The sequence below is a fragment of the Natrix helvetica genome, assembly GCF_964273705.1.
Source record: "Natrix helvetica genome assembly, chromosome: 7".
Lineage (NCBI taxonomy): Eukaryota > Metazoa > Chordata > Lepidosauria > Squamata > Natricidae > Natrix > Natrix helvetica.
The window spans coordinates 75851657-75982821 of NC_138558.1; the positions used below are offsets into that span (position 1 = coordinate 75851657).

Below are 131165 nucleotides of genomic sequence, written 5' to 3' on the forward strand. Positions count from 1 at the left end.
CTTTTCTTTTCTATCCTACTCTATGGAGTAGAGAGATGGTCTCGGACAGACAGCCACTTGAAGAGATTTAGAAGCATTCGAAATGTGGATTTACAGGCGGCTGTTACGTATAAGCTGAGTTAACAAAATCAGAAATGAGGAGGGGATCAGCCACCTGGGAAAGCAAGGGAAATCATCAAAACCATAAAAAAGCAAAAGTTAGAATATTTTGGACCTGTGATGCGACACCTGGAAAAATACAACCTCCTTCACTTAATCCTCCAGGGAAAGATTGAAGGAAAACGAGGTCCAGGCAGAAGAACATCAAAATCTAAGGGACCAGTTTGGACAAAACTCAGCAGCACTTTTTCATGGGGCTGTTGATAAAAATAGGATGGCCAACATGATTGCTGACATCCAATGCTGGATATGGAAGGAGGAGGAGGAGGAGGAGGAGGAGGAGGAGGAGGAGGAGGAGGAGGAGGAGGAGGAGGAGGAGGAGGAGGAGGGGGAGGAGGGGGAGGAGAAGGAGGAGGAGGAGGAGGAAGAGGAGGAGGAGGAGGAAGAAGAAGAAGAAGAAGAAGAAGAAGAAGAAGAAGAAGAAGAAGAAGAAGAAGAAGAAGAAGAAGAAGAAGAAGAAGAAATGAATTGAGCCCATGAGGATGGGATATGTGTGTCCACAAGGTTTTGGTGAGGAGGTGGATCAGAAAAAACGATCAGAAAAGATTTGTCGATACTTAATCCACAAATCGGTCTTGAAAAGTTCCGGTTTCTACAGTGGCTGAGCCAGAGATAATCTTTTATCTGATTTGCATCTATGTCCTTGATGAGTCTGCTGTTAGAAATGCTGGAAGTTCCTCCTGGCCAGCTGTTCAAAACTAGTTCCTTGTTTAGTTCCTCAATAAATCCATATGATTGACTGTCATAGTAATTCTAAACCCAACCCAATCATCTTCAGAGTTTCCATTGCAAAATAAAGCTCAACTGGGAGCGTGGGGGGAACGTATCCTTCAACTGACGCTTGACTTTTGATGATTTCACGGCTGTGTTTCTGTGGTTTTCTTGAAACCACCACAACAATCCCTAACAAAAAACAATCTTTTCTTTGAGCCTAATGCATACCTATCCGTGTATTTTCTCGGCAATAATATGGAAGTGGTTGGCCACTGTTTTCCCCCCAAAATTTAATCTTTAGCTCTGAGATTGGTCCCTCATCCAAGTACTAACTAGTTCAATCCTGCATAGCTTTTGGGATCAGCTAAGATCCACAAGAATCAAGAAGACAATTGGCTCCCTGGGTAGGATGCAAGATCCCGCCTGCGCTATCTATTCAGCACCTTTCAGAACTGCCATCATACGCATGGGTTAGCTGCCAGTCTGCCGTGAACTATGGAGGGAGGGAGTCAGACGTGGAGTGGGGGGAGGCTAACTACTCATTGTACCATCCAGAGACATCAACTCAAGATCAAAATGCTGGGAATGGAAGGCAACAGCTGCCCAAACAGCCTATAGTTGAAGACACAGTTCCCAGGGGTGGGATTCAATCGGTTTGGCCCGGTTCGGGCGAACCGGTAGCTCCAAAGATCAGCTGAGTGCAAACCGGTGCACTCTGACCCTCAGGTGGACCCTCCCACCTGCCCCCAGGTTATCTTCACCTATATTTCCTTGTTTTTTAGCCCAGCTGATTGGCACAGCAGAGTGGATTGCCGCACCTCAGCTGTTTTCCAGTGAATTGTGCACACACGTGCAGCATGTGTCAGGCATGCTAGGCACATGTGCACTCAGGAAACCGGTTGTTAAACCGGGAGGATCCCACCCCTGACAGTGCCCAAAATGTTTTATTCCAATATAATTGGACAATAACGGACTATAAGGAAAAAGGAGGAACTGGGGAGGAATTGGACAAGAAAAATTAATCAGGATAGTTTGACGCGCAAATTTCAGTTCCGGCTTTGCTTTAATATAATCCATTTGGCCTTTAGTAAAGAATACCTTTCACCCTGAATGGAGTCGAGAGTCATTCTTACTTAAGAGACCAAGTTGAGGCCAGAGTGACAGTACCTCTCCTGTTCATTGCATTATCACAGTTTGATAGAACTTCCTTTGAATTGAGATCAAATCCTGGTTGGTTGCTTCAGCTTTTTTTTTTAAATCTATGTAACAATTAGTGGTGGTGTTTTTTTTTTTCTATTTTATGTTTTCATCTATCCCACACTCGTGCTTCCTGATGTTGTGGTTTTCCTTCCAACCACTGGGGTGGGTGGGAAAAAACCTAACACAAAGTTTTGAACCTTCACAAAATCAGCCAAATGCCATGCAACAAGGGAATTAAATATCCATGCAACTTTCCCATTTAATAAATGAAGAACACACAACACCCAAGCACAATGTGAATGCTTCCTTGAGATTTGCTCATGAAATGAAACAAGGTTGTGTTCGTGCAATACTTTCCACCGTTTGCTCAAGAATTCTCAATGTTTGGGTTTGTGTTACATCATTCATGAGGTTTCATCAAACTGGGTTTGCCTCCAATGCCTACGTGATTAAATTCCTGCCTTCTTGGCGTATCTCCAATAGTAAACTATTGCTATTCTTTGGAGATTCCAGGGATCCCACTCCCTACAGCGCTGGTGATGTTACTTAGTTGGGTGATGAAATGTCTGCAAGAAATCAATCAAGCTCAGAGAAGGTCAAGATTACCTCATTTCAGTCCTGAATGACAAATGATTGTCCTCTAGCCATTCTAGTGACGGTGTGATCCTCCTGCCAATCCACCTTATCCATTTTCTTCCTACATTCCTACTCTCCTTTGCTCAGCCGAGGGCAATAATTTTCCAATCCGATTCTCCACTCCTGTCACGTGCCCATAGACTGTGAGTTTCTGCTTGTCCATCACCTCCAGGGAGCAGCCGGATTTTAATTGGTCCAAGACTGAGTGATTGGTTCTTCCTACATTTCTTAAACCACACATGATTCCTACTACGGGAGGTAGGCTTGCATCACTTGCTAGTTGTTGGATAGCAGAGGTGGGATGGAAAAATGTTAGCAACCAGTTCTCTGCCCGGTTGCTGGGTGGGCATAGCTTCCTGTACTATGGCAGGGGGGCACTTTTACCCTCCCCAGACTTCTGGTACTTCCGCCAGGCCTGTTTTTCACCCTCCCCAGGCTCCGGAGGCTTTCCTCGAGCCTCCGGGAAGGCGAAAACAGCCTCCCCGGACTCCGTAAGCCAGAAACAGGTGTTTTTGGACTTCCAGTACTTCCGATAGGTCCATTTCTCACTCTCCCAGAGCCTCTACATGGGCCATGCACTTACCTCGCATCAAAAATGGGCGTGTGGAGACTCCTGGGAGGGGAGGGACAGGGTGGGTGGGGCCAGCCAGTCCTTGCAACTACTGGTTAATTAAAATTAACATCTGGTTCACCCGAACTGGCCCGAACCGGCTGAATCCCACCCCTGTTTGATGGTGATCAATTTAGAGACTCCTGACAGCTGGTGATTTAGAACAGGGAAACTTTCAGGGTCTCCTCCAAATTCTTAGATTTCATTGAGTGTGGAAGGAGGCAGAGGAAAGGAAGACATAGAAGATTTTACTGCCCCATGCTTGGCTTCAAACCCCAACAACAGAGCCCGAAGGAGGAAAGGGAGAGGATGTGGAAAGTAAAAGCCAAGGCGGTTCTTCTTGCGATGGGTGTCAGGGTTCCAAATAGCATCCAGAATTAAATCAGAGTCCAAGGAAAAGTATTGCTCAAAGTTCCAATTGATGAAGAGAGCCATGTTGGCACATCTGGGGGAAACCCGAATCTGAAAGCTTCCCGGTTTTCCCCTCCCAGTTGAAAGTTCAAGATCTTTCCTCCCCCACCCACCAGTCCATCCCATGGTCCAATCTCCCACTGCCACGCTGGCAGTAGTTCCACTCATCCAGTTCCGGTCAGGTGCAGAGGTGCAGAGACAAAAGATGACCTTGGCTTTCCAGAAAGAATTTTGTTATGGCTACATATCATCTAACTCCCTACAATCCCCTCTCCCGTTTTCCCACAATAGAAAAATGCATAGTAGAATAATAGAGGCAGGTGTGGCAGGCCAAAGACCCCAAAGAAAAGAGGGCCGCAGGCCTGACTGTGGGAAGACTGAAGGATTTGTCTCCTATGCTGGGAGAGGATCTCCAACAGATCCTAGGAACAACATTAGAGCTCTCTCTGCAGAAAACCACACAGCTAGGAACACCTAAGACAGTGATGGCAAACATTTTTGTGTTTGGGTGCCAAAAGGGCGCATGCACGTGTGATAATGTGCGTGTGTGCCCACACCCATAATGCAATGCCCCCCATGCATGCGCGCAGGCCTCACTGAAGCCTCCAGATTTCCGGTAGACCCATTGAACCGTTTTTCATCCTCCCCGGGCTTTAGAAAAGCTTCCGGAAGCCCAATGGGTGTACTGGAAGTTCACTTACTTTCCACACTGGTTCACAAATGGGAAGGGGCAAACATCCACGCATGCGCTCGAGTCTTCCGCGCATGTGCTTTGGCTTGAAAATGTGCCTAATAGTACGCCATAGAGCTGGGGCAGGTGGGCGTGCACTCCCGCGATTTCCATTACCGGTTCAGCCGAACCGGGCCGAACCGGCTGAATGCCACCTCTGCATTCAATGTATGCCACGGTTCACATCAGACTATCACACCTTTCCAATCTTTCTTTTTTAAAAAAATATAGTGATTTCCACAGTCTTGAGTACTTCAAGTTTTACGAAGCCATAAAAACGACTGAACCTTGGGATAATATCTCAGGTTGATATCAAGCGATGAAAAATATAACTTGTGGATCCCCCCCCCCCCCCCCCCCGTGATCCACAACCACCTGATAACCCACCTTCGGAGTCTGAAGTAGGGGGAAAAAATAAAGATCAAAGTCAAGGAAAAGTTAGGCTAAACTCACAAGAGGTCCACTGAAAAGAGAAAATGGGACAGGTTGCACTACACATCAACATTGGTTTCTATCATCCCATGAGACTGCAAAGCCTTAAAAAATTTCTTCGGCTAGACTTACCTGCACCACTCTCTTCTCTCCTCTGAAATTCTAGTAGCCCTTTCCAGGATGGAGGAAGTTCCTGATTAAGGATTGGTCCAGTTTCAACTTTTGTATTTGTAACCTGAGCGACCAATCAGAAACGTTGAGTCTTTGTCAATATCATGGGAAGAGATGAGCCACATTTCCACTTTCTTTCTTTTAATAACAAGCCTCAGGTCAAGGGGCCAGGAAATTTCAACACACTTCTGGTGTCCTCACTGTCTCATGGATTCCTCCTATTTGAAATATGCAGAGCTCCGATCAATCTCATCCTCCTCCAGTTACTCATCTGCTTGTAAATCCTGACATCTTCATGAATCATGGATGTAGATGGAAGAATCATTGACATGATAGATTCAACAAACTAGCAACCGAACTGATCAAGAGTAGCACATTGCCCTGTTTAGATTTCTCCGTTTTAGAAATCCTGTTAGCATGTGATTGTTGTGGCCCGCCAGTGGCTAGCAGATTCGGACAGTGAGGAGGTTGGGGAGGAAGATGGGCCAGTCCTGGAGTCTGGGGGAGGCTCTGATGAGGGCTCTGTGTCGGAGGCAGAGAGGGGGCCATGGCCGTCTGACAGTTACCAGCTGTCTTTGGAATCAGACATCAGTGAGGCAGAAGAACAGCTGGAGCCTGTTCCCAGTGTGAGCATGCACAGAATTGCCAGACGAAGGGAACAGCTAAAGAACAGGGGTCGACTTGGGAGTAATTGCCCCTCCCAGAGGAAATAAAAGAGGAGCGAAGGGGAGGGGAGTTTGCAGGAGACAATTAAGTTCGTTTAATTGGTTCATGACTCTCCAAGTTTTGCAGCCGGCAGGATCCCAGCACTGCCAAGAATCTCCTAAAAACAACCTGATGCCCTCTAAATAGTCATACAGCTAATACAAGGGTAGGTGTGTGAGCTCATTAATTTGACCACTCCATTATTGCTGTGAGTACCATCTTCAGGTCAAGAGGTTGGCACAGAAATGGCTGAGTCACTGTCCTTTCGCTAACCTGCCCTGCCTTTGGTTCAACAGTTTCTTCATTACATACAGAAGCAATGCCTGAAAAGCCCAATTAATTCGAAGAGGAAATTCTGCATTTCGCCACCGAACAGGCTCACATTAGACGTGACTTCACCTTCAGCCTCTGAGGGGTTGCACGCGCAACTTCCAGCTCTTCGTAGATCACAAGCTTTGAATGAACAAGTGACTGATTCAGTCGTTTGAAAGTGCAACATCCAAAAATCAAACACTTAATATTGCATGTCATAACTGCAGCAAGAATCATATACGCACAGAACTGGAAAAACAAAAACACACCAATCAGAAGAAAACATGATTTAAAAAAAGTACTAGAATGCACTGAAATGGACAGGCTCACAATAGAAATAAAAGATAAAGAAGAATCTGAGTATTACTCAGTATGGAATGTATGGTAGAGATGGTTAGAGGAAAATGCAAAGAATAAGAAAGCAATAAAGGGGAAAAGAAGTTTGAGAAAATAGAAAATAATCATAAAACCGCAGAATTAACAAGAGGGGGGGAAATGTAAGATGGACTGTATATAAAATAGTACTGAATAAGATATATAGGAGAAACGTAAGTACATAGGTGGATATAAGATGTATTGTATAGAAATAAGTACATGGAAAGAATAATAGAAATAGAAGAAATTTAAGTATAAGTAACTATATGAGTAGATGAAAAATGTTTAAAAATAGACATATAGATATATAAAGGTATATATGTACAGATATAAGGAGTATAATCGATGCTTAACAATGTAGAAATGTTGCAAAGATGATATTTATGTTTTTTTAATGGAAATAAACTAATAAAAATATTAAAAAAAAACAAAATTCTAGAGAAGATTGGGAAAATACGCGCTGATATTAATATATATATATATATATATATATATAAAACACTCTAGACAAAAAAAATAGAATTAGGGGGAATATTGTTATACATGATTTTGCATAACATATTTAAAGTGAATGTCAGATGTTAAGATTGGATTTTGAAAAAGGATGATATTAGATATGCCCAAGAGCAAAGTTATGACTATTAGAAGGATGTAGTAAATATTGACTAATTGAAAAGGAAGGAATTCGTGCTGATATCAATACATATAATATTATTGGAATATGATTATTATAAGGATGTAGTAAATATTAATTGAAAAATGAAGGAATGTGTGTTGATGTGAATATATATAATAACACTTACACTATGTTTGTTTTATTAATGTAATAATGTTAATCTGTATTAGTATTGATTTTGTACTAAAATGAATGATACTCAGAGGCCACACGGTCCATGCAATTATATTGATGATATTGGTGTATGTTTAAAAATATAAAACTTTACTCAAAAAAAAAAAAGTGCAAAATTCTAGAGCAGATTGGGAAATGGTTTGACTCAGAGCTTGCTTCCATTGAATATAACCACAGTTCAGTTGGGCCTTGATGAGATAGCTAGTAGCTGCCCTTAACTTCAGCCCACCCATGAGTTAAGAGAAAATTCTCATCAGCTACACTCCCAATTAAATACCACAAAAGGTAACAATTAAAGGAGTGAATGTCAAATGGAGAAGCTCTCAGGAACAAGGGCCTTTTCCAATTCTAGTTCACTCATTGGTTGAAAAAACCCAGGATTGTCCTTGTAATATTATTGTTATTGTTTTGTTATTAGGCTCACACCGTACCTTTTGTTTAGGAGCTCAAGAGAGCATAAATAATGCTTCCATTTCCACTGTCACCACAGAAGTTGTGGGGGACTGTTGTTACTTGCGAAGTCGTGTCCAACCCATCGTGACCCCATGGACCACATTCCTCCAGGCCTTCCTTGTCTTCTTCCATCCTCTGGAGTCATTGAAGCTCACGCCTGCTGCTTTGGTGACTCCATCCAGCCACCTCCTTCTCTGCCGTCCCCTTCTTCTTCTTTTGCCCTAAATCTTTCCCAGCATGAGGATCTTCTCCAGGGAGTCCTTCCTTCACATTAGGTGGCCAAAGTCTTTGAGTTTCCTCTTCAGGATCTGGCCTTCTAAAGAGCAGTCAGGGTAGATCTCCTCTAGGACTGACCGGTTGGATGGCTTTGCAGTCCAAGGGACTCAATGCAGGAGTCTTCTTCTCCAGCACCAGAGTTCAAAGGCCTCCATTCTTTGGCTCTCAGCCTTCCTCATGGTCCAACCTTCACAGCCATCCATTGCAACAGGGAAAACCACAGCCTTGACTATGCGCCCTTTTGTTGGCAGGGCATGTCTCTGCTTTTTAGTCTGCTGTCTAGATTTGCCATAGCTTTTCCTCTCTAGGAGCAAGCCTCTTGATTTCTTGGCTGCAGTCCCCCATCTGCGATGATCTTGGAGCCCAGAAAATAAAATCTGTCACCACCTCCACTTCTTCCCCATCTATTTGCCAGGAATTGGGGGACTAGTAAAGACAAAATAGCAGAGTGAATATATTTTGCCAATTCATCCTGCAAAGGAAACAGAAGGTCCTTCACTGTTGCTACAAGTGTGTAAGACCAAGCTGAGATTAAGTATTATTTGTGGTTTTCAAGCAGAAGAGGAAGTGGTCTTCAAAAGTATTTGGCATGTCTTCCATGTAATGGAGATTAAAATGACAGCACTGTAGGACAAAAGGAGGGTCAGGGAAAGGCTCCCTTCTGGCACTTTTAGGGATCCGTTCAGTGGTTCTTGCAACGCCTCGGTGATGGAGAAATAAAACGTAAGATAATATTGCTCTCTAGAGGGTTGGGGGGAGTACGTTTCTGCTGTATCACTTTTGTCTAAGAAGTTATTTCAGTGTCTTTGTTTCCCACTATTTTGCTATTATGGTGGTGGTAGTCTTGCTTTCCTTTCCAAAAGAAGAGAATCCTAGCATTGATGATGTTACCTAGTTGGGTAATGAAACGTCTGCGAGAAAACAACCAAGGCCAGAGAGCATCAAGCATCCCGTTGTTGTTGTTCTTCCTCCTCCTCTTCTTCTTCCTCCTTCTTTTCTCCTCCTCCTCCTCCTCCTCCTCCTCCTCCACAAACCCCACTCCTTTCTAGCACTGATGGTGTTCCCTAGTTGGATCATGAAACATCAACCAAGCTCAGAGACAACCAAGGACCCCACAGTTCTCCTCCTCCTTCTCTTCTTCTTCTTTCTCCTCCCCCTCCCCCCAAACCCTACTCTCTTCTAGAATTGGCGATGTTACCTTGTTGGGTAATGAAACGTTTGCAAGAAAACGAGCAAGCTCAGAGAGCACAATGGTAGTCTGAGCCATCAATATTTTCTTCTTTCAGTACAGTAGGTTTGCTCCAGTTCCATGCTCAGTCTTAGGATCCCAGTGTTTCCCAGATTCTGGGATTATAAGATTGAGCATGAAAGTGGGACAAAGCTATTGCATGCTCAGGGGCGCAGTGGCTCAGTGGCTAAGATGCTAAGCGTGTCGATCAGGAAAGTCGGCAGTTCGGCGGTTCGAATCCCTAGCGCCGTGTAACAGAGTGAGCTCCCGTTACTTGTCCCAGCTCCTGCCAACCTAGCAGTTCGAAAGCACATAAAAATGCAAGTAGAAAAATAGGGACCACCTTTGGTGGGGAGGGAACAGAGTTCTGTGTTGAAAAAGTGTTTGTGGTTCTGTCCCCCCCCACTCCACCCTCAGATCAGCTATATACATAACCTTGTGCCAAGACATGTAAGGGGAAAAAAATTCAATCTTATCTTTACTAAAGCAATACGATTTTACTACTCTTACATTGCTGGAAATTGTGGGTTGATCTGACATTTTAGTCTGGAATAAACAAGTTTGAAGTACCTTTGCCCTTGATGCTTTTATCTGTAGGAATTATTCTGCAAGATAATGCAGAGATCCAAGTGCATTCAAGGCCGCTCACGTTGCTAGAAAGAGAACTGGCGAAAAGAATTTCTGCCAATCCAGAGACATTCCGCAGAGCCCATCTCTTAAAAACGATGCCCTTACGGACTTTTAAGCAAAACCAAACTCATCATTGGCCCCGCCTTCCTTTTATTCACAAGGGGATTGCGATTTCTAATTCTCCTTCTAAGTTGGGTTGTAAAATGACTTCACAAAGAGGAAACGTTTTTTAAACACATGGCTTTTCTTTTTTAATCTGCTTTGTGGAGCTTGCCCAGCAAAATGGTGGACCAGGTTGAACCAGGGTGAAGGTTCCCCTCGCACATATGTGCTAGTCGTTCCCGACTCTAGGGGGCGGTGCTCATCTCCATTTCAAAGCTGAAGAGCCAGCGCTGTCCGAGGACATGAAAGGTCGACTCGGGAGTAAGGCCACAGGTGGAGGATGAATGGCCCTTCCCAGAGGAAATAAAAGAGGAACAAAGGGGGAGTGGAGTTTGCAGGAGACAATTAGTTCACTTAATTGGTTCGTGACTCTCCGAGGCTCCTTGCCAGGTTCTGCAGATCTCGGCCTGGCAGCTCTCCAAGCCAGATAAGGTCTGTGACCGTAAATCCTCCCTTGAAAGACTTTGCTGGATGTGAATGAACTTCTGCAAGCAAACAACCAAGCTCAGAGAGCAAGCTCCTTCACTCCTGAGTGAAGGAGTGGAACATCTGCCAATTTGAACTGAGGTAATGGAATGTGAGGCAATTGGCAGTTGGAACAGAGTTCTTTTCAGGTGGGGAGGGGGAGTAGAACTCCTTAGCATCAGAGCGTGTTAATTACTGTATAAGAAATGCTAATGATCTGATGGTCATTTTGAAAAATTCTTTCTTAGCAAGCACCTAGAAGCCAAGAGGAACATATGTGCCAAATTTCGTGATGAGTGAGTGGTAGTTGGTTTTTATATATAGAGATTTGCTTGTTTGGAGTTTCCAGGAGAAATTATATTGATTGAGTGATATTAGTTGCATTAGACCTTGAGGATAAAAATCAAGCTTTTAACCAATATTCAACACACACTTGAAATAGTTTTCCAACCTAAATTTAACTAACTATTTTTTTACAATTTAATAGCAGCTCATGCTTCCAAGCCTTAATATTTGGGGGGGGGGGGGTGTTTCCTCTTTCTTTCATAATTCTTGACACAATGCTGGAAATTACCAGAAACCGAATGATGAGGCTTCTCCGAAGTTATCTAAAATGACATTCTTTGAGATTACTTGATTTAGCAGCAGGCAAACACTAAAGTTGTAAAAGAACATTTGTTTTGGATTAAAGCACCCAAGAAATAATTCGGCGATGGAAGTGTCGATTGAGACGGGGGTTGTGAAATGAAAAAAAAGCGCAACTGAAAAGCACAATTACAAAATAAAGAGCTCTATTTTATTTTCCTTTATACTGTGTTTTGAAGATGATGCTGGCCACGGTTAAGAGGTTACTTCCCCAGCCGTCCTCCGTGTTACGCCGGCAAACTGGAAAAAAGAGACGTAAATGCATCCCGTGATGACAAAATTGTGACATCTAAAGGAAATTTGGAACAGGGGTTTCCACCCTCCCACCCCTTCCTTTCTTTTCCTCCCTCCCTCCCTCCCTCCCTTCCTCCTCCCTCCTTCCAAAACTGGCTGGGGAATTCTGGGAGTTGAAGTCCTCCAGGCTTAAAGGTGCCAAGGTTGAAGACCCCTGATTTACAAAAGCAAGAGGGGCAACCATGTTGGCAGGAGTATCTGAAGCAGGGGGTTGGACTAGATGACCTGCAAGGCCCCTTCCAATTCTTGTTATTCTGTATGTCTGTCTGAAGACTCGTTTGTTTCCACTTGTACCCCGTTTCCCTGAAAATAAGACCTCCCTGGATAATAAGCCCAATCGGGCTTTGGCGCGTATGCACTAAAATAAGCCCCCCCGAAAATAAACCCTCCCTGAAAATATTGCAACACAGCAGCAGCCATGAGGTGACCACACTTTCCACCTCCTGCACCTCAAAAATAACAAGACCTCCCCGAAAATAAGGCCAAGCGCTTATTTCGGGGGTCAAAAGAAAATAAGACCCTGACTTATTTCCAGGGAAACACTGGTATTATTCAGTCATAACCCAAGAAACAGAGATTGGTAGAATATGAGTTTTAAAAACCAGATATAGGGGAAAATAAATATCATATCTTTCATCTTCCAACAGCAGGACCACATTCTCGGTTCTTCGCTCGATTCAAGGTCCAAGACCCTGAAATGAACGTATCTCTCCACCTTAGAAGTTCTTGGAGGGACTTCACCTACCAGCTCAGGTGAGCCAAGACTATTCTCCTTTGGCCGAGTCTGTTGACTGGTTGAGTTCTTCTTGGGGTAGGCTGACAGACAGAGGGGTTTCCTCCTCCTCTTCCTCCTCAGCTTCTCCATCGTCTTCATCCATTTCAAACACGCGGATGTGCCGCAGGTTAGAACTTAGCTAGGAAAAACATGAAGGACGGTTGAAAGTTAAAGCCAACTGCCTCAGAACTGAACTTTCAGGACTTAAGGTAAAGATTCCCCCTGTACATACGTGCTAGCCGTTCCTGACTCTAGGGGGCGGTGCTCATCTCCGTTTCAAAGCCAAAGAGCCAGCTCTGTCTGAAGACGGCTCCGTGGTCGTGTGGCTGGCACGACTAAACACCAAAGGCGCACGGAACGCTGTTCCCTTCCTACCAAAGGTGGTTCCTATTTGTCTACTTGCATTTTTTACATGCTTTCGAACTGCTAGATTGGGACAAGTAACGGGAGCTCACTTCGTTACGTGGCACTAGGGATTCGAACTGCCGAACTCTCTGATCGACACACTCAGCGTCTTAGGCACTGTGTCCCTTTCAGTACTTAGGACAGAGATATTATGTCACCAGCTTGGGTGCCGTCACCCTAAAACTAAAAGCAATTTTGTTTTTTTCCCTCAAGGAAGATAACAAGATAAGCTGAGGTGAATGAGAGATGGAATTACAAGAATTTGTCCACTAGATTCTTTATATCATTCAAAAACCACAGAGATTTCTTTATACTCTTTTTAAAAACTCCTTTCTGGGAAGAAGCTAATTCCAAGTCTCTTCGTGGATAACGGGGAAGCTTAAAGAGCGATTATTTACAAACCAGTCTCCTGAATTGTTATCAATTCTAGGAGTTCATAACTACCGGTGTCTCCTCAAATAACTTTTCCAACCTCTTGTTGTTTAGAAACGTTACGATTTTTATGAAGGTTTCGCTCCTCTTTTATTTCCTCTGGGAGGGGCCGTTCATCCTCCACCTGTGGCCTTACTCCCAAGTCGACCCCTGTTCTTTAGCTCTTCCCTTTGTCTGGCAACTCTGCGCATGCGCACACTGGGAACAGGCTCCAGCTGTTTTTCTGCCTCACTGATGTCCGACTCTGAAGGCAGCTGATAACTGGCATACGGCTCTGGCCCCCTCTCTGCCTCCGACACAGAGCCCCCATCAGAGCCTTCCCCAGACTCCAGGACTGGCCCAGGTTCCTCCCCAACCTCCTGAGTCTGCCACCCGCTCCGCTGGCAGGCCACAACAGTATCCTTGAACAAACAATGACACTCACAACACAAGACACTTTCCGGATGCCGTTAACGGTGACGTAGTTAGCCTTCATGTTCTCCAGCACCCTCCACTGAGTCTCTGCGGTCACGGTGCAAGTGGGAATGCCGTCCCGCTGCATGTCTAACCTAACATCCAGAAGAAAACCAAGTAAGAGGAACGTGTGCGGTTGTCCCCCATTGCCCAAGGTGTCCCCACATCTATACAAATAGCCCTCAACTTGCAACACTTTGTCTAGTGACCGTTGAAAGTTACAACGTCGCTGGAAAAAGTGTGTTAGTTTTTCACACTTATAATCTTTGCAGCCTCCCCGTGATCATGCGATCAACATTCAGAAGTATGGCAACTGGCATGTACTTATGCCGGTTGCAGCCTCCAGGAGTCCCCGTGTGTGACAAACGAAGTTAATGAGGAAGCCAGAATCACTTAATGACCGGGTGACTAAATGTCTATGGAGATTCTCAGTCATCCAGGCCGTGGTTTTCCCAAAATCAAGAGGCCACCGGACTTTCTGGTTTTTTCTTTGAAGACATTTCACTTCTCATCCAAGAAGCTTCTTCAGCTCCGACTGGATGGTGGGGAATGGAAGGATTGATACTCCTTGCAGACAGCTGGTCCTTTGCATCCTTTTTAGAGAGCCATTGAGGCTTCTTGGAGGTTTGTCTGTGTCCTCAGGGTCACCTGAGTGGTGCAAATGGGTGTGGAGTCCACAACACAAGTCCTTTCAGCAGTTCCAAGAAGCCTTCACACCCATTTGCACCACTCAGGTGACCCTGAGGACACAATCAAACTTCCAAGAAGCCTCAATGGCTCTCTAAAGGTAAATTGAATTTTAAAGCCAACTGCCTCAGAACTGAACTTTCAGTACTTAAGGTAGAGGTTCCCCTCCTTGCACATCTGTGCCAGTTGTTCCCGACTCTAGGAGGCGGTGCTCATCTCCGTTTCAAAGCCGAAGAGCCAACGCTCTCCGAAGACGTCTCCGTGGTCATGTGGCCGGCATGACTCAATGCTGAAGGCGCACGGAACCATGTTATCTTCCCACCAAAGGTGGTCTCTATTTTTCTACTTGCATTTTTTACGTGCTTTCAAACTGCTAGGTTGGCAGAAGCTGGAACGAGTAATGGGGGCTCACTCCGTTAGGCGGTGCTAGGGATTCGAACCACCGAACTGCCGACTTTTTGATTGACAAACTCAGCATCTTAACCACTGGGCCAACGCGGCCCTATGAGTCTCTAAAAGGATGCAAATGACCAGCTGTCTGCAAGGAGTCTCAATCCTTCCATTCCCCACCATCCAGTCAGAGTCGAAGAAGCTTCTTGGGTGAGAAGCAAAATGTCTTCAAAGAAAAACAATGAAGTCCAGTTGCCTCTTGATTTTGGGGGGAAAAGTGGCAGGTTGTTCCACAGGAGAGAACAAGACGATTGAAGTCAGAAGAAAGACTGCCTGAGAATATCTCCTGTTCCTCTGCACCTCGCAATAAGGTGGAATAAATAAATATATCCAATCCTGAGCCTTGTTTTTATTGTTGATTCTTGTTTTCTTTTTCTTTCTTCTTTTATAAATAGCTTTTACTAAACAGTTTTCTTCATTTTATATCAGTTTCGATCTTTACAGAGTCTGGTATCAGTAAATCTCCTAAGTACATACCAATTGTCTTCCTTGTTCTTCCTTTCCTTTTGTGTTCAAATCTATTCTATACAATGAGACACTATTTTGGTTACATAACTATATATATTCCCCTTTTTGGTCACTTGTTAATTTACATCTTTCCTTATTTCTACATTCTTATTCTTTTGCTTCTATTCTCTAACCAGTTATACCATGTGTCCCAAATCAGATAATATTCCATTTTGTCCTCTTTCTTTTATTTCCATTGTTAGCCTATCCATCTCCGCACACTTTTTTTAAAATCACCATTTCGTTGGAGGGAGTACTGTTGATTTTCCAGTTTTGCGTGTAAACAGTTCTAGCTGCAGTTATTATGTGTAATATGATATATTGATTTTTTTTTTTTTACTATAGTTTCCGTTTAATATACCTAATAGGAATAGTTCCAGTTTTGGGTCTATTTGTTGTTTAATTTCCTCCAGCCATTTTCTTATCCTTGTCCAATATTTCTTTGCATTTGGGCATGGCCACCACATGTGGGAGTATGTTCCTAGCCTCATTTTACATTTCCAGCATTCGGCTGTTCTGCTTGGGAACATTTTCGCCAATCTTGCTGGGGGCAAATGCCAGTGGAAAAACATTTATATATATATATATATATATATATATATATATATATATATATATATATATATATATATATATATATATATATATATATATATATATATATATATATATATATATATATATATATATATATATATTTCTTTGTTTGTTGATTCTTATTTTCATTACATCACTCACGTTATACATATATGTATTTTTTTTTCCCAATCCCTTACTGGTCGAAGAGGGATAGAGATTCTTCAAATAAATAAACGGACAATTCAATCTGATAAGACGAGATTGCATCAATGTTCACCTTTGACCAGAATTCCAGTTAAACTCCACTTCCTGGTTCTCCTCCGTGCAGATGGATGACAAAGGTAACTGAGCCAAGATCCGCTCCTTCCCCTCTTGGTCTGAATTTTCCACCAGGATGACTGTTATCGTTTCGTCATCATAAAAATGAGCATCCAGACAGCTGTAGGAGCTGGAGACCAAGAAAGAAAATCAAGTTTCATCCACAGAAATACAGATGGGGGGGAGTATCGCAAGGTTTCGCAGTTACGACACTATTCAAAATACAGGTGTTTCTCAACCTACGACCACAATTGAGCCCAAAATGTACATTGTTAAGTGAGACATTTGTTAAGTGAGATTTGCCCCATTTTACAGGCTGATTTGCTAAGGTTAGGGTTTTACAACTTTCCTCGCCATGTTTGTTAAGCAAATCCCTGAAGTTATTAAATGTGTACCCCCATCATTAAGTGAATCTGGCTTCCCCACTGACCTGGCTTGTCAGAAGGGGATCGCAGGACCCCTGGACACTGCAACTGTCATAAATATGAGTCGGGGCTCATGTCACTTTTTTCAGGGACGTCATAATTTTGAACGGCCACTAAGCGAACTGTTGTAAGTCGAGGACTACCGGTATTTATTAGGAAGTTCTGCAGTACAAGCAGTCCTCCACATTCGTTTAGTGACTGTTCTGTCAAGAGTTTGTTGCAAAACTCAAATCCAGAAAGCACACACAGGTATCTGATTCAGCAGGATTCATTTCGATAAGCAACTTCTTACTTACATCTCTGTTTCCAAATAAGCCTCATTGGCTGACCTTGTTACCATGTCTCTGCCGGTCCATGAATATTCTGACACATTCAAAGTTTGAAAAAGGGGGGCTCATAACCATTTTTACACACTCTTCATAGTCACATGATCAAAATTCAGCCAACTGGCAACTGGTTCCTATTTTTTCTCCACCTGATCATTTCTATGTGTTAACACACTTTTTAAAAGAAAAACTTTCGGCCAGATTTTTAAGTTCTTCCATGCAGAGCTGTGTTAGTCCTTTTTTAACGGCTGAAACTTCACCAACATACCCCAATTGAACATTTTTATAATTCTACGAATCATCGCATTCCTTCATTGGGTTTTGGAAGGTTTTTCAGACTGACCTGCTTTCATTACTTTCGTTAACGCTTTTGTTCAGAAAATTTCCAAACTCCACAGCGAGCAATCCGTTATTAGTGGACCTAAGTATCAGAAAAAACAGAAACGTATATGTTGTAGCCCGCCAGCTGCCAATGGAGCTGGTGGTAGACTCGGACAATGAGGAGGTTGGGGAGGAACTTGGGCCAGTGTTGGAGTGTGGGAAAGGCTCTGAGGGATGCTCAGTGTCGGACGCAGAGATAGGACCATGGCCGTCCGACATTTCCCAGCCACCTGAGAAGCAGATGCCTTTGGAGGCTGCTTTGAGTGAGGAGGAAGAACAGCTGGAGCCTGTTCCAGATGCGCATATGTGCAGAGCAGTTAGGAGAGGAGGACAACGGAGGACAAGGAGTCAACTTGGGAAGCAAAGCAAATGTGGATGCTGAATGACCCCTCCATGGCTGGATAGAAGGAATAGAAGGAAAGGGGAGTGGTGGTCGTAGGAGACAACAGTTCGTATTTCTGAAGATTCTGTTCATGGTGTTTCGTGTCACAAAGACTGCCTTGCCAGAATTTAATTTGCAGCCTTTCGGCTGGGAGTTCTTGGCTTTGCAATTATTGCAAGGAACTGATAAGTTCTGTTCCTGCAGTTAACTCCTTGCAGGACTCTTGCTTGGACTTTCGGTGGGTGAATGCCACTAATTCACAAGAGGGAAATAAAGAGGAGTTTTTCGTGACAAGGAGCCTGTTTCTTGCTTGGGTCAGAGCAGCACATTAGAAGGTGTCTAAAGATGTTTTTGGCAGGATTGTCTTTGGGGGGGAAAAAAGAAGTAGACATGCTCAGTGCTATGGCACCTTGAAGTGTCTGTATGCCTTCGCAGGATGTAGAGTTTGGAAACCGAGTTCTCGAACATCGTGAATAAAACATAATGCAAACTGTACGATTTGTCGTGCCACCTGCAAAAAACAAACAATTTTGATCCTTTGTTAGCAACGAAAGACTGTTGACTTCGACTCAGCACTTGGAATAACTTCAGTTTTTACTTTGGAGGTACGCTAATCGGCCGTACATTAAAATGAAATTTCATTGCATACGGCTCTCAAACGGTCTCCAACCTTCAATTTACATTACATAAACATGACTAACTAACTAAATACAAAATTATGCATATGCCCACATGTATTATATGGCATGGAGAAACAATGCAGTCTAGGACAGTAAGGCTAACTTTTTTTTCATTGCGTGCCCACAGCCATAATGCAATGCGACAGCCCACATGCTCCACCCCCCAGCACATGTGCGTGCAACCCCCTCACACTTCCCCCCATGCATGCATGACGCCCCACCACATGGGGGGGGCACGCTGCACCCCTTGCGCTCACCCCGTCCCTGCACATATGACTCCCCCCTCCTCCATCCATGTGCGCACATCTTCCACATGCCCCCCCCCATGTGCGGCAGAATCCTGAAAAATCAGCCGGCCAGCGGGAGGCTCGTGCGCATGGGCGGTGAATCTGAGGTGACGGTTAGCGTGTCTGCAGAGAGAGTTCCGTGTCCCATAGTTTCACTGTCACAGGTCTAGGATATGATACATGAACCGACTGTAATAAAGCAAGAGTGTACTCACAAAAAGGGCAGCTTAAGCAGCTGAGACGTCGAATCCTCACTGACAAAAAAAGAAAGAATTAGAAAAGAATCTGGAGTTTTAATAGGCATACGGTATGTACTAAAAGTAAATATTGTGTGGGTTTTTATATAGTCAGGCAAGGAATTCTGGGAGTTGAAGTCCAGAAGTCAACAAAGGGCCATCGTTCCCCACCCTTGTTGGCTCAGGAATTCTGGGAGTTGAAGTCCAGAAGTCAACAAAGGGCCATTGTTCCCCACCCTTGTTGGCTCAGGAATTCTGGGAGTTGAAGTCCAGAAGTCAACAAAGGGCCACCGTTCCCCACCCTTGTTGGCTCAGGAATTCTGGGAGTTGAAGTCCAGAAGTCAACAAAGGGCCACCGTTCCACACCCTTGTTGGCTCAGGAATTCTGGGAGTTGAAGTCCAGAAGTCAACAAAGGGCCATCTTTCTCCACTCTTGTTGGCTCAGGAATTCTGGGAGTTGAAGTCCAGAAGTCAACAAAGGGCTATTGTTCCCACCCTTGTTGGCTCAGGAATTCTGGGAGTTGAAGTCCAGAAGTCAACAAAGGGCCATCGTTCCCCACCCTTGTTGGCTCAGGAATTGGCTCAGTGTGAAACATTGTCATAAGTGACTTTTTTCAGTGCTATCGTAACTTTACTTAATAAACAAACGGTTAGTGATTAACGGTTGGAAGTCAAAAACTATCTGTAAGTAGCAGTAAGAGAATTAAACTAAACAAAATATAAAGTAAAATCACCTACCTTTTGGAGGCCCTGTATAAAGGCATACAAAACGCCTGGTGGACTGTTTTTCCAATCACATCCTGGAGAAAAGAACAATTTAAAAAAAATCTACCAAGTATGTAATAAAAAGAATTACCCCCAGCAACACCCACAGTAACTCTGGCATCACAATCGGAGTATGAGCTCTTTGGGAATAAATGATGCAAAACGGGTTATTTCTTAGAGAGATATTTCTAGGCCTGTGCTTAAAAATAACCAAATAGATAGCAGGTGGCCCATAGTTTTAAATCCAATTCTGCGGCTCTATTTTAAATTTCACAACTTCTTTTATGAATTCTGCTTTCCTCCTGTGTCGGTTTATTATTCATTTACTGTGTGGCATCTACGGAGGTCAGGCTGATATTGAACACTAATAAAAACCATGAGTTTAAGTAAAGCATCCAGAAAGAGGGTGGGTAGATAGGTAGGTACACAGATATATAAAAATGATAGATGATAGATAGATAGATAGATAGATAGATAGATAGATAGATAGATAGATAGATAGATAGATAGATGATAGATAGATAGATAGATAGATAGATAGATAGATAGATAGATAGATAGATGGATGATAGGTAGGTAGGTAGGTAGGTAGGTAGGGAGGGAGGGAGGGAGAGAGAGAGGGAGGGAGGGAGAGAGGCAGGCAGGCAGGCAGATGATAGATAGATGATAGATAGATAGATAGATAGATAGATAGATAGATAGATAGATAGATAGATAGATAGATAGATAGATAGATGGATGATAGGTAGGTAGGTAGGTAGGTAGGGAGGGAGGGAGAGAGAGAGAGAGGGAGGGAGGGAGAGAGGCAGGCAGGCAGGCAGATGATAGATAGATGATAGATAGATAGATAGATAGATAGATAGATAGATAGATAGATAGATAGATAGAATGATGTGATAAAGAAAGAGAGAAAGAAATAGATGCTAGATTGGTGGATGGATGGATGGATAGATAGATAGATTGATAGATGATTAGGTAGGTAGGTAGGTAGGTAGGTAGGTAGGTAGGTAGGTAGGTAGACAGATGAGAGATGAGAGAGAGGAGAGAGAGAGAGAGAGACAGAATGAGAGATGAGAGAGAGGAGATATATAGATAGATAAGAGAGAGAGAAGGAGAGAGAGAGATGATACAGAGAGATGGATGGATGGAGAGAGAGGCGGAAGAGAGGGAATATGGACAATATAATACAAGAGATAAAATATTTAGTGAAAGCAAAACCATGATAAAATCACCACAATATGGCACAATAAGCCTTACAATAGGATAGATGTTATAAGTCCTTGTGTGTGAGAAACTTTTTTTAAAATGTCCTTGGTTTTGGACCAGAGTAAAATTCTCTATATTTAAACGCAGCGGAGATCCATGTGATGGCTTGCTACCCCCAAATGTGATATACTTCTGGATACTCACAGCTGGTTTCTGGAGACACTGATCAATGATTGTCTCCATTCTCCTCTTTACAAAATGCAGTGATTTTTGAGGGTAGTATGGAAACAGCAATGGGCTTTCTATGCGAAATTAGAGAAAGAAAATAAAAGTCAAATTAACAAGACCCACAAGAAAAGATTGCATTTTTAATAAAACACAGCACGCCAGCCAAACCAAGTTTGTTTTAAGATAGTCAGTTCCACTCTATCTTGAGACTCTAGAAAGAGTGCAGAGAAGAGCAACAAAGAGGATTAGAAGACTGGAGGCTAAAACATATGAAGAACGGTTGCAGGAACTGGGTGTGTCTAGTTTAAGAGAAAGAAGGACTAGGGGAGACAGGATAGCAGTCTTCCAATATCTCAGGGGTTGCCCCAAAGAAGAGGGAGTCAAATTATTCTCCAAGGCACCTTGGAGAGAAGCAACTTAGAACTAAGGAGGAATTTCTTAACGTTGAGAATAATTAACCACTGGGACAGCTTCCCTCCAGATGTTGTGGGTACTCCGTCATTGGAGGTTTTTAAGAAAAAAAATTAGACAACCATTCGTCCGGAATGGGATAAGGTTTCCTGCTTGACAGGCAGGTTGGGCTAGAAGACCTCCAAGGTCCCTTCCATCTCTGTTATTCTGTATTCAATTAGTCCGTCAAATAATTAGCCATACTTAATTCTGTCTCTATGTAGCATCATCATCCTCTTTTAATGATCCCCATAATCCCTGGGCAACCAAATGGAGCTAGCAGAGTGTTTAATGGCCGGATGCTGTTCCTGTCGCCAATGCGGAGTTTTGTTCTATCCCTATATATATATGTCCAATTTATTTACTTGATTGCATTTGTATATCTGGTAGATACTAGATTGTATTTACTAGCTATGCAGTGAAATATCGTTTTAATGTAGGTCGATTAGTGTACATTCAAAGTGACAATAAAGTTATTATTCTATTCTATTCTCCATTATTCTATTCTCCATTATTCTATTCTATATTATTCTATTCTATTCTATTCTCCACTATTCTATTCTCCATCATTCTATTCTATTCTATTCTACTCTACTCTATTCTCCATTATTCTATTCTCCATCATTCTATTCTATTCTATTCTACTCTATTGTCCATTATTCTATTCTATGTTATGTTATGTTATGTTATGTTATATTATTATATTATATTATATTATATTATATTATATTATTATATTATATTATTATATTATATTATATTATATTATATTATATTATATTATATTATATTATATTATATTATATTATATTATATTATATTTATTATATTATATTATATTATAATATTATATTATATTATTATTATTATATTATTCTATTCTATGTCAATGCCTAAGGCGTTTCCATGACTACTATCACCTTGAGAAGGGGAGGGAAGTTCCATGCATACTTTTGACCAGAGTAAAAGTCTCATATTTCTGTGCTGGGATGTGAATGTGCATGTCCAGAACCCTGCCATAACGTCCTGGTGGAGAATGTGATTGATGACCTCAGCCAGAGGGGAGGGGTTACAGGGGTAAAGGTCAGACGCCATTAAGTGTGATTTAGTTTCAGCTACACAGAAGTCGGTGCCAAGATGTTAGCCCTAATAAAAGAATGGTTTTACTTTGAATTTCGTCTCGGGGCTCGTAAATTAATTAGTTCATCTCTTGGGAACTTCACATTTTATTCTATTCTCCATTATTCTATTCTATTCTATTCTCTATTATTCTATTCTTTTATTCTATTTTATTCTATTCTTTTTCCTACTCGAGAACTCTGAATTTTCTTCTGGTCTTCTGTCGCCTTCTCTATTATACAGGAACTGCATGTTGAGAGAGCAGTTTCACTTTCAGAATTAATCTCAGTTGCATAATTGGTCAGTTACCAGAATGTACAACAACGCAGAGGCAATTATGGAATTTAATATACTTATTAAAAGCGTGTCCAACAAGCTGGGGTTTAGATGACAAAAAAATGCAGTTGATCCAATCCTCCCACAAGCAAAAGGGGGGTTTATTATACCACGAACAGAATATTAAATTTAATTTCCTTCTTGTGAGGCATTTCAGAAGAAAACGGTGTCATTATATGCAATTTATTTTCTCAAATAAGTTGCAACTACCCATGACAAAACCGATTGCTGAGTTTTGAGCAGTGTCATCCAGTGCTCAGTGAAACAATCAAAGGATTCTAATTTCTGGTTGAAACGCTGGAACGTCTTATATTATATTATGTAAGTCTTATATTATGTAAGAGCCTCTTGGTGCGGGTGAAGGAGGAGAGTGCAAAAGTTGGACTGAAACTCAACATTAGGAAAACTAAGATCATGGCATCCTGCCGTCTCAACTCCTGGCAAATAGATGGGGAAGAAACGGAGGCAGTGACAGATTTTATATTCCTGGGCTCCAAGGTCATCGCAGATGGGGGACTGCAACCAAGAAATCAAGAGGCTTGCTCCTGGGGAGGAAAGCGATGGCAAATCTAGACAGCATCCTAAAAAGCAAAGACCTCATCCTGCCAACAAAAGTGCGTCTAGTCAAGGCTGTGGTTTTCCCAGTTGCAATGGATGGCTGTGAAGGTTGGACCATAATGAAGGCTGAGGGCCAAAGAATGGAGGCCTTTGAACTCTGGTGCTGGAGAAGAAGACTCCTGCATTGAGTCCCTTGGACTGCAAGGCCATCCAACCGGTCAGTCCTAGAGGAGATCAACCCTGGCTCTTTAGAAGGCCAGATCCTGAAGGGGAAACTCAAAGACTTTGGCCACCTAATGAGAAGGAAGAAGGACTCCCTGGAGAAGAGCCTCATGCTGGGAACGATGGAGGGCAAAAGAAGAAGAAGGGGACGGTAGAGGAGGAGGTGGCTGGATGGAGTCACCGAAGCAGTCACCCTAAGCTTCAATGGACTCCAGAGGATGGTAGAGGACAGGAAGGCCTGGAGGAACGTTCTCCATGGGGTCACGATGGGTCGGACACAACTTTGCAACTATCAACAAATACTATATAGGACATTCCAGCATTTCAACCAGAAATTACAAATCCTTCGATAGATTTACTCAGCACTGGATGGCAGCACTCAAAGCAGCAGTGAGTTTTATAAGACATTCAGAAAAAAGCAAGAAAATATAAATGAAAAATTGCAAAATGTTAACCTTGGGAAAGCTGCCAAGATAGCACGATAGCGCTTGAACAAAATGGGGGGGAAATGTGACAGAGACCATCCAGATCTATTTACTCTCATTCCAAAACGCAAGACACTGAATGGGGGTTTACGGAGGGCCTAGAAAACAGGAAAACCAAACCCTTCCTGAGGTCTTCACACAAGGGGTGTGTTGCTCCCGGCATTACTGCCGGTTCAGTGCGCGCAAAAATTTTGTGTGGGCGCTCTCGCTTTGCTCGTGGGCACACCAGACGCGTTAAAAAAAAGGAAAAAAATTAAATTTGTGCAATTACAATTGAACAATTGTGGCAGCACCCTGCAACCTAACTTCATCGCTGGAGGATGCACAACTTTATTTTGCTTTGGCCAGTTTTAAGCGTTGTCGATTACCTTGAAATTAAAACCGTACTGTACCTTTAAGGCTGTTACTATTTTGAAGGAAATTAAACCACTGGTTTCCATCTGTGTTTGGGGGAGACACCAGATCCTCGTCTTCGTCTTTTAAATACTGCAGAGAGAATGATTTTTTTATATAAAGTTTTTTTTTTATTTGTCCATTTTCATAACATATAATTAGATGTATGCTATTACATAGCCAACATCGTATTGTATTATTAAATGTTTACATCAATTCACCTTACCATCCGCTCCCAAAAAACATTATTAGCTCTTCTGCTCTCCATATGTACCATATTTGTACATAGGTACCATATTTGTACCTTATCCATCATTTTCTTCTCCCTCTCTCCTCCCCCTCCCTACTTCCTTTCTTCCCTCTGTCATCCTTCTGTTCTCGTACTTCCCCTTCCTCTCTCCTTCTCCTCTCCCCTTTCCCCTCCTCCTTTCTCTCCTCCTCTTCCCCCCTCTGCCATCTCTCCTATCCCTCTCTTCTTCCCTCTCTCTCCTCTTTTTCCCACTCTTCATCTCATTTACTTGTTGCATTTCAGCTTCTCAGCAAGCTCCATTTTATGTTGATGGTATTTGCAATACCTTTTCAATATACATATTTAATTTTAACATGTATCTTCCTCCTCCTTTTTTAAAAAAAATAGAATAAAAAGTATACATATATAGTCATTGTGCTTTTAACACAACACACCCTAGCCTAATTTTGGCCGAGAGGCATACCTGGTTACAATTCCCAGCTATTCGTAAAGAGAATGATTTTAGTAAGTATCTTGGGTGTGCCAGGACGGTAGGTTTTTCTCTCGATTTGCAAAAAATGAAATACAAATCAAATGTCAGGTCTGATTTTTTATTTTTTGTTTGTTTCCCTCTTCTTTTTAATGCAAAACAGAAAACCTGTCCGATGCCTAGCAATTCGTTGCAAAGGCTTTGAAAAAGTCGTTTATGGCCCAGTCTTCAATCTGTTTATCGCAGCCTTCCTCCAGCCGGTTTGTTATCTTTGCAGAGTGGAACAATTTATCAGAAATGGTTATAAACCTTTGCTCCGTGAAACTCACTCGCAGCTACAATCAGTGCAGCCTTGTGACTGAAGGGTTTTTCGTTAAAAGGGACACAATTTTATGCCTCCCTATGCAGGAACGGCTCCTTCGGCCTTGCCACGCGGAGGAAGACGCTACTTTTCTCCGAGTGGCATCGCGTTCACCCCCCAAAAATACCCTTGTTTCACTCAGCTCCAGAATGCAACCATCTCAGTAGTCCTCGACTTACGACAGCGGAGCTCCAAATCCCTGTTGCTAAGCGAGGCGCTTGTTCAACGGGGGTTGCCCTGTTTTACGGCTTTCCTTGCCGCATCTGTTAAGCGAAACACCGCAGTCGATATGTTAGTAGCCCGATGGTTAAGGGAATCCGTTTTCCCCATTGATTTGGCCGGTCAGAAGGTCGCAAAAGGAGATATCACGGGGACGCTGCGACGGTCATAAATATGAATCAGCTGTCGAGAGTCTGAATTTGGATCACGTCACCATGGGGATGCTGCAAAGGCCGTAACTGTGAAAAACGGTCGTAAGTCTCTCTTTTTCCAGTGCCTTTGTTAACTTCGAATGGTCACTAAACGAACGGTCGTAGGTCGAGGACTACCTGTGCCTCAAATCCCTAGGCCCGTGATGCCGAACCTATGGTATGCGTGGAACAGGTGGCACGCACAGCCTTCCCTGCGGGCACGTGCCCCAGCTCAGCCCCGCCACGCAGGTGTCCGTGCCTCCCGCCGGCCAGTTGGTTTTTGTGGCTCTGTAGTGCTTGCGCGCGGGGGGGGAGGGGGGCACATGCGGGAGACACGTCAAGTCGGGGTCACATGGGCATGCGTGGCGGGGCCATGGTTTGCCCAGGGGGACCACCAGAGGTGGGTTGCTACCAGTTCGCACCAGTAGGGACAGCAGGCTCGCCCCCCACCCTCACCCCGGTTCTCCGGTTGCCGCGGCATGGTTTTTTGGCATTTTAAAATTTTATGCCGTGTGAACAGAACTATTTACAGGTTACTGCACACGTGCAAGCCGAACCGGCAGTAACTCCAGCAGCCACCCCACCCGTGGGGGTCATGTGTGCATGCGCAAGGAGAGCGCATGCCTTTCTAAGAGCTTTTTATCTCCTTCGGTTGCGTTATTTGAACGCCCCTCCACAAGACTTCGTGGTTTGTTTTTTTAAGCTATCGTTCTCTTTTCTCTCTCTCTACCGTTATAAATTGAGAGGTTATATAATTGTCCTCTACTTATTAATCTTTTCTCCTCTTTGTTCTTCACTTCTCGCTTCTCATTTTTATTTTCCCTTTCCCCTGACTTTTCTAATTTCTCATCTGTTTCTTGAACATCGTGTTCCTCTTTGTCTCCCCCACACACAACTGTTGAGTAGTTTCAACATTCATTTCTCTATCTTTAAACAATCCCTTTGTATCTTTGACAGTAAAGTTGTTCTATCTGTCTATCTAGCTTCGCTCCAAAACTGCAAATTGCTCAACTATCTCAGGACAAGCTGGCCAACTCTTTCCTTCCTCAGGAACTCCCATGACCCAGGCTGTCACTCAAGGCAATGACTGACACCTTACCTGCCCGACTCTTTCGACGTTAAAGTATTTCCCTTTACGACTGTAGAGATCCGGTGCCTGGAAAGAGTGAAGAGGGCAGACAGATGGCTTAAGGAGAACTGAGAATCAATCCTTTAAGTCCTGAGAATTCGGTATCAGTAGTATAACTCCTTGGCTGGGAGTTCGGTTTAGTCCCCAACATTTGTTTAATCAATCAACAAATGAAATAGATATATCATGCCCAGGGGTGAAATGCTACCCCTTCAGGCCGGTTCGCTCGAACCGGTAATTTTAAAAAATGCTAAAAAAAAGTTTTTTAAAAAGTTCCGACGATCAGCTGTGTGATAATTTTAAAGCATTTTTTAACTACCGGTTCGGGAGAACTAGTAGTTAAAAAATGCTTAAAAAAAGAAAAAAAAAGTTCTGATGATCAGCTGTGCAACAATCAGCTGTGCCGTGTGATCGTGGGAACAATTTTTTTTAACATTTTAAAGCATTTTTTAAAATGTTTTAAAGTTCCGATGATCAGCTGTGCAACAATCAGCTGTGCCATGTGATCGTGGAAACTTTTTTAAAAACGTTTTTAGCTTTTTAAACTCCCATTTCAGGATAGTTAAAAAATACTAAAAAGAGTTTTAAAAAGGTTCTGACGATCAGCTGTGCTGCGTGATCGTGGGAACTTTTTTTTTTTTTACTTTAACTACCAGTTCGCCCGGTACTTAAAACATGCCAAAAAAAGTAAAAAGAAGAGTTGGCCACGCCTACCCAGTCACATGACACTACCACAAAGCCACGCCCACAGAACTGGTAGGGGGAAAATTTGAATTTCACCACTGATCACGCCACTGTATTGGGTTTGAATAATCCTATGTATATACCATGTTTCCTCGAAAATAAGACAGGGTCTTATCTTCTTTTGACCCCCGAAATTTGTGGAGGTCTTATTATTTTTGAGCTGCAGGAGGCGGCGAGCGTGGTCAGCTCATGGCTACTGCTGTATTGCAATATTTTCGGGGAGGGCTTATTTTCAGGGGAGGGCTTATTTTAGCGCATGCGCTCAAAGGCCCGATTGGTCTTATTATCCGGGGAAGTCTTATTTTCAGAGAAACAAGGCAGCAGATTTTACCCATCTTGGCAACTTCGACTCCCAGAATTCCTCAGCCAGCATAAGAACTGCAGGAGTTTTAAGTCCGTACATCTTAAAGTTGCTAAAGTACATCTTAAAGTTGCTAAGATTATACAGCATTCTGCTGTATAATCAGAAAAAAACATTTAAGGAAGTGACATCAATAAATGTTTAGCTATATCAAGATGACCTGAACGTGTTCTTTTGAAAGGAAAAAAAAACCCTCCCTGGCCAGTAATAAATAAAATAAAATAGAATAATGAAATTAAAATAATAAAATAAAAGCAAAATGCTTACTTCATTGAAGTGCTCTGTGAGAAAATCAGCTACAAAAGTAATGTCTTTCTGAGTCATCTTTGAAAAAAAGAAACACAAAAAATCACTACCACCACAAATTTACGCAGCACAACTGAAACCAACGGCTGTCACACAACTCTGCAAGCCAACAACATTAAATCAAACTGCCAGAACGACATTTTCAAATGTCAGCTTGGACAGAAAAAACAACAACAACAAAAGAGTAATGCAATAATATTTTGAAAAGGAAACTTTAAGAAAATACAATTAAACTAATCCTAAAATCCTCCTGACTGCTTTCAAACTGAACAAAGTCGGCTTTTAAGAGGGCCAAGATGAGCAAAACACGGGATCGTTTTCTAAGAATAGTTCGCATGACCGTTTAAAAGAATATTTTAATGTTTTGTTTATGTAGGAACTGCTTTTGCAGTTTGGAAGAAGCAGAATTTAAGAGCAGGGGGAGTGAAACAATCAGCAGGAATTGAATTGGCTGCAGAGGTGGGCGCCCGCATAATGTAACAACCGGTTCACCAGTTGAATTTAAAATGTGAGTGCGCGCCCCGTTTGTGTTTGCGCCTTGCGCACATTCACGCTGCATCACAGACGTTGATTACATAAGACAAGATAGCTTCGCTCACGTGCGCTCCTTCCACACATGCGCTCTGTGTTAAACACACGGCAATTATATACGATAAGATACCTTCGCTTCTGCGCGCCCCTTCCATACATGCGCTCTGCGTCAAACATACGACAGTTATGTAGGACAGCATAACTTCGCTTGCGCGTGCCCTTTCCACACATGAGCTCTGCGTCAAACACACGGCCATTATATAGGACAAGATCTTACGTGTTTTGCCTGTTTTTCTCATTGCTTCTCTCTCCAACAATCAGCTGTGCTTTAGCGCACGCTCAAAACCAACAAACTTAAAGTCGCTAGCCAGATGAATACCTGGAAGGCAGAATTTTTTTCCCCTATTTTCCTCCCCAAACACTAAGGTGCATCTTTTTTAAAAAAAAGAATTTGTATTGGTTTTTAAACATTTATGGAAAAAGGTAAGGGGATATATAAAATTTTTTGACAGCTCCCACACTAGTGATAGAAATCCATCCAAATCTCACAGATTTCACAATCTTAAAAACAAAATATAAAAGATAAGCAGAAAACAGAGTCTTATTCTATGTTGTCAACCATGTGTTCAGTCATTTTCCTTTGTCACTTTCTAGAATATCACCAATTACTGTTATTTCATTTTTCTTTTATTTTTGTGATCTGAGCCTTTTCGATATTGCTCCTTCCTCTCTGTCCCCAGAGGGAGCCTCAGCCCCCCACTCCTTCTTGTCTTGCACCTTGCTGTCCTTTTCACTACCTTCGCTGTGTTGCACTAAGGTGCATCTTATACTCCAGTGCGTCTTATACTCCGAAAAATACAGTACTTTCTCAACGACTTGCTAACTTCTGCCTGATTTTGAGGTCGTCCAGAGGTCTCAGAAATAAGAAGCCCAACAGGTAGACCGCATTAGCTTTGGAGAATCATAGCTGGACTAAGTACTGGACAGAAAGGGCAAAGAACTCAGAGGAGGGAAAGTTTCCCACAACACATAAAAACGAGCAACGTGTCATTCACCCCTACAGTCTTCAGTTGTTTCGGCACTTGTCTTCAGAAATAAATCTCTGACCACGTCAGAATGCCTGGCTTGGGTCTCCTGCCTGAGCAGGGGGTTGGACTAGAAGACCTCCAAGGTCCCTTCCAACTTTGTCATTCTGTACTTCTGCCTGTCACCCAGGAAAGGAACGTTACCAGATGTTTTCACAATTTCATTAAATGTGTAGGAAGATTGTGGGGCCCCGTTAAATGGACTGTGAGAAAACATTCCCAATGACAAATTCAACATACAATGTGCCTCGAAGCTCTCCGATTGTTCTAACCTAGGCTTCCTGAGACAGTAAAAATCACACCCTTAGTCCCAAAACCCCTTTTTTAAAATTTGAGCAGCTCTGAATTATGTTCATTCACAGCCCGTAATGATTCAAAAACTGTCTGTGAAGAGTCCGACAGAAGTCTGCCACAGTCTTTCAGGGTAAGGCTGATAAGCACCCACCTTTATCTCCCTTGAAACGCTGCCAGAGACCTAGTTGCCAGTTACTTTTGCAAGGCCAAACGGAGCACAGGGTCAAAACGGAGCTTCAGAGTTTAAACCGACCAGAACAAACAAAATTGCTTCCTGCAAAGGCTCACGTCCGTTTGCTCCTCTTTTATGTCTTATGGGAGGGGCCAATCACCTCCAAGCCTTACTCCCGAGTCGCCCCTTTTGTCTTAATTGTTCTTGCCTTCTGGCAGCTCTGCGCATGCGCGCACTGGGAACAGGCTCCCCCGGTTCCTCTGCCTCACTGATGTCCAGCTCTGGAGGCTCTGGAAGGAGCATATAACTCAAGATGGCCCTGCCCCCCTCTCTGCCTCCGACGCAGAGCCCTCATCCGAGCCTTCCCCAGACTCCAGGAGTGGCCCATGTTCCTCCCCAACTTCCTCACTGTCCGACTCTGCTGCCAGCTCCACCAGCAGACTGATCACAAATTATAGACCAAAGATTGTCTTGAATTGGACAAGAAATATTAGCGGACTCTCATCTGTGAGCGTAACGGACTATATGATGGTTACCTTGTTCAGTTCAGGGGGAACAGGGTCCTCGGACATTCGTAGCATGGCTGAAAAATAAAGCAAAGCAACAGTGACCCAGGTTTCCTTAGAAAGCAAGAAGCAAAGTTTTGGTCCTGGCAAAACCCCTTTTATTTACACGACTGTGAATTCTTTTCATTCGCAGTCCGCAAGGCTTTCGCAAACAGTCTTTCCGAGGAATATTTATCCCCACGAACCTTATCTCGCTTGGAGAGCTGCCAGATAACCAGTTTCCATGCCATGGGTTCACCATCACGGATCACTGCCTTCTCATTGGCACAACCCACCGTTAACTTAGATTAACTTAGTTAGCCTACGAAAGCTGTGCAGCTCTTGCTTTGAAACCAGCTTTTTAAGAGTCCAACCAGATTGAGAGAAAGTTAAGGGGGGGGGGGCGACGGGGGAACAGAAATATTTAGAATTAGGACCATTTTTCTTACCTACATAAAGCCAACGGAAGAAAGCTTTGAAATTTTTCATGCTGCTGTCTATAACTCTGGGGGGAAAGAGAGAAAAGAGAAGTGGTATTCCTCAAGGGAAACTGAGTTTCGTTTGGGTCAGTCATTTCTTAGTCCCCGAGTTACGACCACAACAGAGCACACATTTTAAGACGTTTGTTCAGTGAGTGTTGCCCTTATTGCGACCACCCCTGCTGCAGTCGTTAAGTGAATCACGGCCGCTGGTCAGTTAGTAACCCAGTTTTTAAGGGCATCTGACTTCTGCTCATCAGAAAGTCCCACGTGACCCCAGGAGGTTGTGACCGTCATAAATATGAGCCCATTGCCAAGGGTCTGAATTCTGATCACCTTATCACGGGGGAGGCTGCAGAAGCCATAACTGTGAACATAGTTCATTGCGCCGTTGCAGCTTTGATTGGGCACAAAACAAAACTGTTCTGATGCCGAAAACTACCTGTATCTGAACGAAGGGTTTGCAAATAATTTCAATTACTTACTGGAGCAGCTCATTCGCTTTCAGAATGAAGGAACCGACTGCAGTAATTGCCTCTGCAAATAAATAGAATAGAACAGAAACAGAATAGAATAACACAGTTGGAAGGGACCTTGGAGATCTTCTAGTCCAACCCCCTGCCTAGGCAGGAAACCCTCCACCACTTCAGACAAATGTTTCTCCAACATCTTCTTAAAAACCTCCAGTGTTGGGGCATTCACAACTTCTGGAGACAAGTTGTTCCACTGATTAATTGTTCTAACAATCAGGAAGTTTCTCCTTAGTTCTAAGTTGCTTCGCTCCTTGATTAGTTTCCACCCATTGCTTCTTGTTCTGCCCTCAGATGCCTTGGAGAATAGCTTGACTCCCTCTTCTTTGGGGCAACCCCTGACATATCGCAACACTGCTATCATGTCTCTTCTGGTCCTTCTTTATATTAAACTAGACCTACCCAGTTCCTGCAACCGTTCTTCATATGTTTTAGCCTCTTAGGTCCCTTAATCATCTTTGTTGCTCTTCTCTGCACTCTTTCTAGAGTCTCCACATCTTTTCTACATCGTGGCGACCAAAACTGAATGCCGTATTCCAAGTGTGGCCTCACCAAGGCATTATAAAGTGGTATTAACCCTTCAGGTGATCTTGATTCTATCCCTCTGTTGATGCAGCCTAGAACTGTGTTGGCTTTTTTGGCAGCTGCTGCCCACGGCTGGCTCCTATTTAAATGGTTGTCCACTAGGACTCCAAGATCCCTCACACAGTTACTACTATTGAGCCAGGTACCACCTATACTGTACCTGTGCATTTCATTTTTTCTTGCCTAAATGTAGAACCTGACTTTTTTCATTCTTGAATAAATGATAAAGACAGAATAAATGCGATGGAAGGCTGGGTGAACGCGACCTCAACCTCGAAATCGGTGAGACGTTCCTGTACCTTCTATTCCGGAGGCGTCCAAGCCAAGAGATTCGTATTTCTGCTTCCACAAAGCCATGCCTTTCAGCTCGCTCAAGTGGTAGAGCAAGGCCTCCGAACCGCTATCAAAGCAACGGGGGAAACGCATTAAAAAGGTTGGGAGAAAAATCAGCCTGTCAGGGGTACCGAAAGCGAGCCGAAAAGGGGAGGGGGGAGTGAAGAACCAAACAAGTTGTGGATTTTTGGGGTGGGGTTGGGGGGCTCTTTGTCTGCCAGACCAATAAAAACAAACCAAAATGGAAATAGGTTTATGGGATCCTTTCTTTTCCTTCTTCCCTCTCTTTCTCTTACTTCCTTTTTCTCTTTCTTTTTTCTTTCTCTTCTCATTTCCTTTCCCTTCCCTTCTTCCTCCCCTCTCTCCTTCCTTCTTCCACCTTTCCTTTCCCTCCTTTTCCTCTTCCCTCCTCTCCTCTCCCCTCATTTCCTTCCTTCCATCCTCCTTTCCTTCCCTTCTCTCCCCTCCTCTCTTTTCCTTCCTTGCTTCTTCCACTTTTCCTTTCCCTCCCCCTCTCCTTTCCTCTCTGCTGTCCCCTCCTCTTTTTTCCTTCCTTCCCTCCCTTTTTCTTTTTTTCTCCTTTCCTTTCCTTCCCTCTCCTCTTCTTCCCTCCCTCCCTCCTTCCTTTAGGTTTTCCCTCTATTCTGATGGAGTGTAATTTTTGAAACAAATCATTACCCATCAAAAATTCAACCCGATCAAGGAATCCCTCGTCCAGCTGCAAAGTCCAAATCTTTATTCCTCTTTCTAACAGAAGGAAGTGACCCAGACAAGCACATGTTTTAAGTGATGTCGGGGTTTAGAGAAGGGTCTTCCCAATCTTGGCTACTTTAAGACCTGTGGACTACAACTCCCAGAATTCCCCAGCCAGAGCAGAGGTCTTAAAGTTGCCAAAATTGCAAAACCCTGGTTTAGAGCTACAATTGAGAAAAGAGCAATAGTAATATTGAGAGGTCTCTGAATTAAGAAACATCACCAACGCATCTAAGTCCATGCGCCTGCTGAATTTTACCTCTGCAGGTGACTTATCACAAGTTTTTGGATGCTGGAATAGGAAGATTCCATTGACTGTCCAAGCTTTTTTAAACCCTGTGGGGGGAAAGAAACGACATCCTTAGTCAAGCGGGACAAACCAACACAAACCATAAGAATTTCCAGCAAAGATGTTTAAAACCATGTCCTCCATATGCTGGAAATGCAATCAGACACCGGGCAAAGCAAAGAATTATTGGCTAAAAATGCACACAGGGTTAGGGAAAAAATGTTAAAAAGCTTCCTAGAGATTGTAAACCAGAAATATTTCTGTTAGGTATAGTACCCGGAAAATATAATAAGCGGAATCTGTATTTAATACTGCATGTTTTGACGGAGGCAAGAATTTCATTTGCACAGTATTGGAAAAAGGAGGAAACACCAAAAGAATAAGAATGTAACTTTAAAAAATATTAGATTGCTCAGAAATGGATAGAGTCATATTAAAGATAAAAGAGAAGGAAGATATACAGAATGCTTTCAAATGTGGGATTTGTTTTATAAACAGTGGCATAATAGAAGTAGAAATTAAAAGGTAAAGGTAAAGATTCCCCCTGTACATATGTGCTAGTCGTTCCCAACTCTAGGGGGCGGTGCTCATCTCCCTTTGAAAGCCGAAGAGCCAGCGCTGTCCAAAGACATCTCCGTGGTCATGTGGCCGGCATGACTCAACACCCAAAGTGCACTGAATGCTGTTCCCTTCCCACTAAAGGTGGCTCCTATTTTTCTTCTTGCATTTTTTACGTGCTTTCGAACTGCTAGGTTGGCAGAAGCTGGGACAAGTAACAGGAGCTTATTCCGTTACGCGGCGCTAGAGATTCGAACTGCCGACCTTTCTTTCTTTTTTTTATTGAAAAAGTTTTATACAAACAAATTTTCCCCCTTTTTACCCCCCCCGCCATATAATGTAAATCACATACAAATACTATACCCCCTCTCCTCCCCCCCTGTCTTAAAATAGATTTCTCATTCAAATATTGTGCCCCCCTCGCCTCCCAACAATCATAATATAAGTTTCTCTTGACAATATCCCAATAACCCCGTCATCTAAATTAATTAAACATATATAAATCATAATATAAGTTTCTCTTAAAGTAGCAATATCTCATTAATCCCATCTTCTAAATTTATTATGCATATATATTTCCCCACCCTCCACCCTAACCCTCCCTCACCTCCCAATCAAACCCACCCCCCTGACTTCCGCTATACACCACTCTAACAATTCCAAGCACCCCATATATTATTTACTCTGATCACCTATCAAGAACCCAATCTAGACATTCTTATCTAAAGGCTACATAGTACTTCCTAGTCTGATATTTATTCTGTATATAATCAATCCATTTTACCCATTCCTGTGTATAATTCTCCTGTTTCTGACCTTTTAAGAAAGCTGAAATTTTTGCCATTTCGGCGAACCCCGCCACCTTCTGAGTCCATTGACCAATTGTCGGTAAAAAATCTTTTTTCCAATGTTGCGCAATCAACAACCTAGCTGCTGTAACCTTATACAAAACCAATTTTGTTTCCCCTTTAGTAAAATCCTTAGTTATACCCAGTAAAAACATTTGTGGAGTAAATTGTATTCTTTTCTTAAATACATTATGCATAACCCACCATATTTTTATCCAAAAAGCTTTAACCTTATTGCAAGTCCACCATACATGAAAAAAGGTAGCATCTAGACACCCGCATCTCCAACATTTTGGTTGAACATTTGGGTACATGCATGATAATTTTTTAGGATCTAAATACCATCTGCAAAACATTTTATAAAAGTTCTCCCTTAAATTCTGTGACTGTGTAAATTTAACATTGAACTGCCGACCTTTCTGATCGACAAGCTCAGTGTCTTAGCCACTGAGCCACTGCGTCCCCAAGTAGAAATTAGGAGCTGGGAAAACATTATGTAAACAATAATAATGACCAGGGCAATACACTGTTCACAAATCACTTATGTATCATCATTTTAATTTAACGACCCCATAATCCCTTGCAGGGTGGAGTCTGGGCAAGTGAATGGAGCTAGAGGAGTGTTTTACTGGCCGGATGCCCTTTCCTGTCGCCAATACGGAGTTATATTCAGCAGATATATTCTCACTGTGTCCAAAGCATTTGTGTATGTTAAATGAAAATGTACGAAGTATATAAAAAAAACACAAGAATTTCATACCGTATAAGCTGCCCTACCTTGACGGTGAGCTGATTCATTAGCAGAGCCTGAAGTTCAATACTTTTTGGAGGGGGAGAAGAAGGGTAAAAGAAAAAAGAACACCATTTTATTTTTATTTTTCCTGCTGGAAAAAGGATCAAACGTGGATGAGGTGGGAATACTTACCTTGCTTTGCCCCACAAAAGTAACTCCATAAATTCATCTTGAACAGATGTGGTTGTATTCTTCTCCTTAAAATATAATATATATTTTTTTTAAATGGAGATTGTTATCCCCCGACATTTCAAACCTCTTCTTGAATCTACGAACTGACTGTCAAGTGACACAACCACAAACCCGTAGTTTTTTCCCCATGTTTTATTAATTTTATTTATATTACTTATAAATTTCTTATAAATTATTATTTATATTAGTAGGTAGATAAAGGGAGAGAGAGAGAAATAGAGATAGAGAGAGTGTGTTGGTAGGTAGGTAGGTAGGTGGGAAGGTAGAGGGAGAAATAGAAAGAGAGAGAGAGAAATAAAGAGAGAGAGAGAAATACAGTAGATAGATAGGTGTTTCTGCTGATACAGCACTTGATCAATCTAATTTTCATCAATCAGTTAAAGAGCTTTACCAAAGGGGAAAAAAAGTTTTTGCACTCTGCAAACCTCCCAAAAGCGGCCTGTTTTTCACAAAAACTGGCCCGTTTCCCCCCCCCAAAAAAAGGCATGAATAGCCTGGGGGGGGGGCTTGCAGAGTGCTCTGAGGGGGCAAAAACGAGCAAAAAAACAGCCCATTTTTTGTCAAAAAAACCTGTATGCATAGCCTTATGGACGCTTATAGAGTGCTGCTGGGGGCTGGAGGGGGGCAAAAAAAGGCCCGTTTTTGGCTCACTTCTGCCCTCCCCAGCCCCCAGGAGCTCTCTGGAAGCCTCCATAAGGGTATGGTGAAGGGGGGGGGGTTTTCAGGAGACCGAAAATGCTGCATTTGGTGTATAAGACGCATCCAGATTTTCAGCCTCTTTTTGAGGAAAAAAGGGTGCGTCTTATACTCCGAAAAATACGGTATGAGTCGCTTGTCACGCATCTGAATTTTGATCACATGACCATGTTCATAAGTGTGAAAAACGATCCTAAGTGTCCCCCCCCCCTTATTTTTTCCAGGGCCGTTATAACTTCGAAAAAGTGACCTGTTGTAAATTGAGGGCTACCATTCAAAGTTACCACGGCCCTTAAAAAAAGTGACTTAGGACCCTTTTTCACACTTACGACCATGGTCAGGTGATCAAAAATTCCGACGCTTGGCAACTGACTCACATTTACGACGGTCGCAGTGTCCCGGGGTCACATGATCCACTTTTGCAACCTTCTTGACAATGGAAAAACCAGATTTAACTTAACAACCGTGTTTCTTTTTTTTTTTAACAACGGCAGCGATTCACTTAATGACGGTGGCGAGAAAAGTCATAAAATAGGGCAAAATTCACTTATCCGATGTTTCGCTTAGCGACAAAAGTGTTCAATTGTGGTCGTAGGCCTAGAGTTAAAAAGGGTTAATAATTGGAGAGAATCGCTTTGGGAATACCTGCACAAACTTGGTTAATCGCGAATCCATCTGCAACAATATTTCTTCCCACGCTTCACACATGCAGGTCAGCGAAAGCTTTATGTACTGTTTGCAAAGAGAGGGGGGGAAATCATCAAATATTAGGGGGAAAAGGCATAAATTGTACATTTCCTTATAATCACATTCTGTTTTAGCCTGATGTTCAGTTTTCAAGCAAAAAACAAAACAGCACACATCGCTTTAACAGGATAAAAGAATTACCAATTACATTAAACTCCCCTCTTAGGATTGGCCTTATATCAAAATAATCATAAGGTAAAGGTTCCCCTCACACATATGTGCTAGTTGTTCCCAGCTCTAGGAGGCGGTGCTCAACTCCGTTTCAAAGCCAAAGAGCCAGTGCTGTCCGAAGACGTCTTTTTCTACTTGCATTTTTTATGTGCTTTTGAACTGCTAGGTTGGCAGAAGCTGGGACAAGTAACGGGAGCTCACTCCGTTACGAGGTGCTAGGGATTCAAACCGCTGACCTATCTGATTGACATGCTCAGCGTCTTAGCCACTGAGACACCATTTCTCTTAAAATAATCATAATATAGTGGCTAAGACATTAAGCTTGTCGATCAGAAAGATAAGCAGTTTGGTGGTTCGAATCCCTAGCGCCGCATAACGGAGTGAGCTCCCATTACTTGTCTCAGCTTCTGCCAACCTAGCAGTAAAAAATGCAAGTAGAAAAATAGGAACCACCTTTGGTGGGAAGGGAACAGCGTTCCGTGCGCCTTTGGCTATGAGTCATGCCGGCCACATGACCACGGAGACGTCTTTGGACAGTGCTGGCTCTTCGGCTTTGAAACGGAGATGAGCACCAGCCCCCTAGAGTCGGGAACGACTAGCACATACGTGCGAGGGGAACCTTTACCTTTATTATGTCAAGCAAATGCACCCAGGCAACATGCTGTTCATAAAATATTAACGTATGTGAAGGAAAATATATAAATAAACTTGTTTTTTTTTTAAAAAGATGGATATTTGATTACCCTACCTGCAGGAGAGTTGAAATGTGTGTAAATTTTCGGGCCATTCGCGTCACTTCTGGTAAATAGGTTGAGAGCAGACTGGTATCCATCTAAATCAGAGAACCAATTTAGTAATCAGATAATATTTCCTTGCCGTCTGCTAATTGCAGAACTGAGTACAACGTTGTAGAATAAAAAAATTAAGGGTTATTTTTTTAAAGCAGATTTTTTATCGTTTTTTCCCTCTATAACATCTTAAAACTCGTCACAGTAACCTTGTTATGTCATCATACCTGTATATATCAATCTTATATCGCTTCTATCTTTATATACATTCATCTACATTTCTATACATTTCTCTATTGTTTCTCGGCTGCATTAACTTTATTCCTGCTATGCAACCGTTTATACCAATTATCCCAAATTTCATAGCATTCAGACTCTTCTTTGTCCTTTAATCTTAATGTTAACTTGTCCATTTCTGCACAATCTAAAGTTTTCTGAATCACTAATTCCCCTGGGGAAATATTACTTTGTTTCCAACATTGGGCAAACGTTATTCTGGCTGTAGTCAACAGGTGTATTAGTATGTATTTAATTTTCTTTCTATATTTCCCCTGGGTTATTCCCAGCAGAAAGAGTCCAGGTTTGTATTCCATTTATTCCTCTGTAATTTGCTGTATCCATTTCCAAATTTTCATCCAATATTTTTGAGTTTCTGGACAGCTCCACCATATTTGATAGAAAGTCCCTTGCATTTTTCTTTTGCACTTCCAGCAGGTTAGATTTATGTTCGGGTACATTAGGTTCTTAATTTTATGTGGGATCACAATTTGGGTTTTTAAAATGGGGGAATCATGGGGGAATGAATGTTCCTTCTCAAAATGTTAAGAGTCTGGGTTCCTTAAGACAGCCGGTTTGATCTAGTGCAGGGTGTCAAACTGGATTTCTTCGAGGGACGAATCAGCATTGTAGTTCTCCTCCGCGGCCCAGCCGAGGGGGGGAGACAGGACGGACGCCTCCTGCAGCACCCTGCCTGCCAAAATGGGGCATGGGACGGTGTGCGTGGCCCCTGGTTTTTGGCCTGGATTTCCTGCAGTACCCTGCCGGCCAAAACGGGGCACATGGAGCATGCAATTGGGCTTATTATCCGGGGAGGTCTTATTTTCAGAGAAACAGGGTAGTGGAGCTCACAAAACAAATAACCAGATTGAGAACCAGATTGAGAGGAAGGAGTTTTTATATAGGCTTGCAAAGTAAACACTTTGTTCCTTTCGTAGATCGAAATAATGTATTGATCTTCTTTTAATGACCCCATAATCCCTTGCGGGGTGGAGTCTGGGCAACTGAATGGAGCTGAATGTTTACTGGCCAACTGCCCTTCCCTGTTGCCAATGCGGAGTTATATTCAGCAGATATATCCTCATTGTGCCCAGAGAGAGAGGAATAACTGACTCTACCTAGGTTTGAATTCACTGCCCCCTGATTGTGAGGCTCTTATCTAAATAAGACCTGGAAAAGTTTTTAACGTCCCACAGAAGAAAACGGCGCAAGAAAACCATCGGATGGCCGTTATCTTCTACTCACTTGGAAGTACGTTATTTCGGGATCGGAGTCCGGACAATTGTCTACTTCTGTCACAACCGAAAGTGATTTCAAGTCGCTAGATAAGCACAGAGCAAGGCAGGAACCTGTCACCTGGAACGATCGGATGGCAAAAATCACAAACCACATTTTCTTTAATACCCTGTTTCCCCCCAAAATAAGACCTCCACGGATAATAGGCACAATTGGGCTTTTGAGTGCATCCCCTCCCCGAAAATATTGCAACGCAGCAGCAGCCATGAGGTGACCATGCTCACCTCTTCCTGCACCTCAAAAATAATAAGACCTCCCCGAAAATAAGGCCAAGCGCTTATTTTGGGGGTCAAAATCAAATAAGACCCTGTCTTATTTTCGGGGAAACACAGCATTTAAAAACGGTTCCCACTGCAAGCTGTTGTATTCTTTGTCTTTCATAGTAGCAGGCGATACAAATGTGAGGTTGTTTGTTCCTGTCTTTATTGTTTATCCTGCTGTGCTTAAAAGGTAATAGGTTTGCTCTACAGGTAGTCCTTGACTTACGACCACGACTGAGAACAAACTTTCTATCGCCGAGGGAGACATTTTGAAATGAATTTTGCTCTGGTGCACGACCATCCTTGCCACCATTGTTAAGTGAATCATGGCAGTTGTTACATTAGTAAGATGGTCGTTGAGTGAATCGGGCTTCCCCGCTGACATTGCTTGTCAGAAGGTCGCAAGAGGGGAGTCATGTGACCCCAGCAGACTGCGACCGTCATAAATGAGTCAGTTGTCAAGCGGCTGAATTTTGATCACCAGAGGGCAGCTACAATGGTCGTAGGTGGGGGAAATGGTCGTAAGTCACTTATTTCAGGGTTATTGTGTTGTAGCCCGCCAGTGGCTAGCAGATTCAGACAGTGAGGAGGTTGGGGAGGAAGATGGGCCAGTCCTGGAGTCTGGGGAAGGCTCTGGTGAGGGCTCTGTGTCGGAGGCAGAGAGAGGGCCAAGGCCGTCTGACAGTTATCAGCTGCCTTCAGAGTCAGACATCAGTCAGGCAGAAGAACAGCTGGAGCCTGTTCCCAGTGTGCGCATGCACAGAGCTGCCAGCCGAAGGGAAGAGCTAAAAAACAGGGGTCGACTTGGGAGTAAGGCCACAGGTGGACGATGAATGGCCCCTCCCAGAGGAAATAAAAGAGGAGCGAAAGGGGAGTGGAGTTTGCAGGTGACACTTAGTTCATTCCAAGCATTGCAGCGTCTGAAAGATCTCAGCCTGGCCACTCTCCAAGCCTGATAAAGGTCGCTAATTGTGAACTATCTTGAAAGACTGTGGGAGAGGGAAGACTTTGCTGGAGAGGAATTCACTGTCAATTCAATAAAATCGGGACGAGGACTTGGCTTCGTGCTGCTGGGGAAGCCCAGGTCAGAACACGTTGTAACTTTGAATGGTCATTAAATGAAATGTTGTAAGTCGAGGACTACCTGTAATCTGTTTAAAAATGGTGAGTTTATACTTCATTGAAACTCGCATTGCGATCGCTCAAAATGTTTGCTGTAAAGAATCTTGTTTTAACTGAACAACTCAGTGATTTTCATAGTTTTTGTTGCCATGGATCTTTGGGGTTTAGATTTAGAATGACTGAACCCATTTATATTTTTTTTTAAAAATGAAACTAAACAGTTGCAGTTTTATCCAAAGCATTAAAGAGGTAAATAAGCTGTTCTCCAGCTGGATCTAAAACTTGTGAGATGGGAAGAAATGCATACAGCAGGAAGCCCAATCCAATAATTGAATGTGAAATTGTCAAGAGCCGACTCTCTCGTCCATATTTTCAGATGGGAAGGGAGAAAGTAGGAAAGTAGAAAAAAATCCAGCTGCAAAGTGTCAGTACATGAGAATTAAATGACTTGGAAATCATGGGAACTAAGTCAGCCAATGAAGGCTGTTTGGAAGCTGAAACAGTATTTGCTGGAGACAGCTAGGAGCCTGGGCGTGGCTTAGCTCTGTATCTCTGAGTCTGTGCTGAGCTCTAAACTAGTCTACTGCTCTGAACTGAAACTGTTCTCTCCCTCTGCCTGTGTTTGCTCGTTTTTGCTACCACATTGGAAAAACCTGCTTTGGGTGTTGTATATTTATTTCATGTGTTATATTACATATAAAGAGAAGTTAATGAATCCTGCTGAATCAGCTACCTGTGTGTGCTTTCTGGGTGTGATTGCTGCTGCAAACTCTGACACAAAGCAAATCTCTGAAGGGATGATTCTCAATCATCCAACCCATGGTTGTCCCAAAGGTGCTTTTCCAAAAACCAACTGGACTTTCTTGGATTTTTTTCCCCTTAAAACATGTTCAGCTTCTCGTCCAAGAAGCTTCTTCAGTTCAGAAGTTCATTAGAACTTCAAAATAGTTTCCTTAAAAATGTTTCACTTCTTAAACAATTCTGAAGAAGGACCCTTCTTTTCTGAAGAACTGGACAAGCTTCTCGGATGAGAAGCGAAATGTTTTCAAGAGGGGAAAAAAACCACAAGAAAGACCAGCTGCCTTTTGGAAAAGCACCTCTGGTCGTCTGAAGGGAAGAACATTTTTACTGAACAATTGTGACAGCAAAAGGCACTACATACCCCTGTTATGGTCGCAATCTTGTACATTCCGTAAGCATAGATCTCAATGAACCCATCAACGCCTCCAAGAACCAGGGCATTAAGCCTACATAGAAAAGATAAAAAGAGGGTCAGAGAGAGAGAGAGAGAGAGGAGAGACAGAGAGAGACAGGGAGAGGAAAGGAAGAGAGAAACAGAGAGAGGAGAGAGAGACACATAGAGAGAGACAGAGGAGAGAGAGACAGAGACAGAGAGAAAGGAAGAGAGAAACAGAGAGAGGAGAGAGAGACACATAGAGAGAGACAGAGGAGAGAGAGACAGAGACAGAGAGAAAGGAAGAGAGAAACAGAGAGAGGAGAGAGAGACACATAGAGAGAGACAGAGGAGAGAGAGAGAGAGAGACAGAGAGAAAGGCAGAGAGAGATTGGGAGAGGAGAGAAAGAGAGACAGAGGAGAGAGAGAGAGAGAGAGAGAGAGAGAGAGAGAGAGAGAGAGAGGAGAGAAAGAGAGAGAAAGAGAAAGAGAGAGAGAAAGAGAGGCAGAGAGAGACAGGGAGAGGAGAGAAAGAGAGAGAGGGGGACAGAGGAGAGAAACAGAGAGAGAGAGAAGGAAACAGAGAAAGTAATGGATGCAGTCAGGTTAGAAAAAAGATCAGTCTTGGCCATCGCTTGGATATGTATACAGGTAGTCCTCAACTTATGACTGCAATTGAGCCCAAAATATAGGGTGCTAAGTGAGACATTTAATCAAATCAGATTAATCAAACAAATTGCTCCCTTTTCAGCATCCTTGCTTGGAAGTGCAAATGATACAATTTTACGACACCCCCAGAAGTCCTACCCAGCTTCCAGTCTGAACCCCAAAGGAGGAGACGCTACTGAAAGAGAATTGAAAGGAGGTTTCATTTGCTTCTTGAGCAAAACTTGTCAGGTTTCCTATTAGATGCCCTCAACCAAAACCTAATTTTCCCCCCTCTTTGGAAAATAATTAAGAAAAAAATATAGTTACCTGACGTCTCCCATGAGTTTCATAATTTCATCCGATTTTTCTTCACTAAAATATAATAATCAAGATCAGTTAAAAGAAGCTCTAAAACCAGAAACCTTTTTTGGGTTTAATGGATAAAGACCTGGGGAAGGAATTGGAAACTTTGCTGTTATATATCTTGGCGGCAAGCATGATTACTTTATGCACAAAAATAGAAGGATTTCCCCATAATAGACAAAGAGCTGCAGAAGTTGGTGAAGTTAGAAGAGATGGCTAAATTGAGCGCTTGGATAAAAGAAAAAAAATCAAAATTACGTTTGTTTTTACTTGGAAACTACTTCTGGACTTTGTGCTTGAGGTGGGGGGGAAATGAAACTTTGATTTTGGATTTTAGATTGGTTTGTTGTTATAAAAAGGTAAAGGTTCCCCTCTCACATATGTGCTCGGCTCATCTCCGTTTCAAAGCCGAAGAGCCAGCGCTGTCCGAAGACATCTCCGTGGTCATGTGGCCGGCATGACTCAATGCCAAAAGGCGCACGGAACGCTGTTCCCTTCCCACCAAAGGTGGTTCCTATTTTTCTACTTGCATTTTTTACCTGCAGAAGCAGGCAGAAGCTGGGACAAGTAACGGGAGCTCACTCCGTTACACGGCGCTAGGGATTTGAACCGCTGAACTGCTGACCTTTCTGATCGACAAGCTCAGTGTCTAAACCACTGAGCCACTGCGTCCCTTATTGTGATAAAAATGGCTAGTTTATATTACTATGTAAAAGTAAACAAAAATTGGGTTTCATGCTGTTATCCTATTCTAGTACACCAGGGGTGTCCAAACTTGGGAACTTTAAGACTTGTGGACTTCAACTCCCAGAATTCCCCAGCCAGCCATGCTGGCTGGGGAATTCTGGAAGTTGAAGTCCACAAGTCTTAAAGTTCCCAAGTTTGGACACCCCTGGTGTACACCAAAGGGAATTTCTAGTACACCAAACTCATTTTTTTTCTTTTCCCCTCTTTCCCTACACGTTTTCCTTCTCCCTCATTTTCCCACTGTTTTCTTTTGTATTTTATATTATAAATTAGTTTAAAAAAATCAATGACCAAACCCTCATTCTCAAAATTCTCAAGAGTAAACAAATGGGAGTTTTACCTGAAAATCTTTGCTGTGGTACTGTAGCTGTATTTAAAAAAAACAAGAACAAGCAGATTCAGAGACTGGTGAGGATGGTTTGCTAATTAAACAAGGGAGGGAGGGATGAATGGATGGATAGATAAAACATCTCCATGTTCCCTGCAGTTATTAAAACACAACATACAAGTAGCATTATACCCTGTTTCCCCGAAAATAAGACCTCCACGGATAATAAGCCCAATCAGGCTTTTGAGTGCATGTGCTAAAATAACCCCTCCCCTGAAAATAAGCCCTTCCCAAAAATATTGCAACACAGCAGCAGCCGTGAGGTGACCACGCTCACCGCCTCCTGCACTTCAAAAGTAATAAGACGTCCCCGAAAATAAGGCCAAGCGCTTATTTCAGGAGCCAAAACAAAATAAGACCGTGTCTTGTTTTCGGGGAAACACAGTAATTTATAATAACTCAGGTCGTATTAATTCTATTCTTGCTGTGGATTAGGCCAAAACTTCTTCTGGGCAATTCCATTCCAAGATAATCTGGAGACTTCCAATTATCCTCTTTTAACCATCCCATAATCCCTTGCGGGGTGGAGTCTTGGCAACTGAATTAGCAGAGTGTTTACTGGCCGGATGCTCTTCCCTGTTGCCAATGCGGAGTTTTGTTCAGCAGATATATTCTCAGTATGGCCAGAAAGAGAAATATCGGTCTCTACCTAGGATCAAACTCAGGGCCACCTGATTGTGAGACCTCTAGGCCACCGCACCACTCCTTGAGATTTCCAAAAACCATCCTTTCAAACTTGACCAGAAATCATCAAACTGCCCCCAGATTGATATGGCCCCAAAAGATCTCCGACATTGTTGTACCAGTGAAACCATTGTGAATATTAGCAAAAACCCTCAGTCTCTCAAAAGTGTGGCTAAGGTTGAAACACTATTTAATTCAAGCAGGCTTATTCTGAGCCTCTGCACTGCCCTAGGAGTAAATCCATTCTACTCAACGGGCTTACTTCTGAGTAATCTTGCCTTAAAGGTAAAGGTTCCCTCACACATATGTGCTAGTCGTTCCCAACTCTAGGGGGCGGTGCTCATCTCTGATTCAAAGCCGAAGAGCCTGCGCTGTCCGAAGATGTCTCCGTGGTCATGTGGCTGGCATGACTCAATGCTGAAGGCGCATGGAACGCTGTCCCCTTCCCACCAAAGGTGGCTCCTATTTTTCTACTTGCATTTTTTACGTTCTTTCGAACTGCTAGGTTGGCAGAAGCTGGGACAAGTCACGGGAGCTCACTCCGTTACGAGGCGCTAGGGATTCGAACCGCCGACCTTTCTGATCGACATGCTCAGCGTCTTAGCCACTGAGTCACCGCATCCCACTAATCTTGCTTACACTTGGTGTAAAAAATATATCTATCTAAAATCATAAAACACCCAACGATCAGGCCGCAAATTCAGGCATTACGTTCAACGGCAGAAACTGCCTCCGGTTCTAAAAATTGGCTTCATTCAACCATCCAAGACTTGTGAAGACCAGGCTCCCTACACACTTCCACAACTTCCCTCCTGACGACACAACTTACTTCTTCGGCAAGGCAGGCAACCTAGGAAGTAGAAGGCTGGACTCGTCTTCAGCATTATAAAAGGAAGTGAGAACGCTGAAATGAAAGAATGACACTTGGATTTATCACCTGGAAGATCCTGGTATCTCTCTTTCAACAATTAACATTTGCAGTCACATTCATTATTTAATCTATTCTTAGCTTAATTTCCCATACCTTAAATGTCTGATGCTACAACAATCCTCATCATGGATTTATTTAACCCTATTAATGATATTAACCATTAATACATTTTCTATGTTTTACACAACTTCTTTTACTATTAATTCTTATGTCTGTTCTCTAACTATTGGTAAAAACATTCCCGAGTTGTATAATAATCGGTTTGTTCTTTATTTATTTCTTTAGTTTTTATTAAACATTTTAACCTCTAAAAACAGGGGGAAAAATCAAATACAGAGAAAACAAGACAAAAAAACGTTTTGTGCGAAGGCGATCCAGCTGCAGTGAGTAGGTGTAGTATTATGTATTGAGATTTATTGCCCATTTTCAGGTCTAATAAGAACGATTCCAGTTTCAGTTCTATCTTTTGCTCTGTAATTTTTTTCGGGCATTTCTGAATTTTTATTCTTTCTCTTTATAATAGCCAGTGTCAATCTATTCATTTCTGCACGTATTTTCCTAATCGCATTCTCCTGTGTAGGGAATCTCTTTGCTTTTCCAATTTTGAGCTGTTGTGATAACATGGATAATCAAATATACATCTTCTTTACTATAGTTTTCTGGTAAAATCCCCAACAAAAACATGTCAGGTTTTAAGTCAATATGTTGTTGTATTGTCTTTTCCAGCCCCGTATGTATTTTAGTCCAATATTTTTTTTGCCTCTATGCAAGTCCACCACATATGATAGTACGAGCCAGGTGTCTGATGACATTTCCAACATTTAGCTGATCTGTCTTTAAACAACTTCGCCAATCTGGCCGAAGGCTTGTAGAGTCCATCCATGAACCTTAACTAGCAGTCAGAAGACAGGATAAAAACTCTTTAATCTCGCAATATCTTGACATAATTTTGTAGGGAAACCAAGCTAAATCCCAAAAATACTAGGGATTTTCTAGAAACTTGGCATTCAGACAAATCAGTCATGTAGAAAGAAAACATATTTACAAACCATTCAAAAGAGGCAATTTTTTAAAAAGCAAAGAAAGAAGCAAAAGGACTACAACACTCTCACCCAGATAAGCAGGGATTAACACTAGACAAACAACCAAGCAGAAAGCAATATCCTAATGAAGGATCTACCAGAGAGAAAATCACACTCCCACCAACACAATCAGGACAAACTATTGTATATAAATAGGGAACAAACCCCACAGATTTGTCTTTAAACATCTTGGCTAGTCTAGCCGGTGCCATCTGTAAAACATCTTATACAAATTCCCTTCATGTGCAGCTGACATTGTTAATTTATAATTTCTATACCGTAATTGCTGCCATTTAGCTAATTCTACTGTATAAGCAAAGGTTTTTGCCCAGACTATCACTGTTTCTTTCACTTGTTCTTCCTCTAATTTAATACTCAATAAATAGCTATACACATTTTTTATCATCCTCTTTTCTGTCCAACACAATTCTCTTTTGAGGTGTGTGAAAGTTACAACCCACTTTGAAGGCTGATGTCTTTTCTTTTGGATCTTTGGCTTGCCACACTTTCTATTATTCTACTATGCGTTTTTCTATGGTGGGAAAACGGGAGGGGGGATTGTATGGAGTTAGGTGAGATGTAGCCATAACAACATTCTTTCTAGAAAGCCAAGGTCATCCTTTGTCTCTGCACCTGACCAGAACTAGATGGGTGGAAGCTGCCAGTGTGGCAGTGGGAGATTGGACCATGGGATGGACTGGTGGGTGTGGGGGCAAGATCTTGAACTTTCAGCTGGGTGGGGGAAAACCGGGAAGCTTTCGGATTCGGGTTTTCCCAGATGTGCCAACATGGCTCTCTTATTAAATTGGAACTTTGAGGAATCCTTTGCCTCGGACTCTGATTTAATTTTGGATGCTATTTGGAACCCTGACAGCTGATTTTGAAATTATTAACAGAAACTCAGATCTAAATTATTATCCATATTCTAACTGAATTGTTGTGATGACCCCTGGACGCTTTCCCAGTTATCTGTCCAGATGTCAGCTCAGAGGAAGATGAACCAGTTCCTGGCACATCTGGAGGGGAGTCAGTCAATGACTCCAAGAAGCCATTTAAGAGGGATTTGGCTGAAGCACAGCTGTAGCAGGACAGCTCTGAGGCTCCAGGTGGAGAAAGGATGCAGCTGGAGCCCAGGCAGTGAAGAGGAGGAGGAACTGCCTTCTGCATTTGATCCAAGAACACGCAGGGCAGGGAAAAGGCAGGAGCAGAGAAGGTCAGCCAGATTACTTGCAAGGAGGCAGCCTTGCCCCTCTTGATGGGATGCACTGGAAGCCGGCTATTTAGCACATCAAACGGATGGAGGCGATGCTGGGAACAACCTGTTCGTTTCCTAGCTGTGCGTTTGTTTTCTGGTCATTGTGGTTCCTGCCTTGACTTTGGATTGTGCCTTGTTGAACTCTGGACATTTTCTTTCTTTGTGAAGTCTCTTGTCTCATGGATTTAATTTTGTCTGTTTATTTGGGTTGAGAAGTGTCTTGTGGACTCATTGGTCATTGCTCTGTGGACTGGCATTGGTCGCGGCTGGAACTTAATTGGGACAGTTCTAGGTTTTTGGGGAAGGGAATTGCTGGGGAATATTAATGTTGTGGCCCACCAGCAGAGCTGGCAGCAGACTCGGACAGTGAGGAGGTTGGGGAGGAAGATGGGCAAGTCCTGGAGTCTGGGGAAGGCTCGGACGAGGGCTCTGTGTTGGAGGCAGAGAGGGGGCCAGGGCCGTCTGACAGTTATCAGCTGCCTTCAGAGTCAGACATCAGTGAGGCAGAAGAACAGCTGGAGCCTGTTCCCAGTGTGCGCATGCGCAGAGCTGCCAGACGAAGGGAACAGCTAAAGAACAGGGGTGGACGATGAATGGCCCCTCCTAGAGGGAATTAAAGAGGAGCGAAAGGGGCGTGGAGTTTGCAGGAGACATTTAGTTCGCTTAATTGGTTCATGATGACTCCTTGCCAAGTTTTGCAGATCTCAGCCTGGCAGCTCTCCAAGCCAGAGAAGGTCTGTGACTGTAAATCCTCCCTTGAAAGACTTTTCTGGATGTGAAGGAGCAGAGTTCACAGGAAATTAATAAAAGGGGTTTTTGTCAGGACCAGGAGTTTGCTTCATGCTCTCAGGAAACCTGGGTCAGGACAACTAATAAAACCATTAAACCATGGTGTGTGTGTGTGTGTGTGTGTGTGTGTGTGTGTGTGAGAGAGAGAGAGAGAGAGAGAGAGAGAGAGAGAGAGAGAGAGAGAGGGAGGGAGGGAGGGAGGGAGGGAGGGAGGGAGAGAGGGAGAGAGAGAGAGAGAGAGAGAGAGAGAGAGAGAGAGAGGGCCAATCTTGAATTTCCACTTACCTGTTTTCCTCTGTAACTTCCATCCAGTACATGAACGTAAGAGGAACGCTGACCGGAAAAGAGTGCAAACTTTCCGGCTTTTCCACATCACACAGAATAACTTTCTTCGTATCCGCAAGCCCAAAAGCCAGAACTGCAAAAGGAATGGAGGGGCAGAGGAATTAAAGCATGTAGTGCACAGAAGACACTTCCTTTGAGATCTGGGTGTCAGCCCTGGAAGCCATCTTCACATTTGGGCCTTCAGCCCTGCCATGCTTTCTATTGTGGGAGAATGGGAGGGGGGATTACATAGAGCAGAATCCCAGGTCGACCCCTGTTCCTTAGCTGTTCCCTTCGTCTGGCAACTCTGCGCATGCGCCCACTGGGAACAGGCTCCAGCTGTTCCTCTGCCTCACTGATGTCTGACTCTGAAGGCAGCTGAGAACTGGCATACGGCCCTGGCCCCCACTCTGCCTCCGACACAGAGCCCTCATCAGAGCCTTCCCCAGACTCCAGGACTGGCCCATGTTCCTCCCCAACCTCCTCACTGTCCGAATCTCCTGCCTGATCCGCTGACGGGTCACAACACTGATCTCCTATGTAAGAATGGGATGGGGGGATGGGGGGAATCCAGTCATTTGAAAAGTCAATCTTTAATATATAACATTTCGTTTTATCACACGTTACTTTTGCCATCTGGTCTCCAGGCGAGAGCGGATACTTCTTTGCCCGTGCTTTCATTTGGGGGCAAACTCCAGACTCGCTGAAAATTTGCCAGGCGGTGAAGCAATACCTAGAAAGAGATGGAGAAATTAAATACAGTTCTAGAGAGGGAGGATTGAGTCCGTCATCTGCAACCTCCATAACAGTCTGGTTTGGCTCTGCAACCCAACAAGAGAGACACGGACTTCAGAGGAGAATCAGAACTGAAGAGAAAACAATGGCTACCATCCTGCCTTCCATTGAGGACCTGGGCGCTGCACGAGTCAGAAAGAGGGCCGTGAAAATATCTACAGACCCCTCGCATCCTGGACATCAATTGTTTCAACTCCTACCCTCAAAACGACGCTATAGAGCACTGCACACCAGAACTAGACACAAGGACAGTTTTTCCCCCTAATGCCATCACTCTGCTAAACAACTTATTCCCTCAACACTGTCAAACTATTTACTAAGGCTGCATTACTATTACTATTACTCTTCTCATCGTTCTTATCACCCATCTCCTCCCACTTATGACTATAGGACTGTAATTCTGTTGCTAGTATCCTTACGATTTATATTGTTTCCTAGTATGATTTGATTGCTTATTTGTGCCCTATGATTTGTGACAAATGGATCTTTTCTTTTATGTAAACTGAGAGCATATGCACCAAAGAGAAACTCCTTGTGTGTCTAATCACATTGAAGAATTCATTGATTCTGTGTCTGTCTGTCTGTCTGTCTGTCTGTCTATCTATCTATCTATCTATCTATCTATCTATCTATCTATCTATCTAATATCTATCCATCTAATATCCATCTAATATCCATCTAATATCTATCCATCTAATATCCATCTAATATCCATCTATCTATCTATCTATCTATCTATCTATCTATCTATCTATCTATCTATCTATCATCTATCTATCTATCATCTATCTATCTATCTATCTATCTATCTATCTATCTATCTATCATCTATCTATCTAATCTCTCTCCATCTAATCTCTATCTAATCTCTATCATCTATCTATCTATCTATCTATCTATCATCTATCTATCTATCTATCTATCTAATCTGTCTGTTTATCTATCTAATCTCTCTCTCTCTAATCTCTATCTATCTATCATCTATCATCTATCTATCTAATCTGTCTGTTTATCTCTCTAATCTCTCTATCTCTCTGTCTATCTATCTATCTATCTATCTATCTATCTATCTATCTATCATCTATCTATCTATCTATCTATCTATCTATCTATCATCATGTCAGTACTACCTGTAAAATATTTCCCATCACAGGGAGAGAACTCCGGTGGAATCCAGAGCCTTGCCTGGTTCCTAAATCATCTGACACGACAAGCAAATCAGAAATGAATTTGCACAACCTTTTCCATCCCTCTGGAATCAGGTGTTGTGGCCCTCCAGCTACCAGCAGAGCTGGTGGCAGACTTGGACGATGAGGAGGTTGGGGAAGAAATTGGGTCGTTTCTGGATCCTGGGGAAGGCTCTGATGGATGCTCAGAGATAGAGCCAGGGCCGTTTCCCAGCCACCAGAGAGGCAGCTGCCTTTGGAGGCTGAGATAAGTGAGGAGGAAGAACAGCTGGGGCCTTTTCCAGATGCACGTATGCACAGAGCAGTTAGGAGAGGTGAGCAACGGAGGACAAGGAGTCGACTCGGGAAGCAAGGCACACGTGGAAGCTGAATGGCCCCTCCCCAGCTGGGGAATAAATAGAAGGAAAGGGAAGTGGTGGTCGTAGGAGACAACAGTTCGTATTTCTGAAGATTTTGCTCATTGTGTTTCGTGCATCAAAGTCTGCTTGCCAGAACTTAATTTGCAGCCTTTTGGCCTTGCAATTATCGCAAGGAACCGATAAGGTCTGTTATTGCAGTTAACTCCTTGAAGGACTCTTGGCTGGACTTTTCAGTGGGTGAATGCCATTAATTCACAAGAGGGAAATATAAGAGGGTTTTTTCGTGACAAGGAGACTGTTTCTTGTTTCTGCTAAGGCTCAGTCAGAACACCCAGGTAAGAAAAAATCATCCAGATCAGGGATGGGGAACGATGGACCTTTGATGACTTGTGGACTTCAACTCCCAGAATTCCTGAGCCAGCAGAGATGGGGAACGATGGCCCTTTGAAGAATTGTGGACTTCAACACCCAGAATATCATGCTGGCTCAGAAATTCTGGGAGTTGAAGTCCACGCGTCATAAAAGGGCCATGGTTCCCCACCCCTAACCCAGACCAACAGTTTCACAGTTCCAAGGTCAACTCTTTGAGAAGATTGACAGTTGATTCCAAGTTTTTCTTTGAGTGCCCTACGACTCCTGCGCACGGCTCTCCGTAGGATCGCTTACCTCTCCCACTCTGTTTGCCAGGGCAATCAGATCCCTCTTAGGAGACCAGGCCATAAAAATAACTTCTTGAGGAAGCTGCTTCTCTCCAACTTGCCTGAAAGCCGGCATGGTGGTGGCATCAGTACCTGGAAACCAAAATATATAAACCATGATGAGATTTAGCTCAGATTAATTTAATCTGAGTGATCGGACCCACTCTGGACAGTGACTGATTGTTGTTGTTGTTGTTTTTGTCTTTTAATGACCCCGTAATCCGTTCCAATGAGGTGCAGTCTGGGCAACTGAATGGAGCTGTGTGTTTACTGGCCAGATGCCCTTCGTGTCGCCAGTGTGGAGTTTTGTTCAGCAGATATATTCTCCTTTCTAAATATATTTTTTTTTTCAATTACAAAGGTAAACATTCCATCTTTCCTTATGCAGCGTGTCGTCCGGGTACAAACATCTCTGTGCAACATCGTTCCTCATTTGCTACATCTTTCACATTCATATTAACATTATTTCCCTAAAGTTCATATTATAATACAGTTGGAGAGAGAGATGATAGACGCACACAGGCACACAGAAATTAGATAGATAGATAGATAGATAGATAGATAGATAGATAGATAGATAGATAGATAGATAGATAGATAGATAGATAGATAGATAGATAGATAGAGGGGGGATAAAGATTACAGAGACAGATAGAAATAGATAGATGATAGAGATGGAGACAGAGAGACACAGACACAGACACAGAGAGAGACGGAGACAGACAGAGACAGACAGAAAGGGAAAGAGAAAGAAAGAAAAAGAGAGAGAGAGAGAGAGAGAAAGAAAGAAAGAAAGAAAGAAAGAAAGAAAGAAAGAAAAAGAGACAGAGACAGAAAGAAAGAAAGAAAGAAAGAAAGAAAGAAAGAAAGAAAGAAAGAAAGAAAGAAAGAAAGAAAAAGAAAGATATGATGGGAGATAGATGGATGAAATGTGTCCCTCAGTCATCAGGAGACACACTCAAATTGGGAGCAATTTTACCTGCAAAGCAAGTGGCAAAATTTGGTGCCAAATTCGGCCCTCACACATCCTCCAGTGAGTCCACTCCAGACAGTGGAAGCAAAGGCCTGAAACAGATTGAAGATGTCAAAATGGACCCTTCGCCTTCCGTCCTCCTGCAGGATTGTTAGATCAGGTGTTCAAACTTACGTCCATTGGGGGTGGGTGGGTGACATTTAATGTGGAAACAATGGGAGGCATCCAAGGTGCACAATCTGCAAGGTGGAGCAGTGGGATTCCCTGAAAACCTCTGTCAGGCCTACCTGCCAGGGTTGTTGTTCTGGCAGACATAAAACGAAGCATACGTTTTAGCATACGGCTGCCTGCCTGCCTGGGAGAAGCAAAGCTACAATTTCTCTGAACTGTTTTGGAGATCATGGCTTCAATGGTAGCTTTGTAAGGAGCAGCAGGAAGAGGAGGAAGAGGAGGAAGAGATGGCTTCAATGGCACCTTTGTAAGAAGCAGGAGGAAGAGAAGCAGCAGGAGGAGGAGAGGAGGAAGAAGAGGAGGAGGAGGAGGAGGTGGTGGTAGCTTTCAAAGGAACGAGAGGAGGAGGAAGAGGAGAAGAGGAGGAAGAGGAGGAGAGGAGGAAGAGAAAGAGGAGGAGAAGGTGGTAGCTTTCAAAGGAACCAGAGGAGGAGGAGGAGGAGGAAGAGGAGAAGAGAGGGAAGAGGAGGAGGAGGAGAGGAGGAAGAGAAAGAAGAGGAGGGGGTGGTACCTTGGAGGAAGAGGAGGAGGAGATGGTAGCTTTGAAAGGAACCAGAAGAGGAGGGGGAGGAAGAGAAGAGGGGAAGAGGAGGGGGAAAGGAGAGAAGGAAGAATAGAAGGAAAGGGGGAGAGGAGAGGGGGAAGAGGAGGAGAGGAAAGGGGAAGAAGAGGAGGAAGAGGAGAGGAAAGAGGGAAGAGAAGAAGGGGGGAAGAGGAGACAGTAGCTTTGTAAGGCGTGGAGGGAGGAAGAGGAGGAGGAGGAGGAGGAGGAGAGGGAGAAGCGCCCCTCCCTTCAGAGGAGACCCCTCCCCGCCGGGGGGAGAATGGGGGGGTGAGGAGCAGCCCCCTCCCCTCCTGCGACCCCCCCTCCCCCCCGCCCAGGACCCCGAACCCGGCGCGCACCTGGCCGGCCGCCTCCGCCTCCTTCCCGGCTAAGCTCAGCCCTTCCCGCCTGTGTTCGTCGGAGGCTCCGGAAGCGGCGTCGGCAAGGCCGTCCCTCCCTCCCTCCGTCCTCCCCCGGGCGGCTCGGCTCCCCTTCCTCTGCCGGCAGGAGGAGGGAGAGCAGCGCCTGATAGGCCCCGAAGGTCCCCCGGGGGGAAGGAGGCTCTCCTCTCCTTCTTCTTTTCCTTCTCCTTTTCTTCTTCTCTTCTCATCCCTCTCTCCTCCTCCTCCTCCTCCTCTCTCTCCTTTTCATCCTTTTCTTCTCCCCCCCCCCGCCTCCTACCTCTCCTTCTTCGCTCCTTCCCCCTTCTTTCTCTTCTCCCCTGCCTCCTGCTACCTCTTCTTCCTCTCCTTTCTCCTTCTCCCTCTCCTCCTTTTTCTCCTCCCCTTCTTTTCTCCTTTTCCCTCCTCTTTTTATCCTCCCCTTCTTTTCTCCTTTTCCCTCCTCTTTTTATCCTCCCCTTCTTTTCTCCTTTTCCCTCTCCTCTTCTTCTCCCCTGCCTCCTGCTACCTCTTCCTCTTCTCCTTCTTCTTTCCCCTCTTCTCCTTCTCTCTCCTTCTCTTTCTTCCTCTCTTCTCCTTCACCTCCCTCCCTCTTTCTCCTCTTCTTTCCTCCTCCTTCTTCTCCCCCCTCCTCCTCCTGCCTGAAGCCTCTCCAGTGGCTGCCCCATCCTGGGCACCTGGAAAAGGTTGACCCCCCCCCCCCATCCCAGGGACATCCTTCTGACTCATAACCCAGAAGATGGGATCGTAGGGTTGGAAGGAGACCTTGGAGGTCCTCTACTCCACCCCCCCCCCTTGCTCTAATACGAGAGACCCTGTGGCATTCCGGATAAATGGCGGTCCGTCCTCTTCTGGAAAACATCCGGGGATGAAGCCCCCGTAACGACCATCCCATCTTCCTTGACTCCAGAGCTGTTTCTGGAAGAGCATCTTTTCAGACTCAAACCTTGGGCCTTTGAATGAAATGGATCTGCCCGAAAAAGATCCCACCAGATCCCAGATTTTGGCCCGTCCTAGCAGGGAAACAGCTGTCAGGCATCTCATTTCCTGCATGTTTCCTCAACTGCCCTTTTTTTTTCGGGGTGTGTGTGTGTGTCTGGTGTCACTTTATACATCCACAACCACCAGGAAAATCCAACCCAGTTAGCACCAGACCGAGATCAGCAGGTCAGCGAAGGGGGTTTAAGTCAGCTTGCAAAATGCACGTTTTTAACTCTGCAGAAGGCAACTTGTTCTTAGGGGGAGGAGTATCTAGGATGGGCTACCACTAGGTGGCAGCAAATTGATGCTAAAATAACCACGATCTACTTGCGCCATCTGGTGGAGGAACCGGCCATGACACACAGCAGTGTTTGCCACCTACAACTTGGAAAAATTGAGCTGGTCCTTGAGTTACAACCGGAACAGAGCCCAAAATTTATGTTGCTAAGTGAGACATTTCACAAATGAGTTTTGCCCTACTTTACGACCTTTCCTTCCACAGCTGTTAAGTGGATCACTGCAGTTCTTAAGTTAGTAACACATTTGTTAAGTGAACCTGACTTATTCATTGATTTTGCTGGTCGCAAACGGGGAATCACGTGATTCCGGGACATTGAAACCGTCGTAAATAGCCAGTTGCCAAGCGTTTCAATGTTGATGACGTGAGGATTCTGCAACGGTCGTAAGTGTGAAAAATAGTCATAAGTCACAATTTTCAGTGATGTTATCACTGTGAATAGTCACTAAGTGAACTGTCGTAAGTTGAGGGCTACCTGTATGTGCCCAAAGACATATTTGACAGGTTGGCAGTTCAAATCCCCAGCGCCATGTAACGGAGTGAGCTCCCGTGACTTGTCCCAGCTTCTGCCAACCTAGCAGTTCGAAAGTACATTAAAAAATGCAAGTAGAAAAACAGGAACCACTTTTGGTGGGAAGGGGACAGCGTTCCGTGCGCCTTTGGTGTTGAGTCATGCCAGCCACATGACCACGGAGACGTCTTCGGACAGCGCAGGCTCTTCGGCTTTGAAACGGAGATGAGCACCGCCCCCTAGAGTCGGGAACGACTAGCACTTGTGTGCGAGGGGAACCTTTACCTTTACCTAAAAATATAAACCTTTTCTGTTAATCCAGTGATATTTTTTTAATAGTCAGATTAAAAACGGGACAATAATAAAGGAATAAGCAGTGAAATGTTTTATTCTATGTCTTCCTTTTTCTTTTTCTGGCAACTTTTGCCTTTTTCCATCTGGTGGTCTCCAGAACGGTTTCCCCCTTCAGTTTCCTCTTTCTTTTCTTGGCCTTTTTGCTCTGTCTGCAGAAGAAATGAAGGGGGGGGGGGAATCAATTGTGGCAGGAAAGGATGAAAGAGATGGGAAAACGGCATCAATCGATCAATTAACCACGCTACGAAATTGGAAATCTTTGGAACTATATGTACTTTCCAACCGGCAAAAACGTACGCCTGGAACTCAAATCGCTCGGTTTACCCAAAATGTGAAGCCGTAGTAGGTTAACCCAGACGTAGCGATTTAATAAACCATGGTTATACAATGAAGAATCACAAGATAGGAGAGAATATGTGTAGCTCAGGGTTGAACTTGGTGCTCTCTGAGCTGGGCTGTTTTCTTGGAGACATTTCATGACCCAACAAGGTAACATCATCACTGCTAGAAGGAGGTGGGATTTGCAGAGAGGAGGAGGAGGAGGAGGAGGAGGAGGAGGAGGAGGAGGAGGAGGAGGAGGAGGAGGAGGAGGAGGAGGAGGAGGAGGAGAATGACTATGAGGTCCTTGGTGCTTTCTGAATTGGGCTGTTTTCTTGCAGACGTTTCATGACCAAACTAAGCAACATCATCAGTGCTACAAGGCTGTAGGATTTGGTGCAGGTATCTAAGGCAGCATGTAGCACTCATAATGTTATGTAGTTTGGTCACGAAGCATCTGCAAGAAAACAACACAACTTAGAGAGCCCCAAGGACCCCACAGTTCTACTCCTCCCCCCTTCTCTACAAACCCTCCTCCCCTCTGGCACTGATGATGTTGCCTAGTTGGGTCATGAAACATCTGCAAGGAAACAATCCAAGTCAGAGAGCATCAAGGATCCCACAGTTCTCTTCCTCCTCCACCTTTCTGCAAATCCCACCTCCCTCTGGCACTGACGATGTTACCTAGTTGCGTCATGAAACGTCTGCAAGAAAACCACCAAGCTCGGAATATACCAAGGACCCAACAAGGAAGAGCTCAAAGCAGCCAGTCTCATTTTGCCAAATCAGCAGGCCGATGAATTCCTACCACCAACTTACTGGTCAACTCCGCAGGTCCTTGGCCGATTTGGACAGGCGGTGCGTTTGTGATTGGCTTCGCCGCAAACAAAGCACCCGGCATGAGCTTCCTCGCAAGGGTGAGTGGGGAGAGCACAGCGATCGCAGACGCTACAGTGAACCCAGGCTGCCAAAGGAAGGAAGGAAGGGGTCAGTCCTCATGAAAAGCAGAAACAAAATGTTGGCATTTTGTCCATAGCTAAACCGGCATGCTGGTTGGGCATAATTTTGGAAGCTGAAGTCCACAGGTCCTCAAATTGCAACGTTTGAAAAACGGGACCTTAGAGGGACTGCATTGAATGGTGTTTAAAACAAAACACAACTTTGTAAGAATCTACAATAAAATGTACAATAAAATGATTCAGTAAAAACCCAGAGCCAAATACGAGAATTCCTGTTGCTGCTTCCAGACCCTTTCAAAACCATAATTAACCAGGATAGATAGATAGATAGATAGATGATAGATAGATAGGTAGATAGATAGATAGATAGATAGATAGATGATAGATAGATAGATAGATGATAGATAGGTAGGTAGGTAGGTAGGTAGGTAGGTAGGTAGGTAGGTAGGTAGGTAGATAGATAGATAGATAGATAGATAGATAGATAGATGATAGATAGATAGATGATAGATAGATAGATGATAGATAGATAGATAGATAGATAGATAGATGATAGATAGATAGATAGATAGATAGATAGATAGATAGATGATAGATAGTAGATAGATGACAGTGGAACAGATAGATGGATGGATGGATGGATGGATAGATGGGATAAATAAGATAAATAAGATAGATAGATGATTAGATAGATAGATAGATGATAGATAGATAGATAGATAGATAGATAGATAGATAGATAGATAGATAGATAATCTATATATCGGTATATAAGTGCTAATAAATGAAATAATAAATGAAAGATAGATAGATAGTAGATAGATGACAGTGGAACAGATAGATGGATGGATGGATGGATGGATGGATGGATGGATGGATGGATGGATGGATGGGATAAATAAGATAAATAAGATAGATAGATGTATAGATAGATAGATAGATAGATAGATAGATAGATAGATAGATAGATAGGTGCCAGATAGATAGATAGATGATAGATAGATAGATGATAGATAGATAGATGATAGATAGATAGATAGATAGATAGATAGATAGATAGATAGATAGATAGATAGATAGATAGATAGACAGACAGACAGACAGACAGACAGACACAGACAGACGGACAAGACAGATAGATAAGATAGATAGATAGAGAGAGAGAGACAAGACAAGACAGACAGACAGATAAAGGGTAAACAGATAGACAGACAGACAAAGATTCATCTTGCCACAAAGCAAAACATTAAAACTTTTTAACGGCCATTTGATCTTGAATTCTCCTGATCCCAAGCTATACAGATGTTATTTTTTTTAAAAAAACCAACTTACAAGGTTTTACACATTTTTTGCAAAGGTTGCAATGAGTCCAACGTCTGCCATCCTATTGTGGGGAAGAAAAATATGTTAATTTTCATGAAAAGAACATTTACAATCCAATTATTGCAGGTAGTTCTTGACTTATGAACACAATGGAGCCCACATTTTCTGTCGCAAAACGAAATGGTTTGTCAAGTTAACTTCGCTCTGTTTTACGCCGTTCCTTGCCACAGTTGTTAAATGAATCTCTGCAGCGGCTAAGTTAGATAACACAGCTGGCGAGTGAATCTGTCTTCCCCACTGACTTTGCTTTCCAGAAGAAGTTACTATATTCTACTCTTACTATCTTATTCTTTTATTCCCTTTTTTTTAAATAAGTCTGTATTTTATATTTTAAAAATATTTAATAAAAATAGATTTAAAAAAATAAAATAACATTCAAACCGAAACATTTTTTTAAAATGTTTCGGACCCATTAATACATCTGATTTCATCCTTCCACACTTGCCTGGTGAAAGGTGTAAAATTAAAATGATTCCATCTTCCTGTCTTCTTGGAATCCTTCCATTACAACTACCTCCCCCTCTACTATACAGGTAAGTCCTCGACTTACGACAGTTCGTTTAGTGACCGTTCAAAGTTACCACAAGGGCACTGAAAAAAAGTGAGTTATGGCCATTGCCCACACTTACGACCAGGCTCGCGTGATCAAAGTTCGGCCGCTTGGCAACTTGACTCATAGTTACGACGATCAGGCAATCCCCGTTTGCGGCCTTCCGAGCAAAATCAAGTGGGAAGCCAGATTCGCTTAACGACAGCATTGCCAATTTAGCAACGGCGGTGACTCGCTTCATAAACCTTGCGAGAAAAGTCGCAAAATCTCATTGAATGACTGTCTTGCTTAGTAACGGAATTGTTGGTCTCAATTGTGGTCTTCAGTTGAGCGCCAGCTGTAGTTCACTAACCTTTATTAGTGACCTCAGCATAGCTTTTTGTCCTGACCGAGGCTTCCCAAGTCGACCCCTGTTCTTTAGCTGTTCCCTTCATCTGGCTGCTCTGCGCATGCGCACACTGGGAACAGGCTCCAGCTGTTCCTCTGCCTCACTTATGCCTGACTCCAAAGGCAGCTGATAACTGGCATACGGCCCTGGCCCCCTCTCTGCCTCCGACACAGAGCCCTCATCAGAGCCTTCCCCAGACTCCAGGACTGGCCCATCTTCCACCCCAACCTCCTCACTGTCCGAATCTGCTGGCAGGCCACAACATTCTCCAGGACAGACTTACTTTTGAAGTACAGGCATTGCAGAGGTCACAGTGCTGGTTCTCGGCACTGACGTATCTCTGACAGACGGGGCAGAACCTGACGGAGAGAAACCAATGAGAAGGCTTGGAGAAAGGATGCAGCCAGTCCTGACTAAACAGAGGGGCGGTAAGTCAGGGCTTCCCCAACCCGTGGTCCGTGCTCTGGTACCAAAGCTGTGGGATGCCAGAAACCGGTCTGCGCCAACAAGCGAAGCTCCATCCACGGGATGCAGGCAGGATGTGAAAAGACCCCCCTTCTGGTTCACGGGGGGGGGGGAACCTCTTTCCACGGAACTGTGGTTGGGGCCCATCGGCAGTAAACCACGCCCGTGGGTTTTGTGGCTAATCTTTTTTGAACAAATAATTTGTTCCACTGAACAGAGGGTTCTACCTGTATCCTTCTTGCGCGGGAAGAACTATTGAAGCTGGCGACAGGTTAGTAAAAATTCGAACGGGGGACTGCTTGCGGCCTCTTTTCCCGTGCTTATATAGCGCGTGATTGTCATAATCAACCTAAAAAGAAGAAGAAGATAAAAGCAGGAGTAGTTAACAAAAGGGGGACGCGGTGGCTCAGTGGCGCACGACCCCCCCTGCGCTCCTCCCGCTTATGGCACGCGAGCCACAAAAGGTTCGCCATGGCTGGTATAAGGTCTCCTGCTTGAGCAGGGGGTTGGACTAGAGGTTTATAGTTTATATCTGCAAAACTTGGCAAGGAATCTCAGAGAAGTCATGAACCAATGAATTGAATTAATTGCCTCCTGCAAACTCCACTCCCCTTTTGCTCCCCTTTTATTTCCTCTGGGAGGGGCCGTTCATCGTCCACCTGTGGCCTTACTCCCAAGTCGGCCCCTGTTCTTTAGCTGTTCCCTTCGTCTGGAAGCTCTGTGCACGCTCACACTGGGAACAGGCTCCAGCTGTTCTTCTGCCCCACTGATGTCTGTCTCCTAAGGCAACTGACAACTGTCTGATGGCTCTGGCCCCTTCTCTGCCTCCGACACAGAGCCCTCATCAGAGCCTTCCCCAGAATCCAGGACTGGCCCAGGTTCCTCCCCAACCTCCTCACTCTCCGAATCTACTGCCAGCTCTGTTGGCCGCTGGCGGGCCACAACAAAAAATTTTAAAGCAGCCGCATCGTTCCCTTGCCTCACTCCAAATCTTCTTCGGATAAAATATGATTATAATATTTTTAGAACAAAGAATTAAAGGACCGATTCAATCGATGGTTCAGCACAAACCAAGCTAAAGCAATTCATAATCAGAAGCAGAGAGATTCTAGAAGTCGTCAAGAAATTGGCACTCAAATATGGACAGAATTCCGTCCAGGACTCTTTGTCCTTACCTGATAATCCAACATTGTGAAACTTGGGAAAAATTCAAGAATGCGTGGCTCAAAAAAATACGGAAATATCCACAGGATAGGTAACTCTTTGCAGGTAGAAGTACCTAACGAGGAAAAAAAAGCAGAAAAGAAAGATATGTACTGTTCACATTTTTTTTAAAAAAAATAGATATATAAAATATAAAAATGGATACAAAATAGGTGTAAAATGATATAAGATAGATATAAAGTCCCTTCGGGGAGAGGAGGCGGTCTAGAAATCTAAGAAATAAATAAATAAATGAATTCATGTAAATATAAGTAAGATTCTGCAAGGAGCAGAACACAGCAAATATGCTTATAGCTTTCACAAACAGTTTGGGGCTAAAATGATCTAATTTTGCAAAAGGATCCTTGGCAGCCTGCTCTGAATTGTGGCATGCTAGTTGGAAAACTTCAAATGAGTTCTTAGTAGAAGACAGCCATTAATTAGTATACTTTTAGTTGTTTTTTAATTCAATTTTTTAATTTTTACTCATTGTACAGTTGTATGAGGTTTAATTCGTTTTTAAGGGTATGGGATATTCGTCTTTTGTATTCGTTTCAATGACACACCTGTACACCGCCCCGAGTCCCTTCGGGGAGAGGGGGCGGTCTAGAAATATTGAAAATAAATAAATAAATAAATAAATAACGCTGTGATTCTTTCCTACATGTCAAATCCTAGCTTGTCCTGTAGACTAGGTTAGGTTAGGTTAGGTTAGGTTAGGTTAGGTTAGGTTAGGTTAGGTTAGGTTAGAGTAGAGTAGAGTAGAGTAGAGTAGAGTAGAGTAGAGTAGAGTAGAGTAGAGTAGAGTAATGGGAAAGAGAGGAGGGGAGAGGAAAGGAAAAGAAATTATGGTATTTTCGGAGCATAAGACACACTTTTTCCCCCCTAAAAGAGGGTGAAAATTTGGGTCTGTCTTATACACCGAATGTAACCCCACCCAGACCCCACCCTTTGGCCTCTGCCTCCCAGAAATTGCCTCCTAACAGCAAACAGCCTGTTTCAGCTTCAGCTTAGCCCGATTAGCACAAGCAGCTGATTGTCAGTTGGACCAGCTTCCCGACCATCGGCTGTTTCAGGCTGCAGGGATTGCCATTGCCTATTGCAAACCGGAAGTCATAAGACAGGCCGTTTCCGGCCTCCGGGGGGGATGGAGGAAGCTGTTTTTGCCCTCCCCAGGCTCCTAGAAAGCCTCTGGAACCTGGGGAGGGCAAAGAACGAGTCCATCGGACGCCAAAAGTGGGGGGAGGAGGGGTAATGCACAGGGGATTGCACGTCCATGCACAGGGGGTTGTGCCCATGCATGGGGGGAGGGCGCATAGAATTATGGGCATAGGCACACAGGCGCACGACACCCGCCCCCCCCCCCCCGCTTTTGGCACGCGATGGCCTAAAGCAGGGGTGTCCAAACTTGGCTGGCTGGGGAATTCTGGGAATTGGAGTCCACAAGTCTTAAAGTTCCCAAGTTTGGACACCCCTGGCCTAAAGGTTAGCCATCACTGCTCTATAGAGAGGGGAGAAGTTGAATCCGTTTTACATCCAGGATGTGAGGGGCCTGTAGATATTTTCCCAGCCGTCTTTCTGTCCCGTTAAAGTACCTCGAGAAAGAGTTTACCTGCGCCGCCTGCTGAGCTCCACATTGCCCCCAGCTTCTGGAAACTAGAAGCCAAGGCCTCCACCAGGCCTCCAAAGGGGGGATCGGCCACCATGACCACACGCCTCCCTCCGTCCTCCTGCAGGAATTCCTCACACGCCCGGGAAGCTGCCTGCCAGGAAGCCAAGAGGAGGTTGGAATTCTGGAGATCTGGCAAGTTTTACTCTTTTCATCTTTTAACTATCTTATATTCAGAATAGAGCTGGAAGGGCCGTTGAAGGTCATGTAGTCCAACTCCCTGCTCGAGCAGGAGGCTCTGTACCATCTCAGATAAATGGCTGTCCAGTCTCCTCTTAAAAACCTCCAGGGATGGAGAATTCACAACTTCTGGTGGCAACTTCTGTTCCACCGGTTAATTGTCCTCACTGTTAGGAAGTTTCTTCTAAATTCCAGGTTGCTTCTTTCTTGGATTAATTTCCATCCATTGTTTGTCCTGCCTTCTGGTGTTTTGGAAAATAAGTGGACTCCCCTCTTTTTTGGGGGCATCCCCTCAAATATTGGAAGCCAACAGATTAGCCAAACCCAAATCCTGCAACCGTTCTTCCTATGTTTTCATCCTTTCATCATCTTAGTTGTTCTTCTTTGCGCTTTTTTCCCCCCCCAAAGTCACAGTATCTTTTTTGCAATGTGTTGACCAGAACTGTATGCAGTACTCCAGGTGCGGCCTTACTAAGGCTTTAATAAAGCTGTACTAATACTTCACGTGATTTTGATTCTACGCCTCTGTTTATGCAACCAAGGATTGTTATTGGCTTTATTACACGTGGTAGTAACTGATACCTCTAACTTCATCAGGGCACACATATAATGATAAGCAGAGTCATATGAAGGGGTTCAGGAGCTGTCCGTCACTCCCTGAATAACCCCACTCCCGCTGCAACCAGGGAGGGCGGGGGGGGGGGGGTGTTCATTGATAAAATGTGCCTAGACCTTGATTGGCTCTTACCTCTCCAGCAAAGAAATAATGGTTGAACATGTTGTAGTGACAGAAGTCCTCCTGGGGGTAGAATTGCGAATACCTGGAAAGGAATTGTGTCTTATTAGGTTTACAAATGAGATTTCAGCTGTCAAAATGTAGATGGACCATCAGTTGGGACTCAGCAGATAAGGATGTCTCAGTTGCTTTCTCCCTTGGCATTCAGCCACTCCAATGCCCCCTCAAAGTCCATCCATCTGACCTTCCTTCCTTCCTTCTTCCTTCTTCCTTCCCTTCTTTCTTTCTTTCCTTCCTTTCTTCCTACTTCTTCCTTTCCTTCCTTCCTATTTCCTTCCTTCCTATTTCTCCTTCCTTCCAATTTCTTTCCTTCCTTCCTTATTTCCTTCCTTCCTATTTCTTTCCTTCCTTCCTTATTTCCTTCCTTCCTATTTCTTTCCTTACTTCCTTATTTCCTTCCTTCCTATTTCTTTCTTTCCTTCCTTCTGATTTCCTTCCTTCCTATTTCTTTTTCCTCCCTATTTCCTTCCGTCCTATTTCTTTCTTTCCTTCCTTCCTATTTCCTTCTTTCCTTTCTATTTCTTTTTCCTTCCTTCCCATTTCCTTCCTATTTCTTTCTTTCCTTCCTTCTCCCCTTCCCCTTCCTTCCTCTCCTTCTTTTCCCCTTCCCTTCTTTTCCTTTCTTTTTTCTCTTCCCCTCTCTTCCATCCTTCCCCTTCCCTTTTCTGCTCCCTCCTTTTCTTCTTTCCATTACTCCCCCCCCATTCCACTTCTACTTCCTCCCTCCCTTCTCCTTTCTTCTCTTCTTATTCCCTTCCCCTCTTCCTTCCTTCCTTTCTTTTCCTCTTCCATCAACTCTTTCTCCTTCTCCATGTCTATGGAGATTCTCCATCATTCAGGTCATAGTTGTCCCGAAGGTGCTTTTTCAAAGGACAACTGGACTTCTGTGGTTTTTTTTCTCCTTGAAAACATTCTCACCCATGACTTCTCCCCTTCTTTTCCTTCCTCTTTCCTTCCCTCCTTCTCTATTTCACTTCTCCTTCCTCTTCTTTCCTTTCATTCGTTTTCTCCTTTCTCTTCCCTTCCCCTCCTTCCCTTCTTTACTCTTTCTCTTCCTTTCCATGTTTCCTCCCTTCCACCTTTCCCTTCCTCTTTCTTCCCCTTTCCCCTTCTGCCACTTTCCAGGAATTTCTTTCCCCAATCTGATTCCCGCCCTACCCCATATAACAATTCAGCCAAGAGCACGCCCCATTCCTCTTCTTTCATCAATATTCTGATATTTCTTAAACGAAAGTAGATTCCCATGAGCATCTACAGTTCCTTACAATCTCAGCCAAAATAATTCAAGTTATAAAGATAGGTAGGTTGGCTCTTTTATAGTTAAGAATAGATCACTTAGCTGAGAAAACTATTTACAGAGGGATAAATCAGAGGGAATCGACATACGGGCAGCCCTTGCCTTACAAAAGTTTGCTTAGTGACTGTTCAAAGTTACGACGGCACTGAGCAAAATGAGTTACGACCTCGAGCCGAGCTTCAAAAGAAATCCAGTTATTTATTAGGAGCTTCATGTCGGCAAGTTCCCAGGTGAAGCCAGCTCTGACCCCACGTAATTTACGGCCCAGTTATGACCCTCTTTCCCCTTCTCCCCCCAGGCTGTGCCATCAATCCCATTCGCAACGGAGCAGTTTCGTGGGTTGTAGAGATCACTCCCCTCCCAGCCGCTGCAAGTAACCCTGGGGTATAGCCTTGAGAGAGATGTGTCTGGAATGTGCTCCTATCTTTTGCTGCCATCCCGTTTCGTCGTTTCCCCATCTTCCCATTTCCTATGGCAACTCGAGAGCAGGCCAGGGACGCTTTGCGAGTTGACAATGTGATCCAAATTCAGACGCTTGGCAACTGACTCATTTTTATGACGGTCGCAGTGTCCCGGGGAGTGTGTGTGTGTGTGTTTTTCACGTCACCCCCTTTGGCGACCTTCTGATGAACAAAGTCCATGAGGAAGCCAGATTCACATTACAGCTGTGTTGTTCATTATTTAAGAAACCGCGGGGATTCACTTAACAACACGGAGGGTCGTAAAAACGGAGCAAAATTCACTAGACAACCGTTTCGCTTGGCAACGGGAAACTGGGATTGTAGGCTGAGAACTAGCTGCCTTGGGATGACACAATGGAGAGGCATGGAAAGAAAGCAAGGGTGGGGAAGAGGAAGAACTCCTGGGGAAGAGGGGACGGCTGCCAATCCCTCAATAAAACCTTACCGGAAATCGATATCGAGCAGAAGGCTCTTCATGGAGACCTTCTCTTTGGAGGAAGCTTCCACCTGGATCAGTTCATGGAGCCTGAAATTGATCAAGGAGAACGTCAGCATGGAACTAAGGAGAAACTTCCTAACAGTGGAGGACAATTAACCAGGGGAACGGCTGGCCACCAGAAGTCAAGGGAGCTCCATCGCTGGAGGGTTTTAAGAAGAGACTGGACAGCCACTTCTCTGGAATCGGATAGGACAGTGATGGCAAACGCTTGTCTGGGCCGCAACCCAGAAGAACAGCTGCCCAGGGGGCCTGTGCATGCCGGAAAATGCACTTCCGGTTTCCGGCGCGCGCAACGGCCACCTGGCCGGTCTACATGCTCAAGCCAGAAAAACAGCTCTTCAGGTTTCCAACAAAGCCACACGCATAAAAGCCAGCCGATTGTCGCACACGGAAGAGGAACAGGTGACACCGCATGTGCCAGGCAACATGGCTCCATGTGCCACTTTGGTTCTCCATCACGGGTAGAGGACGTCGTACTTGAACAGGGGGAGGGTGGGCTAGAAGACCTCCAAGGCCCCTTCCAGCTCTATTCTGACTGATGGATTGATTTGATTGATTGACTGTATGAAAAGAAAGGGACGGGTGGGGTGCAGGAGGAGCTGGCAGGTAAAATAGGGACCCACATCCATCAGGCTGCATGTGCCTCACCCCAACATGTTATTCCATCTTTGTGGATTTGTTGTTGCATTGTAGGACACACACACACACACACACACACAGCTTGTTTGCATTTAGTTCCCCCAAAAGAAAAACAAACCATTGGGGAAAAAAGGGAATGAAGAGAGAAGAGAAAATATGGGATGGAATGGAAGAGAGAATAGGAAGAGAGGCGAAGAGAAGAGAAAAGAGAAAATATGGAATGGAAAATATGGAATGGAATGGAATGGATGAGAGAATAGGAAGAGAGGAGAAGAGAAGAGAAAATATGGAATGGAAAATATGGAATGGAAGAGAGAAGAGAAAGAGAGAAGAGAAAGAGAGAAGAGAAGAGAAAATATGGAATGGAATAGAAAATATGGAATGGAATGGAAGAGAGGAGGAGAGAAGAGAAAATATGGAATGGAAAATATGGAATGGAATGGAAGAGAGAATAGGAAGAGAGGAGAAGAGAAAATATGGAATGGAATGGAAGAGAGAATAGGAAGAGAGGAGAAGAGAAGAGAAAATATGGAATGGAATAGAATTAGAATTAGAATAGAATTAGGATAGAATAGGATAGGATAGGATAGAATGGAATAGAATAGCAGAGTTGGAAGGGACCTTGTAGGTCATCTAGCCCGTCCCCCTGCCCAAGCAGGACAGGTCAAGAAGCAATGGATGGAAACTAATCAAGGAGGGAAGCAACCTGGAATGAAGGAGAAATTTCTCAACCAATGGAACGAGTTGCCTCCAGAAGTTGTGAATGCTCACATGCTGGACATTTTTAAGAAGAGATGGGACAACCATTTGCCCGAAATGGTATAGCATCACCTGCCTGAGCAGAGGGTTGGACTAGAAGACCTCCAGGGTCTCTTCCAACTCTGTTCTTCTGTATTCTGTAACTTTGGCCCCATGTTTTTGTCAAGGGCAAAAGCTAAAGGCCATTTGTTGGTTAAGGTCAACTATGGGGGGAGAGGAAACCTAAAACCCACCTTGGAGTGCCCACACAAAGCACCCTTCTGAAACCTTGCGCAACGAGAAGATCCAGCAGGAAGTGACAACTTCTATCGGTGAAGAGATACTGTGCGTTGGTCTTCTTGTTCTCCAGGGCACTGAGGAGTTGGCTCGGTCGTCTCAGCTGGGCCGCGGAGATATCAGAGAGTACTGGATGGCCAGAGTGTCCTTCCCATTCAGGGACCAACAGGAGCTGTTGACATTCTTGACAAAACCTCCTTTTGGGTGGCGGGAGGGCGACGAATTCCTTGTACCTTAAAGCAGGAAAGTCACTGGTATAAGGGCATTGCCTTGAAGTTCCCGCCCTTAAATTGAAGCACCCACCCGCTTAGATTTCAAACTTTGGGGACAATGGCCTGTTTGTAGCTTCTCTTTATAGCTCTTCCCTTCGTCCTTCCCAAAATATTTGCTTCTAACAGGAAAGTAGATCTGTCGCTCAGGGTTGAACCTGTTCTGACCCAGGTTTCCCGAGAGCCTGAAGCAAACTCCTGGTCCTGACAAAAACCCCTTTTATTAATTGACTGTGAATTCTGCTCCTTCACCTCCAGCAAAGTCTTTCGAGGGAGGATTTACGGTCACAGACCTTCTCTGGCTTGGAGAGCTGACAGGCCGATCTCTGCAAAACTTGGCAAGAAGTCTCGGAGAGTCACGAACCAATTAAGGGAACTAATTGTCTCCTGCAAACTCCACTCCCCTTTTGCTCCCCTTTTATTTCCTCTGGGAGGGGCCATTCATCAGCCACCTGTGGCCTTACTCCCAAGTCAACCCTTGTTCTTTAGCTGTTCCCTTCGCCTGGCAGCTCTGCGCATCCGCACACTGGGAACAGGCTCAAGCTGTTCCTCTGCCCCACTGATGTCTGACTATGAAGGCAGCTGATAACTGGCATACGGCCCTGGTCCCCTCTCTGCCTCCGACGCAGAGCCCTCATCAGAGCCTTCCCCAGACTCCAGGACTGGCCCATCTTCCTCCCCAATCTCCTCACTGCCCAAAATCTGCTGCCAGCTCCATTGGCCGCTGGCGGGCCACAACAGAACTGTGGGTTTTTTGAAACTCTTTAAGTGTAGGGTTAATTGATTAATCAGTAGTTGGCAAACCACATTGATTAAATCAGTTAAAATCCACATTCCTTCCTCTCTTAATCCTTTGGCGCTTAATCTCTTTTGCTTACAAAAACAGACAATGGAATGTACACGTAGACATCACATTCCATGCAGCAAAATATTAACTAAGTAGAGAGTCACGTATCTATATCATGAAGTATCCATGAGGAAAGCATGCATCTGTAAACCAATCAATAGTTGCCAAGTGTATTTTCTGTCCAATGAGCATTTTCTATTCTGAGAAGTTTGACAATAAAAGGGAGCCCCAAACAATGCTCTGGGTGGGTGCCCTTCGGGGTGCCTTCCATCGGGTGGCCTTCCCAGCACAGCCTTACTCCTGTCTGCGTCTGCTTTTTCTACGTCACCAACATTGTTTGTTTTCTTGCAGACATTTCATTACCCAACTAGCTACCATCTTCAGCGTAAGTGAGGGTGGGTTTGTTGTCTGTTTATAAATAGCAGCTACTCACTCATGATGTTGCCTAGTTGGGTAATCAAATAATCACACTCAGAGAGCACGAAGAATTTAACCCAACAGAATAAATTTGCATTTCATTATTCCATTTTTGCAATAGAGGTAGTCATCCATTCAGGTTGTCCCAAAGATGCTTTTTTTCAAGAGGCAACTGGACTGGAAGCCCTCAGAATGTGTGGCTATCCCAAGGAAGTCTTCATCAAATCCCCAAAAAAGACCGGGCAGGAATTCCTCCATAGCAAACAAAGAAGAGAGCAACAAATGAAGTCATTCCATACGTTGTAGCAATATCTGAAAAACCTAGAAGGAACTTCAGCCAACACAACATATGTGCAGCCTTCAAACCCAAGAATACACTAAGGCAGAAGCTTGCCCATCCCAAGGATAAAACACCCAGACACAAACTGAGCAATGGGGCCTATGCAGTACAATGCAGTGAGCCCTGGGCAGATCTGTACGTTGGGGAAACAAAACAGCCACTTCACAAACGCATGGTGCAACACAAGAGAACAAACTCATCAGGACTACATTCAGCAGTCCATCTGAATTTAAAAGACACAGGACACTCTTCTGAAGACAACAAAGCCCACATGTTGGAGAGAGAGGACCGCTGGTTGGAAAGAGGGATCGAAGAGGCCATCTACGTCAAAACTGAACAGGCCTCTCCCAACAGAGGGGGAGGGATACGACCTCATCTGTCTCCAGTCTACAGACAAGCAATGTAAATGAACAAGGAATGAACAAGGTAGAAATGGGAAATAAAACTCAATGGGCTAAAGGCACAAAGAGAGCAGAGAAGGGCATCCGAAAAAGAAATTAGCCAAAAATAGAGAGAAAAATAAAGGGAAAGAGGAAAGAGAAACTTGGGGGAGAGATACTCAAAAGAATCTATCAAAAAGTGAGAGGGAAGATACAGAAGAAAAGATATAAGACACATAAAAAGAAGAAAAAGAGATAAAAGAATGCAGATAGCTAGCTGTCTGCAAGGAGTATCAATCCTTCCGTTCCCCACCATCCAGTCAGAGCTGAAGAAGCTTCTTGGATGAGAAGGGAAACGTCTTCAAAGAAAAACCAGAAAGTCCAGTTGCCTCTTGAAATAAAAGTATCTTTGCGACAACAGGGGTGATCAAATTATACCTTTTAATTCTTAGTTTTTAAGGAATTATCCAGGGCCGTTTACTACAGGAATGTGAATACCAGTTCCAAACATACTTAATTTTCAACTGATTCATGAAAACAAAGCGTTTCAACCCAAACGATACCTTTTGACATTGTCGGAGTGAGTTTTAGAGGGCCGATGACTCCGGTTGAATTTTTCCCGTGCTGAAAGACGAGCTTCTGATATCTACGGAACATGTAGAGGCGGAAAAAATGAAAGAATGAGAAAAAAAAACTACATCAGGCAGTCCTCGACTTACAACGGTTCGTTTAGTGACCTTCAAAGTTATAACATTGCTGAAAAAAGTGACATGCGACTGTTTTTCATACTTACGACCTTTGCATGATCAAAATTCAAATGCTTGACAACCGACTCGCATTTATGACGATCGCAGTGTCCCGGGGGTCATGTTTACCCCCTTTTGCGACCAAAAACAGACTGGACTGCCCTTTGTCAGAAATGGTGTAGGGTCTCCCACTTGGGCGTGGGGTGGGTTGGACTAGATGACCTCCAAGGTCCCTTCCAACTCTGTTAATCTGTAATCTGACTTTCGAATGAACAAAGTCAACGGGGAAACCAGGTTCAGATTAATGACCAAGTTACTAACTGAACATCCACCGTGACTCACTTAACAACTGTGGCGAGAAAAGTCGTAAAACGGGGCAAAGCGCACTTAACACATGTGTCACTTAGCAACATAAATTTTGGGCTCAATTGTGGTTGTAAATCGAGGACCACCTGTAGTATAATTTCCGCCAAATGCAAGTTCAATTTTTTTTCCCCTCTGAATTTCTGGTTCAGAAAGCAAAAAATATATATTTCTAACTCAAAGCTTTATATGTGTATGTGTATATTTCTCTCCCTTTATTTTGGAAGAACTGATAAATACTTTAGAAAATTACTGATTTGTTTTTAAACCCTGGAGCATAGATTGAAATACACCCATCTTTACACTTTTGTCTTCTCTCTCCTTCCTTCTGTTTTCTATCTTCTATACCACAATTTGGTCCTCCCAATTCCTGGCAAATAGATGGGAAAGAAACGGAGGGAGTGATAGATTTTACTTTCCTGGGCTCCAAGATCACCACAGACGGGGACTGCAGCCAAAAAATTAAAAGAGGCTTGCTCCTGGGGAGGAAAGTGATGGCAAATCTAGACATCCTATTAAAAAGCAGAGACATCCCCCAGCCAACCAAAGTGTGTCTAGCCAAGGCTGTGGTTTTCCCAGTTGCAATGGATGGCTGTGAAGGTTGGACCATTAAGGAAGGCTGAGAGTCAAAGAATGGAGGCCTTTGAACTCTGGTGCTGGAGAAGAAGACTCCTGCATTGGATCCCTTGGACTGCAAGGCCATCCAACCGGTTAGTCCCAGAGGAGATCAACCCTGACTGCTCTTTAGAAGGCCAGATCCTGAAGAGGAAAGTCTTTGAGGCCACCTAAGGAGAAGGAAGAAGGACTCCCTGGAGAAGAGCCTCATGCTGGGAAGGATGGAGGGCAAAATAAGAAGAAGGGGACGGCAGAGAAGGAGGTGGCTGGATGGAGTCACCGAAGCAGCAACTCCAGAGGATGGGAGAGGACAGGAAGGCCTGGAGGAACGTGGTCCATGGGGTCGCGATGGGACACAACTTCGCAACTAACAACATATAAGAATTACCAGCAATTTACAGATTTATTTTTTAAAAAATCCCATTACCATCCCCCGATTTCAAAACCTGCACATTTCAAAAAAACAGCAATTTAAGTGTACGAATAATTCCTCCGCCGCAAGACACACAAAGAAAGAGAACGCCCTGATCCCTCGCAAAGGAAAGGAAGAGGAATTCTGTTAAAACGCCTCTTGCTCAGACTTACCTGTTCATCTTCCCACTGGAAAAAATGGCAGCCTTTCCTTTCTCTACAGGCCGAACAAGCGTAAAATCTTCTCGCCTTTCCTTTGCCTGGAAGAGTCCTTGTGAACAAAAGAGTAGGACCTGACAAAGGACATAGTAATAATAATAGTAATAATAATAATAGTAGTAATAATAATAATAATAATAATAATAATAATAATAATAATAATAACAACAACAACAATAATAATAATAGATTGGATACAAGAAACATCAATGAAGCTGTAGAGATTGTAAAACAGCAGATAACAGCAACAGCTAGGAAAATTGAAAGATATGAGGCACGAATCATCCAGTATAAACAAAATCAGCAATTTCGATCAGACCAACGGCGTTTTTATCAAAGTCTTAATGTGAATGGTGACACCAAAAGTGAAAAACCAGAAAAGCAGGCCACAGCTGAATTCTGGAAAGAATTGTGGGAAAATGCAAAGGACTACAATAAGGAAGCAAAGTGGATACATGACTTTGAGGAAAGCATTGGTAATAAACAAATGCAAGTATTAGAAATAACAACTGAGATGGTCAAAAATCGAGTAAAAAAAGTAAAGAATTGGACATCACCTGGAAATGACCAATTACATGGTTTCTGGCTCAAATATCTGACCAGTTTACATGCAATGTTGGCCAGGCAACTGAATGAAATTTTACAAAATGGTCAAATTGATGAATGGTTGACAACTGGAAAAACATACTTGATCCAGAAAGATGCAACTAAAGGAACAATACCTGAAAACTACAGACCAATAACATGCTTGCCAACAACCTTTAAATTACTCACAGGCATTATTGCAGATAACATTATGGATTATTTGGAAACAAACAACATCTTGCCAGTAGAGCAAAAAGGCAACAAAAGAAGGAGTAGGGGCACAAAAGATCAGCTCCTAATTGATAAAATGATATTAGAAAATTGTAAGAAAAGAAAAACGAACTTGAATATGGTCTGGATTGATTATAAAAAAGCATTCGACTCATTGCCACATAGTTGGATCATAAAATGCTTAGAAACAACTGGCATTAGTAAAAATATTACATCTTTCACTGAAAAGGCGATGAAACAATGGAGAACTGAGTTGGCAGTAAGGAATGAGAACTACGGAATGGTTAATATCAAGCGAGGAATTTTCCAGGGTGATTCACTTTCACCTCTTCATCATCGCGATGATCCCACTATCAGTAATCTTAAAAAAAATGAAATTAGGCTACCAAACAGCCAAAAAAGCTGAAAAAATTTCACATTTATTATATATGGATGATTTGAAACTCTATGGAAAGTCAGAAATAGAAATCCAATCACTGACAAACACAGTCCGAGTATTCAGCACCGATATTTCAATGCAGTTTGGCATGGAAAAATGCGCCACTGTATCCATAAAAAGGGGCAAAATCACTACATGTGAGGGAATTGAAATGCCCAATGGCCAACTAATTAAATGCAACAAAAATGAAGCCTACAAATACTTAGGCATTTTGCAGTTGGATAACATCAAACACGGAGAAGTAAAAACTATTGTCAGGAGAGAGTACACCAACAGAGTTAGGAAAATTTTGAAATCTAAATTAAATGGTGGAAATACAATCAAGGCCATAAATACCTGGGCAATACCAGTTATAAGATACACAGCTGGTATAGTTAACTGGACACAAGCTGATTTGGACATTTTGGACCGAAAAACCAGGAAACTAATGACAATGCACTACAGTTTACATCCACGCAGTGACACTGATAGACTATACCTGCCCCGAAAATCAGGTGGCAGAGGATTATTACAAGTGAAGCAAATAGTTGAAGAAGAAAAACATGCACTGGCAGATTATTTAAAAGAAAGTCAAGAACATCTATTAATCTAAGTAAAGAACAAAAATCTATTGAAGGCCCAACAGACGAAACAAGAATACAGAAAAGATGTGATAAAATCAAGAATGGAGAGTTGGCAGAACAAAGCATTACATGGCCAATTTCTGGAAAAAATAAAAGATAAAGTGGACAGTAAAAAAACTTGGTTATGGTTAACAACAGGTACATTAAAGAAAGAAACAGAGTCACTAATCCTGGCTGCGCAAGAACAAGCTATCCGAACAAATGCCATTAAGGCCAAAATCGAAAAATCCTCTGATGATGCCAAATGCAGACTCTGCAAAGAAGTTGATGAACTGTTGACCACATACTCAGCTGCTGTAAAAAAATCGCGCAGACTGACTATAAAATGTGGCACAATTCAGTAGCACAAATGATCCACTGGAATTTGTGCAAAAATTATAATATTAAAACAACAACAAACTGGTGGGAACATAAGCCTGAAAAAGTCACCGAAAATCAGATGGTCAAGATCCTGTGGGATTTTCGTATACAAACAGACAAAATACTAGCGCATAACACACCAGACATCACACTGGTTGAGAAAAAGAAGGTTACAATCATAGACATCGCAATACCAGGTGATAGCAGGGTTGAGGAGAAGGAACATGAAAAAGTCGCGAAATACCAGGACTTAAAAATTGAAATCCAACGATTATGGCACAAACCAGCAGTGGTAATTCCAGTGGTAATCGGCACACTGGGTGCTATTCCAAAAGCACTGGGATTACATTTAAAACAGTTAAAACTTGACAAAATCACCATCAGTCAAATGCAAAAGGCCGCACTGCTTGGATCTGCACGTATATTAAGAAAATACGTTACGACGTCCTAGGCCCCTGGGTGGGGCCCGACTAGTAATCAATGCCAAATCCGGCGAATCAACTGGCCGCTGTGATACAATCGAATAATAATAATAATAAAAATAATAAAAATAATAATAAAAAAAAATGGGGATGTGGAAAGAAACAATAAAATCATTGCAATTTGTCGGACTGGTAATTTGTTTATTGCTCAACTTGGATATTTGGAATTCCTAATTGTCATGGTTTCGAAAGAAAGAAGGAAAAGGGAAAGGTTCCCCTCCCACATATGTGCCAGTCGTTCCCAACTCTAGGGGGCAGTGATCATCTCCGTTTCAAAGCCGAAGAGCCAGCGCTGTCCGAAGACGTCTCCGTGGTCATGTGGCCGGCAGGACTCAATGCCGAACGTGCACGGAACGCTGTTCCCTTCCCACCAAAGGTGGTCCCTATTTTTCTACTTGCATTTTTATGTGCTTTCGAACTGCTAGGTTGGCAGAAGCTGGGACAAGTAATGGGAGCTCCCTCCGTGACGCTGCGCTAGGGATTCGAACCGCCCAACTGCCGACCTTTCTGATCGACAAGCTCAGCGTCTGAGCCACAAAGTTCGTTTAGTTCAAAGTTACAACAACACCGGAAAAAGGGACTTATGACCGTTTCTCACATTTGCGCCCGTCCTGTGCTCAGGTGATCCATATTTGGATACAGGCAGTCCTTGACTTACAATAGTTCGTTTGGGGACTGTTCAAAGTTACAACGGTACTGAAAAAAGGGACTTGTGACCGTTGTTCACACTTACGACCATTGAAGCTTCTCCCCGGTCATGTGATTTATATTCGGAAGCTTGACAACTGACTCATATTTATGACGGTCGCAGTGTCTCGGGGGTCACGCTGATCCCTTTTGGCGACCAAGAAGAGATTGGACTGCCCTTTGTCAGAAATGGTGTAGTGTCTCCTGCTTGGGGAGGGGGGGGTGGACTAGATGACCTCCAAGGTCCCTCCCGACACTGTTAATCTGCTAATTAATTTACCATCCCTGGAGACTTTCAAGAAGAAATTGGAGCGTCATTTGTCGAAAATGATGGAGGGTCTCCTGCTTGGGAAGGGGGGTTGGACTAGATGACCTCCAAGGTACCTTCCGATTCTGTTAATCTGTAATCTGACCTTCTGACGAGCAAAATCAACGGGGAAGCCAGATTCACTTAATGACCAAGTTACTAACTGAACTTCCGCAGTGATTCACTTAACAACTGCGACCAGAAAAGGTCGTAAAGTGGGGCAAAGCTCACTTATCAAATGTCTCACTTAGCAACATACTTTTTTGGATCATTTGTGGTCGCAAGTCCAGGAATACCTGTATATCTTTATTTTCTGTGCGCGCACAAACCCCCACACGCTGCAAACTGTCCATCTATAAGCAATTGGGGTCCATCTCAGGCTCTCTCCTGCCTACCTCGCAGGGTTGTTGTGTAAGGGGGCGGGGCCAAAAAAGGCAGCCGACCAATCCGATGCCGCCGGGGCTCGACCCTCCCAGGCCTTTAACTCACCATGCGGGCACTCGGGCGCCGGGGCTGCGGGGGAATCGCGTCCGGACACAACCGTCACCTCGCCCGCTTCCATCTCTCGGCTCGCCGGCCTTCCGCTTCCTTGCCTCGCGAGGCCTCTGAACAGGAAGCTCTCTTCACTTTTCCTAGCTCTAGGAAATCGCCCCTAAGCTTCTTACGGCCGCGACGCCCCGCCCTTTCCGCTTTCCTTTGGAATCCATAGATTTTTTAAAATGTAGAAGCCTCCGCTTTGGAGCGGTAGCGGGACTCGCTCTCCAGAAACTAGATAGCTATAAATGGGAGGCTGCATAATTTAGCCAAAGTCTGATTTTAAACGAAATTTTTAAAAAAATCTTTCAATATCCTGCTGGTGTTTAAGGAAACAGCAAGTGCCTATTTTATAGGCTTGTTTAGATCCATGAAAGGCTGTGTTTAACTTCAATCTCAGCAACTTTTAAAACGTCTGGATTTCAACTCCCAGAATTCCCCTAAACTTGCCGACTGGGGAATTCTGGGAGTTGAAATCCAGGCCTCCTTTTTTTAAAAAAAAGAAAAAAAGGTTGCTACAGTTGAGAAAGTTAAGAGGGAGTCGAGATTTATTGGCTTATTTATTTGCTATTATTTTATCATGAAAACCAACAGGCTACATCGCAGCTTTTAAGATGGGTGGATTTGAACTTGCAGCTGGCTAGGGAAATCTGGGAGCTGAAATCCACCCAACTTAAAAGCTGCCGAGTTGGAAAAACACTGAGCTGCGTGGTTTGAATAAGGACCAGAATCGGACTTCCCAAATTGCATAAATCCTCAAATTTATTCTTGTCTGAATTAACTTTAGCATCTTCCAATGGCGAAGAGACACATTTTGCTGGTTTGCCAGAGATTTTATTGGCTACCTGTGTTGCGTATAGATAGTGAAGTGGTGCGGTGGCCTAGAGGTGGAGTTCTCACCTCACAATCAGGAGGTCAATCAGTGACTCACAATCAGTGAGTTCAATCCTAGGCAGAGGCAGATATTTCTCTCTGGGTACAGTGAGAATCTATCTGCTGAACAAAACTCTGCATTGGTGACAAGAAGGGCATCTGGCCAGTAAACACTCAATTCCATTCAGTTGCCCAGACAAGGGATCATGAGGTCATTAAAAGATGATGATGGAGTACAGGTAATGCTCAGCTTACCACCACAATGGAGCCCAAAAATCTCCGTTGCTCAGTGGGGCAGTTAAGTGAATTTTGCCCTGGTTTACAACCTTTCTTGCCGCAGTTGTTAAGTGAATCCCTACACTTGTGAAGTTAGCCACACGCTTAGTAAGTGGATCTGGCTTCCCCGTGGACTTAGCTTGCCGGGAGGTCACAATCCCGTCAGGACCCCAGGACAAGGCAACCGTCATAAATACGAGTCCATCGGCAAGCCTCTGGATTTGAATCATGTGACCACAGGGAGGTTACAAGAGTCATACATGTGGGAAACGGCCACAAGTCGCCTTTTTTCGGTATCGGTCACTAACTGAACCGTTGTGAAGTTGAGGCGTGGGAGTGAGTCTTCATTCAATTAATCAGGAGGGTGAGACAATGCAAATTAAAAGTTGGTATGTGATTGTCCCATCTTTACTCCATTATAAGTAACTCAAGGAGGGAAACATATATACCAGGGGTGTCCAAACTTGGGAAGCTTAAGACTTGTGGACTTCAACTCCCAGGATTCCCCAGCCAGGGGAATTCTGGGAGTTGAAGTCCACAAGTCTTAAGCTTCCCAAGTTTGGACACTCCTGATATATACATATCCTACCTTCCTCATAACCACCGATCTGTAAAATACGTTGGATTGAGTAGCCCCCAGTCACCCAAACTACTTTCATGCCGTAGACAGGACTAGAATTCCGTCTCCTGGTCTCTTCCCCCCCCCCCCCCAATTCTAAGTTTTATTTTTATTTTTTAAATACAAATCATACATATTATAGGAGCAAACATAGGGTCTTTTCTTTTACCTCCTCTCATTTGCGTAGTCTATTTTACATCATAGTCTTGGTTTTCACTTTCAGCCAAATTGTTCTCTCCCATTATTTTTCATCTTTATAATTATTTTTCCTTACTGCGTAAACAATATCTTCAATTGCCCCTTCAGTTTCACCAAGTTTTAATTTCTTATTTCCTCCGCTGATGTATTTTGCTACAGACAAGCGTATACCCTCTAATTCAATTTAAACCTAGAATGCTTGCTTCGGTTTTCCTGTTTAACAATATACTATATTTCTTAATTAGTTACATAACCATAACAATCTTACTACTATTCTCTTTAGTCTACTAAGGTAACTCTTTTTCCCTTTCTTCCTCTTTTAGCCATTTTCTCTTGGGCTCTCAAAAATTCCACTTTTAATTCTTTTTCTTCTTCTCCCCCTTTCCTCTAATTTCTTCTATCTCTTTTCTGTCTCCTGGTCTCTAAGGTAGCACCCTTAACCACTGCCCCAAGTTACACTGGTGATTACATCAGGATCCCACAAGATTGGGATAAAGTAAATAATAATAATAATAATAATAATAATAATAATAATAATAATAATAATAATAATGATTTGAGGTGCTCTTTAAGCCAGTTTTTATATGCAAATTATTTGAGAGGACAATATGCGATCTCTAAAAATCACATTCAGGAGCAGTGCTTCGTTTTTTCAACCGTTTCACAGGAAGGCATGCTACTGTTGATTTGGGGATCTCTTCCGGCATCCTCTTTGCGATGCCATGCTTTTTTGGGGGGGTGGGGGGGTAGTATCAAAAGATCAGAAACACAAGATTTTTAATTGAAACAATTCACTTTAATGATAAAACAATCAGGCTGGCTAAAAGTGTGGTCCTGTTGTTATCCCGAGTGCTAGGAACGTGGAAGATAGCAGCAGGACAAATACTATACACGGGTAAAATGAACCTCACCTTAAGGAGGAAAGGTTCCCTGTTCCAGATGTTTCTCTCCTAAAATAAATTAAATGTAACCAGACAATTGTGGCAGATCTGCAGCAGCACAGACTGTGTGTCCTTTATTGTTTTGAGAAAGCAAAGTGTATCCTCTTTTCTTTTTAAATAGTTTGCAGGAACGGATAAAGACTGAAATCAGAATAAATGTATAAACCCGCAATACAGTAAATTTTCAATATTAAGGCTTATGCATTTGAAAGTATCAAGTAAATTATCCCAACAAGTTACATTGGTTTAACAAACATTAAAAGAAGCAGCAATGCAAGAAAACGGGGGTATTGCTCTACAGGTAAAGATACAGCATCTCAGAGAAAGCTAGGCACATATTTAACCCCCCCCAAAACCCCATTTTTGACACAGACGTTTTGAGCTTCAAACCCTGAAGTTTCAAACAAGTTTTTGCTAAATTCTTGGTAAGCGTAAAGTTACTCCGATCATCCTTCTTGCAAGCGATCAGCTAAAGCCAAGTGCAACGTTTAGAGCTGTTGAGGAAATCGCCTGACAACCAAGTGATCAAAAAGTGATTTTTCTGATTCGCAAGTTTTTGATCTCCTCGAGACCAAGCTAGAAGTGGTGTTAGGAAGAGGCAACTTATGCACCAGTGAACTTTGGTTTCAAGTTAGTCCATTTAACTGGCTTTGGTAAAAAAAAAAGAAAGAAATTTAAAAACCCCAATTGCTCCTGACAAAATTGCAGCAGACATATTCTTCTAACAAAATACACGTATTTCCCCCAATTCATCATCCTTGACAAAAAGAATCACAAGACGGAAAGCATGCATTTATCGATATGTATAATCCGAGAAAAATAAATAAATAATTACAGTATGTTCCTTTTATTATTATTATTTTTGTAGCGTTTTCCCTCATCCGGTTCTTGGTCCCCCCCCAAAATAAAAATCCTTGGAATGGTTCTTCTTGGTACTAAGTCAGGGGTGTCCAAACTTGGGAACTTTAAGACTTGTGGACGTCAACTCCCAGAATTCCCCAGCCAGCCACGCTGGCTGGGGAATTCTGGGAGTTGAAGTCCACAAGTCTTAAAGTTCCCAAGTTTGGACACCCCTGGATTAAGATGACGAGGAGACAACTAGGTAGTGGAATAAAAGGCCAGGCCTTTCAATCCTATCTATAAAAATTAAGATTACAATTTCTGATATTGTAGGCAACAGAATCTCCCCCTCCCCCCCACCCGTTAATTCAAAAGTAGTCTTTGGCATCTATAAACTTTTATCCCCCCCCCCCCCCACTTTTCAAAACTAAGTAAAGAAAAAACATCGAACCGTCTATAAAAAAATAAAGTTTAGGACAAGCTCCTCGTTTCCCTGATGTAAAATTTCACAATTTTAAATAAAGTGTAAACGGAGTACATTCAATATATAAAACTTCTGAGGTTTTGGCAGTCCAGCAGAGGGAAGGGAAGGGAAGAGAGAGAAAAAATATATATATTCAGGAATCTTTACGTAGTAGAACTTCTTGCTGAACTAAAGGGCTTTCAACTTGTCTTTTACCAGGAGGAGAAAAAAGGCTTCCGGCTGTGGAAAGTCTGAGTAAATGCATTGCTCAAGTGAACGATCCTTCCTTGTGTCCCACTGTGGCTTCTCTCCACCACCACCCGAGGCATCTGGACCAGCTGAAGGGGGCTTCTGCCATCCTTTAAGGCCTGAGTAAGGTTAAGTATCTGCAAAAGAGGGACGATGCTAAGATAGAAAATAGTACTTTAGCTTAGCCTTGACGCTGGAAGAAACCGTCTATCGCAAGGGTGGGCAACCTGTGTGGCTCTGGAGCCACATGTGGCTCTTTCACCCCTCTGCTGCGGCTCCCTGTCGCCCGTCAGCTCCACAATTGAAAGGTCTTTCGGTTAGGACAGGTAGAGGACAAAGGACGCCATGCTAGGAGGAGACTCTATGGTGGGGGAACCGGACTTCCCGGTGGCTCCAGAATTGAACAGGGGGCTTTGTGGCTCTTTTGAGTGTTTAAGATTGCCGACCCCTGGTCTACCTATGAGAGATCCTGCTATGCGTTCGCTATGGTAATATGGACACGAGACCGCAGGCAGCAGTAATGCAGTTAATGGAACTACATCCACGTGGAGGGAAGTGAGGTACCCCAAGGCTCTGTTTTAGGACCAGTATTCTTCAACATCTTGGAGGGGTGCCGTGGCCTAGAGGTGGATCTCTCGCCTCACAATTAGGAGGCTGTGAGTTCGATCCTAGGTAGAAGCAGATATTCCTCTGGGCACAATGAGGATATATCTGCTGAACAAAACTCCACATTGGCAACAGGGAAGGGCATCTGGCCAGTAAAACACTCTGATAGCTCCATTCAGTTGCCCTGACTCTACCCCGCCAAGGGATTATGGGGTCGTTAAATGATGATGATATTCTTCATTATCTTCATCAATGGTCTAGATGAGGGAATACAGGCAGTCCTCAACTTACAACAGTTCATTTAGTGACCGTTCAAAGTTACAACAGCACTGAAAAAAACGACTTAGGACCATTTTCCCACACTTATGACTAATGGTCACATGATTTACATTCGGAATCTTGACAACTGACTCACATTTATGATGGTTGCAGTGTCCCGGGAGGGGGGGGTGTCGGGCGATCGCATTTTGCGACCCTCTGACGAGCAAAGTCAATGGGGAAGCCAGATTCACTTAACAACCGGGTTACTAATTTAACAACTACAGTGATTCACTTAACAAACACGGCAGGAAAAGCCATAAAATGAAGCAAAACTCAAATTTCTTACTTAACATAAATTTTGGGCTCAATTGTGATCGTAAGTTGAGGACTACTTTGTTAGGTACTAATTTGCCGTTGGTGAAATGGATTGCCAAATTTACTGTAAAGTTGATGGAAACAAGGACAAAGTTGGAGCAGCAGAACGCGGTAGGAAAGACCACTCGACGGGGTAGACGTAGGGGTGACATTGTAATATAATTTTAAGCATATTTAATTTGTAATTTTGCACTCTATTCTGTTTATATTTTAAACTGTATTTTATTCCATTTACATTTTAAATTGTAGTTTATTTCAATCTCATTTTAAACTGTAGTTTTTGTCTCTGGAACTTAGTACTTAGTACTAATCAATAAAGATTGATTGACTACTTATAATTAATGAAAGCTAGTTGTGTACTAAAGTCTAGAAAGGAAAAAAAAACTAGATTCTATACTTAACTCAAAAGCAACTGCTACAATTATATGTGAGGCAAAGATACAAATTTAAAACACATTGTCCAAGAGAAAATCTCCTTACCTGTCCTCTCATCACAGACATTTGGTTCTCAAATGTAGCTTTGTCAAAACCTTTGTCAGTCTTTATTGGAAGAAAAATAAATTGATTTGAGAAACCTTCATAAGTCAAATCAGATCCACCTATAAATAACCAGACTTAAAATAATAAGAAAGCATACCAAAACATTAAAAAGCTTGTATAAAGTCCAATTAACTTTCCATAGTTTGACATTTCACTGTATTTACAGCTTAGAACAAATAGACTAGTCTCCCTTTATTTATTTATCAGTACAAATACAACATATATGTGTGTGTGTGTGTGTGTGTGTGTGTGTTGTATTTGTACTGATAAATAAATAAAGGGAGACTAGTATAGATCTATTTCGAGCTAATTAGCTCTCATCAGCTAGCCATACCCTTACTGGGATTCGAACCTGGGCTGTATTATATCTTAGGCAGGAGTCTTAGCCAGTAAGCCACAGGCTGTCCTCCTTATCATATATATATATATATATATGTGTGTGTGTGTGTGTGTGTGTGTGTGTGTGTGTGATATTTCATGACATCATCACAAAATCTCCAGAACCGTAAAGCCTACAAACTTGAAATGTGGCACGTATCTCTAGGTGCTCGCTAAGAAAAGATTTTTTTAAAATGGCCATCAGATCATTAGTATATCTTATATTATTATTAACACGCTCTGAGGATAAGGAGCTAGATGTTGTACTTCCCCTCCCCACCTGAAAAGAACTCTGTTTCAAGTGCCACTTGGGCGTGGGTGTGGCTCATCTGGCCTGCGGGCTGGGAGTTTGGAGAGGATCAATGGGACCAGCCTGACAGAGAGAAGGGGATAAGATAGGAGAGGCCTCTGTGGGGCAAGCTGAGGGAGAGAAGGGGAGAGGATCAATGAGGCCAGCCTGAGGTAGAGAAGGAAATAAGATAGGAGAGGCTTCTGTGGGGCAAGCCTGAGGGAGAGAAGGGGAGAGGAGAGGCCAATCATAACGATTAATGTTTTATAAAGCTTTAACTGTCAACTTATCAAGCCCAATCACATAGTTCCGTAGCGAATCACGGGTATCCAACCGACCAGTATGTTATAGAAGAAATACGCACAAACGTGCATTATTCTGTCCATTGCTGTGCTACTTTAAAACAGTCTTGCCCAAAAATTACTTTTGAAAATTTACCTTAAAAAACTCATAAAGATCTTCACAGAGGTCCTGTACAAAATTCATGTCAGAAATACGAGGAAGTATCAAATCGATGGTCTCTTGAGAAAAGGGGACCTTCGCTTGGGGAAGCCAAGCCCAGTGGAATGGATCTGAGGGAGGGAAAGAGACCAAAAGGGACGTGAAGGGAAGCCTTTCCGAGTAAACAGGCTGAATGTTCAACGTTTCCGTTGTAATGTTCAATTAACTGACTTTAAGTAAAGGTAAAGGTTCCCATGCTTGCACATATGTGCTAGTTGTTCCTGATTCCAGGGGGCGGTGTTCATCTCCGTTTCAAAGCCGAAGAGCCAGCGCTGTCCGAAGACGTCTCGTGGTCATGTGGCTGGCATGACTCAACGCCAACGGTGCACGGAACGCTGTTTCCTTCCCACCAAAGGTGGTTCCTATTTTTCTACTTGCATTTTTACTTTCAAACTGCTAGGTTGGCAGAAGCTGGGACAAGTCACGGGAGCTCACTCCATTACGCGGCGCTAGGGATTCGAACTTCCGAACTGCTGACCTTTCTGGTCGATAAGCTCAGCATTTTTAGCCACTGAGCCACCGAGTCCCTGGTCTTTGCAATACAAAATCCGATTAATCATTTCTGTTCACATGAAATTAACAACTTAAAAGAAAAGCATGAATGCCTCCCTTCTGTTTGCTAGGTGGGTATTATTGTTTATTCTTTTGTGTATTAGGTTTCTATCCTGTATTTATTACTTTATAAGTAATTCAAGGTGGCAAACATATATAATAGTCCTTCTTCCTCTTTTTTCTCCACAACAGCCACCCAGTGAGGTGAATTGGGCAAGACAGAGGGACTCAAAGTCACCAAGTGCTCATGTCTAACGCAGGACTGGAATTCACAATTTCCTGGTTTCTAGGCCAGCACCTTAACTTTACACTATTGTCCATCTGTAGATATACGCGGTGGCTCAGTGGCTAAGACACTGAGCTTGTCAAGCAGAGGTGTCAGCAGTTCAAATCCCTAGTGCTGCCTAATGGAGTGAGCTTCCGTGACTTGTCCCAGCTTCTGCCAACCTAGCAGTTCAAAAGCACGTAAAAAATACAAGTAGAAAAATAGGAGCCACCTTTGGTGGGAAGGGAACAGCATTCTGTGAGCTTTCGGCGTTTAGTCATGCCGGCCACATGACCACGGAGACATCTTCGGACAGCGCTGGCTCTTTGGCTTTGAAACAGAGATGAGCACCGCCCCCTAGAGTTGGGAATGACTAGCACATATGTGCGAGGGGAACCTTTACCTTTACCTTAGATATAACAAAATCTGCTAATAACAATTCTTGCAATCTCATGAATTCTTATCTAGGAAAATTCAAAAACTCACATGCCCTCCACTCATCTGGATGCTTGAAAGGAAAAGCGAGGCCATTATCAATTGCTGCAATTTTAATAATAGGCTCCTTTTCATGAATCCACTGGATCTCCTATTGGAAAACAATGAACACAAAAATAATAATTCAGAAGTAATCAAGGCATGCCTATTTAGCACAAAAACAAAAACTAACATTTGAACAGAATATTAAGCCCGCGCAATATAGGTCATGCAATATTCTTCTCCATTTATAATTCGGCAATCATCTAGCACAAGTACCATATTTTTCGGATTATAAGACGCACCGGAGTATAAGACGCACCATGATTGTGAAGAGGTAATTTTTTTAAAAAGTTTTTGCGCTCTGCAGGCCTCCCAAACCCTCTGCACACCTCATTTTTTTTGGGGGGGGGGGGAAGGGCACGCAGAGGCTTTGAGAGGCTTGTAGAGTGTCCTTGGGGGCTGGGGGGAGGGCAAAAATGAGCAAAAAATGGCCTGTTTTTTGCTTGTTTTTGCCCTCCCGAGCCCCCAGGACCACTCTGCAAGGCTCCTAAAGGCTATGCACGGTCATTTTTGCAAAGCGGGCGGGGTTTCGGGAGACCAAAAATGCTGTATTCAGTGTATAAGACGCACCCAGATTTTCACCATCTTTTTAGGGGGAAAAGGGTGCATCTTATACTCCAAAACATATGGTATATAAAATTGATGAATGAGAAAGCATTTCACATGGTTTAATTCTATCTTATTCCATAAGAACACAGGATGGGAAAGAATTCTTGATAAAATTCATAATCAGATACATAACTGAACACAAATCCCGTCACTTATTGACCATACTGTATCCCTGTGATCAAAACTCAAGACCCTTTGTCCTACCTTGTCAGAAACATCCGTCCCATCGCTCTGTTTTTCATACTTCACCAACCAATTATCGTTGCCTCTATCTTCGAAGAAATGAAGAATGACAATGAAATGAAAGGCAAGGGTGCCGCAGTAAAATCTGCCACAGTAATGAAATGCAATAATGAAACAGCTCGTAATATTTAAAGATCTGGGCCTGTTATTTTAAACAAATTGCAGGTGACCCTGGGGCATTGCGACCGTCATAAATACAAACCGGATGCCAAGCATCTGAAAGTAAGTCATGTGACCGTGGGGACACTGCCATGGTCGTAAGTGTGAAGAATAGAATAGAAATAGAATAACAGAGTCAGAAGGGACCTTGGAGGTCTTCTAGTCCAACCCCCTGCTTAGGCAGGAAACCCTAACCCACTTCAGACAAATGCTTGTCCAATCTCTTCTTAAAAACTTCCAGTGTTGGAGCATTCACAACTTCTGGTGGCAAGTTGTTCCACTGATTAACTGTTCTAACTGTCAGGAAATTTCTCCTTAGTTCTAAGTTGCTTCTCTCCTGGATTAGTTTCCACCCATTGCTTCTTGTTCTACCCTCAGGTGCCTTGGAGAATAGTTTGACTCCCTCTTCTTTGGGGCAACCCCTGAGATATTGGAAGACTGCTATCATGTCTCCCCAGGTCCTTCTTTTCATTAAACTAGACATACCCTAAATAGTCCTAAGTCAGTTTTTTCAGTGCCGTTGTAACTTTGGTCACTAAATGAACTGTTGTAAGTTGAAGACTACCCATATTACGTCTACCATGGTCCAGCCTAAAGGCAGTGATAATTCAATATATACCGTTTAAGCCTTAAAGAACATGGACATTTCCTAGCCCATTTTCCTCTGCTTGAATTTGATAAGAATTCAAGGGTAATGTCATAAGAGATGAAAAGAATAATAATAATTTTTTAAAACCCTATTAAAGGTAAATGTAAAGGTTCCCTCACACATATGTGCTAGTCGTTCCCCACTCTAGGGGGCGGTGCTCATCTTTGTTTCAAAGCCGAAGAGCCAGTGCTGTCCGAAGACGCCTCCATGGTCCTGTGACCGGCATGACTCAACACCAAAGGCACATGGAACGCTGTTCCCTTCCCACCAAAGGTGGTTCCTATTTTTCTACTTGCATTTTTTACATACTTTCGAACTGTTAGGTTAGCAGAAGCTGGGACAAGGAACGGGAGCTCACTCCGTTATGCAACGCTAGGGATTTGAACCGCCAAACTGCCAACCTTTCTGATCAGCAAGCTCAGCATCTTAAAAAACCCTACTACATACCAGTATTTCTAATAACATAATCAAGCACGACCAGTTTCTCAAACTGGGACTGAAACTGCTTCCTTGTGTTCTCAGGCAAGGGGTCGGTTTCAAATTTCCTGAGCCAATAGTCAGCCTCCTTGTAACCTTCCACGAAAAGCTGAAAGGAGCCAACCTGCGATTTAAAAAAAAAAAAGCCTGCATTTATGAAACAGGCCTGGACGCATAAAGCATTTATAACGCGCTCTTTCTACGTGAAAGCAAATAAAGATATTAAAGTCAATGCCCTTCCTAAGTACAGCCGGGAGTTTAATCGATAGATATAAAAATAACATTTACAGGGAAAGAAGATTCCACTGCTAATTGTCAAGTTCAGTTGGCTTGAGAATGCCTTTCAAAATGGTATTTTTAATCCAAACCTGCGCTTCAAGACTCAAAGGCCCAAAAGTCGTCTGATACGCAGGGAATTAGCTCCAGGGCTTTTGCGAAACAGGGCTGAGTTTTGTCTGTGTTTTCTTGTATTTCTTACATTTAAAAAAATAATAATAATATTGAAGTCTACTGAGGAAACAAGTCTTCTAGCTTCAAGGTTCCTCGGCGGGGTGAAAAAAAACTTTTCTGTCTTTAGTGTTATATCAATACTTTTCCAATTTTATACATTCCTAATTATTCCTATATCTAGACATCTATATTTCTAAGCTGTGCATTTCATGTTCCTATTATTTATCCATTGATATCAGTTTTCCCAACCTGTATAATATTCTGAGCCTTCCTAATTAGGAATGTATAAAAATGTATTTGAATAACAAATGGCTATGTTAGTACTGTCAAAAAGGATTGTAAAATTATTTTTAAAGGTATTTGTATGTTAATGTTTTAAATTTTCAATAAAGGTTTTAAAAAAAAGACTTGAAACTTTTCCTTATTATTTATACTTTTATTACTTACAAATTATCCCAGAGCAGAAACAGAAGGAAAGAACAAACACCCCCAAAATTGAAGTGGGGAACATTTTTCAAGACTGCCAGGGGTTTACCTTAGGAGGTAGTCCAATTCGGTGAAACTTTTTGCCAACTTTTGGCACTTTTTCCAAAGCGTATTTCTTGCCTCTCGACTTGGCACAATCGATTGCACTGTAGTTGAAAGTCTCGCTTACAAACCAGACGACCTTAAACACAGACAGTGGAATAACATTTAACATTTTCATTGAACCCACCTCTTTATTAAGCTGTACAGGTAGTCCTTGGTGTACAACTGTTCCTTTAGTGACTGAAGTTACAACGGCACTGAAAAAAAGTGACTTATGACCGTCTTTCACACTTTCAATTTTGGCATCCTCGTGCGATCAAAATTCAGACGCCTGGCAAGTGGTTCATCGTTATGACTGTTGCAGCATCCTGGGGTCACGTCATCCCCTTTTGCGACCTTTTGACTAGCAAAATCAAGGGGGAAGCCAGATTCACTTAGCAACCAGGTTACTAACTTAACAATTGCAGTGATTCACTTAGCAACTGAACCAAGAAAGATGGCACAATGGGACAAAAGCTCACTTAACAGATGCGTCACCAGCATAAATGGTGGTCGCTCAATTGTGGTCGTAAGTCGAGGACTACCTGTATTTTGCCTTTATGCTTTCTAGTAATAAACAAAGATGAAAACGTTCGTCTCCCTCCACTAAGTCATCAACTGGTCAGAAGTCAGAGGAGAATCAACCGAGGCACTTGAGGTGACTTCTGCTACAGTTGCTTGCTTGCATTCCAGCAACATTTTTATTAGGCCAGTTTCACAGAATTACAACAACAAAATTGCAAGCTGTCAAGTTTGCAAGCTGTTGCAAAAAAGGAGGAGTGAAAAAGTAAACGGATAAAAGGGGACTGGCTGGATCCACCCTGAAAGCTGCTTGGTTAAGAGTGATGTCTGCAGCTCTGTATCTATAGCAGCGTATCGATAAAATATACCCAAAATTCCAATTGGACCTCCAGGCCAAAAAAGGTAAGGGCCCTTCATGTAAGCTAATCTTCTGCCTCATGCTGACATCTCCATCAAATTCCACCAAACTCCCACTGAGATCAATATGAGCCAGCCGTGTGCAGTAGCAGCCAAAAAAGCCAACGCAATCCTAAATTGCCTTAACAGAGGGATACAGTCAAGATCAAGGGAGGTACTAATACCACTTTATGAAGCCTTAGTAAGGCCACACCTAGAGTACTGCATCCAGTTTCGGTCACCACACTATAAAAAAGATGTGGAGACTGTAGAAAGAGTGCAGAGAAGAGCAACCAGGCTGATGAGGGGACTGGAGGCTAAAACATACGATGAACAGTTGCAGGAACTGGGCATGGCTAGTCTATGGAAGAGAAGGACCAGGGGAGACAGGAGAGCAGGGTTCCAATGTTTGAGGGGCTGCCACAGAGAGGAAGGAGTCCACTTATTTCTCAAAGCACCCGAAGGCCAGACAAGGAATAATGGATGGAAACTGGAGAGATTCAACCTGGAAATAAGGAGGAATTTCCTGACAGTGAGAGCAATCAACCAAGGAGCAGAAAAGGCCATCAGAAGTTGTGGGAGATCCATCACTGAAAGCTTTCAAGAAGAGACTGGACTGCCATTTGTCAGAAATGGTGTAAGGTCTCCTGCTTGGCCGGAGGGTTGGGCTAGCCCAGGGGTGTCCAAACTTGGGAACTTTAAGACTTGTGGACTTCAACTCCCATGCTGGCTGGGGAATTCTGGGAATTGAAGTCCACAAGTCTTAAAAGTTCCCAAGTTTGGACACCCCTGGGCTAGATGATCCACATACAAGATTCCTTCCAAGTCCGAAAATTACTTTAAAAGGTTTTCATTTAATATTTTTTCACAGTTTTGACCAGAAGTTCTTTTCTTCACACTCAGTTTATGCTGCAAATCCCTCCTACCTTCGTTTTGGGAACCACTCCTAATCCCAGTTTGCTGTCCACAAGGTAGGCACCAGCTTCAGAGAGGTATCCCTGATTGGGAACAAGGCAGCCTCTGCCAAAACAGCAAGGGCAGCAGATCTTGTGGAAATATTTGGTCCATTTTGGATTGAGATGACCGTAAGGCTCTTCAGATTTGGGTTTAAACACTCCAATGCTTTTCTAAAGGAGAAGGGGGGAAAAAGGAAGAACAAATAAGGAGTCATAAAGAATCAGAAAAGTGTGCCCTTGTTTGCTGGTCGTATATAGAAATAGTTTATAAAAACATGTATTTTTAATTTTTTCATCCCGCCTTTATTCGTTTTATAAATAACTCAAGGTAGCAAAAAGACCTAATGCTCCATTCTCCTGTCCTCCTCAGCACAATAACTCTGTGTGAGGTGAGTTGGGCCAGAATGGGGACAACTCGCTGCGGCCAACTTGCTGCAGGACAATTTAACAATTCTGTGTAATTATTTAAAATAAAAAATCATTTTAATTTTGCCCTTCACATTTCATTCTGTCCTTCCTTTGGCATCCTTTCTTCAATGATTCCGTACCACCATTTCTTTGATGTTAGTGTAACTCTGGTCCTGCAGCAAGTTGTCCCAAATAGAATAGAATAGAATAGGAATAATAGAAATAGAAATAATAGAATAGAATAGAATAGAATAGAATAGAATAGAATAGAGAAAAGAGAATAGAATAGAGAATAGAATAGAATAGAATAGGGAAGTGAAGAGAATAGGAGAAGGAATAGAATAGAATAGAACAGAATATAGAGTAGTATAGAATAGAATAGAATAGAATAGAATTGAATAGAATAGAATTCTTTATTGGCCAAGTGTGATTGGACACACAAGGAATTTGTCTTTGGTGCAGATGCTCTCAGTGTACATAAAGAAAAATAAAATACATTCATCAAGAATCACAAGATACAACCCTTAGTGATGGTCATAGGTTACTAATAAGCAATCAAATCATAAAACAATATAAATCGTAAGGATACAAGCAACATGGTCATAGTCATAAATGGGAAGAGAGAGGTACTAGGAAGGAAGAGAAGAAGAAGAAGTAATACGGTCTTAGTAGCTGAGGTAAGTGAGGTGGGGGCCGTGGTGAGTCAGCCACAGCAAATTGTCACAGATCCAACTCTGACAAAGAATGATTGGCCCAAAGTCACCCAGGTGGGCTTTCCTGCCGAAGGGGCCACCAGAACCCAGCTTCTACATCTCCAAACAAAACGGGCTTGGAAGATGAGCCTTTACGGCAGGGGTGTCCAAACTTGAGAACTTTAAGACTTGTGTTGAAGTCCACAAGTCTTAAAGTTCTCAAGTTTGGACACCCCTGCTTTACGGTCTTGGCTGTCTAAAGCTACCTGGTGATCTAAAATCCCATGTGACTACCGCAAGGGGTGTCAAACTCGATTTCATTGAGCCGCATCGGGGTTGTGTTTGACCTCGGGAGGCCAGGGGTGGGTGGGGGCATGGCCAGTTCGACATCACTCATGTTGAGGGCACCCGTGGAGGCCCCAGGACTCTGCCAGCGAAAAGAGGCTCCGGAGCTTCGTTTTCGGCTGCCACGGCCTCCCGCAACCCTCTGCCAGTGAAAAGGGAGTCCGGGAGGGTGTGGCAGGGCCACTGTGGGCCAGTCCTTTGCTCTTTCCAGGGCAGCCCCACGGGCCACATCCAAGCACCCCCAGGCCTTGAGTTTGAAGCCCCTCAACTACAGGCAGTCCTTGACGTACGACAGTTCATTTAATGACCTTTCAAAGTTGCAACGGCACTGGAAAAAAGTAGGACTGTTTTTCACTCTTAGGACCATTTCAGCGTCCCCAATTTTGACACTGAACATTCAGACCCTTGGCAACTGACTCACATTTGTGTCAGTCGCCGTCTTGGAATCATGAGATCACCGTGTGTGACCTTCTGACAAGCAGAATCACTTAACAACCGTGCAACTCAGTTAACAATTGCAGTGTTCCAGTTAACAATTCTGAGATGTTAAAAGTTGTGTAGATTCAAAACGCAACACGAGCATCAAAATATAAAGGCTTCATATTTTTTTGCAACTTCATCTTCCAAAACAGATACATACAGCATTTAAACCGTAGCCACAATAAAGCATGTTTTATTCATACAATATCCATTAGCGGAATAAAGAGCGTTCCAAAAATAAAATCAAAACCTCAATACGATGCTGTTGTTTTGGAGCTGCCATTGATTTCGGATGGAAAGAAAAGAGGAAAAGGCAGCTACTTACTGCAAGCCCTGACTTTGAACATGAAGGAGAGATAAAACTAGCAATTTTTTTTGACTCTCACAACAATGAGATTTAAAAAACCAGACATACAAGAAACCATTAGTTTAGCTCTGACAAGAGTTTTACTTGCCCTCAGATGCAATCACTGCAAACTTTCCAAATATACTGTAATATTGACTCTAATAGTGTCCCTAAAATTAAGGGCGATGCGTATTTTGCAATGTGTAATACTAGGCAAACTAAAATAATAAAAAAAAAACTAATGGGCTGAAAAGAAGAGACTGCATGGTAAGTCACAATAAACAAGAGCAGGTTTCACTAGTTATGCCTATTACAGCATTTATGTTTTTGTGCCAATCGAAGGCTGGCGTGGAGCCAGAGGCACAGAAATAAGCCAGGCCTGTATAAAATTCTGAACCAATTTGTCTTCTTTAATAATGAATGGCCTTAAGAGGAGAAGGTGGAGGCATTGATCTGAAATTTAAAATGGGATTGCATGGATAAAGGAGGACCAACACTGAATTATCTGCAGTCAGAGTCTTCAAGGCCCAGTTGCTAAGACAATGATTGCATTAGCAGTTGGCTTTGGGGCAAACAGCTGCAACATTTGTTTTCATGCCAGGATTCATTATATAGACAATTATTTCCAATTTTGCTCCCTTATTTCCTCTAACTTTCTTTTGTCTCCTCTGTGTCTTCATCTCTGCAGCCATATTCAATTACTGGCCTGGTTCATGTTTACTTCCTGGTAAAGGAGGGAATTCCTACAATAATCCTAGGCTGAATAGCAGAGAAATATCAATATGCTGATATTTTTTATATATCTTTATATAATAGTTACAAATAAATAAATAGGCAGAAAAATATGCCAGGAGAAATATCAACACCCTCAGATATGCAGATGATGCCTCTCTAATGGCAGAAAGAAGAGGAACTAAAGAGCCTCTTGATGCGGGTGAAGGAGGAGAGGGCAAACGTTGGCTTGAAACTCAACCTTAAGGCGACTAAGATCATGGCATCCGGCCCTCTCAATTCCTGGCAAATAGATGGGGAAGAAATGGGGCTAATTAGAAAATTACTGCTTTGTTTTTAAACCCTGGAGCATAGATTGAAATACGCCCATCTTTACACTTTTGTCTTCTCTCTCTTTCCTTCTGTTTTCTATCTTCTATACCACAATCCATCCCTCTCAATTCCTGGCAAATAGATGGGGAAGAAATGGAGGTAGGGACAGATTTTATCTTCCTGGGCTCCAAGATCACCGCAGATGGGGAGTGCAGCCAAGAAGTTAAAAGAGGCTTGCTCTGGGGAGGAAAGCGAGACAGCAGACTAAAAAGCAGAGACATCCCCCTGCCAACAAAAGTGTGCATAGCCAAGGCTGTGGTTTTCCCAGTTGCCATGGATGGCTGTGAAGGTTGGACCATAAGGAAGGCTGAGCACCAAAGAATGGAGGCCTTTGAACTCTGGTGGCTGGAGGAGACTCCTGCATTGAGTCCCTTGGACTGCAAGGCCATCCAACCGGTCAGTCCCAGAGGAGATCAACCCTGACTGCTCTTTAGAAGGCCAGATCCTGAAGAGGAAACTCAAACACTTTGGCCACCTAATGAGAAGGAAGAAGGACTCCCTGGAGAAGAGCCTCATGCTGGGAACGATGGAGGGCAAAAAAAGAAGAAGAAGGGGACGACAGAGAAGGAGGGGGCTGGACGGAGTCACCGAAGCTGTCGGCTGAGCTTCAATGGACTCCAGAGGATGGCAGAGGACAGGAAGGTGGTCAATAGGGTCACAATGGGTCGGACACGACTTCGCAACTAACAACAACAAATACCAGTAATTGTGAAGGGAAGGCTGCTGTAGAACTATTTTAGTATGGAGCTACTTTATGGAAGATAGTAGTTATACTAAAAGTCCTATTGCGTTTAATATTAATGTCCTTTCATCCAAATTTCTTATGTCACATCTAATGTTATTGAGTATCACATGTGCTTCAAGGATTTATGAAGTTTATTTTCCTTGTGTATAAAGCAACCTTATTTCCTCAATTTTATTTCATCCAGAAATTCAGGTCGTGCTACTCAGCTATATTATTTCAACTCAAAAGATAAATATGACCCACATTTTACTGTTTAGCAGGATCTGGAGATAGACCCAGAATAAAACAGCAATCCTGTTTCCCAGAAAGATGCAAGATACAATGCTCTTATGGATTAGTGTCCTTTAGCAACATGCATTCATTTCAGTTTCTGAAGATTTTTTTCAAGTTATATCACAAAAAAATAGGAAACCTGGCCTCTCTCGGCTTTCTCTAATCCAACTTCTTTAGATAATATCACCCAAATATGTGACAGTTGTGGACAGCCACGATGAGAGTTGGACATCAACAGGAATTATGAATCTGATGAATTTATGAATTATGAATCCCTTCGGCCTATCCGCTCACACAGAGAGGGACTCCTCCGGATGCCGTCCACTAGGCTGTGCCAGCGGGCGACGCCTAGGGGAAGGGCCTTCTCTGTGATGGGCCCGACCCTCTGGAATGACCTTCCCCCTGACATTAGAATGACTACGGATCTCCGCTCCTTCCTTCCGTCAGAAACTCAAAACCCACCTGTTCCAGCTAGCCGGCCTGGCCTAATTCCAGCCTTCCCACCTGTTTTGGTTTTTAAATTTTATGATTGGTTTTATGGGCTAGTTTTTAATTTTTATAAATTGTACAGGGGTTATTTAATCTAATTTTAACTATGTATATTATTGTCTGGATGGGTTTTTTAATTTTATACCTGTACACCGCCCCGAGTCCCTCCGGGGAGAGGGGGCGGTCTAGAAATCTAATTAAATAAATAAATAATAAATAAGTTAGAAAATGTGGGTGTGCATGCACATACCTTTGCATAAATTATGCCAGCAAGTTGGCTTCAACTCTTAGCAACCACGCAGACTTTCATACAGATTACAAACATGATCTTTTGAAACACATTACAGACAATTAATCATCTGTTAAAGAATTCTGACCCTTCATAAAGGAAGAGAATTGTTATGGGACAAAAATGAGAGTTTCCTTACAATTGATCATGAAGTCTTTCCAAATAATATTAACTGAAGAAATGTTGATCCAATAAGCTCCATATATACACAACAAAAAAGGGAATGTTTTAGTTAATTAACCAGGACTAAAAATCCCACGGTTCCCTCCGTCCATGCTATTTAGCATTAGGCACAGAGTAGGACTATGCACTTGTTATTCTCCTAATAGCAAACCATAAGGCAAATACAAACTCCTGGCTTCTACATATTGGGGAAGAACGAAGGAAGATATACCCCTACGTGTGGGCTCAACAACCCGTGGATGTGCTGAAATCCATTTAGCAGCCCTGCTAGCAAGACACAGCCATAGAAAGTGCTTCCCGCTTGTTCGTTCTGATAAGCTGCAAGGAAAGGAGTCTAGCATCGCTGTGCGCAGATATGCACGCTCAATCTTGACCATGGCAAAAAAAAAAAAAAGATTTCACAAAACCGCTCAAGCCTTTGATAACACAAACCCCCAAAGAACCCCGAAGCCAAGGGCACTCACTCTCTTAGAGTCTTTGACAAAGTAGCTTCCGCTGGAACCTTGGGAGATTCTCTCCGGGAAGACTTCGCTTTCGATGGCTTGCTCCGCTTGCTGCATGACTTCAGCAAATTCGGGATCATCCACAAAGAAATCCATCTCGGCGATGCTTGCGACATTTCCTGTGGGTATTAAGGCAATCATTTCAAGTTAGTGTCCTCGGCTGATGGTTTTTTTCCTTCCCTCAACTCCGTTTCGTCCCTCCTCCCCCCGTCACCTCTCAATATACACTTAACACTGGCTTACTTCCTACCGGTAGTAGGAAAAAATAGGAAGACACAATAGGAAGGCCAAAATAATATATACAGGGCTGCAGATGCTACATTTGCATAATACAGCTATGTGGTTGGAAATTTGACTTGACAACCGTTGGAATTAGTGAGAGCTGATCCTCATAGGCACAAGGACAGCATGCAGAACGAATTAGATCAGACCCAAATAATGGTAAAGGTTCCCCTTGCACATATGTGCTAGTCATTCCCAACTCTAGGGGGCGGTGCTCATCTCCGTTTCAAAGCCCAAGAGCCAGCGCTGTCCGAAGACGTCTCCATGGTCATGTGGCCGGCATGACTCAACGCTGAAGGCGCACGGAACGCTGTTCCCTTCCCACCAAAGGTGGTCCCTATTTTTCTACTTGCATTTTTTACATGCTTTCAAGCTGCTAGTTTGGCAGAAGCTGGGACGAGTCACGGGAGCTCACTCCATTACGGTGTGCTAGGGATTTGAATCTTTCTGATCAACAAACTCAGCCACTGAGCCACCGCGTCCCACATCAGACCCACATAGAAGACCATTAATATTGATTCAGTGCTTGAGGGACTGCCCCAAGATCAGCCAGTGCACTTTCTGCCTAAACTGGGACTGGAACTCGCAGGCTCTCCGTTGCTGCCCTGATGCCTTAATCCAGGGGTCCCCAAACTTGGCAACTTTAAGACTTGTGGACTTCAACTTCAAGTTAAAGTCCACAAGTCTTAAAGCTGCCAAGTTGAAGACCTCTGATCTAAGTGGAGAGATCGCAGAGGAAGGGATTACAAGAGAGTAAATTATGCTGGCTGGGGAATTCTAGGAGTCGAAGTCCACAAGTCTTAAAGCTGCCAAGTTTGAAGACCTCTGCCTTAATCCCTACTCTCAAGGGGTTCTTCTCCTTCCAGTCAGCCTTGACTCCAGGAAACTCCCTGGCCCTCGTCTCTGCAATTGTTTCCAAGCAACAGATAGTTCTCGACTTACGACCACAATTGAGCCCAAACTTGAAACATTTGTTAAGTGACTTTTGCCCCACTTTACAACTTTCCTTGCCACAGTTCTTAAGCAAAATACAATCCAGATGTTAAGTTTGCAACAGGCTCGTTAAGCCTATCCAATTAGTCTATTGGTTTTGCTTGTCCGAAGGTTGCAAAAGGGGGTGTCACATGAACCCCAGGACATTGCAACCGTCATCAATATGAAGCGGCTGTCAAGCATGCAGAGAGCAACTGGCCCCAAATCCCCCAGCTAGGACTTCAAATCAGGGCTCCTTTCTCGCGGGGACTCCATGAGGAGCCGCCTTCCATTCATGGCCACCCAACCGTCAGGTCGTCCTCGACCCGCAGCCACCGTTGAGGCCCAAACTTTACATTGCTAAGTGAAAGATTTTGTTAAGAGTTTTGCTCCACTTTAAGACCTTCCTTGCCCCAGTTGTTAAGTGGATCACTGCAATTGTGAAGCTAGAAACACCGTTGTTAACTGAATCTGGCTTCCCCATTGGCTTTGCCCGTCGGGAGGTCGCAGAAGGGGACATTGCAACCGTCATAACTATGAACCACTGGCCAAGCATCTGAAGTTTGATCACGTGACCACAGTGGCTAAGCAAAAAAGGCTCTGTGTGAAAAACAGCCCTGGGTTCCTTTTTTCCAGTGCTGCTGTAACTTCGAGCGGTCACTAAACGAACCGTTGTAAGTCGAGGGCTACCAATATCCAGATTTTGACCATACCGATGTAAAACGGTCATAAGTGTGAAAAACAGCCCTGGGTCCCCTTTTTTTCAATGCCCTTGAAACTTCGAGGTGGGTCACTAAACGAGCTGTCGTAAGTCGAGGACCGCCTGTAAACCCCCCCCCTCCTCCTCCTTGGGGAGACCCAAGCAAGAGCATCCCACGTCTGGCCTCGCCCCCTCCCTCTGCGCAGGCGCGGTTTCCTCACGCAAGAGCATCCCACGTGAGGTTACGCCCCCCTGCCTCCTCTGCGCAGGCGCGCTTTCCTCACGCAAGGGCATTCCACGTGAGGCCACGCCCCCTCTCCGTCTGCGCAAGCGCTCCCCGTTTCCTCAGCCGTCAACGTCTCCTCCGCCTGGCTACGCCTCAGCTCACCTGTCCCCTCACGGGCCCTCCGGCCCCAGCCCGACGCCGACGCCGCGCCCAGGAGCGGCTCAGACTCCTCGCCGTCGCCTTCCTCCTCGTCCTCCTCACAGGCCGCCTCGAACGGCTCCCGGGCGGCGAGGAGGCGAACGGCTCCGCCGGGAGCAGTCGGTGCCGCCCGGCCGGAAACCGCCACGGCCGGCGGTTCCGTCTCCAGCTGCAGGAGCTCCTCGTCGGCCTCTTCCTCCGCCTCCGCCTCGGGGGAAAGCACCGAGCCGGCCTCCGCCATGGGGGCTCGCGGAGGCAACGGCCACTCTCGGGTTCGAGTACCGGAACGGCTGAGGCGGGGAGGGAGTCTCGCGCCTGCGCGTAGAGACCCTAGCGCCTGTAGATAACAGGGGGCGGGGCCGAGCAGGGGGCGGGGCTTGACCTCCAGCCCCGCCCTTCGCCTTTAGCTGAAAGGAAAAACAACGAATTCGTGGGAACTTTGCAGCAAATGCGGGGAGGGTCAGAAAGGGGGAATTTTTCATTGCATTGAGCGGTGTGTCCATACCCAAGTCCTGATATCTTTACGAGGGGAAATGCTGGGCTGTATAACTGACACATGGCATACGGCCCTCTCAATTCCTGGGAAATAGATGGGGAAGAAATCGAGGTAGGGACAGATTTTATTTTCCTGGGCTCCAAGATCACTGCAGATGGGGGACTGCAGCCAAGAAGTTAAAAGAGGCTTGCTCCTGGGGAGGAAAGCTGTGGCAAATCTAGATAGCATCCTAAAGAGGTGCATCTACTCAAGGTGATGGTTTTCCCACTTGGAATGGATGGCTGTGGAAGTTGGGCCATAAGGAAGGCTGAGCGCCAAAAGTATGGAGCCCTTTGAACTCTGGTGCCGGAGAAGACTCCTGCATTGAGTCCCTTGGACTGCAAGGCCATCCAACCGGTCAGTCCTAGAGGAGATCAACCCTCTTTAGAAGGCCAGATCCTGAAGAGGAAACTCAAATCGTTTGGCCACATAAGGAGAAGGAAAGACTCACTGAACTGTGGCAAGAAAAGTCGTAAAATGGGGCAAAACTCACTTAGCAATGTAAAGTTACGGCTCAATTATTGCCATAAGTTGAGGACTATTTGTATAGGGTCTCCTGCTGGAACGGGTTGGACTAGAAGACCTCCAAGGTACCTTCCAACTCTATTAATCTGTATCCTGGGGAAAAAAAATACCTGGTTGCTTCTTCTAATGTTTAAAGTGAACAAATGATGGAGAAAAATATAAAATAAAGCGAATTGTCCACCCATCTCAATTCCGCTTTCCGATGATCCTGTGTAAACTCTTATGGTTTTAGTGCCAAGCTGAGCAGACTAAAACAAGTAGCATTTTAAAAGGCTGTTTGTTCCTGAGAAACGGCTCCAACCTTGAAATTGTTTAACCTCAGAGGGACACTGCCTGAATTTCCTGCTTACCTTGTTTCAAGGCAGAATATTTTGCCTTGGTCATTGGGAAAGAAAACTGTTGGGGTTCAACTGTGCCCAATTGCATTGTCTTAGGAAGGCCCCTGGAGCCAACATGGATTAAAAGCATCCTTGCAAACACAAATGCCAAATGCCTTCTCCCACTTTTAAATAAGAGACTCTACTGATAAATAAAAACAGCATAAAAATCCTAGATTTCACTATTTTTTTATTATCACTATGGTTTTAAACTCTTTATTTGATTTCAGATGCATTTCAGGCTAACATTTTGTTTGTCCGTGCGTGGTGGTCACCTGGCAGCAGGAGCAATAGCATTTTACAATGTAGAATGGAAACCAATGTTTGTGTTATAAATTGGCGCCCTCTTGCGTTTCTAAAATAGAGAACTCTTCCAAACACTTTTTAATCAGCCTTAATTTTTAGTCCAAGAGAATACAGCTATCGATGGACAGAAGGACTATATACCAAGCTAGAATCAAGGTGGGAAAAAATCCGTTTCCAAAAAATGTTCATGTTCTTAGCAATTGAAGGGGGAAGTTGAAGCAAGATACTGAATAGCAATTCGACTTATATACCACTTCACGGTGCTTTACAGCCCTCTATAAGTGGTTTACAGCCTCTTGCCCCCAACAATTTGGGTCCTCATTTTACTGATGTGAGAAGGATGGAAGGCTGAGTCAACCTTGAGCCGGTCAGGATCGAACTTCAGACTGTAGGCAAAGTTAGCCTGCAATGCTGCATTGTAACCACTGCACCACGATGGATGGATTGATGGATGGATGGATGATGATAGATAGATAGATAGATAGATAGATAGATAGATGATAGATAGATAGATAGACAGATAGATAGATTAAAAAAGGGAATGAATTGGTTGTAATAATATGTAAGTGTCCATAGCTCTGGAAAGCAATCGCAATAGCATTTAGAGTTGTATACCTCTCCATAGTGCTTCACAGCCCTCCCTAAGCAGTTTACAGCCTCTTGCCCCCAACAATCTGGGTCCTCATTTTACTGACCTCAGAAGGCTGAGTCAACCGTGAGCCAGTCAGGATTGAACTGCTGGCAGTCGGCAGAGTTAGCCTACAATGCTGCCTTCTAAGTACTGTGCTACCAGGTCTCTCTATGCACTATAGAACAACTAATATTTTTTGTCAGTTGTATTAAACAAACAATGGAGCCCCTGGAGACTGGATGCACATCCTGTAAAATTTACAGTGTAAATGATCCCCATTGGGTTCCAGCTTATCTGTCTTACAAAGCCAAAGCGAAGCCCCTAATTCTTTTTTTCCACCTTTCTTCTCCGTGCCTTCATGACGTTCGGCCCAAGAAAAAGCGCTGGGGACTTCAACAGGCTACGGCCTCCATTGACAGTTGGACATAAGGAAAGAAACTGGTACCGATACAGTGTGAATTGACTGGGGACCAAGGCAACCCCAGAGCATTCAGGGCAAATGACAGCTGGATAATGACGTCTTATGCCGTCATTATGCAAAAGCTAGAGCTCTTGCAGGAGGCAGAGGAACACACCTGCCTAATACTAGCACCTTTGGACATAAGCACAGTTCGACAGGCATGTTTTTTTTAAAGGGACAGAAAAAAGCAAGCTCCTTTTTTTCTAGAGGCATCCACTGGTCTGTAATGACTTGGTACTCCCTTTTCATAGGATTTCTTTTTTCCCCACTTCCCAATCGGGCCTACAGTCTGAGGATCGCCTGGTGGTCTCCCATCCCAGTCCCAATCAACTTAAATTGGACCGCCGCGGAGCTTCCTCCTCCCAGCCCTTAGAGGGCGCGCGACGCCTTCACTCGGGGTGGCCCGGCGGGGGCGGAGCTACCCGCCAGGCAGGGTTCAACTGCGCCTGCGCGCAGCCCTCGCCTCCTCCTGCTGCTCGCCCGTCGCCTGTCATGAACTCCGAAAACTTCCAGGCCGGCGAGAGGCTGGTGAACGCGGCCTACGTGCGGCAGGGATGGCAAGGCCGCCGCGCACACGAGCTGCGAGTGCGGACGCTGCTGGAACAGGTGCTGCTCGCCCCGGGCGGTTGGGAAAGAGCTGGGAGGCGAGGTTTCGGAGGAAGCCCCGCCCCCGGGGCGCGGCTTAGGCGCGCCTCCCCTATGGGAGGGCGGGGCTTGGATCCCCGGCTGAGTTTGCTTTAACTGCAACGAGGTGGCGAGCCCTGGCGCTTTTATGACGTATGGACTTCAGCTCCCAGAATTCCTCAGCCAGCATGTTCCAACGTCATAAAAGCGCCATAGTTTCCCCACCCCTGCGGGTTCAGGAATTCTGGGAGTTGAAGTCCACTAGTCATAAAAGGGCCATAGGTGGTCTCCCCCCCCTTTTCCCCGTTGGCCCCAGGAATTCTGGGAGTTGAAGTCCACAAGTTTAGCTCCTAGGCTGAGCCAGTTAGTTCTTGGATGGGAGACCACCGGGAGAGCCTCTGGATTTTTATTTTCAGCTTTTTTCCTAGGCACTTCTTGGGATGTAGCTCACAGCCTTAAACTATAGTTTAACACAACCTTAAATTATGGTTTAAGTCCAGCTGGTTGTGAGTCCAATGAGTCCTAAATCATAAACTGGCTTGCTTTTTGAGCTTTTGAAAGGAATGAGAGATGTGCATCATATATTTCTTAGACCACAACTGCTGATCTAGCAGATGACAGGGGAACAAGTAACTTCACTTTAGGTCTTATTTCAGCCAATAAATCTAATTATATCTTAACAAAACAGACAATTTTTTTCCTATACATTATAAATAGATAAAACGAACAGAAAGCTTTAGCCCTTTGTTATAATTTTTATTATTATTTTTCAGTTACAAAAACATTCCATCTTTCCTTCTGCAGTGTGTCGGCTGGGTACAAACATCTTGTTCCTCATTTGCCACTTCTTTCACATTCATATTAACATTATTCCCCTAATTATTATAATATATTAAACTTTTAAACATTATAAAAGTCTCCATTTTTCTTCTTAATTCCTTCTAGTGATGATGCCGTATTAACATTAAACCTCATTATTCTCATCATACTAACAGTTTTCATCTTATTTATACCTCTACCTTAATATATTTTCTACTTATTTTTAGCCTTCTTCATTTCCAGACTCCTTTTTTATTCTCTAACCATTGGTAAAATACTAACCAAATCATATAGTATTCAATTTGCTCTTTCTCCTCAATTGCTAATGTTAATCTCTTCATTTCTGCACATTCTAATATTTTTCTTAGCACCCAGCTTTAGCCTGTTGCAATGACCAAGTATTGTTTTAAAATTAAAATCCCGACTACCCTTAAAATTTAGATTTTTCCATATTTTAGCTTGGTTTAGCTATATAATTTAATTTAATTTAATTTAATTTATTAAACTTCTAGACCGCCCCCTCTCCCCGAAGGGACTCGGGGCGGTGTACAGGTACAAATTTAAAAACCATACACTCGAAATATACATAACTAAAATTGAATTAAATATCCCCTGTACAAATTTATAAAAATTAAAAACTTAAACCTTAAAAGCAAATCATAAAATTTAAAAATACAAACTGAGGTGGGAAAGCTGGAATTAGGCCAGGCCGGCTAGGTGAAACAGGTGGGTTTTGAGTTTCTGGCGGAAGGAGCGGAGGTCCATAGTCGTTCTAATGTCAGGGGGAAGGTTATTCCAGAGGGTCGGGCCCATTACACAGAAGGCCCTTCCCCTGGGCGTTGCCCGCTGGCACAGCCTAGTGGACGGCACCCGGAGGAGTCCCTCTCTGTGTGAGCGAATCGGCCGGAGGGATGTATGGGGCAGGATACGATCCCGCAAATACCTAGGTCCCGAGCCATGGAGCGCTTTGAAGATGATAATCAACACCTTGAAACGCACCCGAAAAGCCACAGGCAGCCAGTGTAGCTCGCGCAGGAGAGGTGTTACGTGGGAGTATCTAAAGACTCCCGAAACTACCCGCGTGGCCGCATTCTGAACCAACTGCAGCCTTCGGGTGCATCTCAAGGGGAGCCCCATGTAGAGAGCGTTGCAGTAGTCTAGCCGGGACGTCACAAGCACATGAGTGACTGTGCGAAGGGCGCTCCGGTTCAATAGGGGACGCAATTGGCGCACCAGGCGAACCTGGTGAAACGCCCCCCTGGCCACGGCTGTCACATGGTCGTCCATTGACAGCCGGGTATCCAGAAGGACGCCCAAATTGCGTACCCGATCCACGGGGGCCAGATGTTCGCCCCCAATGGCCAGTGATGGAATAAGCTGGTTGAACCGGGGCGCCGGTAGCCACAGCCACTCAGTCTTGGACAGGTTGACCTTGAGTCTGTTATTTCCCATCCAGATCCGTACGGCTTCCAGACACCGGGACATCACTTCGATGGCATCGTTGGGGTGGTTTGGGGTAGAGATGTACAGCTGGGTGTCATCCGCGTACAGATGGTAATCTACCCCGAACCCACGAATGATCTCGCCCAGCGGCTTCATATATGCATTGAACAGGAGAGGCAAGAGGACAGACCCTTGTGGCAACCCACAAGTGAGCGGCCTCGAGGTCGACCTCTGCCCCCCTGCCAATACAAATTGCGCTCGGCCAGAGAGGTAGGAGGAGAACCACCGCAAAACGGTGCCCCTCACCCCCAGCCCCTCCAGTCGATGCAATAGGATACCATGGTCGATGGTATCAAAAGCCGCCGAGAGGTCTAGTAGGACCAGGATGGAGGAGCAGCCCCCATCTCTGGCCCTCCAGAGATCATCCACTAACGCGACCAATGCCGTTGGGCCTTTATTATTGGCCTTTGAGTCAGGAAGTCCAACAGTAAACAAAACCACGCAGACTGTTAACGGGATAAGAAGAGTTGGAAGGGACACCCAAGGTCTTCTAGTCCAACCCCCTGCTCCACTATTATTGCTTCTTCATAGACTTGTTCCCATGAACGAAGCGTAAAAATCAAGGCAGTAAAATGATATACATTTACATATAGAAACTGTCTTACAAAAGCAGGGGCAGTCGGCAAAATGTTTGCTAAACTTCCAAGGTAGGTAGGGCCAGGGTGGATAAAAAACAACGATATTGGGACTGTTGGCTCAGAGAAGGAGCTGCCATGGAACAGAGATGACAGTTGCTCTTTAAAAATTATGATTTAAATCAAATTGATTTAAATCAAGCCTTTTTACTAGTGATTTAAATTGTTAAATCAAATCCACCCTGGGTAGGGCAGATACAACAAATGATAACACCCAATGGAGCTACCCGGAAAGAGATGTTAGGATCTTGGTCAGATAGAAGAAAACAAGATTGTGTATTTTTCCCATACCTTGTTTATATTATACTAGCCAATAACTGGGTATTTATTTATAGGGGGGAAAATGTCTGGACCAAATGTAATTTCTAATGTTGGGTTTTCCTCCTTTACCAGAAGGAGCCCCCTTGTGGAGTACTGCCAAGCTGTTACAGTGGCAGCTCCTCTGCACTGTACAGTCGAAGCCATTTTACGGCAGTACAGTAGAAGCCATTTAAAGGCACAACAGGCTGCATCTTAACAGAACACACATCCCAAGGGCTGTTAGGGGTGCCTTATCCCCACAGTATTTGTCTCCAGAGAGTAAGTCATCTGTGTACCAAGTTTGGTTGAAATTGCTCAAGGCGTTCCAGAGTTATGCTGGAACACACACACACACACACACACACACACACACACACACACACAGAGCTGTTTGTATGTATGTATGTATGCATGTAAAAGAAAGATGATTATTATTGTGGGTTTTTCTTTTCCCTGAAGGGCAAATGTCCTGAAGAAGGATGGGACGAAAGCACAATTGAACTTTTTCTTCATGAACTTGCAATTATGGATAGCAATAATTTCCTGGGCAACTGCGGTGTGGGTGAGCGAGAAGGAAGAGTCGCCTCCCAAATTGTGGCTCGGAGACATTACAGGTAAAAGGTGTTTCATTTTGACCAAAGTTTTGTTTGGACACTCCCCAGGTTTATGCACACACAAAGCTTTAGAACAATAATAATAGAGTCACTTAACTGCAGGTAGTCCTCGAACCTACGAACACAATTGAGCCCAAGATTTCTGATGCGGAGTTAGGCATTTGTTTTGACGACTCTTCTTGCCGCGGTTGTTAAGTGAAACAAAGCCGTTGGTAACTTAGTAACCCGGTTGTTAAGTGAGGCTGGTTTCCCCATTAGCTTTCCCCAATATTCCGTTTGATTTCGCAGATTGATTCATGGGATCGGAAGGTCGGGAGACATCGCAGCCGTCCAGCCCAAAGCGGCAGGCTCCAGTCTCTTGAACAAACTGACTAATTCGGTGGTCTTAGATGTTTTAAAGCTTGCTGGTAAGTACGGACAACGTTTGCTTGGATCGAATGCATGCCCCCACTTTTGAGAGGTCCTCGGTGGTTTTCTTGCAGACGTTTCATGACCCAAGTAGGTCATATCATCAGTGCTAGAAGGGAGGAGGGTTTGTAGAGAGGAGGAGGAGGACTGCGGAGTCTTTGATGCTCTCTGAGCTGGGTGATTTTCTGGCAGACGTTTCATGACCCAATTAGGTAACACCATCAGTGCTAGAAAGGGGGTGGGGTTTTGCTCTCAGTTTATATTCTCGTGTCGGTGTTGGGTGGGTGAGGATGTCTTGGGGTTTCTTCGGTTGGGCTGTTTTATCTTTGTCAGGGGAAATATTTCACCCTGAACTAAATGAGGCTTAGACTGCAGCTTTTCCAAACAGGCATATTCTTCAAGAAGCGAAAAATAAATAAAACCCGAAAATATGTTCTAATTAAAAACAAGCTTTAATACAAAAATAACAAAATAAGAAAATAAAACAAATCTATCTAATTGTTACATTTTGGCAGAAGCAGCTTGTCTCCCAGCTTCCTGGCAGACGAACAAAGATCGAAAGGGAAGAAGTCTCTGGAATGTGTGATGGATGTAAACATGTTAAGCAGGCGCAATAAATCATTGCTGATAAAGCTTATGACCTGCGCAATAATTCTTTCAGTAATTATTCAGTTCAGCTAGCAAACATTTAACGCAGTGACAACCTTTAGCTTGTTTGACAGTTTCTCGATTGAGGTATGGATTTACTTCTTGACTGTTGGTCTGTTGTTAATCTCGGAGTTAAATCTATCTTGATGCTGATGGCTGATGGGGAAGGTCCTTTTTGTTCTCTTTGGAGCTGGTTGGTTGTCTCTTGGATCATGGAACCACCAAGCTCAGAGAGCACCAAGGGCCCCACAGTTCTCCTCCTCCTCCCTTCTAGCACGGATGATGTTCCCTAGTTGGGTCATGAAATGTCTGCCAGAAGACAAGCAAGCTCTGAGAGCACCAAGGTCCCCACATATATATCAACCTTCTCCTTTCTTAACGGTCCCTCTCTTAGAAGTTGAGGTACGAAACTCTCCTTCCCTCGCAGGGGTCAAGGCCGCCAGCAGCTGCTTCGTGGTCCCCATGGCAACAGGCATGAGCCTCACTTTATGTTTCTTAACGCTCCGGCACCGAAGACCAAAGGCCAGGTACATTCTCTGGCCCCGCATCGACCAGAAGTCCTGCTTCAAAGCCATGGTTACCGCAGGTAACGCCTAACCCGCCGTGGGGGGAGCTGGTGGGACGTACGCAGTCTCGACACTTCATTGCATTTAATTTACTTATTTTCTCAATGTGCATGCGACAAATTTCATCTTTTAGGGCGAACTGCAATCTCACCGCAGCTGGTGGGCACAGACGGGAACGTGGGGGTCTGTCAGCTCAGGTTTCTTTAGATCCACTGTCGTCGTTTCGGGTGATTTAGGTAGCGGTTATTTTGGAGGGTCGCGGCAACCGCTGTTGCTTCCCGTCACATTTCTTCTGAGTAGAGGTGGTCCTCGACTTGACCGTGATCGAGCTTGTGACGTTTCTGTCACAAAACGAGACATCGGTGGAGTGCCCCATTTGACCACCTGGTCTTGCCATGGTGGTTGTTGAGCGAAACATGGCAGGTGTTAGGTCACATGGACTTGTGACCTGCAGTGGATAATAGATATAGAAGATAAAAGATGATAGAGGTAGGTAGGTAGGTAGGTAGAGATAGATAGATAGATACATAGATACATAGATACATAGATACATAGATACATAGATACATAGATACATAGATACATAGACATAGATAGGGATGGATGGGTAGCTTGATGGAAAGAGATAGAAAAATAGATTGAGAGATAGGTAGGTAGGTAGGTAGGTAGGTAGGTAGGTAGGTAGGCAGGCAGGCAGGCAGGCAGGCAGGCAGGCAGGCAGGCAGGCAGGCAGACAGACAGACAGACAGACAGACAGACAGACAGACAGACAGATAGATAGATAGATAGATAGATAGATATAGAGAGAGGTGGGATGGATAGATAGGGAGGGAGAGGGAGGTAGATAGATAGACAGACAGACAGACACAAACAGAGGTAGATAGATAAATAGATGAAAGAGGATAGGTAGATATGGTAGGTAGGTAGGTAGGTAGGTAGGTAGGTAGATAGATAGATAGATAGATAGATAGATAGATAGATAGATAGATAGATGATAGATAGATAGATAGATAGATAGATAGATAGATAGATAGATAGATAGATAGATAGATAGATAGATAGATAGATAGATACTTGTAGATAGATACCGGTAGATAGATACCGGTAGATAGGTAGGTAGGTAGACAGGTAGAGATAGAGATAGAAGATAGAGATGGATGATAGAGGTAAATAGATGATATAGATAGATGGATGGATGGATGGATGGATGGATGGATATAGATAGATAGATAGACAGACAGATAAGATGATAGATGGATGGATGGATGGATGGATGGATGGATGGATGGATGGATAGAGCAATTAACAGGTGAAACTAAACATTACACTAATCTTCAAATCCCTCTGTTATCCATCTGTTATTATATTTAGCACGTAAAAAGTCCACAAACGGTTTCCAGTCTCGTATAAAGCTGTCTAGTCCGTTTAATGAGAGCAGTTAATTTCACCATCTCCACTAGTTCAGTCAATTTCAAAATTCCTTTCTTCAAAGAGTTGGCAGCTCTTTTTCTTTCCAGGGTTTGGCAAGTCCAATCCATGTGAAGGAAACACACCCCAAATTGTTTTGCCTTTGTTTTTCAATTGACTTGTCCATCCAACCTCCAAAGAGAAGCTTCCGGTTTCGTGAATTTTTGCATCTTAACGCATCCCACGCATTCGTGCGACATATTTGTAGCCTGACATTTCAAAACTGAACCGTTGTACCCAAATCAAATGAAACAAACGAACAAAGAATAAAGAAGTGAAAGGGAGGGGGGGTTGCAGGTAAAAAGAATTACATTGCATAAGGATCCTGGGTGCATATTCATTCGTCCATTCTTTTTTTGTTGGCCGCATTAGGTTTTGAGCCAGTGGTGATAGAAAATGTTTTAGAAGGAGATGAGCTACGGACCGACCTCCAGGCAGTGGAAGCTAAAATCCTGGATCTCGGGGCTGATCACATTCTCTGCGTTCATTCCACTACGTCCTGTTTTGCTCCAAGGGTACCTGACAGGTAAATAAATTGTTAAAATATTCATGATTGGGAGAGACATGGGAACAAGGTCAGCCAGTGAATAGGCATAGCAACTCAGTCAGCCAATGGGAGCTTAAACAGATCTGAGTCTGTGCAAAGAATTGAAACAGAAACTTTAGCAGTCTGCTGCTCTGTGAAGTAAACTAGCACTCTGCCTGGGCTTGTGTGCTGAAATGAAACTAACTGCTTGTGTTTGCCTGTAACTCTCCTGCCTTGCGTTTACTTGGAAGAATCACCTGTTGGTGTTGTACATTTATTCATTTATTCTTATATATATAAAGAAGTTAATGAATCCAGCTGCATCAGTTATCTGTGTGTGCTTTCTGGATTTGATTTTTCTGCAACAAACTCTGACATAAATCCCCAGGTAAACGGTGGCGTGAAGAGTTTAAACCAGTGTTTCTCAAACTTGGCGACTTTAAGTCCTTTAAGCATAGCTGGCTGGGGAATTCTGGGAGTTGAAGTCCACAGGACTTAAAGTCGCCAAGTTTGAGAAACACTGGTTTAAAGAGTGCATGTATGAAGATTTAGCTGAGTTTCCCAGAAAGGAAGAAAATATCCGGCCCTTTCGGCTACTCTGCGACAGGCTGGGTCAAATCTTGAATGCTGGAAAAGCAAGGATTGATTCAAATAAAAGAAGGACAGGCTCAATCAATCAGAATAGAGCTGGAAGGGACCTTGGAGGTCTTCTAGTCCAGCCCCCTGCTCAAGTAGGGGACCCCATCTCAGTTCAGACAAATGGTTGTTCCCTCTCTTCTTACAAACCTCCAGTGGTGCAGCACCCACAACGTCTGGTGGCAAGCTGTTCCACTGGTTAATTGTGCTTAGGAAGTTTCTCCTTAATTCCAGGTTGCCTCTCTCCTTGAATAGTTTCCATCCATTTTTTTTTCTTGGCTTGTTTTCTGGTGCTTTGGGAAATAAGTTTACCTTCCCTTTTCTTTCTGGGAGCCCCTCAAATACTGGAAGACTGCTATCATGTCACCCGTAATCCTTTTCTCATTTGGTCCCGGTGTCTTATTATTTTTTTGTCTTTTAATTGCTTCTGTTAGTAGTTCCATCATCGTTATCCTTTCATTTAACGTACTGTAGCTTTTGATTGTTTCTGATATGTTTTAGGTAATGCAGCATTTTTCCAAGTATTGTTTTATTTTCTCTTCTGACACTTTTTCTTGGTCCTTCAATTTTTCATAAAATTCCTGAATTATTTTCTTTTTGGTTTCATTTTGATAGTGAAGGTTCCCCTTTTTCCACTCACCTTGTCTGCTCTTGGATAAGCAGCGAATTGTTCTTTTTTGGGGAACAAGCATAGGAAATTCCATTAAGTCCTTTCCCTTCCAAAGGATTAAATCAGCAAACGGCACGTAGCAAAATACCTTTGATGAGAATCGTGACCTCTGCCTCCCTCTTCAAGGTTGAATTATCGTATAATTTTTGTCGGTGATTTGAATCTATGCAAGGAAGCCGAGCCAGTGACTAAGCAAAACGATTATGCTTGCCGCTACAGTATAATGAGAACATTCTTATCCTTTAATTGTTAAGGTGAAATTGTCTTTCATAGAATGTTGGTTAAAAAGGTTCTGGAAAGAATTTTTCTTACCTGCAAATCTTTGCAATCACGTCGTTGCAAACACAAGGAGAGGTTTTACAGGATAGAATTAGAATTAGAATTAGAATTAGAATAGAATAGAATAGAATAGAATAGAATAGAATAGAAAATAGAGAATGGAACGGAATGAAAATAGAATAGAATAGAATTCAGAATAGAATAGAATAGAATAAATATAGGATATAAAATAGAGAATGGAATGGAATGAAAATAAAATAGAATAGAATTCAGGAGTAGAGTAGAATAGAATAGAATAAATGTAGAATATAAAATAGAGAATGGAATGAAAATAGAATAGAATAGAAAATGTAAAATATAAAATAGAGAATGGAATGAGAATAGAATGGAATGGAATAGAATAGAATATAAAATAGAGAATGGAATAAGAATAGAATAGAATAGAATAGAATGTAAAATATAAAATAGGGAATTGAATGAGAATGGCATAGAATAAAATAGAATCCAGAAGTATAGTAGAGTAGAGTAGAATAGAATAGAATAGAATAGAAACTTGTGTCTATTCTATTCTATTCTCTATTCTCCATTCTATTCTATTCTAAAAGGCTCGCCTGTCATTTGCTTACGGTAAAATTCATAGAACGTTTTTCAGTTCTGACCGTTTGGCCTGAACCTTTTTCCATTTTGTATTTGCAGGTTGGAGGAGCTGGCTGAGATCTGCGCCAAGTACGACGTCCCCCACATTGTCAATAACGCATACGGAGTTCAGTCTTCCAAGTGCATGCACCTCATCCAGCAGGTAAGGTGAGCACCCCCCACCACGGAAGGCAGGGTGGAGGGGAAAAACAAGGGAGCTAGCAGAAATGACGAGAGGGACACTGTTTTAATGGGGAAGAGTAGACATCCAGCTTTGGAAACCACTTCTGAGCTTTCTGCTCGAGGCAGGGAAAAAAATGAACTCCTAACGTTGGGTTTCCCTGATTAATCTACGGTCTGTCCTCAACTTACAAGTGTTCATTTAGTGTTACAACAGCACGGGAAAAAGTGGCTTATGACCGTTTTTCACACTTACGACCGTTGCAGCATCCCCATAATCACGGGATCAAAATCCAGACACATCCAGGCAACTAACTTACATTTACGACGGTCGCATTGTCCCAGGGTCATGTGATCCCACTTGGCGACCTTTTGATGAGCAAACTCAACAGGGAAGCCCGATCCACTTAACAACCAGGTTACTCACTTAACAACTGCGGCAATTCACTTAACAACAGTGAGCCCAAAATTTCTGTTGCTAAGTGGGACGGTTGTGGCTAAGTGAGTTTTGCCGTGACTCATTGCATGGTGCAAACACAACTTTTACAAGATTAAAAAGAAACTTTTATCGCTTTTGTTCTTGTTTTGGGGGGATTTTTGCCTTTTTTTAGGGTGCCCGAAAAGGCCGGATCGATGCCTTTGTGCAAAGTTTGGACAAAAATTTCATGGTCCCAGTAGGTGGCGCTGTCATTGCTGGCTTCAGTGACACCTTCATACAGGAAATCAGCAAAATGTATCCAGGTACATCGTTTTCTTTGTTTTTAAAGTGGCTTTTTTATAAAATCGAAGTGGAAATTATTGTAAAAATACAATCAAACACATCTCCCTTAGTATAGCCGACAAGACAAGGAGAGCCCGTGGCCTAGAGGTTAATACATCTACCCGATATGTAAGCAACCCGGGTTCAAATCCCAGAAAAGTATGGCTTAGTGACAAGAGCCAATTACAGTATTCTAAATACCGTATTTTTTGTAGTATAAGACACACTTTTTTCCTCCCTAAAAGAGGGTGAAAATTTGGGTGTGTCTTACACACCGAAGTTAGACCCACCCACCCGCCAGCCACCACCCTTTGGCCTCTCCCTCCCAGCAATTTGCCTCCTTACAGCAAACAGAGAACAGCCCGTTTCAGTTTCAGCCTCAGCACATCTTGATTAGCACAAGCAGCTGATTGTCGGTTGGATTGGCCTCCCAATAATCAGCTGTTTCAGACTGCAGGGATTGCCATTGCCTATTGCTGCCTCCGCATGCCCCATTTTCGGCCTCCACACACTCCATTTTCCGCCCATTCCAATCCCCGTCGCCTGGAACAGATGGAAAATGGGGTGCGTGGAGGCTGAAAATGGGCCGCATGGAGGCAGCAATAGGCTATGGCAATCCATGCAGCCTGAAAGGCCCGACAACCAGCTGATTGTGCTAATCAGGCTGCGTTGAAACTGAAACGGGCTGTTTGCTGCAAGGTGGCAAATTGCTGGGAGGCAGAGGCAGATTTTTTCCCCCTTGTTTTCCTCCCCAAAAGCTAGGTGCATTTTATACTCCATAAAATACGGTAGTTTGAAATAGATCTATACTAGTCTCCCTTTATTTGTTTGTGGGTGAAACATAAATTCAACACAAAAAGTTTGTCGTGAAAGGGGATTTGGGCCTGAAAGATGAAAATGGAAGCAGAATGCTCCATCCCATAATTTAATAGACTAGGTTGCCTTTATAGACCGGTCCCACCAGAGGAAAAAACACTCATGTCCCGAGAGGTTTCTGGTCGGAGTCTGAATTTGCGGAGGGAAATGAGACCGAAATGGCGCCAACGAAGATCGAGGGGGCGGCTTCGTTGGCTTGGGAGGAAAATGGGGAGGAGCAGGTCAGGTCAAGCCAGGGCCTTTCAAGATTGGGATGGCTTGCATGCAAGGAGGAATGGGGGCAGGATGACCGAAAAAAGTTAAGCAGTGAACATGAGAGACAGAGCTCAGGGGATGAGCAAGGACCACTCACTCCTGATCCGAGAGCATGGAGAGTGGAGAGAAGGTGAGAACAGCGCAGACTGACCTAATTACTCAGGAGGGACAGCACTCCGCCCCTCTTCAAAAGGTACACCTGTGGACTGAGACTTAAGGAGACACTTTTGGGAGGGGGAATTGTCGGGAACAAACTCTGAATTCCTGGAATGTTGAGCGCCAACATTTGGACTTTCCTGGGTTCCTTCCATTCCTTCTTGATTTCTGGATACTTGCCTTGCTCCTTTGGACTTCTCAACTTGCCCTGCTGGATTTCTTGCTTTGCAGCCGTGGTGCTCACAGCATCGGACTGGACTATTTGCAGCCAGAAGCTGCTGGAGGTGTGTGTGTGCCTGTGTGTGTGTGTGTGATCACTTTAGTCTGGGACTTGCCAGAAACGTGGGAGCATTGGGGGAAATTTGGAGCAATAAAGAGGTGGTTTGACTGCCAGCTGCCCACGTTGCCTCTGTGCCATGCCCCCAAGTCATCACAGAGTGTTTTTCTTTTCTCTCTCTCCAGGTAGAGCTTCCGCCTCTCCTTCCTTAGATGTGCTCATTACGCTGCTGAGTTTGGGCACCAAGGGATACCGGAAACTTCTTCAAGAAAGAAAGGTAGCATTTCTGGATGAATGGGTCCAAGGTGGCCATTTTCACTGGTGAGCAGGTGGCAGAGAAGTCTAGTGAAGAGAAGGGCCATGGGAGACATAATAGCAGTCTTCCAGTATCTCAGGGGTTGCCACAAAGAAGAGGGAGTCAAACTATTCTCCAAGGCACCTGAGGGTAGAACAAGAAGCAATGGGTGGAAACTAACCAAGGAGAGAAGCAACTTAGAACTGAGGAGAAACTTCCTGACAGTTAGAACAATTAATCAGTGGAACAGATTGCCTCCAGAAGTTGTGAATGCCCCAACACTGGAAGTCTTTAAGAAGATGTTGGATAGCCATCTGTCAGAAATGGTGTAGGGTCTCCTGCTTGAGCAAGGCAATCCCTGACCTCCGGTCCATTCGACGCGCCCTAAAAAGTTGGCTTTTCCAGCAAGCCGGCCTGGCCTGTTAATTTTAACTCATTTTAAAATGTATTGTCTTATAAATTCGGTTTGTTTTTTTGGGATATGTATTTAATTTATTTTTAACTTTTGGGATGTGTGTTTTTTAATGTTGTAGGCCGCCCTGAGTCCTTTGGGAGAAGGGCGGCATATAAATCCAATGAAAACAAAACAAACAAGGGGGGGTCAGACTAGAGGACCTCCAAGGTCCCTCCCAACTCTGTCCTTCTGCCAAGTTTGGATGCTCCCCGATTCTCGCAATGTACTTTTGCTCTGTAAATCCAGTCCTCGAAATGTCTCAAATCTATCGCTATTCGACCTGCGGAAGGAATAAGACGTAATAACTTTCCTTTCTGGAGTTTATTTTGGCCTGTTCCAGAATGGTAAAATTTAATGCCAGGGGTTTATTTCCTTAACGGTCTTTAAAAGCTAAGCCAAAGCTACGTTGTTCTCCGGAAAAGCTATTTATAGTGTGGTTTCTATTTTAGGTTCCACTGGACCTTTGTGGTGGGAGCGGGGAGGGGGAAAAAATGTTTTTCCACTAAGGCAATCTGTTTCTTTTCCTTCTGTAATCCTTGCATCAGTACAGGCAGTCCTCACCTTACGACCGAGTCGAGCCCAAAATTTATGTTGTTAAGTGAGTTTGCCTCCATTTTATGACTTTTCTTGCCATGTCAGTTCACTTCTTCAATGAGTAACACGGTCGTTAAGTGAATCCCGCTTTCCCCCTTGACTTGGCTTGTCAGACGGTCGCAAAAGAGAATCACAATACAGAATAGAGTTGGAAGGGACCTTGGAGGTCTTCTAGTCCAACCCCCTGTTCCAGCAGGAGACCGTATACAAGGTAGTCCTCAACTTATGGCAATAACTGAGCCCAAACGTTACGTTGCTAAGTGAGTTTTGCCCCATTTTACGACTTTTCTTGCCGCAGTTGTTAAGTGAATCCTTGCAGTTGTTAAGTTAGTAACACGGTTGTTAAGCGAATCTGATTTACCCCATGACTTTGGGGAATCAGTTGCCTGAGCATCCGAATTTTGATCACACGACCATGGGGATTCTGCGACGGTCATTAATGTGAAACATGGTCCGAAGTCCCTTTTTTTCAGTGCCGTTGTAACTTCAAACGGTCACTAAATGAACTGCTGTAAGTTGAGGACTACTGGTAACTTAAGAACTGCAGTGATCCACTTAAAAACTGTGACAAGAAAGGTCGCAGAATGGGGCAAAATTCACTTTACAAATGTCTCACTTAGCAACAGAAATCTGGGGCTCCAGTGGGCTCATAAGTCAAGGACTCTTATCTTGGACGCTAAAAGAAATATCGCTTGCTTTAGGTTCAAACTTCCTCATCGGACTGGCTTAATTTACACCTTAACTGTTTTATTTCACTTTTTTGTACTAACTCCCCACTCCAGAAATGTAACTGACACACTCCGAGTAGGGAATAAATAACTTGTTTTAATATTTCTCCAGCACGATAATATTCTTTTGTGTCTGGCTTAAATATGGGATCGGCGATATAGGGGGGAAAAAATCAATGCAATTCAGTTACTGTTTTAAAAGTTAAGACTTCTGCTGCTTGGCATCATCATAAATTACGGATGAAATAGAATGTTGTCTCTAAAAGGATCATTAATTTATTGTACGGCAATTTATTGCTTAGCTGGCTGTTTGTAAGATATAGGAGCTCATTATAGTTGGGGGGGGGAGTTAAATGTACATCCGCTAATGAGTAAGGCCTGTGTTTGTTTCATTTTTCCATTCTTTTATTCTTTCTCTTTTCTTTTTCTTTCCCTCTCCCTTTCTTCCTCACCCTTTCTTTCTTTCTTTTTCTCTCCCTCCCTCTTTCTTTCTCTCTCTCTCCTTTCTTTCTCTCTCCCTTCCTCCCTCTTTTTTTTCTTCCTCTCTCTCTCTTTCTTTTCTTTTTCTTTCTTTCTCCCTCCCTCTTTCTCTGTCCCTCCTTTCTTTCTTTCTTTCTTTCTTTTTTTCTGTCTCTCCCTTCCTCTTTCTTTCTTTCTTTCTTTCTTTCTTTCTTTCTTTCTTTCTTTCTTTCTTTCTTTCTTTCTTTCTTTCTTTCTTTTAGGAAATGTTTTCTTACCTTTCAACGGAGGTGAAAAAATTGGCAGAAAGCTACAACGAAAGATTGTTGGATACACCGCACAATCCTATCTCTCTAGGTAAGGTTGGCTTTAATGGAATGACATGCATAAAAGATTTGTTGATTTCCCTTCCAAATCCGTGTGTGGGGTGTGATATGTCATATTCTGGGCAGAATAACGTTAAAATATTGCACAAGGGATGTTATGATAGCAGTCTTCCAATATTTATGAGGCTGCCACACAGAAGAGGCTGGGGGCAACTTATTCTCCAAGGCACCTGAGGGTAGAACAAGAAGCAATGGGTGGAAACTAATCAAGGAGAGAAGCAACCTAGAACTGAGGAGAAATTTCCCGACAGTGAGGACAATTAATCAGTGGAACAGCTTGTCTCCAGAAGTTGTGAATGCCCCAACACTGGAAGTCTTTAAGAAGATGTTGGATAGCCATTTGTCTGAAACGGTATAGGGTTTCCTGCCTAGGCAGGGGGTTGGACTAGATGACCTCCAAGGTCCCTTCCAACTCTGCTATTCTGTTTTATTTTGTGCAGAAAATGAAAAATAATTTCTCACAGGCGTTTTTCCTACTTGTCGTTCTGAACCATGTTTCCCCTGGGATCGCAAAGCGCTTGAGATTCAAAAGGAGAAAGGCGTGAAGTGTTGCTACACATCGGTGTGGGTTTTTTGTTTTTTGTTTTTGTATATTTTCAGCCATGTCACTGGGAAAACTGGACGAAGAGAACCCGGAAGCTGTCACGCAGCTGGGATCCATGCTTTTCACCAGACAAGTTTCCGGAGCAAGGTCAGTCCATTTAGATTAACATTTTGATTCAGGAATATCTTGGTTCATAGACTGGGCTTCCCCACGAGGGGCCTCTTGTGAAGATCTGGGGCCCTTTAACTATGGTGGCCCTTGAGCTCGTCTTTAAATTTTGCTGTTTTAATCTTTACCGTATTTATTCGTACGGCGTTCGATCATCTTACGCTGTCTGCATTACGGATCGTAACTTGGAGAAAAGTTGCAGGATAATAGGCAGCCCGTCAGTTAAGTGGGTGCCTGACTTTTGCGGCTTGATGGACCCATGGATGGGGGGGAGGGAGAAGGGAGGGTCCTGGGTGAGGGGTGCTCAAATAGAATAGACAGACATGATAGATAGACAGACAGACATATGATAGATTATTGATAGATTAGACGGGCAGACTAGATAGATAGATAGACACACAGGATAGATAGATAGATAGAGAGAGAGAGAGAGAGAGACAGACAGACAGACAGACAGACAGACAGACAGACAATGGATGATTGATAGATTAGACAGACAGACTAGATAGATAGACAGACAGGATAGATAGATAGATAGATAGATAGATAGATAGATAGATAGATAGATAGATAGATAGATAGATAGATAGATAAATTGATAGATTAGGCAGACAGACTAGATAGATAGACAGACAGACACATACGATAGATGATTGATAGATTAGACAGACAGGATAGACAGACAGACAGACAGACAGACAGATAGATAGATAGACAGGCAAACATGATAGATAGATAGATGATAGATAGATAGATAGATAGATAGATAGATAGATAGATAGATAGATAGATAGATAGATAGATAGATGATAGATAGATGATAGATAGATAGATAGATAGATAGATAGATAGATAGATAGATAGATAGATAGACAGACAGACAGACAGACAGACAGACAGACAGACAGACAGGCAAACATGATAGATAGATAGATAGATAGATAGATAGATAGATAGATAGATAGATAGATAGATAGATAGATAGATAGATAGATAGATAGATGATAGATAGATGATAGATAGATGATAGATAGATAGATAGATAGATAGATAGGCAAACATGATAGATAGATAGATAGATGATAGATAGATAGATAGATAGATAGATAGATAGATAGATAATTAGATAGATAATTGATAGAGAGTTTGATAGATAGTTAGAAGACAGACAGACAGAATAGATCAGGGGTGTCAAATTGAGGGGGTGTTAAATTTGGCCTGGACATATCAAAGGACCAGCCCGGGGGGGGGGGGGGGGCTCTCACAGCCTCTGCGTGGCCCATTTGTGTCCGGCCGAGGGCTGCTGGAGGCTGGGGAGGCTGAAAATGGGCTGCGCCTCACAGTCCTAAGACGAGGACCAACGTACGCAGCTTAACCACTTATTTTCTTTACTCGGAAGCGAGTCTTGAGAGATTTTAAAGCAGCTTCCACTTTGGGCCCTTCTGTGGAAGAGGAGCCCCTCGGTGGAGTTGATGTCCTTCGATTTCCAGAATGGAGCCCTCGCTGCCTCCAAGTCCAGTGGTGCTAGGAACGCGTTTTGAGCCCCGTTTCCCTTCCTTGCAGGGTGGTGTCCCCTGGGACGCTGCAAATGGTGAGTGGACACACCTTCCGAGGTTTCATGGCCCACACAGACCGATACGGCTGCTCCTACCTCAATGCCGCCTCGGCCATCGGGATGAAGGCAGACGATGTGCAGATGTTCATGAAGAGGCTAGACAGGTGCCTGAAGGCTCTGAGAAGAGGGAAGGGCCCCCAGGATGGACCACCGCCCAACGTAGACATGGATTCTGACATGGAAAAATGCAAGATAGAAGGAGGAGGAGGCGAAGCCCAGCCTTAGATTATCCCCAGAATTACTTCCAGCTTAGAATGGTTTTTTTTTTTTAAATAGAAAAATAATCAAATGTCAATCAACTCAGGGCCTTCTCCTCCCATTCTCCCATTGAAACGAATAAAGAGCCCAGTGATGGCGAATCTTTAAGGCACCAAGTGCCCAAAGCAGAACATCGGTGCATATGCCCATGCCAAAGCAGCAGAAACCTGAAGACAAGCTGGCCAGCATGCACATCCCTGTTTTTTGGGTGTTTTTCAGGGCATTTTGGGGGGCCAAAAAATGCCTTGAAAAACAGCCTGGAAAATTGCCTGAAAAAGCCCCCAAAACCAGCCTGAAAACAGCCCAGGAAATGCCCCGAAAAATGGTCTGTTTTTTGGCTGTTTTCCAGCGTTCCAGTGCCCACAAAGACCAGCTGGCCAGCATGCATGTGTTTGCCAGGAACCAGAAGAGCAGCTGGCAATGGCGCACGTGCCCACAGAGAGGGCTCTGCGCACCACCTCTGGCAACCGTTCCATAGTTTCGCCATGAGGGGTGCAGCGTTAATTGTCATTGTGCAAAATAAACACAACGAAATTTGTTTTAGCCTCACTGCTGCGAATCCATGACCACAAATGCAAACAACATAAATAGCGTAACAAATAATCCCAATGCCCGTAATTAGGGGAGAAGAAGAAAAGAAAAAGAAAGAACAAGAAAACCAATCATACGTTTGTGCGTGGAGTGGTTGTGGTTGTGTTTTAAGAGTCTGGCAGCCCATGGATAGAAACTACCTTTAAACCTGCTTCGTTCGACTGGCAATGCTTTGATGTCTTCTGCACAATGGCAGAAGTGCGAAGAGACACTGACCAGGTTGTGAATTGTCTCTTGAGTATCTTCCTTACTCTTCTAAAGTAGGTGATGCTCCCTTACTTGGATTTTATATGTCCAAAAATTGCACTTCAGTTTAAATTTCAGATTTAAACTCCACCTTAAATGGTTGGCAGCTGAGCTGATCATCTAACATTGCTATAAAAGAATTGGGACAGGCCCACGTCCCGAGGACAGACAAATGAGCGTTAAAAGTCACCCCTTGAGGTATCTGCTCAGGGTTTAAGAGCTGCCCGTTGGCGTATTATCTGCTGCTTTTCAAGTGAGTTCGTTGTAAGTTCTGTACAGGTAGTCCTTGAGTTACAACGGTTCATTTAGTGACCATTTGCAGTTGCAACGGCACTGGGAAAAGTGACTTGGGACCACTTAACTGTTGCAGCATCTCCGTGGTTATATGATCAAAATTCAGAAACCCCAGATTCAGAGGGGATTCAGCCGGTTCGGACCGGTTTTCCAGAACTGGTTGTAGCAGAAATTGCGGCTGGAACTGCTCTCCCACCTCGGCTCTATGCTGTCCTATTTAGGCATGTTTGTGAGGCTGGGCGCATGCGCAGAACGCACGAGCAAAGCACATGCGCAGAAGGGGTGCGTGGCTGTGTCCGCGAAGCTGGTGAAGCGAGCGGGCGGGCAAGTGCAAGGTGAACCAATGTGAAACCCACCGCTGATCATATTCCCTTATCCCTTGCTTTTATCAAAACAGGAACTACTTTTGTTAAAATGATGCTTCTTTTCTGGACAGGGTTTCCAGATTTTAGCAGCCGCTCACCGTGATATTTGTCTGGATTTGTCATCCCAGCTAAGCTACCCATTATCTTGTCTCTGGATAAGACAACTGGCATGGTAAATGTTACATCGAATCTCCAGTTGTCATTATCCTCTCTGGAATGGGAGGTGTAGTTGAGAGAAAAGATAGAAACACGAAGTTTAAGGGCTTTGCGTACAAAATAAATAAAACAATTTACATTGGTACAACACGCACCATTGGCAATGGCTGCCAATACAAAATCACAAAGTTTAAACATGTCGAGGGCAGGACTACGCATCTGCTCAAATTCTAATTTTCCCTGGGAAGTGGCAAAGCAATATGACCGCCCCAATATTTACGTTCTAAAAAATATTTTACATTCAGTTCCAGGAAAATACGTTGGCGTGTCTGGTGCAAGCATAGCATTTACTGGCAACTCATTAAAGCAGCCACATCTTTTCCCAACATTCAGGCGCGCTGGTTCTGTATGCGCCTCGGCTTTCTGGGAACTGAATCCAAACTGCTACGAAGATCTAATTACTATTCATGGGGAAAACAAGGGAAGAGAATTCACACATACCTCCTTGCCTTAATACACTCTTAAGCCTTGCTTGAGCCTACTCGGTAAAGTAGGCTTCCTTGTGTAAATTATTTATGAAAGTGCTGTAGTAGTCACTGATAAATAAATGAAATTGTCCTGTCAGTGGTGCCAGAATCACAAAACCATTCTCAGGGGTGAGGGAGCTGTACCCTCTTGCCTTTGACATAATCCTTCATGAATCATTTATTTTGAGACCGCTTCTATGGAATCTCATTAACCTGTCTCATTAAAGCAGTTGCTTGTCTCATTAAAGCAGCTACTTGTCTCATTAGCTACTTTCTCATTAAAGCAGCTACTTGCCTCATTAAAGCAGCAACTTCACCAAAATAATTTAGTCCTATTTCAGTTCGTATCAAAACGAATCATTTATTTTGAGGCCGCTTCTATGGAATCTCATTAACCTGTCTCCTTAAAGCAGCTACTTGTCTCCTTAAAGCAGCTACTTGTCTCATTAAAGTAGCTGCTTTCTCATTAAACCAGCTATTTCACAAAATAATTTAGTCCTACTTCAATTCGTATCTTGCCTTTCAATTATTTAGAAACCAAATTCTAATTAGCGGGGTTCCACCTATGGGCAGAGTACAAAAATAGCAGTTGTCAAAAACTATGCAAAATTATTCTGGGTACCAAAGGATTTCTTGATTTGTTAACATTAAGGTTGTTTGACATGATTTAACGTTGATTGCTTGGCACATGACCAGGCTCAACCGATGTCCGTTTCGGATTTGGCTTCTCTTCTGATGCTACGAAATAAATTAAAATTAATTTGTCTTTGGTTTTGCATATTTTATGGGGCATACACACACACACGTTATTCTCACTTGCATGGATTTGTATTTTGCTGGTAAGTTGATTTTGTTCATAATTTGGCCTCTTGAGCCCCTTCTATTAATAAGCCATGCTTTTTCCTACAGTGTAGAAGAGAGAAGATAGATAAGTGTCATTTTGCTGTCATTGCCTTCTTAACGTGCCTGCAGCCCAGATTGGGTGATGTGTTTGAAATCCATCTATTCATCCTCCGGATGCAAAAAGAAAGGATGCCTAATTGAGCTTGCTTGTTTTCTTGGAGAGGTTTCATTACCAGAGTAGGTAATATCATCAGTGCTAGGAGGGAGTGGGAGGGAGATTTGCAGAAAGGAGAGAGGAGGAGGAGGAAGACTGTGGGATCCTTGGTGCTCTCTGAGCATGGTAGTTTTCTTCCAGACGTTTCATGACCCAACTAGGCAACATCCTCAATGCTAGTAGGGTTTGCTGTCAGTTTATATTCTAGTGTTTGTGGTCTTGGGGGTTCTTTGCTGTTGGCTTCTTTGGCCGATCCTTGACTGGGATCTTGTTGACTTGATGGTTGGTCTGATGTTATCCTTGGAGTTGATCTATGCCAGGGGTGTCAAACTCACCAGCCTGCGGGCCGGATACGTCACATGCTGGCCGCGCCCACGCCCGGTTTAGTGAAGGGGGGGAAGTCCCAATACGTCACATGATGCAGCCTCGACAACGTGAGTTTGACATCCCTGATCTATGCTGATCCTCCTCCTCTTCGCCCCTTTCTTTCTGCAAACCCCACTCCCTTCTAGCACTGATGATGTTCCCTAGTTGGGTCATGAAACGTCTGCAAGAAAAATAGATCAGCTCAGAGAGCACCAAGGACCTTACAGTCCTCCTCCTCCTCCTCCTCCTCCTCCTTTCTGCAAATTGAACTCCCTTCTAGCACTGATGACATTACTAGTCTGCAAAAAACCACCAAGCTCAGAGAGCACCAAGGACCCCACAGTCCTCTTCCTCCTCCTCCTCTCTGCAAACCGCACTCCCTTCTAGCACTGATGACGTTACCTAGTTGGGTCATGAAATGTCTGCAAGAAAACCAAGCCTGTCTTCCCCCCCCACACACACTTTCTCTCTTTCTATATTGCTGCAGCACAGAAACACCAACAGAATATAAAATGCAGCAGTCAGATTTATATGAAGGGAAGCAAAAGTGCACTCATTGGAAAACAGTGGCACTGCAGCTGGGCAGACCAAACGTTCTCTACTGTACAGTCAGCAGGTTTTTTTTTGGGGGGGGGGGAAGGCTGGTGCACAGATGCTTATCAAACGACCTGTGTTGCATCAGTGTTTTCTTTATTTCGCTTCGTTTTGCTTGGGATTGCTGTGCTTTCTCCTTCCTCGGCCAACGTCTGCCCTACTTTTTCAACATCTGCCTTTGAGAAAACGAAGGTAGCATTCCCTGCTTGCAAATGTTGCAGCCTTCTACCCATGCAGTCAAAGGCAGCTACTTCTTTTTGAAAGTTTCCAGAAGCAATCCAGGTTCCAAAATTAGCAGAATCCAAAAGGTTTGTTTCCCAGATGATTCATCGTCCTTAGATAATTTATCCGATCCCAACTGATCGAAATGTCCACCCTTAGTCATTTAAATGCTGTGTTCTTGTAGAGAAGAGAAGAGAAAAAAAGAAGGGAAGAGAAGATAATTGAATTAATTGGAATGAAATCAAATAGAATGGAGTAGAGAAGAGAGAATGGAATGGGATGGATGGAATAGAATAGAATAGAGAATGGAATGAAAATAGAATAGAGTAGAATAGAGAAGAGAAGAGAAAAAAGAAGGGAAGAGAAGATAATTGAATTAATTGGAATGAAATCAAATGGAATGGAGTAGAGAGGAGAAGAGAGAATGGAATGAAAATAGAATAGAGAAGAAGAAAAAAGGGAAGAGAAGATAATTGAATTAATTGGAATGAAATCAAATGGAATGGAGTAGAGTAGAGAAGAGAGAATAGAATGGGATGGATGGAATAGAATCGAATAGAGAATGGAATGAAAATAGAATAGAGAAGAGAAAAAGAAGGAAAGAGAATTGAATTAATTGGAATGGAATCAAATGGAATGGAATAGAGTAGAATAGAATAAGAATAAACATCAGAACAGAATAGAAGCTGGAAGGGTCTTGGAGGTCTTCTAGTCCACCCCCCTGCTCCAGCAGGAGACCTTATGTATCTTATTGTTTTTCACCTTCGGAGGTGGGGGGGGGTGCACATCCCTTCCAATTTCTTCCAGGCGTTTTTGCTCCCTTTGGTTGGCTGTAGGTGTCCATCTTTGTCTGCATATTTCAGGTCCCTTCATCTCAGTTTTCTTGGACAATATTATAATTATTATTGTTTCCTTGGCATTTCCCTGGGCTGAACCCTGTCCAATCCTATGATTAATGCTTATGGCGAATAAATACATACTAAACAAGACTTCTACTTTTCCCACATCTTAGCAAATGGCCTGTTTGGGAAGTTGGCTGTTCACGGGGCTTGTTCTGAGTTGGATCGCGATGCCCTTGCCTGCTTTCAAAGCTGCTGTGAAACATCGGTTCGGATGGGGTGAGGTGGACGGGTGAAGGACACGAGGACCAGATGAGATAAACTGAGCTGTAGAAACCTTGAGGAGCTGCAAATCTTTCCTCCTAATAGTAAGCCAAATGTCACTATCCAAGGTGAACCTATTGTACATCCTAATGTGCAGAATAACAGAGTTGGAAGGGACCTTAGAGGTCTTCTAGTCCAACCCCCTGCTCAGGCAGGAAGCCCTATACCATTTCAGACAAATAATTATCCAACATCTTCTTAAAAACTTCCAGTGTTGGAGCATTCACAACTTCTGCTGGCAAGTTGTTCCACTGATTCATTGTTCTCACCCTCAGGAAATTCTTCCTTAATTCCAAGTTGCCTCTCTCCTTGATTAGTTTCCACCCATTGCTTCTTGTCCTGCCTTCTTGTGCTTTGGAGAATAGCTTGACTCCCTCTTCTTTGGGGCAGCCCCTGAGATATTGGAAGACTGCTATCTTGTCCATCAGAATAGAGCTGGAAGGGACCTTGGAGATCTTCTAGTCCAGCCCCCTGCTCAAGCAGGAGACCTTATACCATTTCAGATAGGTGGCAGTCCAGTCTCTTCTTAAAGACCTCCAGGGATGAAGCACCCATGACTTCTGGTGGCAACTTCTGTCCCATTGGTTGATTGTCCTCACTTTCAGGGAGTTTCTCCTCAATTCCAGGTTGCTTCTCTCCTTGATGAGTTTCCATCCATTGCTTCTTGTCCTTGGAGAATAGGTTGACTGTCACTTCTTTGTGGTGGCCCCTCAAATATTGGAACACTGCAATCAAGGTCCATTAGGGACCTTGAGGTCTTCTCATCCAACCCCCTGCTCAAGCAGGAGACCCTAGACCATTTCAGATAGGTAGCTGTCCTTAAAAACCTCCAGGGATAAAGCACCTACAACTTCTGAAGGCAACCTCTGTTCCACTGGTGACTTGTCCTAGCTGTTAGGAAATGAGGACCTTCCCTTCGTTAGACCAGACATACCCAATTCCTGCAACCGTTCTTCGGATGTTTTACCAAGTTCACTCCTTGGTTTTTGTTTAAAGCCTTTAAAAGTGAGGCTCCCCCCCCCCATTATTATTAGTAGAAGTACCAAGAAGTTGTTGGAAGGGCAATCGGCCATCAGTCTTCAGTCTGCTGTCCCAGGAGATCTTCTCCCCCCATCTGGGTTCTCTCTGGCTGAGTCGCGTGGCTGCAAGGAAGGCAAATAAAAAGTGCACCAGCATGGCTTTTTCCTCTGAAATTGCCTTGTGTAAATGTCTGGAAAATGCTGATATTTTTGTTTCTATAAATAGCAACCCTCCTGTACGCTGTATTTCATCTGCGCGGTTCCCTTTGCTCCCGATCACCAGGACTCGGAGAGGGGAATACAAATTACGCTTCTCAGGCTAAGAATTCACCCAGTGACCAAATCTTGGGAGAGGGAGGAGAGAGAGGAGGGAGAGAAAGGAGGGAGGGAGGGAGGAGAGAGAAGGAGGAGAGAGAGGAGGGGAAAGAGAGGGAGGGAGGGAGGGGGAGGGAGGGAGAAAGAGAAAGGAAGGAGAGAGGGAGGGGGAGAGAGAGGAAGGAGTAGGGAGAGGGAGGAGAGAATAGGATGAGAGAGATGGAGAAGAGAAGGGGAAGGAGAGAGGGAGGGAGAGAGAGAAAGGGAGAGGGAGAGAGAAAGGGAGGAGAGAGGAGGGGAAGGAGAGAGAAGGAGGAGAGAGATGGAGGAGGGGGAGGAGTAAGGGAGGGAGAGAGAAAAGGAGAGAGAGGGAGGGAGAGGGGGAGAGGAAGGAAAGGGAGGGAGGAGAGAGGGAGGGAGCGGGGAAGGAAAGGGAGGGGAGAGGAGGAAAAGAGATTAAGACAGGTAAGAAAAGATGGAAGGAGAGAGAGGGAGAGATGAAAGAGAGGGAGGGATGGGAGGAAATGAGATTGAGAGAGGGAAGAAAAGATGGAAGGAGAGAGGGGGGAGAGGGAGAGAAAAGAGGGAGGGATGGGAGGAAAAGAGATTGAGAGAGGGAAGAAAAGATGGAAGGAGGGAGGGGGAGAGAGAAAAGAGGGAGGGAAGGGGGAGAAAAAGAGAGAGAGGGAAGAAAAGATGGAAGGAGAGAGAGGGGGAGAGGGGAAGAGGAAAGAGAGGGAGGGATGGGAGGAAAAGATTGAGAGAGGGATGAAAAGATGGAAGGAGAGAGGGGGGAGAGGGAATGGGAGAGGGAGGGAGGGGAGAAAAAGAGATTGAGAGAGGGAAGGAGGCAGGGAGAAAGAGAGAGAGAGAGAGAGCTCACTGAGTGAAATGAACTATTGGCTGAATCAGGTTTCTTTGCAAAGAGCCAAATTTAGACTCTGCTGCTTCCTTGCGTGTGCAGAAAGGAATTGAGGTTGGCTCTCATCAAGGACTTTCTTTGGCCCAGAGTGTTTCCCAAAGATTTTGGTCCCCACACTTCAAGAGGTCAATCAATCCGTCAGTCAGAAGAAGAGTTGGAAAGGGACCTTGGAGGCCTTCTAGTCCAACCCCCTGTTCAAGCAGGAGAATGTATACCACTTCAGACAAATGGTTGTCCAATCTCTTCTTAAAAACCTCCAGAGATGGAGCGCCCACAATTTCTGGTGGCAAGCCGTTCCAATGGTTAATTTCCCTCAGAATCACAAGAGCTTCCATGCCCTTGAATTCTTTCCAGGCTAAGTTTCTGCTGGATGCCGTCCTTTTATTTTAATCTGTATGGGTCGGTTTCTCCATTGGACATACCATAATTCCCCCTCTGAGTTTCTTATTTTGCCTTTCAGCATTTCTTGGGAAAATTGAAGTGGGTTTGTGTTCAAAAAATCTACCTATGACAAAAACGCACCTCTCTGGACTTTGAAAAAAATGCGACTGTAATTTAATTATTAATAAAAGTAGACGGCTTTATCTGGATTACGGTAACGTCATACGTTCTCGCGTATGGATTAAAATGACTCATAATTGATTGCAAGGTCCCAGTTTAGAGGGTGCAGAATATTCTTAAATATCTCCAGTGCAAATGAGCTGGAACTCAAATACTCCCTTTGGTTTGTGATCATTAAGGTAAAGGTTCCCCTTGCACACATGTGCTAGTCGTTCCTGACTCTAGGGGGCGGTGCTCATCTCCGTTTCAAAGCCGAAGAGCCAGCGCTGTCCAAAGACGTCTCCGTGGTCATGTGGCCGGCATGACTCAACGCTGAAGGCGCACGGAACGCTATTACCTTCCCACCAAAGTGGTTCCTTATTTTTCTACTTGCATTTTTAACGTGCTTTTGAACTGCTAGGTTGGCAGAAGCTGGGACAGGTAACGGGAGCTCACTCTGTTATGTGGCGCTAGGGATTCGAACCACCGAACTGCCGACTTTTCTGATCGACAAGCTCAGCATCTTAGCCACTGAGCCACCGTGTCCCTTTGCGATCCTTATGACTCCTTAAAATCCACCTGCAAGGAAGCAGGTCTTGCGCTTGGAATTGTTACCCCTGAACGCGTCTTCGGGGACATCCCTGGGAGACGGGGGGGGGGGGTCAGAAAAGTCAAGATGGCAACTAGGACTACAGGATCCAAGTCCCACTTGCAACTAGGTGGATTTCTAGCCAGGCTATGACGCCGCCATCTTTATCCTTGTACAGATTCAACTCAAACCAGAACTTTTGTTGTTGTTGTTGTTGTTGTTGTGATTAATAGACAACTAGAAGACATCATGGAAGATTATTTTTATGCGAGAGGAGTACTGCAAGATTATTTTGTGTGCAAAAAATGGAGAAAGACCCAAAGTAGAGGAATGTTTGGTAAAAATGATGGAATTAATAAGAGATGGCAAAATTAACTCGTTGGCTTGGGGGGAAAAGGTAAAATTAACCTCTCAAATAAAGTGAAGTAAAACAAGCCATTCTTTCTGAAATCTGCTTTGTCATCCTCCTCTTGGGCTTTCTCCTTAATCCACGTTGCATTGTTACTTATTTATGATTCATATGGCAACAACAACGTAAAATAAATGCCTTTTACCCTGCGCCCAGGTGGGAGGCGGTGTAAAATTGGAGGCATGCAAAATTTGGTTAAGGGAGGGATAAAGGGGGCAGAGAAGGAAGGAAGGAAGGGGGACGCAGGGACGGAGGGACAGAAGG

At 43.7% G+C, this 131165-nt stretch overlaps 4 protein-coding genes across 6 annotated transcripts; 1 reads left to right on the plus strand and 3 right to left on the minus strand.

Annotated features, from left to right (window-relative positions):
• Positions 1 to 11293: 11293 nt before the first annotated feature.
• On the minus strand, positions 11294 to 55624 carry ANAPC4 (anaphase promoting complex subunit 4). Its single transcript, XM_081958951.1, has 31 exons — positions 55448 to 55624; positions 54320 to 54405; positions 53309 to 53433; positions 50929 to 51034; positions 50263 to 50395; positions 46750 to 46824; positions 45189 to 45215; positions 44066 to 44110; positions 43079 to 43163; positions 40484 to 40594; positions 38923 to 39006; positions 37902 to 37988; positions 36501 to 36565; positions 36353 to 36395; positions 34140 to 34216; positions 33094 to 33194; positions 32165 to 32216; positions 31650 to 31705; positions 31192 to 31238; positions 28535 to 28591; positions 27133 to 27189; positions 24543 to 24636; positions 20957 to 21054; positions 19520 to 19581; positions 18761 to 18799; positions 17988 to 18089; positions 17159 to 17236; positions 16024 to 16194; positions 13495 to 13618; positions 12204 to 12372; positions 11294 to 11404 (listed from the first exon to the last, which is right to left on the minus strand). Exons 3-30 carry the CDS (start codon positions 53414 to 53416, stop codon positions 12223 to 12225), a joined length of 2334 nt encoding a protein of 777 aa, XP_081815077.1. The 5' UTR covers positions 53417 to 53433; positions 54320 to 54405; positions 55448 to 55624; the 3' UTR covers positions 11294 to 11404; positions 12204 to 12222.
• Positions 55625 to 57596: 1972 nt separating this feature from the next.
• ZCCHC4 (zinc finger CCHC-type containing 4) lies at positions 57597 to 78412 on the minus strand. 2 transcript variants are annotated; one of them, XM_081959013.1, is made up of 13 exons: positions 78286 to 78412; positions 74038 to 74156; positions 72292 to 72374; positions 69433 to 69708; positions 67748 to 67828; positions 65497 to 65569; positions 64512 to 64662; positions 62872 to 62975; positions 61924 to 62045; positions 61515 to 61590; positions 60243 to 60294; positions 58771 to 58915; positions 57597 to 57782 (listed from the first exon to the last, which is right to left on the minus strand). In XM_081959013.1, the coding sequence occupies exons 1-13, from the start codon at positions 78356 to 78358 to the stop codon at positions 57671 to 57673; spliced, it is 1467 nt and encodes a 488-aa protein (XP_081815139.1). In that variant the 5' UTR covers positions 78359 to 78412; the 3' UTR covers positions 57597 to 57670. The 2 variants fall into 2 exon arrangements, with proteins under 2 accessions (XP_081815139.1, XP_081815140.1); XM_081959014.1 differs by lacking the exon at positions 74038 to 74156 and having other exon boundaries at positions 78286 to 78363.
• A 2658-nt stretch (positions 78413 to 81070) lies between these two features.
• PI4K2B (phosphatidylinositol 4-kinase type 2 beta) lies at positions 81071 to 101951 on the minus strand. Of its 2 annotated transcripts, XM_081959015.1 has the most exons (10): positions 100321 to 101947; positions 97940 to 98097; positions 92092 to 92292; positions 90216 to 90347; positions 89201 to 89354; positions 87907 to 87974; positions 87043 to 87142; positions 85677 to 85810; positions 84512 to 84571; positions 81071 to 82926 (listed from the first exon to the last, which is right to left on the minus strand). In XM_081959015.1, exons 1-10 carry the CDS (start codon positions 100595 to 100597, stop codon positions 82753 to 82755), a joined length of 1458 nt encoding a protein of 485 aa, XP_081815141.1. In that variant the 5' UTR covers positions 100598 to 101947; the 3' UTR covers positions 81071 to 82752. The 2 variants fall into 2 exon arrangements, with proteins under 2 accessions (XP_081815141.1, XP_081815142.1); XM_081959016.1 differs by lacking the exon at positions 81071 to 82926 and having other exon boundaries at positions 84512 to 84630; positions 100321 to 101951.
• A 1677-nt stretch (positions 101952 to 103628) lies between these two features.
• SEPSECS (Sep (O-phosphoserine) tRNA:Sec (selenocysteine) tRNA synthase) lies at positions 103629 to 121541 on the plus strand. The gene is made up of 11 exons (XM_081959008.1): positions 103629 to 103796; positions 107531 to 107685; positions 107974 to 108092; positions 109169 to 109327; positions 111147 to 111300; positions 113582 to 113684; positions 114313 to 114442; positions 116211 to 116302; positions 118819 to 118912; positions 119542 to 119632; positions 121217 to 121541. Exons 1-11 carry the CDS (start codon positions 103683 to 103685, stop codon positions 121491 to 121493), a joined length of 1488 nt encoding a protein of 495 aa, XP_081815134.1. The 5' UTR covers positions 103629 to 103682; the 3' UTR covers positions 121494 to 121541.
• The last annotated feature ends 9624 nt before the right edge of the window (positions 121542 to 131165 follow it).

What these genes read in the sequence shown, in the direction of transcription:
- ZCCHC4 (XM_081959013.1), bottom strand. Translation starts at nt 78,358, where the DNA reads ATGGAAGCGGGCGAGGTGACGGTTGTGTCCGGACGCGATTCCCCCGCA. An exon ending in GGCGCCCGAGTGCCCGCATG is followed by an intron (nt 74,157 to 78,285) that starts GTGAGTTAAAGG and finishes GTCCTTTGTCAG; the next exon opens with GTCCTACTCTTTTGTTCACA. An exon ending in AGGACCTGCGGAGTTGACCA is followed by an intron (nt 57,783 to 58,770) that starts GTAAGTTGGTGG and finishes TTTCTTCTGCAG; the next exon opens with ACAGAGCAAAAAGGCCAAGA.
- SEPSECS (XM_081959008.1), top strand. Translation starts at nt 103,683, where the DNA reads ATGAACTCCGAAAACTTCCAGGCCGGCGAGAGGCTGGTGAACGCGGCC. An exon ending in TGCGGACGCTGCTGGAACAG is followed by an intron (nt 103,797 to 107,530) that starts GTGCTGCTCGCC and finishes TTTTCCCTGAAG; the next exon opens with GGCAAATGTCCTGAAGAAGG. An exon ending in AGATGTTTTAAAGCTTGCTG is followed by an intron (nt 108,093 to 109,168) that starts GTAAGTACGGAC and finishes CTTCCCTCGCAG; the next exon opens with GGGTCAAGGCCGCCAGCAGC.
- ANAPC4 (XM_081958951.1), bottom strand. Translation starts at nt 53,416, where the DNA reads ATGCCGGCTTTCAGGCAAGTTGGAGAGAAGCAGCTTCCTCAAGAAGTT. An exon ending in GAAGTTACAGAGGAAAACAG is followed by an intron (nt 46,825 to 50,262) that starts GTAAGTGGAAAT and finishes CTTTCATTTCAG; the next exon opens with CGTTCTCACTTCCTTTTATA. An exon ending in AAATAGTAACAGCCTTAAAG is followed by an intron (nt 21,055 to 24,542) that starts GTACAGTACGGT and finishes AATTTCGCATAG; the next exon opens with AAAGCCCATTGCTGTTTCCA.
- PI4K2B (XM_081959015.1), bottom strand. Translation starts at nt 100,597, where the DNA reads ATGGCGGAGGCCGGCTCGGTGCTTTCCCCCGAGGCGGAGGCGGAGGAA. An exon ending in TTATGTTATTAGAAATACTG is followed by an intron (nt 87,975 to 89,200) that starts GTATGTAGTAGG and finishes ATTTCTTCGAAG; the next exon opens with ATAGAGGCAACGATAATTGG. An exon ending in TCCAGATGAGTGGAGGGCAT is followed by an intron (nt 85,811 to 87,042) that starts GTGAGTTTTTGA and finishes TCCCTCCCTCAG; the next exon opens with ATCCATTCCACTGGGCTTGG.